Source organism: Chelonia mydas, chromosome 1 (assembly GCF_015237465.2).
Source record: "Chelonia mydas isolate rCheMyd1 chromosome 1, rCheMyd1.pri.v2, whole genome shotgun sequence".
In the NCBI taxonomy this organism is placed as follows: domain Eukaryota; kingdom Metazoa; phylum Chordata; order Testudines; family Cheloniidae; genus Chelonia; species Chelonia mydas.
The window spans coordinates 211,077,517-211,185,715 of NC_057849.1; the positions used below are offsets into that span (position 1 = coordinate 211,077,517).

The 108,199-nt window shown below is 47.4% G+C and overlaps 1 protein-coding gene and 1 long non-coding RNA gene across 3 annotated transcripts; one reads left to right on the forward strand and one right to left on the reverse strand.

Moving 5' to 3' along the window:
* Positions 1 to 15,463: 15,463 nt before the first annotated feature.
* On the reverse strand, positions 15,464 to 83,616 carry LOC122461353 (scavenger receptor cysteine-rich type 1 protein M130-like). The gene is given in 19 exon segments (XM_043551788.1): positions 15,464 to 15,892; positions 16,831 to 16,983; positions 18,218 to 18,307; positions 19,358 to 19,441; positions 20,422 to 20,517; positions 27,471 to 27,608; positions 29,253 to 29,288; positions 29,683 to 29,997; positions 30,084 to 30,146; positions 32,308 to 32,622; positions 33,603 to 33,917; positions 40,332 to 40,382; positions 40,385 to 40,628; positions 40,630 to 40,652; positions 44,375 to 44,686; positions 45,140 to 45,454; positions 60,751 to 61,065; positions 79,669 to 79,983; positions 83,479 to 83,616. Coding segments are annotated over 19 exon segments (3,366 nt in total). The 5' UTR covers positions 83,540 to 83,616; the 3' UTR covers positions 15,464 to 15,767.
* On the forward strand, positions 30,689 to 36,749 carry LOC122461371. Of its 2 annotated transcripts, XR_006283229.1 has the most exons (4): positions 30,704 to 30,819; positions 31,548 to 34,389; positions 35,053 to 35,061; positions 36,738 to 36,749. It is a non-coding gene; the product is annotated as an uncharacterized LOC122461371 (long non-coding RNA). The 2 variants fall into 2 exon arrangements; XR_006283224.1 differs by lacking the exons at positions 35,053 to 35,061; positions 36,738 to 36,749 and having other exon boundaries at positions 30,689 to 30,819; positions 31,548 to 34,596.
* Positions 83,617 to 108,199: the final 24,583 nt, after the last annotated feature.

A 108,199-nucleotide genomic window follows, 5' to 3' on the forward strand; every position in this document is an offset into this window, starting at 1 on the left:
GCAATTTCTTTCTAAAGAAAATGGAGCATGTTTGCCACTGCATGCCAGAAGGTGAAGCCTGGACATGCAGAAGGTACCTAATTAAAAGCACTAAATTTGGGAGTAAAATATGTCAGCCCTGGGTTTTTTGATATACCTTGAAGTTTGTCAGAGATTTATCTGCAAAAACTGTGTAGTAAGGGCAAGTCAGCTGCCCTGCTGAATACAACATTAAATATTATGGAATACGTGACGCAGCTCTTCTCTGTTTTACGTTTTCTTAATCAGTACTTCTAAGCTGATTTTATCATTTAAATGTACTCCTAAGCCTTCATACAGTAATCATTCCAGATTGCTACATATTTAACTCACTGAAACAAAGACATTGTTTTAAATTACTCAGTCAGAGAGGTTTAGTGTGTTCATAACAATGTTCATTGCTTTTAGAAAAAGGGAACACTAATTTACTTTGTGTGATCTCCATAACAATAGACATGTTTATGAAATGTCACCAACTTTAAAAAATATGTTTCCAAAGATTTTAGGCATAACAAAGGATTTTATATCTTACTAAGGTACTGATTTTGCTAGAGGGTTCTCTTAAAACTAGTTTATCAAATAGTCAGAAGTAAAGAAAGGGAAACTCGGTTGTCCAGCTATCTGGCAGGAAAGGGGTCTTGTCCCTTTAAGGGCTCTCTTCAACAGGGGCGTGAAGGGAGAAGTGATGGACAGAAAGGACAGGAAGACTTGGGAAGCAGGTTTTTTGTACTATAGTCATTAAAATTAAAGTGTGCATTTTAGATAAGGGTGGTCTTTTGAAGGATTTGTATTAAAAACTCTGTGTCTGAAGATCCAAGCATTTAAGCCTAAAGATGAATACTCAGACTGTGCATCTAAAAATCTACGCAAGGTTTTTTTTATAGACGTGATTTTCTCATCTTCAGCAACACACTAATAAAATATTTTTAAAGCAACTTTTAAACTAAGGTCCTGTAGACTAACATGTTCTGAGTAAATATTACAGTAATGCACAGCTGTTTTTTTCAGTAAATTCAGAAACTGACAGTATATACCTGGGGGTTGGCAAATGGCGGTTAAATGGCTTCATTACCACTTGAATGGCTCTTTAACAGTTTCAGTGTTGTGCTAATAGGTCTGGCAGGCTGGAAGGCTTTTTTACTTTTAAGTACAAGATCCCCTCCTGAGGAAGACTCACCAGGCTGCAGCAGCTAGCTGTGGGATACTGCAGGAAGGGTCAGAACAGCGATAGGAAGATGTGGAAGGGTGGACACTAAGATCGAAGGGTGCCCCAAATTTTTGGGTGCCCTAATCAGCTGCGTATGGTGCATAAGCCTAAGGATGGCCCTGCCTGAGTCTCTGAGAAGAGGGAGAGAAGGGCTGAACTGGAGGGGTACAGCATGCACCCGTTACACGGGGAGGTTTGTCCGGGATCCAAAGCCACCACCAGGGCATGGCTACCGAAGCATGGAGTGAACCATGCAGTGACTAGCTAAACAGCAAGAGGAGCTTCAGAAACCCTGCAGGTCTTCCAGCAGTCCCACCAGGCAGAGCAGCTGGCTTTACTTGTCTGGCAGGCTGAACAACAGAAAACCCTCCAGGACTTCATCAGGGAGCAGGCCAGTGTGCGGCAGCAGCTCCTGCACTGATGGATGAGTCCCCCCGGGAGGTGATGTCAGCTGTGCACCAGGGTTGGGACTCTATCAGACGCCTTCCTGTGTACATTTGAGCAGGTGGCAATGGGCGCCAGATGGGACAAGGCGACCTGGGCCCTAAGACTGGACCCCTATCTGCCTGGTGAGGCGCAGGCTGCCTACATGGCCTTAAGTGATGAACAGGCCAAAGATTAAGACATGGTGAAGGTGGCTGTCCTAGACCGGATGGGAATGTCCACGGAAAAATACAGACAGACATTTTGGGCAGCCCAGTGAACAGGGGCCTTGTGGCAATGAGATTTTGCCCAGAAAGTCATGGACTGGGCCACTCGGTGGTTGAGGCCGGACACCCAGGCGGTGGGAGAAATTATGGACAGGGTGATCCTGGAAAAAATTGTGCAGGGCCTCCTGGAAAACATGCCAGACTGGGTCTGGTGGCACCAGCCGAATATGGTAGAGGCCGCTGTCAAATTCACTGAGGAATACTCAGAGGCAGACATTCCCTGAAAGGAGGGCCAGACAGGCCGTGACCTGGATGGGAGAAGAAACCCTGAGAACCCCCCTCCCCACTGGGAGAAGCATGGAGAAAAGGAAGGAGGAGAACAACGGAGCCCCAGTCGCCCAGGACACTTGGTCTGCTGGTGATGTGGGTGGCCAGGATACAAATGCAGAGATTGCCCAGAAATGGAGTGTGAGCTAGCCAAGATTTGCAGTTAGATGAATGGTGGAGGGAGGAAGCAGGGACAAGGACTAGCCACCATCCCCATGCGGGTGGGGAGGAAGCCCCAGAGGGACTTGGCCTTTGCCCGCTCCCTCATTCAGCGAGAGCTTGTGAAGCCCCAGTGGTTTATCCCTGGGGTGAGAATGATGCTCAAGTGCATCCATGGGGATTGGAGGCCCTGCCCTGTGGCCCAGATGCCCCTGGAGGTTGGTGGCTGGCTTGCCTGGCAACTGGTGGGGGTGGTAGAGGGGTTGCCATACCCCATGTTACTGGGGACAGATTGGGCCCATCCCAAAGGGGAAAGGAGGCCATGGGAGGGGGCCCCCTGGCAACAAGGAAGGGGAGACCCTGATAAGGGGAGGGGAGACCCCTTTGCCCAGTGGCCCCAGGGATGGGGAGGACCCAGGTCCCCAGAGGACAAGAGAGAAAGACCCTAGACAACAGAGCTAGAGTGAAGACGAGAGAGAAGTAGAGGGCGAGGGACTGAAGGAGTGTCCCGTTATAGAACCCCAGGGGAAGGGACCCAAGGCCAAGAGGAGGCAGGGCCCCAAGGAATGCCTGAAGGTGGAGCCTCCAGGCAGGGAGAACCAGACCCCCCTGTGCTGGGTAACTGCACCTGTGGCCTCAGGCAGCCGGAGTGACGTACAGAACCACACGGCTCCCCTGCCAGCCAAAAAGGGGGAGCAGCAGGGAGGGTGACTGCGAGGCTGCGACTGGTGTGAGGACCTGTGGGTAGCAGTAGACCTGTGGGGAGGACTGCCCCCTGACCCAGTGCACCTTTTGTGCCCTGGGGATGGACTAACCCTGCTTGGAGGACCCTAGGGACCACCCAGTGGGCGGCAGCGGGACTCCCTGGAGAAGCCTTCCAGGAGGGCTAACTCCCCCCGTTAGTTCCTTAAGGAGTGTGGTGTGTGGCAGGGTGCTGCTAGAGAGGCCTTAATCAGCTCCTGCCACTCTAGCCCCAATGAGGGAAATTGGATTGGGGCTGGGTAGATAGCCTGATGCTTGCCTGGGAACTGACCACACCTGCCAGCCTCATGACAGAACAAGGAGTTCTGAACAAGGACAGATAGCAGATGACAGAACAAGGAGTAATGGTCTCAAGTTGCAGTGGGGGAGGTTTTGGTTGGATATTAGGAAAAACTTTTTCACTAGGAGGGTGGTGAAACACTGGAATGCGTTACCTAGGGAGGTGGTGGAATCTCCTTCCTTAGAAGTTTTCAAGGTCAAGCTTGACAAAGCCCTGACTGGGATGATTTAATTGGGGATCGGTCCTGCTTTGAGCAGGGGGTTGGACTAGATGACCTCCCGAGGTCCCTTCCAACCCTGATATTCTATGATTCTATGATTAGCTGGAGCTATAAGGATGGGAGGAAGCGAGAGCAGAAGGGAGGTGGAGACTAGGAGGTTCAGGCTCTGGCTCGGGCTCAGAGGGAGGTGGGAGTCTCCTAGTCTGTTGCTGGCCAGGCCTGTGGTAGGCCAAGCTATTGTAAAACCCTGTATATAGTTGGAAACTGGTGATGGGGATGTGATCACAAATAAAGAGCATGGGTGTTGCACCAGCCTGAAGTGTCCCTGAGTCTCTAAGAAGATGGGGAGAAGGGCTGAACCGGAGGGGCACGGCGTGCATCCTGTTACATGGACACATGTCTCAAAGAGACATTGTTACTGCACAAGGAGAGTAACTTCGTATTCTTCTTTGAATAGTCTCCCTATGAATGTTTCACTGTAGGTGACTCCCAAGCAGTACCCATGTGGGGGGCTGAAACTTCGGAGTCGGGTCAGTTACAGATGATAGTACTGTCAAGCCGAAAATGGCATCCAAGGCAGAGTCTCCAGTGATCGCATGGAGTTCTGCGAAGGTGTGGACTGACCAATTGTTGCCACTCTACAGATCTCTAAGATAGGGACATTCTTGAAGAAGGAGAGAGATAAGAAGATAAACCTTGTGGAGTGTGTATGAATAGTATCCAGAGGGGTCCTATTGCAAACTTGGTAGTGAATAGGGGACTGCAAACAGGGGAGTCTGAGAGGGAGTTAGTGGGAGGGAGATGTAATATCATAATTATGATTAGGAAGGGCCGTATCACCAGTGCCAATGCTGCTCCTATCTCCTCCACCTGCGCCTGTATCCAGACAGACAACCTAACCATGGGAGCTTCTATCCAGATCCTGGGGTGGATTTGCAGAGACGGTGGCTTGCATTTCCCACTTACAGAAAGCCAGGCCGGAGAGACCATCCAGTGTGATAGGTGCCTGCTGGTGGAATCTCTCAGGAAGCAGGTGGGAGAGCTACAAGAGGATATGGGTAGGCTGAGGAGCATCCGAGCCCACGAGGATTTCCTTGAGAGTATACACATGGAGACATCCAAGGCTGAGGAAGCTATCCAGCTACAGAGGACTGCTGTCACACCACCGGGGGACGAGGATATGACTCAGCACAGGGAGGACACTGGCTGCTGATTACTTCTGGCAGCAGGTAGTGCTCCACCCCTACTCCCAACCCACCGACCATGGTGATGGAAAACCAATATGCTGCCCTGGCAATGAGCGATGAGGAATCACCCCCAAAGGTGGAGGAGCAGAAGCCATGTACCCCCAAGGCTGGGAGGATCGCAGCCACCACTCCCAGGAGGAAATGTAGGGTAGTGGTGGTTGGTGATTCTCTTCTGAGGGGGACAGCAGCACCCATCTGTCGCCCTGACATGGCATCCTGGGAGGTACGCTGCCTGCCAGGGGCCCATATCCAAGTTGCTATGGAGGGATTGTTGAGGATCATCTGGCCCTCTGACTACTACACCTTGCTACTCATCCATGTGGGCACTAATGATATGACTCTCAGCATATCAGAAGTGACTACAGGGCTCTGGGAGTAAGGGTGAAGGAGTTGGGAGTGCAGGTGGTGTTCTCTTCGACATTTCTGGTCAAGGGGAGAGCCCCAGGCAGAGACAGATACATCCTGGAGGTGAATGCCTGGCTGTGAGGATGGTGTCGCCAGGAGGGCTTCGGCTTCCTTGACCACAGGACGCTGTTCCAGGAAGAAGGACTGCTAAGCAGAGATGGGGTCCACCTATCGAGGGAGGGGAAGAGCATATTTGAATACAGACAGGCTAACCTAGTGAGGAGGGCTTTTAATTAGGTTCAAAGAGGGGAGGTGACCAAAGCTCACAGATAAGTCAAAAACAAGGACACCTGGGGGAACAGTAGGAATTTAGGGGGAACATGGGCTGTTATAGCAGGGATAAGGGAGAGACAAGACAGAACTGGGGGGCGGGGGATCAAATCACTATCTCAGATGTCTGCATACTAATGCGAGCATTATGGGGAAAAAGCAGGAAGAACTCGAATTGCTAGTAAATTAACACAACTATGACACGCATGGCTGGAATATCGGTGTGGAAGGGTACAGCTGGCTCAGGAAGGACAGACAGGGGAAAAAGGCAGTAGCTGCTGCTTTATACATTAAAAATGGAAGAAGAGGTTGATGAAGCTTTTTTTACACAACTAACAAAATCATCCAAAGCGCAGGACTTGGTGGTGATGGGGAGACTTCAACACCTCAGACATGTTGGGAAAAAAACCCAGCAGAGCACAGATTATCCAACAAGTTCTTGCAATGTACTGGACAATTCTTTATTTCAAAAGGTGGAGAAAACTACTAGGGGAGAGGCTGTTCTAGATTTGCTTTTGACAAATAGGGAGGACCTAGCTGAGAATTTGAATGTGGAAGGCAGCTTGGGTGAAAGTGATCATGAAATGGTAGAGTTCATGATTCTAAGGAATGGTAGGCGGGAGAACAGCAAAATAAGACAATGGATTTCAAGAGGCCAGACTTTAGCAAACTCAGGGAGTTGGTAGGGAAGATCCCATGGGAAGCAAGTCTAAGGGGAAAGCAACTGAAGACAGTTGGCAGTATTTCAAAGAGACATTAGTAAGGGCCCAAGAGAAAACTATCCCACTGCATAGGAAGGATAGGAATAAGGGAGGCAAGAGGCAAGGGAGTATAGCAAGAGACCACCCTGGCTTAACCAGCTGATCTTCAATGATCTAAAAATCAAAAAAGAGTTCTACAAAAAGTAGAAATTAGGTCAAATTAAAAAGGATGAATATAACCAAATAACACAAGTATGTAGGGACAAAATTAGAAAGGCCAAGGCACAAAAATGAGATCAAACCTGCTAGAGACATAAAGGGTAACAAGAAAACATACTACAAATACATTAGAAGCAAGAAGATGACCAAGGACAGGGTAGGCCCGTTACTCAATGAGGGGGAAAAAACAATCACAGAAAAAGTGGCAATGGCAGAAGTGCTTAATGACTTCTTTGTTTCGGTTTTCATCAAGGTTGGTGGTGATTGGACATCTAACATAGTGAATGGCAGCGAAAATGAGGTAGGATCAGAGGCTAAAATAGGGAAAGAACAAGTTAAAAATTACTTAAGACACGTGAGATGTCTTCAAGTAACCAGAGCCTGATGACATGCTTCCTATACTACTCAAGGGGCTGACTGAGGAGATATCTGAGCCATTAGCGATTATCTTCCAAAACACAGGGAAGATGGGAGAGATTCCAGAAGACTGGGAAAGGGCAAATAAAGTGCCAATCTATAAAAAGGAAAAAAGGACAACTTGTGGAATTACAGATCAGTCACCTTAACTTCTGTACCCGGAAAGATAATAGAGGAAATAATTAAGTAATCAGTTTGAAAACGTCTAGAAGACAGTAAGTTGATAAGTAACAGTCAGCATGCATTTGTCAAGAATAAATCTTATTAAACCAACCTGATTGCTTTCTTTGACAGGGTAGCAAGCCTTGTGAATAGGGGGGAAATGGTAGATGTGGTATATCTTGACTTTAATAAAGCTTTTGATACTGTCTCGCATGACCTTCTCATAAACAAACTAGTGAAATGCAACCTAGATGCAGCTACTATAAGGTAGGTGCATAACTTATTGGAAAACCATTCCCAGACAGTAGTTATCAGTGGTTCACAGTCATGCTGGAAGGGCATAACGAGTGGGGTCCCGCAGGGATCAGTTCTGGGTCCGGTTCTGTTCAATATCTTTATCAATTTGATTTAGATAATAGCATAGAGAGTACACTTATTAATTTTTTGGATGATACCAACCTGGAAGGGGTTGCAAGTGCTTTGCGGGAGAGGATTATAATTCAAAATGATCTCGACAAAGTGGAGAAATGGTCTGAAGTAAATAGGATGAAATTCAATAAGGACAAATGCAAAGTACTCCACTTAGGAGGAAACAATCAGTTGCACACATACAACATGGGAAGTGACTGCTTAGGAAGGAGTACTGTGGAAAGGGATCTGGGCGTCATAGTGGACCACAAGCTAAATATGAGTCAACAGTGTAACACTGTTGCAAAAAAAGCAAACATCATTCTGGGATATATTAGCAGGAGTGTTGTAAGCAGGACCTGAGAAGTAATTCTTCCACTCTACTCCACAATGATTAAGCCTCAACTGGAATACTGTGTCCAGTTCTGGGCTCCACATTTCAGGAAAGATGTAGACAAATTGGAGAAAGTCCAGAGAAAAGCAACAAAAATGATGAAAGGTCTAGAAAACATGATCTGAGGGAAGACTGAAAAAATTGGGTTTGTTTAGTCTGGAAAAGAGAAGACTGAGAGGGGACATGATAGTTTTCAAGTCGGGAAAAGGTTGTTACAAGGAGGAGGGAGAAACATTGTTCTTCTTAACCTCTGAGGATAGAACATGAAGCAATGAGCTTAAATTGCAGCAAGGGAGGTTTACGTTGGACATTAGGGAAAACTTCCTAACTGTCAGGGTGGGTAAGCACTGGAATAAATTGCCTATGGAGGTTGTGGAGTCTCCATCTTTGGAGATTTTTAAGAGCAGGTTAGACAAAAACCTGTAGGGATGGTCTAGATAATACTTAGTCCTGCCAAGAGTGCAGGGGACTGGACTAGATGATCTCTTGAGGTCCTTTCTAGTCCGATGAAACTGTGATTGCCAGATACAGTTTGAGACCCACTTGAAAAGTCTTTTGGCCGGTATTTCTGAGCCCTTGGATCTTTCTGAAATGGAGAGGATTTCCTGAAGGCCTTTATTCTGTCTGGGTAGAAGGCATCTAGGGTATGTAATATAGCCTCTCTGTTATCTCTGTGAGGGTTGATGTAGAAGGTTGGAAGGTGAATCAATCAGTTCATGTGAAATGGGTACGTTACCTTCGGAATGAATTTTGGATATTGTCTGAGTGTAAACGTGGCCTGAAAGAATACCATACAGGGGAGTTGTGCCATCAGAGCTGCAGTTTCTCTTATTCTCCTGGCCAAAGTAATCCCTATCAGAAAGCCTGTTTTCACTAAGAGATAAGTCAGCAAACAGGGGGCCACAGGTTCAAAGGGAAGACTGGTCAGTCCTTTTAGTAGCCACTTTAAGTCCCATATGGGAGAGGGAAGCCAGGTTTGTGGAAAGAGGTTTAAAATATCTTTGAGGAACCGTCTGGTGATCGGGTGTGACAGCACTGAGAACATAAGAACGGCCATACTGGGTCAGAGCAAAGGTCCATCTAGCCCAGTATCCTATCTTACAAAACATGGCCAATGCCACGGGCTCCAGAGCAAATGAACAGAACACGTAATCATCAAGTGATCCATCCCCCGTCCCTATTCACAGCTTCTGGCAAACAGAGGATTGAGATACCATCCCTGCCCATCCTGGATAATAGCCATTAATGGACCTATCCTCCATGAATTTATCTAGTTCTTTTTTGAACTGTGTTGTAGTCTTGGCCTTCACAACATCCTCTGGCAAAGAGTTCCACAGGTTGACTGTGTGTTGTGTGAAGAAATATTTCCTTTTGTTTGCTTTAAACGTACTGCCAGTTAATTTCATTTGGTGATGCCTCGTTCTTGTGTTATAAGTAGGATTAAATAACACTTTCTTATTTACTTTCTCCACACAAGTCTTGATTTTATAAACTTCTATCATATCCTCCCTTAGTCATCTCTTTTCCAAGATGAAAAGTCCCAATCTTAGTAATCTCTCATCATATGGAAGTTGTTCCATAACCCTAATCATTTTTATTGCCCTTTTCTCAACCTTTTCCAATTCCAATATATCTTTTTTGAGATGGGGCGAACACATCTGCGTGCACTATTCAAGATGCAGGCATATCATGGATTTCTATAGAGACAAGATAATATTTCTGTCTTATTATCTATCCCTTTCTTATTGAATCCCAACATTCTGTTCACTTTTTTGACTATTGCTGCATGTTGAGTGGGTATTTTTCAGAGAACTATCCACAATGACTCCAAGATCTCTTTCTTGGGTGGTACAGCCAATTTAGACCCCATCATTTTATTTGTATAGTTGGGATTATGTTTTCCAATGTGCATTACTTTGCATTTATCAACACTGAATTTCATCTGCATTTTGTTGTTAAGTCACCCAGTTTTGTGAGATCCCTTTGTAGCTCTTCGCAGTCTGCTTTTGACTTAACAATCTTAAGTAGTTTTGTATCATCTGCAAATTTTGACACCTCACTGTTTACCCCTTTTCCAGATCATTTCTGAATATTTTGAATAGGACTGGTCCCAGTACTGACCCATGGAGGACAGCACTATTTACCTCCCTTCATTCTGAAAACTGGCCATCTATTCCTACCCTTTGTTTCCTATCTTTTAACCAGTTATCAATCCATGAAAGGACCTTCACTCTTATCCCATGACAGCTTACTTAGCTTACAAGCCTTTGGTGAGGGACCTTGTCAACCGTTTTCTGAAAATATAAGTACACTATATCCACTGGTTTCAGAATAGCAGCCGTGTTAGTCTGTATTCGCAAAAAGAAAAGGAGTACTTGTGGCACCTTAGAGACTAACAAATTTATATGAGCATAAGCTTTTGTGAGCTACAGCTCACTTCATCGGATGCATTCAGTGGAAAATTCCCCCTTGTCCACATGCTTGTTAACCCCCTCAAAGAATTCTAGTAGATTGGTGAGGCACAATTTCCCTTTACAAAAACCATGCTGACTCTTCCCCAACAAATTATGTTCATCTATATGTGTTACAATTCTGTTCTTTACTATAGTTTCAACCAGTTTGCGTGGTACTGAAATCAGGCTTACCGGACTGTAATTGCCGGGATCACCTCTGTTGCCCTTTTTAAAAATGTGCATCATATTAGCTATCCTCCAGTCATTTGGTGCAGAAGCATATTTAAATGAGGTTAGAAACCACAGTTAGTAGTTCTGCAATTTTACATTTGAGTACCCCTCTACTAGATGGTGAAAGGCTGTTACAGTTTCTAGGTGGACAAGACGTTGAATGAGTGGGAGAGGGAATGGTGGGCACATTGTCCTCTGTGAGAGGTAAGGATACTAGGTCTTTTCCCCTAGTTTTTTTCCCCTTTTTGTTATGTTGAAATTCAAATTTTTGACAAAAACAACAAAATTGAAAACTTTAACGTTTCTCCTCGCCCTGTCTTCCTTGACCTTCAGGGATCTCTGTGGAAGGAAAGAATGGAGTCATTTTAGGGCAGTACCCTGCACCCCAGCCATGACATGCAGGCAAAGCCACAAAACCAGAGTCAAGAATGTCAGAAGTTGATGGCAGATCTAAGAGAGCCAGCACGGCTAGGAGATCATCAACTCATGAAATCAGAGCAGTTTCCATCCCATGCCCAGGATTTCTCCTGACTAAAATAACTCAGGTACAGCAGGAGACCTCAGGTGACATCAGAGTAGCTTCTCCACAATTTGCTCAATGAAATTACCCAGAACATGGAGAGTAAAGGCAGGGCAATGAGAGCTTCAAGTCATGGCTTCTTGGGCATGGGCCTAACAACGGATCATTTGAGTGAGGATGGCTCTGTGCTCTTCCATAGCAAGGCATTAATGGTCTCAGCCAGTAGTGAGCCACAGCAACATCGCATTTAAGGCAGCCAGCGTTGCAAGGCAGATGTTGTCTGAACCCCTTACTGGCCTGGGTTATCCCAAAGCATCATCTGTGGCTACATTATTAACCACTCTGTGCCTCAGCTCCCCACCTGTACACTGGGGACAATGATACTTGTGTAACTCACAGGGATGATGTGAGGTAAATTGATGAATGTCTGGGAGAGGCTGAACTATTACAATGACGGGGCCATACGAGTACCTAGATCGTTCAGTTCAGTAGCGAATTTAGCAATGGCGCCACTGGTGCCAGGGTGCCAGGCCCATGCTCCGAAGGGGCCCCGGCCAGCCGCTCTTCTCCGCCCCCTGCTCTCTCCTGCATGGCAGGCTCTGCCAGCAACCAAGCTCCCCGCTCCCCAGCCTCTTCCCCCAGCTTGCTACTTCTGTCCCTCTCCCTGCCGCCGATCAGCTCTTTGCCAGAGCCAGGGAGGGGGAGGAAGCGGAGAAGAGGCAGGGGCGGGGCCTTGGGGAAGGAGGTGGAATCGGGGCATACCCCCTGTAGCCCCCTGCCATGAGCTGCTCAGCACAGGGGGCTGGGAGCACCCCCACGACCCCAGCCCCCTGCCCTGACTCCTGCACCCCCCTCACACACCCCCAGCCCCCTGCCCTGACTCCTCCACCCCCTCACACACCCCCAGCCCCCTGCCCTGACTCCTCCACCCCCTCACACACCTCCAGCCCCCTGCCCTGACTCCTGTACCCCCATACACACCCCCAGCCCCCTGCCCTGACTCCTCCACCCCCTCACACACCCCCAGCCCCCTGCCCTGACTCCTTCCCCCCCTCACACACCTCCAGCCCCCTGCCCTGACTCCTGTACTCCCACACACACCCCCAGCCCCCTGCCCTGACTCCTGCACCCCCTCACACACCACCCAGTCCCCAGTCCTGACTCCTGCACCCCACACACATCCCCACCCACATCCTGAGCACCAAACGGGAGCTCCTGCACCCTCCCCCCACATACCCACCTGCACCCCTCGCACCAAATGGGAGCTGCCCCAGGTAAGCGCTCCACACCCCAACCTCCTGCACCAACCCTGAGCCCCCTCCCTCATTCTAGCTCCTGTTCAGACCCTGCACCCCAACCTCCAGCCTTCTCCTTCACACCCAGCCCTGTGCTCAGTGCACCCCCACCCTCATCTCGGTGCAGAGCGAGACGAAGAGAATGGGCTAGAACCAGGGCCAAGGATCACTCTCTGTGGGCAGGCGTGCGGGGGGGCATCCTGTTTGCCCTGCTGCCCTTGCAGCTTACCCCCAGCCCCTTTCTTGCTCCAAGGACTAATCCTAGCTCCCGCACCGCTGTGCTTTTGCCCTCAGCCCCTGCCTTGCTCCAGTCAACAGAAAAAGTTTTGTAAATGAGTTCTAATAGTTCATGATTAGGGACCCAATCTTATGGGGGTCCACAGGCTTCTGTATAGATTATTTAGGTTAATTTTTCTATCTACACAATGGGACTTAGTGCTCAGTCTAGAAGATAGCATCAGAGATGCTGAGTTTTGCAGTTCTCAGACTGGATTTGTGTCTCCAGAGATAACATTCTTGTTAACAGCAAAAATGTTTTAAATAAATAAATAAATAAATAAAATATAGAGATGAGAAATAACAGACCTCAACCCTATTGTCCCTCTGCAAATTTGTGTATACAGAGTCAATCCCTAACCTCTCTCTAAAAGTGCAAAGTTTCCAAAAGTTCAATGAATAGAAGATTGTTGGGGGCGGAATAGATCTGGACAAGAAAAAGAAGTCTGGAGATAAAGGTGAGGGACATCTGCTTTTTTGTTAAACTATTCTGTTTGCTGTTGAAGAAAAATATCCAGAATACTTACTTAACGTTGTTGTTTTAGTTAAATAAAACAATTTAAATATCTGTCTGGTGATGTTCTCCTCCTAATACAGCCTGGCAAGAAAATCCTCCAAATATTAATGATAGTTCACCTCCCAATAACTTCATAAATATCTGCTTCAGTTACCTTTGGGAAATGAAATAACCAAACACTCATTTACTTTCTGATATAGCTGTAAAACTAATCTGAAAAGTTTTCAAAATAAATCACGGTTTAAAAATGTATCGTGTGTACCTTCTAAAAATGAAACCTACACCTATCTCTGAGTTGTGAAGAATATGTATTAAGGTTATAACAAACAACAAGAATATACTTTTATGTGGAAAACCATGATTAAATTGAGTCTTCCTGACTCGTGATTTAAATCAAATCCACCCTCCCCGCTGTGCTCTTGCCCCTGGCCTCTTCATTCCCCGGGGGGGCCCACAAATATGTTTGGTGCTGGGCCCACAAAAAGTTAATCCGGTCCTGGGTCAGTTGCTAGATATCGTAGAACTCAGCCAGGATGCTTATTTACCTCTGTATGTTTTTGCGTCCAGTACATCCCCTTTCTATTACCCTCAGGGAGAAGACATGATCATACTGTAACCAAAACCCAGTAGGGCTGTTTTAAACTCCTGCAGACTTCTGCCATTTGCTTGCTCTTTCATGAGTGACACTGCTACAGTTGTCTGACTATTTTGGTGGAGGGGTGTTGTAGGGTTCCCTGGATTGTTGGAAGTGGGTGGATCTGGCTATGTTATCTCACATCAGGGATTCATATTTGACTTTCACGGCTTAGAAGGGACCATTATGATCAGCTCATCTGACCTCCTGAATAACACAGATTTTACACAGGAATTCCTACATCAAGCCCACAGTTTTGGTTGACCTAAAGCGTATCTTTTAGAAAGAGAACCAGGAGAAATAGTTGCATTTTTTCTTATTGGAATATTTTTCCATCAGAAAATGCTGATTCCACAAAATCAAAACATTCTGTAGGAAGTATAGATTTTGTGAACATTTCTGAGAGGAAATTATTAAAATGTTTCATTTTGACTTTATCTTTTTGACTTTTAAATTGTACCATAGCACCCACACATCACATCCACAATCACATCCACACGCCCAACACAATCCTTTACCACACATCATTCACACCCCACCCAGCACATAAACAACATACAACTCCAACGCATCACTCCCCGACATAATATATACACCATCACATGCAACACCCAACCACCACACACTCTGTACAGATCACATAACACACCACCACCACGTGGATACCATCACACGCTGCCACCATGTGCCACACCCACAATGCACCATGCAACATAAGAGTCAAAATGGTACAAAGATGCCTTCTTTAAACAAAGGTGAGCAAATCTAACCTTATCGAAACAAAGCATTTCAACCTTCGCTTAGAATATCATGTTTCATGGAAGGTCTCAGTCTTTATCTTCAAGCCACTAAGGCCGAGATCTGTAGAGGTATTTAAGCTCCATTGAAATCAATGGACATTAGGGGGTTTAAATGCCTCTGAGGATCTGAGTCTTCAGCATTTGGGCCTTTGACAATGAAAGATTCCTTCCCATTCCAGGACTGCATTGATCAGCATTGTCCCTCAGGCACACTGGAGCTGTCTCCTGCCAGGGGAAGCTCATTTGTTCAGGAGACACTTTTTTTGGTGGTTGATCCGAGACTCTGGACCTAACAGGATCACAAAATCACCTGAACCCTTTTTCTCTTCCACTTGAAAGTGAGCTTCTGAAATCTGCCTTCAGTAGCATAAGCTCATAGCATGTCATAAAATAAACCTCCATAAGAATCCATATGCGCTTTTTCCTTAGAGGGAAGGATGGAGAACGACCCACATGGGATGAAAGAAAATCATGTCACTTCATGCATCTCTATCCGAAGCTCTGATGCCACAGTGAAGGGCATAGTATCAGAATTTGTAGGGCAGAGAAGAGATTAGGGGCATCTTGTCACTGTCTAATCGTGTGTGTGTGTGTGCTCATTAAGATATCTGTAAATAACCTCCCATTTATACTCCTAGATTTCAGAGGAAAGTCTGGAGTCTGGATTGGGGGTTAGGGCGCTCTCTGGAGTTAGGAATATTTTGTTGCTGGGTTCTGGAGTCCCAAACTGGCAGGGAAAACGGGCTCAGAGGTAGTCTCAGCACATCAGGTGACAGTACCAAGCGTGTCTCTGTGATTGAACCCGTCACATCAGTCTCCATCTCTCTCCCTGCTGGTCCACATGGAGCCACCCAACACACCTCATGAGAGAAACATCAGCCCAGGAACAGATCTTCAAAAAGGGTTTAATAAGAAAAAGCAAAAATTCAAAATGAAGAAGCGTTAGGGACAAAAAAGCAGGGAAGTTCCAGACTGTCTGATCAATGGGAAATTAGAGGGGAAATCACAGCCCCTGTCTCAGTCAGACTTATTTCTTGCATCTAAACAAAACTGAAATCAAAAAGCTAATTGAAGCAGTTCCCAGGCAGGGATTGTCTCCAATACCCCGATGGGTCAATGAGCATTTGGGACAGGAAGAGTCTAACCATACAGCATTTACATCCCCACAGGATATTTGATCTCAACCCAGCCATTCTTATATTGATGTCCCAGAGACGCCATCATTAACGTCATCATAACCCGGGTCATGAGGAGGTGGGGACAGGGCATCCCTCTCAGCCCCAGAGGCCCCTTCACTTCTTAGCGAGTGCAGACTCCAGCCTGAAAATAGCAAGCAAGTCACATTACAGTCAACGTATTCATTCTCCACCCATGTGCACTCACATAATGGATGGGCAACATACAGCATGGGCTGTGAATCAGCCCCCACCCACAGTTCCTCTTAGTGGGCCTCTGACATGTTTAAACCATTATCTCTCTCTCTGTTCTTCAAAGAAAACATGTGGGAGCGGATTCTCTCTGTTCTGAGACCTCCCTGGTGCAGGAGAAATGTGGGTATGGCAGTGAGCTGGTGACAACTCCCTGATAGGCCACCGACTCCTGACAGCTGATATAGTCCCTAAGGGACCACATGCCAGCAGACACCTGGTGGCTGGAACAGGATGGGGACCCTAGCCCATGGGACTTGCTTGGACATCACAGATCTCACCCACCCACACAATGCTCATTCACACGTTATTCCCATCAAGACCAAAGAAATGCACATTTCATTCCAACCCAGTTTCCTTTGAGGTGCAAAGTGGGAGCGCAGTCCTGGGTCCCAGCTCTGATCCTGTGCTAATGGGGACATTTACATATTGAAGAGAGGGATTTCAAAGCCAGGCCGCTAACTAACCCCACCCCAGGGACCTGCTCTTCCCATTACCATCCAGGGCACTGACACCTGGTTTGGGGAAAGGCACTTTGGCCCTGATCCTGCCAATGGACCCATGTAACTGATGATTTGGACAGTCCCACTGAAGTCAGAGAGAGTATTCATGTGAGTAGACTGACAGATGGGATCTAGTATTTGTAGGATCAGGGACCTTATCTAGGAAACCTTCTCTCTTTCTTGATTTCAATCCATTTAACTCTGTTTAGCAGAGGTCAGGGAGGGGACACAGCTGAGAGTTCACCAATAACTGTATTTCAGTGCAGTGACAGTGACCTCTAGTGGCCAGTAAAGGCTCTTCCAGGTGAGTTGTGTACACTCCACTCACCTGTCCGTGAATCCCTGTTCCTGACACTTTCCCCATGGGCCCCCGTGACTTCCTGGGCACTCGGTCCAGAACCAGGGTCGTCTTCAGGGTCAGAAATTTCTCTGGCATCATCATAACCGTCCCCTGGGTCATCTCCAGGCAGGGCAGGGACCTCTGAAATAATGATGGGAATTAATGGTAATGAGAAGAGGCTTTCCACTGAACAGAGAAATAAGCTACATGCCAGGTGTGGCAAAGGAGGGACTTATGTGTATTATTTCTTATGAATGCCACATACACCTCAGTTTAGCTGTTTGATATTATCCTTCCAGGCTGCACAGGGAAAAACAAAGGAGGCCATTGGAGGGGAAGCAAACAGGAAACATAAAAATAACAAAGACGTGGCTCCTTAAGGCTACAATGAGGGGAGCTGTTAATTGTGGAATGTCCTTGCCATAAATATAAAGGGAAGGGTGATCACCTTTCTGTATTCAGTGCTGTAAAATCCCTCCTGGACAGAGGAAAAGTCCTTTTACCTGTAAAGGGTTAAGAAGCTCAGGTAACCTGCCTGGCACCTGACCCAAAATGACCAATGAGGGGAGAAGATACTTTCAAATCTGGACGGGGGGGAAAGGCTTTTGTCTCTCCGTGTGATACCTTTGCCAGGAACGGATCAAGGATGCAAGCTCTCCAACTCCTGTAAAGTTAGTAAGTAATCTAGCTAGAAAATGTGTTGGGTTTTCTTTGTTTTGGCTTGTAAAATTTGCTGCGCTGGAGGAAATGTATATTCCTGTTTTTGTGTCTTTTTGTAACTTAAGATTTTGCCAAAAGGGATTCTCTATGTTTTGAATCTGACTGCCTGTAAGATTATCTTCCACTCTGATCTTACAGAGTTGTTCTCTTATCCTTTTTCGTTCTTCTAATAAAGTTCTGGGTTTTTTTTAAGAATCTGATTGGGGTTTGGGGGTCTTAAAAATCCAAGGCTGGTTTGTGCTCATCTTGTTTATTCTCAAGCCTCCCCAGGAAAGGGGGTGTAAGGGCTTGGAGGGATATTTTGGGAAATAGGAACTCCAAGTGGTCCTTTCCCTGGTCTTTGGCTAAATCACTTGGTGGTGGCAGCATACTGTTCAAGGACAAGATGAAATCAGTGCCTTGGGAAAGTTTTTAACCTAAGCTGGTAAAAATAAGCTTCGGGGGTCTTTCATGCGGGTCACCACACCTGTACCCTAGAGTTCAGAGTGGGGAGGGAACCCTGACAGCCCTTCCCTGGGTCCAGCCAGGCTACTTTGGGTTAATTCTTCCCAGCCCTGAGCTCAGGATCAAAGGGCAGACTAGGGAATGAAGGGGGTGGAGCAGCAGTAGCCAAGGGGTAATGTGGCTTCCAGGAGGCAAATTCATCATTGCTCACCTCGGCTGTCTGGAGTCTGGAGGACATTCCTCAAGGCAGGCTCCTCCACATTATCGTAATCCAACTGAGACCCCCCTGGGGAAGCTCCCACTGGAACAGCAAACATCACGGTCAGCTTCCCCTGAACACACCCATTTCCTCAGCAGGTTTTAGTTCCCCATTAAAGGCCTGTTGTTTTCGAGTTTGGGCTTTTCATCATAGAGTCTGCAGGGGAAGTCACTGGGTGACCCAGGGGAAAAGGGAGAGTCATGGACATTCTGTGAAACAATAATTGTGCCACCTTTATTTCCTCAAAAATAACTAAGGCCCAGCCCTGCCCCACAGCATCCAATACCAACTTTGTCATGCCCTTCAATGAGATCAGGATCTATGCTGGTATTGAGCTAACCCTGGACCTGTTTCATAGATTCATGGATATTAAGGTCAGAAGGGACCATTATGATCATCTAGTCCGACCTCCTTCACAATGCAGGCCACAGAATCTCACCCACCCACTCCTGCGATAAACCTCTCACCTATGTCAAATCATGGTTTAAAGACTTCAAGGAGCACAGAATCCTCCAGCAAGTGACCCGTGCCCCATGCTACAGAGGAAGGCGAAAAACCTCCAGGGCCTCTTCCAATCTGCCCTGGAGGAAAATTCCTTCCCGACCCCAAATATGGAGATCAGCTGAACCCTGAGCATATGGGCAAGATTCACCAGTCAGATACCCAGGAAAGAATTCTCTGTAGTAACTCAGATCCCACCCCATCTAACATCCCATCACAGGCTGTTGGGAGATAGTAGCTGCCACACCAGAGCTGACCATTGTGAATTCAACTGAACTCTATAAAGACATGGTTTAAAGTCCTTACATTATATGGGCTGGATCGTGAATTCGGCTATATGTTCCTGTCGAGGAGGCAGGGGGCTAAGGTCATGGGGCATAGATCAGGGGTTGTACAGTCACACGTGTCAGCTGTGGAAGTCAGATTCTTTCATACAGTGTGAATATTTCTCTGCCCGGTTCCCTGCAGCTCCTCCCCTGGGAGAGAGCACAGTCAACCACACACAGAAAGGGTCAGGATTTGTTCACATTTCCATCAAGAGCTGGACAGAAATCTGTTGTGTGTCTCTGTGTCCACCTCCATCCTTGTTACCTTGCTCTGATCCAGGATCATTTTTCCCCTCGCTGTCCCCCGTGTAATACTGCAGCTTTGTCATTGAGTCATCTGAATAGGAAACTAGAGAAAGGATAAATGGGATGTTATCACAGTGATAGCAGCGAAACTGGCTGATGGGCAATGCATCCGGGTCCTGGAGCAAGATTTATGGTCTCACTATATTGCTTCTTCAAGAGAAGATGCTGAATTCACAGCGACTGAGTGGTGAGAGGCTGACACAGACTTTCTCAGCTAAATATCAGGTTTTTTGTAGTAAATGTGGCTTTGGGGTGGATAATTCAGACTGGGAAGGTGCTGGGAAGAGCCATATTGACCTCATGAGGTGAGGCAGGAACTGAGTGAGCCTTTTACCATGGCATCCCCTCCTGTGGGTTTCATTCAAATCCTTCTCATGAACTGGGGAGCCTGTTTTGAGTCACACTCAGGGTGTAAGAATCTCTTTATAGAGAGGAATGTTTATCTTCTCCTCCTGAATGTTGCTGCTTCATGGCCTGATCCAGCAGAAAATTATGGCTGAGGCTGCTGGTCCAGATCTCCTCAGCCACGGACATGACTCCCATTTTGCTCTGGAAGATACTCCCCCTCCCCCGCCTTTTTGACAGATAAGGCCACACCCCTCCCATGATCAGAGTCTGTGACCAACCCCCACCATTAGCAGAGAGGAGAATGTGGATCTCAGAAGTAGCCTCAGGGAGAAGCACTGACCATGCTCAGAGTGCCCCACAATGTGCTAAACTGAGAGCAGCATCTTCCGCCCTGATTGACATTCAGTCAAAATGACGAGAACAGTCACTTTCCTGACCCATAACTAATTACCCCCTACGGCTGCAGGATGTACAGATGGGCCTGACTGTCCTCAGAATGGGGCTAGCAGAGTCTGCTAGGGAGGAAACTCATTCATCTCAGTCCAGTAACTGGCTAGTCTCTTCACAGACCCAGCATCTGCAGCCATCCAGGACTCACAGGCTTGAAGGCTGCAGAGATTTAGCTCTAAGTCAGAGCTTTAGATTTTCTCCCTGTTAGGAATGACACACACAGACCTGAGCGATCAAACATTTCCTGCTTCTTTCTCATCAGGTTATAATCGATCTCCTCGTACACAGCCTCAGAGAAAGGGTCCAAGGGTCTTCTGGAGCCTGAAAACAAAGGGCAGGGTTTGCACAGGGTCAGAGAAGCTAGGGATGGGAAACCCTATGAGATCATCCAGCCCCTGCCCCCGACTCCAGTGCAGGACTGGTTCCTACAGCACATTCCCACTGCTCTCTCCAGTTTAGATTTCAGCATCCCAGGTGATGGGGACCACGTCCCTGTCATGTTTGTTCTATTGGCTATTTCACGGTCATTAAGTTTATCTTGATATTCAACCTTAATGGTCCCTTCATAAATGTATCCTATTACTCCTACTACCACCCAAAATCATTCCTCTCCTATCCTGGTGCTCACACCTATGGGCAAAATAGTACTTGTATATGTACTGCCTAGAGACTGTGTGGGGAATAATTAGCTAATATTTGTGCAGTGCTTTAAAAATGGAAAGTACTATCTACATATCTTTTTAGGTGACGAATTTGAGGAACTGTCCCAGATTGAGGTGTCATGAGAGGAAGTTTTGGAACAAACTGATGAACTAAACAGTAATAAGTCACCAGGACCAGATGGTATTCACCCAAGAGCTCTGAAGGAACTCAAATGTGAAATTGCAGAACTACTAACTGTAGTCTGTAACCTATCATTTAAATCAGTTTCTGTACCAGAAGACTGGAGGATAGCTAATGTGCCTTTTTTTAAAAAGGCTCCAGAAGCGATCCCAGCAATTACAGGCCAGTAACCCAAACTACAGAACCAGGCAAATTCGTTTAAACTACCGTAAAAAATAGAATGATCAGACACATAGATGAACATGATTTGTTGGGGAAGAGTCAACATGGTTGTTGCCAAGGGAAATTGTGCCTCACCAATCCTCTAGGATCCTCTGAGGGGGTCAACAAGCATGTGGACGAGGGGGATCCAGTGGATATAGTGTACTTAGATTTTCAGAAAGCCTTTGACAAGGTCCCTCACCAAAGGCTCTTAAGAAAAGTAATCTGTCATGGGATAAGGGGGAAGGTCCTCTCATGGATCAGTAACTGGGTAAAAGATAGGGAAAAAAGGAGAAGAAATAAAGGGTCAGTTTTCAGAACGGAGAGAGGTAAACAGTGGTGACTCCCAGGGGTCTGTACTGGGTAGTGCTGATGACACAAAACTACTCAAGGTAGTTAAATCCAAAGCAGACTGCGAAAAATACACTGGGGTCTCACAAAACTGCGTGACTGGGCAACACAATGGCAGATGAAATTCAGTGTTGATAAATGCAACATCTTGAATACTGCGTGTAGATGTGGTCACCTCATCTCAAAAAAGATATACTGAAATTGGAAAAGGTTCAGAAAAGGGCAACAAAAATGGTTAGGGGTATGGAACAGCTGCCATATGAGGAGAGATTAATAAAACTGGGACTTTTCAGCTTGGAAAAGAGATGATTAAGGGGGGATATTAAATTATAAAATCGTGACTGGTGTGGAGAAAGTGAATAAGGAAGTGTTATTTACTCCTTCTCATAACACAAGAACTTGGGGTCACCAAATGAAATTAATAGGCAGCAGGGTTAAAACAAACAAAAGGAAGTTCACACAACACATAGTCAATGCCTGTGGAACTCTTTCCCAGAGGATGTTGTGAAGGACAAGAGTATAACAGGATTCAAAAAAGAACTAGATAAATTCATGGAGGATAGGTCCAGCAATGGCTATTAGCCAGGACGGGCAGGGATGGTGTCCTTAGCCTCTGTTTGCCAGAAGCTGGGAATGGGCGACATTGGATGGATCACTTGATGATTACCTGTTCTGTTCATTCCCTCTGAAGCGCCCGGCATTGGCCACTGTTGGAATACAGGATACTGGGCTAGATGGACTTTTGGTCTGACCCACGATGGCTGTTTTTATGTTCTTATATAAGGGTAAATCTACACGGCAATTTGGAGGAGTGATTGCAGCACACATAAACACATCTGAGCTGGCTTTGATCGAGCTAGCCACGTAGCTGTGTCAGCACACACAGCAGCACAGGCTGACCTGCCATGTACAGCCTCACCTAGGAGCCCGGGTGCACACTCCAGTGGCTAGCCCACGTCACAGCCATGCTGACGCAACTACACTGCTGTTGTTATGCCAGCAAGCTTTCACCGAGCTAGGTAAAAGCTGGCTTGGGTATTTCTACATGTGCTGCAATCACACCTCTTATTGCAGTGTAGATATGCCCTAAATGCCTAGTAGAACTGTCTGATCTCTTTGGCCATTATCACCCAAGCTCTTTTGCAGCATTTCTCCTTCCTCGTACCCTCCCTCCTGCTGTATCTCTCTATTCCGGATCTTTCCCTCACATGGATTTTCTTGTACTTTTCTAAATGGAATCTCAACATGTTATTTTTCTAAGAATACTTGCAGTCTCTTTGTATTATTTTCTCCAGTGAGGCGGAGTGGCCTCCCTCCCCAATTTAGAGTGAGGGACCACTACACTCCCTCTGGTGGGTGGAGCCAAACCTGCCCTGCCCCCGTCGCTGGAATTACCAGGGCAGGACAGGAAGTATAAAGGGAGGGCCTTGCATCTCATTGGAGTGGGAGCTAGGGAAGGAGACAGAAGTCTCCAGCCTGCTGCAGAATTCTGGAGCTGGACCTGCACCGGGCAGCATCCTGTCCCCAAAGGAGAACGACCCTGGGAGAAATTGCCGGCACTGCCATTGGCCAAGTACCCCGACGAGACCAAGGACCCAGGCACTATGGAACCCCTCACCCAGACGCTGGTAGGAAGTAGCCCAAGGAAACTGGACTTTGGTCCCGTTACACTGTCAAAATCTGAGTCAACATGTTTTAGCTGGATCCCTGCTGACCCAGTGGCGGAACAGTCTGCCAGTGTTTGGGCCCTGGGCTGGGACGCAGTGGAGTAGGGTGCGCCAAGGTCCCCCCATCTCCTGCTGCCAACCCCATCCTTGGGGTGGCAGCCTCCCCACGTTAGGCCAAGAGCTCTGCTGTCGGCCAGAGCCAGGCCATCAAAACTGTCTGTTTGGTGCTCTGCCCTGCCTGAGGGCCTGAATCCCTAGACTGTTTGGTGCTCCCTGCTCTTCCCCACCCAAAGAGCCAGAGCCCCAGACTATGTCTTTGCTGGCTGCCTTAGCCAAGAGGCTTAGGCAAAGCCTGCTTCCCACTCTTCCCTGCCCAGAGGGCCACAGTTTCCCTTATCAACCATGAACTGCTGGCTGTCCCAGCCAGGATGCTGTGTACTAAAAACTGCTTATACTCCACCCCGCCTAGAACGTCTGGGTTCTAGACTCTTGATTGGCGGCAGCTCTGACAGGAGGCTACGAACTCTAGACTTCTTACAGATCGGCCCAGCAAGTGGGACCCAAGCCTGAGGGCTGCTGCCTGACACAGTGAGAGGGTGTGGCCTCCCTCTCCACTTGAGAGCAAGGGACCACTGCATTTCCCCTTTGTATTATTTCTCTGTCATCCCCACTAGTTTCAACTCCTCCCAATGTATTCTCATCTGCAAGTGTCACTGCTGTGCTGTTCATTTCCATGGCCAGATCATAGCTGAAGATATTACGTACGACAGGACTTAAGATGGTCCCTGGATCCCCCACAAAGCTCTCCCTGACATGTACACCTTGTGCAGGTTACAGGGCTCCTACTAGCAGGCCAGACTTCTGAACCAGACATGCACTGGCTACAGAGCTTCCGTGCAAGAGAGGTACACACCAGATGTGTTCAGCGTAAGATACCTTAATACTCTGACAGGTATGGCTGACGTTAGTTTAAACAAGGTATGTTACACACAGTGTCACATAGTGGCTGAATAATATAATACAGTTTAGCCTTCCATTACGTCTCCCCCTTTGAGTTCTACATTCCTACCATTTACAACATTTACGTTATCATGGTATCTTTACAGTTTAGCACAGATCAGTCTATTAAGTGTCTCTTGTTAGTATATAGGTTTGTCTCTTAGCCTAGGATAAAATTTGGGGTTTGACTTTTGATACTTTTATATCCTCCTTACGAATATGTATGAACAAAGAATGAAAACACTGTGTGTTGCTTCCAGATGGGGTTTATAGCACAATGAAAAGAAATAAGGAAAAGAGTTAAAGTGTTGCTGGGTATGGTGGGAGTTTAGTATGCAAGTGTACACTTGAAGACTGCCTCGACCCTTATCTCAAGGCAAGGTCAAGCAACCACATGGGAGGGACAAGGGGGGTGTGGGCAAACATAAGAAACACTAAAAAGCCAGAGAAAAGGTGACCCTGGCTGAAACATAACCTTACTCCTTACCCCACCCGTAGGGTACAAAAGAGGTGGTACCAAAGTCCCCATACTACGATTCTCCAAAACGGAACATGACCATAAATTGTAAGGGGTGGGACCATAAATTGTAAGGGGTGGGACGAAGGGATATAATTAAACCTGCTAAGAAAAAGAAGGTAGGAAAAAGGACAGGGAAAACTCTTTGGAATACAAAGCTATGTATATGCTTGCCTGATTATCCCCACTAAACATTGCATTGCCTGCACTCGGACTATGGTCTTCTGCTTTCTGTTTGCGTGATAAGAACCAAGAGAGGGGTGAGGGAAAAAGCCCTAACATCTCTCAGTGGTACTAGTTTTCTAATTACCCAACCCAAACACGTAACAACTTGGTCATCTGGCTTTCCATCAGCAGCAATGACTGCCTGAGGCCTGTTTGGAATCTCTTGAGTTTTCTTCCTCTTGTTCTCCATCTGCCATCTTCAGAGTTTGCTCTGTTGATTGTTCTTTCTGAGGTACACTGTATGCTCCAGCATTTTATCTTGAGTTTATTTGTACTGGGTCTCCTTTCAGCTATCCCTCTTTCAAGTTCTTCCGCTTTTCTCATGAGGCCCATCATGGCTGCCACACTGAGGTGGAGAACGCTGTTGGTCTTTGATCCTTTGATCACATGCACTCTGAATGAGAAGTTTTTCTCTTTGAAAGAGATTTCTGTGGTGAACTGTCCCATGCAATTCAGAATGCCTCCAGTGTTAGTCAGAGCTGTGGCAGGTAACTTCATCTCTGGGAGGGGTTGAAGGTGATTGTAAGGCCCTTCTGAGATGACTGTTACATCTGCTCCTAAGTCCATTTTAAAGTCAATAGTGTTTCTTTGAATGATCAGTTTCACTCTCCAGGCAGGCTCTGTATCTTCACACAGGATAGATCCAAGAAACAATAGCTCTTGATTGTCTGTCTGGAATATGAATCAATTCCCTGACTGTGTTCATGTGGCAAACAACTGCAAAAAGTCCATGTTTCGTGCATTTAATATATCCTGAATGTTTGAGTGGAATTTGTTCCTCTTAGCCAGGGAGTTCTCCCTCTTTACCTCACCAATTTCATGGTATTAACTTGTTTCATTCAGGCTGCGTTTGTTAATAGCTTCTAAGCTAGTTTCTCGTTTTTCAAGTTTGGTAAGTTGCTCTGGGTTTTGCTGTCTCATGAGCTCAGATTGCTTTGCCATTTGAATAGCAGTGTGTAGGGTGAAGTCTGTTTTGAATTGTAGCTCCTGTGAAGGATTTTTATCTGTTAACCCAATAACCAGCCTCTCTCTGATGTTTTCATGTTTGCTGTTCCTGAATCACAGTTTTCAGCCAAGGCATGCAGAGCTCTCACAAACTATTCAACATTTTCCCCTAGTCCTTAAATTCTCTGGTGAAAACATGCCCTTTCATAAACCACATTTCTCTGAGGGTACAGTAGAACCTCAGAATTACAAACACCTTGGAATGGAGGTTGTTCATAACTCTGAAACATTCATAACTCGGAACAAAATGTTACGGTTGTTCTTTCAAAAGTTTACAACTGCACATTGACTTAATACACCTTTGAAACTTTACTATGCAGAAGAAAAATGCGGCTTTTAACCATCTTAATTGAAATGAAACAAACACAGAAACAGTTTCTTTACCTTGTCAAATCTTTTTTCAACCTTTCCCTTTAATTTTTTTAGTTGTTTACATTTAAGACACTACTGTACTGTATTTCCCTTTTTTTTTTTTTTTTTTTTTTGGTGTCTGGTGCTGCCTGGTTGCGTACTTCCAGTTCCAAATGAGGTGTGTGGTTCACTGGTCAGTTCTGTAACTTTGAGGTTCCAGTGTATAAAGTACGCATCAAACAAAGCCAGAACCCTTTCACAGTCATCTTTGTGCCTGTCTCCAGGAAAATCAAAGGATTGAAAGAAATGCTCTGCTTGCTTCCAAACAGCACAAAGTAATCACCATACCTGTATAGCTTCAGTTTCCTTATGGAGTTTTGTAGCAATCTGAAATCTTGCAAAATGCTGCTTCTAGTCTGTCAGTTGTGAAGGTTTGTCAAAGCTGAAGTTCTCTGGTCAATGAAGAGGGGGATGTTGATGAAATCCTGCAACCTGTGTTGCTTTTTTTTCCCTGTCTGCATCCTTCATTGCTCCTCCTTCTGTCTGCAACTTCTGTTGCTCTCTTCCTTCTATTTTTCTTCTCCTCTGGCACTGCTTAACTTCGGGCACCATGTCACATACACCTTGGACATGGTAGGTGGCAAGGCTGCTATAAGCAGGTCAGGCTTCTGTACTAGTCATGGGCTGGCTACAGAGCTTCCTTACTGGAGAGATACTCAACAGATGTTGCAGGGAGGGATAGCTCAGTGCTTTGAGCTTTGGCCTGCTAAACCCAGGGTTGTGAGCTCAATCCTTGAGGGGGCCATTTAGGGATCTGGGGCAAAAATTGGGGATTGGTCCTGCTTTGAGCAGGGGGTTGGACTAGATGACCTCCTGAGGTCCCTTCCAACCCTGATATTCTATGATTCTATGTGTTCACAATAAGATCCCTTTATGCTCTGCCAGGCATGGCTGAGGTTAGCGAATGTAAGTTGTTACATGCAACACCACTTTGTGGCTGAACAGTATAATACAATTTAACCTTCCACTACACTGCCAACGCCCCACCCCCCTTAGGCACAGCTCCACCTGCTATTTCAGAGGCATTTCACACAGTGACACCAAGCAGGACCCACCTTTGCGCTCTGCCCTGGCACTTCGCACCTGCGCCCCCAGAATGATTAAGACCAGGCAGAGCAGGGCTCCCAGAATAATGCAGATGACCACGGGCACCGTGACTCTTCCACTGTCGGTCGGAGGGCGGCGCGGGGGAGCTGGATGGAAATGAACATGGAAGAGGGAGAGATTATCCTGTGGGAGTCCGGGAGGCCCAGGGAGCTCCCCAGTCACCCATTGCAGGGCCCAGGACAGCAGGGTAACGGGCTGGGACACAGTCTGTGTGCCATGGGGGCAGCTCACAGGCTGCTGTTTAAATCATGGGCCCTGCCCTGTCAGCTGGAGCCAGCAGACAGGAATCCTCTGGCTCAGCATGGCCTGCAGCTCCCACCCAGGTGTCATTCGCCCCTAGATTTCACAGGCCATGTGTAAGGGGACTGTTGGCCCCTTACTAAAACTCGGTGGGGGTGTTTCGGTTGGCTAGCTCCCAGGAGCAGAAGGAAGGGGAAGGGTTGATAGGAAAGCAGGACCCTGAGACTGACAGTCCCCAGGAACAATGGGGAGAGGCCAATGCCCCAAGTCAGCCTGATTGACAGGGCGGGCAGGCTAATCAGGGAGTCAGGAGGACAAGGTGGGTCCTGTCCTCCCTGTGAGCTGGATTTGCCTGGGTCAGACAGAGTGGGGCCAAGCTACGGAGAGAGCAGGGGCCTGAGCTGAGCTGCGGAGCAGAGCCGCGCCAGATCCAGAGAGAACCAGAGAAGCCGCCCGGGGGAGCAGGTCAGTGCTGGGAGCAGAGTCACAGGAGACCTGTGCTGGGAGCAGAGCTGCAGCAACCAGATCCGGAGGGGCAGGAAAAGCAGCCCAGGGAGCTGGAGGCAGAGCAGCAGCAGCGCTGAGGCAGAGTGGAGCAGGAGCAGGAGCAGGAGCAGGAGCTGGGGCTGGGGCTGGGGCTGGGGCTGGAGCAGTCTGAAGCCAGGCACGGTGAGGAGCTGAGGAGAGCGAGGGGGACCCTGGGCAGCGGGCCCAGAGCAAGGAGACGCCCCCAGCCAAGAGGCCTGGCAGGCCAGACTTGGAGGGGGATCGTAACCCCGACTGGGCGGGGGCGATGCTGGGAAGAAGGGTCCTGCCACCTTCAGCCTGAAGGCGTGTGACCACCCCCAGAGCAAGTGTCCGACCCGCAGTATCCCTGCAGCACAGCCAGGGCCTGGGCAGGAGGCCTGGGACATGTGAGGAACAGACTGAACTTCCCTTACAGTCCAGAGACGCTGGTTGTGATGTCCCCGTGCCACAGAGCAGGGTGACGTGTTTTCCTTTAACCTTTCCCACTTTTTCCTTATTTTTTTTTAATCGGTTGCTGTTTAATACACTGTATTTCCTTTGAACTGCACGTAACGATCAGTGGGTCAGGGAAGCATCCAGTGCAGAGAGAGCACCTGGGAGTGGGGACACCTTAGCCCCTGCCCTAAGTGACCATAGCAGGGTTGGGGGTCGACCCCCCAGGAATCCTGGGCCCAGCCTTGTCGGGGTTACGAGGACTCTGCCAGACAGGAGCATGGAAGGAGAGCCCTTGACGTCAGGCAGGCCTCTGGGTAAAGGAAGGGGGAGCGAGGACTCAGATCCCTTCAGTAGCCCATTTCACTGGGGTAGTGTATAAGCCAGGAAAGTTCCCCACAACAGCGGGGCCATTCCCCTGCTTACTCATGGCAAGGACCTCCTGTCCTTAGGCTACAGCTTGCAGCTCATCCTCTGTGACCCTGCACCAGGTAAATTTTAACTCTTGATGGGAGCGGGGGATGTTTTACCTGTTCTACTCAGTGATGCTGTCGTCTCTGTCACACCTGCAAAGGGAAAGGGAGGAGAGTTGGAGTCTGGAGTGAGGGGGAGGTGATGTGTTTGTCACTGGGTAGCATCCCCCTCAGGTCTCCAGACATCACTTCTACAAACTCCCTCAGAGCAGCACAGGGTCTGTATGTTAGTGATTTAGGGCCCACGTCCCCCTAGGCTGACTAGTAACAAACCAGCACACTGGGGGTCTGTGATGGACGCAGGGGTTATGTGGGCTGATGTCTGAGCCAATATGGTCCCACAAAGCTTCCACCCCACAGCATCCATGATGCTTCTGCACACAGGAGATGGGAGGGCCTGGCCTGTGACCAAGGGCGGGCGGGTAATTGGACCCATCCTCCTTCCAGAAAATTACAGCATGTAGCAGAAACATCTCCTGTCACTCACCTGAGCAATTCACTGCAACATCTTCCTTGTGACCACAGTTGCTCTCACCCCAGGGCTTGGCAGGACAGTCCCAGAGAGATGACTCTGTCCCTCTGCAATTCAACGTTTCTATCCAGATGGGACCCGTCCCCTCACCAAATGCAGCCTCGCCTGGGACTGGTACAGCAGATCCACAGCCCAGTTGTTTACACACAACGTTAGCATCCGCCATATCCCAGGAGTCATCACAAACTGTTCCCCAGAAGCCACGGTACCAAACCTCCACTCTCCCCGAGCATCTGTCCTCTCCTCCCACGACACGTAACTTCTCCTGATCTGGAAATGCAGAAACCTCACATGTTACTGGGACAGCTGGGGAAGTCCTTCGGGACCAAGACTGAGACAGTGAGAAGCAGAAATACCTGTGCAGCTTGTCGAGTTCGGGCAGTCGGCAAACAGGGTCTGAGGTGGTTTCTCTTTTTCTCCTATGTAGAGAAAATGATTAAGTGAACGGACCGAGAAGAGTGTGTGATGTAGGAGAGAGTAGGGCTTATCTGTATATTAAACCCCTAAATTTCAGCAATTTTATAAACTTAAATCTAAAATCTATTTTGTTTCATAGCTAATGGATTTGTTCCTCAGTGGATTCTCTGGATGTTGAAATCTTTATTCAGCTCGCTGCTGGTGTGTGCGCGTTTGTGGGTATCTGAGTCTGTTCCATCCACCCTGTGTACAGCTGCTCTTGACCCTGTTTGAAGGTAAACAGACCTGTCAGCTGAAACACACCCACATTATTGTGAGGATCCAGAGACAAGAAATGGGGGTATTAGAATTGAGGACTGTACCTATTGGGTTTTGGGAAGTGGGCACCCGCTCCAGCCCTGAAGGGGTTGGAAAAGCCCTGTAGAGGTCTGGGGCTAGGGAAGGAAGTAAAACCCCAGCTGACTGGGGGAAGTGGCAGCAGCTGGGGGCCACACCGCAATCAGGGCCCAGCTGGCTCTATAAAGGCTGTGAGCCAGAAGCCAAGAGAGACTACTCTCTCTAGCTCTGATGGAGGGACCTGGCTGTAGAGATCTGAATAGAGGACCTAGTTTGGAGCAGGACTGGGGAAAGGCCAAGGGAGCCGAGGAGCTCCAGCCTAGGAAAGCTGCAGGCCTGGTAAGGTCTATTAGGTACGGGAGTTGCTGGGGCAGCCACGGGTGGGCAGAGGCAGCAGGTCCAAACCCAACCTTGCCGGTTGGCTCATACTGCAGTCTGCCCCAGGGTGCAGGGGCTAGCTGGTGAGTAGCAGGAGCCTACAACTGAGGTGAGGTAGGGATAGTGGGTGGGGGGGTTCCCCTGGGAGGGGGAGACCCAGAACTGTGGGATACCGCCAGGGGGCAGCACCCAGTGAAAGGGGCACCAGGGTGCTGGAGGGGACACGGGGAGCCAGCAGCAAGGCGAGACACCGGCCTGAAGAGGGCGCTCCGGCGGCTGGAACGCTGAATCCCAAGGACAACCAGCAGCAGGTGCCCCTGGTGAGTCTGCGCCCCGGTTACAAGGACTAAATGAGACTTTAGATCTGAAACAGACTCTCACCTACACACACAGACCCACTTTTTGGGAATTCTGATCCTGACCCAGATTTCACAGCCTGGGTGTCAGGAAGCAGGGGCTGCAGCAGAGCTAGTCTCCAGGCAACTTAACGAGCGCAGCTGGACTGTATCAGGCTGCCTGACTGGTCATACCGCCTGATTGGTCAGCAGTCCAGCTCTTGAGTCCAGCAGCCACACCAGCATTCAGCAACTGCTCAGAGCGTTTCCCACAGCTAAGATATCTCATTTTCCTGTCTTGTTCACAGTCTTGCTGTTGCCTTGACCCCAGACTTACCCCTTGCCTTGCTCCAGGTAACCTGGTCCTGACCCTGAGCTCCGATTTCTGCCTTCGGCTCTGGCCTCTGGCTCTGACACTTGGCTCCAATTTCTGGCTACCAGCTCCTGCTCTAACCACTGGATGTGACTCCTGCTCCAACCACTCAGCATGACCACTCACGTCCTGGTCACTGACATTGGGCCCATCTCTGATTGTTCATCCCAAAAGTACAGCCACAGAGATTCCCAAATGATGCTCGCTAATGGGAGGCATTTGCAGTGGCGCTGGAACAATTTTTACAGTTGGGGTGCTGAAAGTCTGGTCCCCAAACTTTTTACCTTGCCCCTTCTTACCCTGTCTGTGCTCCCTCTCCCCCGAGTTGAGGCCAGGACTGGGCTGTGGATCGGGGTAAGGTGACTCAGGCTGGGACCACACCTTGCGGGGCTAGTAGCGGGACCCCGTGTCTGGGACCAGCGGTGGAGCATGGGGCCGGCAGCCAGGACCCCACGCAAACTGATTAACCCCTTGCACCCCAAGTTCCCGTGCCTACGGGCATTTGTAGGCTCTCACTAGGTGATTGCACCATGTAACACACAGCTTGTATGAATAACTCCCATGCTTGTTTTCCAGGTGCTGTATTGAGAATTGACAATGAAAATATTTCTGTCACTACCGTGAATGTAAAACTGTCTCTACTGAAGAGTAAATACATTCAAAATTTCTAACACACCCTTTCAATGAGTAAAAGATGGAGTGGGTGTGTGCATGTGTGTGCACAGACAGTTTCAGAATTACCACTGCAAGAAATATGGGTCTCTTCTGCTCGGTTGTCACAGGACTGCTGTTTCCATATGCCTGACGGGCACTGCCAAAGGGACCTGTGCTGCTCACTGCATACAACATGGTCCAGCCATGTGGGACCAGAACCTGCTCCATATGCAAAGTCTCTTGCAACCTGCCCTCTATCCCCACAGTTCAGCTGTTTGCATACAATGGCTGGGGTGTCTCCAGACATCTGATTGGAGCAAACACTGCCCCACGTCCCATTGTAGAAAACCTCCAGCCGCCCAGCACAATCACGGTTGCTCACCAGCCTCAAATCCGTGAATTCTAGAAGGAAGTGCACAAAAAGAGAATTTAAATCATCTGATTCTGAAATGAACTGGGGTGAAGAGTGAAATCCCAGCGATTGCTCAACCCAACAGTATAGCCACATCATTCTGCAGGAGCAAGTGCAGAGAGAATCACTCTAAGAATGAGAGACTCTCCTGGACACCATGGGCCTATTAGAAATACAATGGTCACCTCTGAAAAGTCACCAGTTCCCAGCAGTTACACACACAGACACCTCAATACAGCAGTGACTGCCCTGCCAACACTAGAGAAATGCTGCGATATCTCCAATACTCCTGGGTGGGAACCGATGGGAAATGGTGACTTTCTAATCATGACCCCAGTAGGTAGGTAGAGGAGTAGAGTGACCATATTTTCTCAAAGGGAAAACGGAACATCCCACGGGGGGCCCAACCCCAAAACCTCCCTTCCTCTCCCCCACACAGGTGGGGCCAGCCTGAGCCTACCCTACCTCCCACCTACACAGGGACAGCCTGAGGTTCCCCTATCCCCTCAGCATGTGGGCCAGCCTGAGCCCCCCTGCCACCCACCCATGCGGGGTCAGCGCGAGGCCCCATTCTTCCATCCCGCGCGCACAGCGGCCGAAGACCCCTGCTGTCCTCCCGCGTTGGGCTAGCGTTGCCACTGCCCCCCCTCCCCCCACATGTTCCTCTGCACTCCGCTAGGGGGCTCATCCCACTTTTTGGGGAAAACTGTGCACGTGTCCAATTTGCTCTTCCCAACTTGTGATCCGTTGGCAAGAGGAAATGAGAGAAATGCCCAGTTTTGCCAAAACAGTCGGGACGGCCAGGGCAGGCTTAAAAAAGAGAGTGTCCTGGCCAAAACGCGCTGTATGGGCACCCTATAGAAAAGACAGTGAGGGAGAGGCTTTATCCTTCTCAACTCTCTCCTCAAATGTCTGCCCCCTCCATTAAATCCCTGGTAACCAGGCTCACGTGAGCATTCCCGGACCAGACCTGAGCAGAGAACTCCCGCGTCCTCTTTGTGTCTGCAGTTGTGCTGGCCCCAGCCCCTGGAAGGACAGTCCCAAAGATCGGATTCATTCCCAGAGCAGTTCACATCGTCCAGCCAGATCTGCCCGGATCCTTCCCCGTAATGAGCAGAGACAGTTGCATTGATGGTGCGTCCACATCCCAGTTGTTTGCAAACCACATTGGAGTCCGGTAGGTCCCAGAAATCATCACAGACTGTCCCCCAGCTGCCATTGTAATAAATCTCCACTCTCCCAGCACAGCGACCTGCCCCATTCACCAGTCTGATCTGCCCGCTTCCTGCAGGGATAGATCCCAGCTGTTAATATGCAATATGATGACTATTAAATAGCTTCCATGCAAATCAATGATGATGCTAGAACGGCTGAGATATTGAAATGCTTTTTAAAATCTGTCTTTAACAAGAAACACAGAAAAGGAGAAAAGCTGAGTAAGGAAATGAGGAATACTTTTTACAGAGCACTATTGATAAACAGCATGTGAGTATAAGGGCCTAATTCTGAATTCCTTACTCATCGGAGTAATCCTTAAGGGACTCGTCATATGGGTCATAGCTATTTGTGAGACTAAGGGTTAGCGGAAACAGCCCTTACTCAAAATCTTGAATATTCTCAAACAACTCTTAAATGATAAGCATCAAGGTGTTCAAGGAATTATTAGGCAATTAATTTACCCAAAACCAAATATTCTTTTCAATTGTTACAGAATGGGGAGGGGGTGACACCGGCTGACCAGGTCATGCTAGAGTGTAGTTAGATCCGTTCACTTGTGTAGATTAAAGTAATGGTTAGATGTATACGTGTGTATTCAGATGTTTAAACTTTATGAAAACTAGTGGAATGTTATGGGTATTGTTTTTGCGTGTCTATTCCTGTCATAATGTAATGCCAAACCTTTACATGATAAATACACTTGTAGCTAAATAACACATCAAATAAATTTTGTGAAATGCTAAGGATTTAAGGACTTTAACAGAAAATGCTAATTTCAAAGGAAGGTTTCAGAGTAACAGCCGTGTTAGTCTGTATTCGCAAAAAGAAAAGGAGTACTTGTGGCACCTTAGAGAGTAACCAATTTATTTGAGCATAAGCTTTCGTGAGCTACAGCTCACTTCATCGGATGCATACTGTGGAAAGTATAGAAGATCTTTTTATGCACACAAAGCATGAAAAAATGGGTGTTTACCACTACACAAAGTTTTCTCCTTACAATGTGTATGATAATCAAGTTGGGCCATTTCCAGCACAAATCCAGGTTTTCTCCCCCCACACACACAAACCCACTCTCCTGTTGGTAATAGCTTATCTAAAGTGATCACTCTCCTTACAATGTGTATGATAATCAAGGTGGGCCATTTCCAGCACAAATCCAGGGTTTAACAAGAACATCTGTGGGGGGGATAGGAAAAAACAAGGGGAAATAGGTTACCTTGCATAATGACTTAGCCACTTCCAGTCTCTATTCAAGCCTAAGTTAATTGTATCCAATTTGCAAATAAATTCCAGTTAAATGGCCCAACTTGATTATCATACACATTGTAAGGAGAGTGATCACTTTAGATAAGCTATTACCGCAGGAGAGTGGGGTGGGCGGAGAGAAAACCTTTTGTAGTGGTAAACACCCATTTTTTCATGCTTTGTGTGTATAAAAGATCTTCTATACTTTCCACAGTATGCATCTGATGAAGTGAGCTGTAGCTCACGAAAGCTTATGCTCAAATAAATTGGTCAATTTCAAAGGAAATAGCCATTATGAATAAGGTCTGAGGTCAAAAATCTAAGTGCATTTCTCACTCCCTGTCATCAAAGAAAAAGTCCCGCTGGGCCAGCCTATATTCCACCTTGGTCCTGAGGCCCGTCCAGGATATCAGTTGGCGGCTCCTTCACGGAGCCATGAGCATGGGCATGTACTTGGCGCGGTTCACCCCTATCCTGGATACCTGCCCCTTTTGCGACATGAGGGAAACCCTGGCACACATATATTTGGAGTGTGCCAGGCTGCAGCAACCTATTCCGGCTCCTCATCAATATTTTATTAAGTTTTTGGTTGCACTTTTCCCCTCACCTTCTTATTTATACACTCCCTATCTGCAGCCCTACAAAGTCACAGGATCTCCTGGTCAACCTCCTTCTGGCCCTAGCTAAAATGGCCATCTATAAAGCCAGAGTGAGGAGGTTGGCCGATGGAGTCTCCTGTGACTGTGGGGCCTATTTCCGATCCTCGGTCCGTTCACGTCTCAGGACAGAGTTCCTCTGGGCGGCATCCACTGATTCCCTTGACGCCTTTGACAAGCAGTGGGCGCTGTCCGGGGTTCTCTGCTTGGTGTCCCTGTCCGGTTTTCTTCGTTTGACCCTTTGACCACACTCCTGTCCCTTTAATTTCACTAGTTGTCCCCCGGATTTATGTGGTGTCCAGGTCCTGTGGATCCCCATCTTAGGCTGGGAGGGGATCCTTTAGCAGTGCATAATAGGATCAAAGGAAAAGCCCACCTGGGTAGATTGTCAGTTTGTTTTCTGTGAGCTTGTTTTCTTATGTTCTTATGTGAGAAGAAGATATACATATGGATTCAAAGAAAGATTCTGTATCTCTGGACTGTTTGAATTCTAACAGAGAAGAATAACTGAATGAGAAGACAGAGATCCCCAGAATTATTCTGGGTAGCCCTGTGTGATGGGGTGAGCTCCCCACACTAGCCCTGTAAGAGCTGGGTTGGGCCAGGTGGGCCCAATCAGCTAATTATGCTGCAAACGGTGGAGGTTTAGGCCAGAATCAGCTGGTTAGAGAGAGTCTCGCCTGTTCAGGAACAGGTGGGACCTATAAAGCCAGAAAGGTGGCTATGGGCTGGGGCTGTTGGGAAAGACTGCAGTAAGGCAGACAGCAGTCATGCCCTGGGAAGAGGGAGGAGTGTTTGGGGGCTGCAGGGAGATAGTCTGTAGTTATTCTCTGGGAGGAGGATTCTTGGGGCTGGCACACCCAGAGTGAGGAGGGAAACCAGAGTATAGGAAGCAATCATAGAAGATTAGGGTTGGAGGCCATCTAGTCCAACACCCTGCTCAAAGCAGGACCAACCCCAACTAAATCAGTCCAGGGAAGGAGCAGTGTGGGCAGAGGGAGGAAGCCCAGAACTGCTGAGCTGTCCCTGGACTGGATCCCAGAGAAAGAGGGCAGGCCTGGTTCCCCTACCTAGCCACTGAGGGAGTGGCACCAGGGCAGTGAATGGGAAGACGGCCTAGGACTGTTGATGGACTGAATCCCGTCAGGGGGAACACTGAGTGACCTAGCTGGAGGGCTAAGTCACAAAGAGGATGCTGCGGGTCCTGGAGCAAGAGGCGCTGCAGACCAGAGTGAGAGAGATGGTGTGCAAGCTGTGGATAGGGCGTTGGCCTCGAGAGCTAATCCCCAGAGTGACCAGGAGGAGATGCCAGACCGGCAGTGAGTGGAGTACCTCATGACACCCTGTAAAAGACTTTGGGGAAACTGACAGTTTATTACATCACTGCCACCATTTGGAGTTACAAACTGATTTACCTGTTATTATATTTTACCTGCTATAGCCTCTCAATAACCCTCATTCATTCTTCTTAGCTAATAAACCTTTAGTTATTTACTATAGAACTGGCTGCCAGCGTTCTCTTTGGAGGAAGTTCTGGGTGACTGACTGGTCCCTTGGGACTGGGAGAAACCTGGTGTGGTGTGATGTTAGGATTAAGTGACATTTTATCACAACTTTCAGTTTGTCTGGGTGGCAGGTTAGACTGGAGAGGCGGTCTGTGACTCCACTAGTGAGACTTGTAATAGTGATCCAGGAGTTCATGTTTGTCACTGACTTGGTGAAATCTAATGATAGAACACACCACCAGTTTGGGGTATCTGCCCTTGTTTTTTGAGTCTGCCCTGAGATTAGTCACTTACAGTGGTGAGCCACTCCAGACAGCATGACAGCAGGTACCAGAACATTAGAGAAAAGTAGACTTGGTACCACTTTATTTTACCAATAAAGGGAAAGACAGGCAAATAGTATCTGTGTGTGTACAATCAAGTTCCAGACACTTAGGGCCTAATTCTACCCTGCTGAAATCAACTGTGAAGCTCCCACTGACACAATGGGAACAGAAATGGGCCTTTAATGTGCTGTAGTTACCCTGCAGTTGGAATGGGCATGAAAAATATCAGTGCAGTAACATACAGTGCATGATATTGGGACATAGTTAAAATATTTGTTACTTGTTTACTTTTACTGTTGGACCTGAATGTAAATATATACCAGCAAAAAGAACAATAGAATTATCTTGTACAATAGTCATGTACAACCAAGAACAATGAAAAAAATCCCATCACAGATTTTTTTTTCGTTTTTGTTTTTTTTTAACCTTTAAATGAAGGAAAATTGCACAGTTATAGGATTAGGACTTAACAACGTCACATTATAAAAGCAACTTTGATGTATTTCCTAAGTGACAGAGGGTTAGATCCACAAAGGTACGTAGCTACCTAACTGCCTCTTTATAAATACATAATATATAATCATTATGTATTTATTGAAGCAGGGACTTGACTCTCCCATATCCCAGGTGAGTGCCCTGGCCACCAGTTAGAATCAATCTCTAGCTTTTTTTTCGGATTCAGTGACTGATTATTTGTACAAAGTGGAACATTTCCAGCAGGAGAGACCCACCCCAGCACAGTCTAGAGTGACTAGGGCACTCCCCTGTGTTCACTGTCCCTGCTCCAAATCAGGCAGAGCAGGAATTGAATGTGGATTTCCCACCTCCCAGTTGAGTGCTTTAACCACTGGGTCCTGTGTAAAATGGGGAGATGAGAGAGCTGACCTGGCTTACGTGCCTAGCTCCAGGAGTGGGTTCATGACTAGAGGTCCCCGAGCAGAGATAGGTGCCTACCTCTACCTGTGTGTCAGGGGGCTGAGGCTTCGATCAATGGCAGGTTGGCAACGAAATAACTTTGTGTATCTAGGCCCTACTCCCTTCCTTGGCATTTCACTGCTGGCAAATTAGGTTTCATCAGCTTTCTGGCTTCTGGTGCCTAACTCTCCCCATGCATTGTACGGGGAGCTGGGCGCGTGACTCATGGCTGAGGATCCCATTCGATGGCAAGGCACCTAGGAGTCAGGCCTTGCAACACCCAAGGCCCTTGGGGGATCTAGCCCAGAGCTACTATCCATGGCAGCCTTGGTCAAAACAGGTTGCATATGACTTCCTTTTCTTACTATTGTTTTCTGATTCAAGACAGCATGTTTTTTTAAGACTTTAACATAAAGAAGCCACTAGATACACTAGAGCTGCTTGGAAATTCATCCTTTTCCCCACAAAATATGAATGACCGTGAATATTTTTCATGTTCCACAAATAAATTTGGATTTTCATAGATGCTGTCAAGTGATTAAAAAAAATTAACCGTGATTAATTGTGCTGTTAATAATAGAATACCATTTATTTAAATATTTTGGATGTTTTCTACAGTTTCAAATATACTGATTTCAATTACTAAACACAATAGAAAGTGTACAGTGCTCACTTTATATTTTTTTATTCCAAATATTTGAAGTGTAAAAAATGAAAGAAATAGTATTTTTCAATTCAGCTAATACAAGTACTGTAGTGCAATCTCTTTACCATGGAAGCTGAACTTACAAATGTAGATTTATGTACAAAAAATAACTGCATTCAGAAATAAAATCCAAAGCAATGCGGACAACGCTTGTTCATTTTCATCATCTAAGTCAGATGCCACCAGCAGAAGGTTGATTTTCTTTTTTGGTGCTTCGGGTTCTGCAGTTTCCGCATCAGAGTGTTACTCTTTTAAGACTTCTGAAAGCATGCTCCACACCTTGTCCCTCTCAGATTTTGGAAGGCACCTCAGATTCTTAAACCTTGGGTCGAGTGCTATAGCTTTTATTAGAAATCTCATATTGGTACCTTATTTGCGTTTTGTCAAATCTGCAGTGAAAATGTTCTTAAAATAAACAACATGTGTTGGGTCATCATCCGAGACTGCTATAACATGAAATATATGGCAGAATGCGGGTAAAACAGAGCAGGAGACAAACAATTCTCCCCCAAGGAGTTCAGTCACAAATTTAATTAACATAGTATTTTTTAACGAGCATCATCAGTATGGAAGCGTGTCCTCTGGAATGGTGACTGAAGCATGATGGGGCATACAAATGTTTAGCGTAATACATTTCAATTGGTATTCTGTTGTTTAACAGTGCAATTAAAACTGCGATTAATCATGATTTTTTTTTAATCTCTATTAATTTTTTTAGTTAAATGCGTGAGTTAACTGTGGTTAACTGACAGCCCAAGTTTTTCAACAAAAATCTGAACATTTTCAATGAAAACAAACTATTTGAGAAAATTTGTAATCTTATTGTGAAGATTTTTCACAGGAAAAAAGTTTTGATGAATTTTTTTTGAACAGCTCTAATCCATAAAAATATGAGAGAGAGACACAGAGAGAGGTTGCTATAGTGCACTAACCCTATACCATGGCTATGCTTTGTTCTGTATATAATATATTTTTACTATAAATCGGTCCCAGTTTGAACATCAGATCCACATCATTTCAAGGACTGCTGTGATCACAGCACAAGGTGGGGTGGAGGCAGGCCCTGGGGTGGGTCATGTTCCCATTGAACAAGGACAGGATATTTATAAGATTTTCACACTAAGTCACCTGAGCAAACGACACCAACGTCCTCAGCAATTGCCTGCCTGGGTTGTCTCAGGCAGGGGAGATGTCACAGAGAGTCAGACGAGTCTCATTTCCTCCACATCGGACACTTTTCAGCCCCACGGGGCCCCTTCCTCGCTCAGACATAGGGGGGTAATAAGCTTTCTCAGCGACTCCGCACTGGAGCTGCCTGCACACCACGCTGGCATCGTCCATGTCCCACTGGTCATCCAGGACTCTGCCCCACACACCATGGAGGGAAATCTCAACTCTCCCATCGCACCGGCTCTCTCCATTCAACTAGTCTGAGCGCCTCAGAACGACCTGGGCTCACAGAGACAAAAAATACGCTCAATAACACTCCCTGCTGGTACTGCATTAGAAATAATACACAGGTGTGATGTGAAACACAGGTTTCTGTGCCGAGTGGAAGGTAACTCTCACCGCTGTGCAGTGATACAGGGAACAGCCTCTTTCAAGGGTTTCATTTGTCTGTCTACTCAGAAATGCAGGAGGTGATGGAAGGAAAGAATTCCCCAGCTCTGAGATCAGATCTTGCACGATGTGGAGCGCTCTCACCTCCCTAAGGAGTCAATGTGAGTGGAGAGTGCTCAGGAACACCTGGCAGATCAGGCCCCTGGTTTCCAAAATGGTCTGTGCAAAAGTGCTCAGTGCTCACCCCGCACATTGATAGCGTCAGCGCTGTGAGGTAGCTGTGATTCACAACAGGAGTCTAGGGATTGGCCTGCAATGAGCTCACCAAGCGCCCCACTTCCCTGCTGCAATTCCCAGATCCAGACTGCCAGGACACATGGCTCCTTTAAAGAAAACCCTGCCCTGTTTGTCCCCGTTCAATGTACATTGGTGGCCTGCGATCACGGCGTCAGCTCCAAACCCAAAAGGAGCTAACGCAATAAAGGCTTTTCTGCACTCAGCAAGGATTTTCCAGGCCAGGTCTGCAACTGTGGACGCTTGAGTTCCCTTTCTCACGAAGTCTAGCTATTGGCTTGGCTGGAGATGATGCTGGAGAAGAGAGTGACCTCCGGGCAACGGGGAAGAAGATCCCATTTTTTTCTAAACATATATATTTTTCATTTTAAAACTTTGTTCACTGTGACCACATTAAGATGTTGAAGTTCCTTGTGGGAGAAGCGAAGACCCTTTCTGGTGATTAGGTCATTGGAGATTTATACAGTGTATGCGGCACCTTACATTTCAAAGGAGCCAAAGTGCTCCCAAAATGTGATCTGTAAACCTGTCAAATCTTCCTAAATATATAAACAGTTATAAGAATATACATACAGAGGACAGTAGTGACTCCATATTTAAAGATGAGATTAGTATTACACTTAAGACAGGTATTTAACTACTCTGTTTTTTATTAAAGTTGTGTATGGTCTGAATCTCACATTAAGACTCCTATACTCTGAGCAGGTGTAAATGAGCCCTTAGGGTTAGTAAGAATTGGGCCCAGTGTCATCTCCCCTTACTTCCCGCACAGAATCTCTGTGTCAGTGTGACCCATATTCCTTGTACTGCAGCATTTGACTTTATTTCTCTGACAGGAAGAGAAAGATGCCATGGGGAGGGGACATAGATTTTATCTGGATACTCTGGGCCTCTGTTACGTTATGGGCAACCCCACACCCTAGTCACCCTCTGAGGGCAGAGCTAGAGTGCAGGGTCGGGGGGGGGAAGGTTATAAATACAGGAGTTGAAGGGCTTCTATACACTCGAAAGGCTACAAGGGCACAGCTGCAGCGCTGCAGCTGCACCTCTGTAGCCCTTTAGTGTAGACCCTACCTATGCCGACCGGAGGGGTTCTCCCATTCCTATAGTTCATCCACCTCCCTGAGAGGTGGTAGCGAGCTTGACAGAAGAATTCTTCTGTTTACCTAGTGCTGTCTACACTGCGGGGGGTGGGGGGGGGTAGGTTGGCTTCATGTGTCACTCAGGGGTGAGGATTTTTCTTATCCCTGAGTGATTTAGCTGGGTCAACCCAGCTTTTTAATGTATACCGTGGCGAAGACAGCCCTGTGGACTCAGTGGCTAAGAGATGTATCTGCTGTGAGGGCTGATCCCAACCCCTGTACCACCGTGGATACAGGGCAGTGCTATGCCAGCTTTATTTTCTAAGGAAGCCCTCCATTGGGATAATGTTTGGTGCACCATGGTGTGGTCTATGGACGTAGAGGGAGAGCTGGGGCAGTATTTGTTGCTGTGGAGACCACAGAGACTATGGAATTTACATTTAGCTATCAGCTGACTGCTCTAAACTGGGATTCTGTCTCAGTTAAAGAGAGAGAACGGGGCAGCACTTGGTGAGGTGAGGATTTGGGAATTCTTGCCTGATTTAGCTGGGTTTATGGGGAGAAGACAGTGCTCTATGGAGTGAGAGCCTTACAGAGATCCAGAGACAGATATTGTAGAGGCTGCTTCCAATCCTGGTACCACATTGAATACAGGCTACAGATTTCTGTTTCACCAGCAACTGAGAGACCCAGTCAACTCTTAACCCAAGCCTAGGGCTGGAGCGCTGCTAGCTGCTAAGATCCCCAGACTGTTTCGTTGCTCACCGAGTTCTGAAGTGTTTGAAACGGCTGAGGTGCTGCCATTTCTCAAGCTCTGAAGACCCACTACATGTTACAACCACACTGCAAAGCCTGAGAAATCATCTCTAAGAGAAGATCAGTGGGGAATGTGTTTGGAGTGTATGCTGAAGTATAGAACATGTGAAGTAGTAACAGAAGCAATAGGGGGAAAGTCTGTATAAGGAGGACCCGTGGATTTACTGTCTAATAGCTTTTGTTTAAAAGTTATTCATAGAATTCCAAATACTATTTACAATGTTTTCTGTGTGCATTAAATGTTTTACTAAGGCCATGTCTACACTGTGGGCGCTACTGTGACACAGAACATCACTGCAGCTATGCCACTGTAGTGTAGATGCTTCCTTCAGTGACAGAAGGGGTTTTACTATTGCTGTGGGTAATCCATCTTTCCGAATGGTGGTAGGTAGATCAATGGAAGAATTCTTCTATCGTTGTCTACACTGGGGGTGAGGTTGGCATGGTTATGTCACTCAGGGATGTGACTCCTATTGATCTCATTGATAAAGGCTGCTAAGTGCCTAAATCCTTACTGAAAATGAAACGTAGGCTCTTAAACCCGTTAGGCATTGCCATGCTGAATGGAGCAACAGTGAAACAGCTGTAAAAATCTGGGCCTAGCCACTATGGATAGCCATCAGACGACTTGCCATCGATCAGCTATGGCAGTTCTCTGGTGTGGCATGGGGAAGCTGATGAAGATCTTTGGAGAAGCCTGCAGGAAAAAGGACCCCTGCAGTATTTGTGTTGCATTGTAGAGGAGGATCTTCATCAAAGCGCCAGCTGCTCTCACTAAGAGCAGGATCTTTGTGAAAGTTCCCAGATGGCTCAGAAGCCAAGCTCTGAAGCCATTTGAATGCTTTCCTGAAAACTGGGATCTTTGGCAAAGAAATGACCATTTCTATGAAGTGCTGTGGGGAATTAATGATCTACAAACATACACACCCACTGAGCAAGCTCTGTAGGTGAGGGCTGCAGCCCACCAGCACACAACCCAGGATGGGCAACGGGGGAAGCATTTTGGCCAGGAACACCAGGGCAAACACCTACTTTTCCAGAGAGTGAAATGGGATTGTAATGGCCCCACAGCATGGATGAGATCTCTGCATATAGGTTGCTTCTGCAACACCAACCTCAACCTGATGAAGGGCTGAGTCAGCCCTGCTGGGACTGAGGGAATCTGTGAATCACAAACCCCAGGTTTATAGCACAGAGCCATTTCTCTCCGGTTCACTCTAGCCTAGTGCTAGGATCCACCTCGCCACCCCTCACTGCACCTGGAGGTGTCTCTGATCTGGGGAACTTAAACAAAGAGAGCAACACTCCGATACCCCTACTTACCTTGCGTACTGTAGTCAATGGGACGACTCATGATGATCCTAAGCTGGCCTATAAACTGCACTATGACTAATACACACACATATATATTAAACTTACCTGAGCAAATAACACTGGCCGTGTCTCTGGGGGAGCAGGCTGGGTTGCCCAGGGCCATACGAGAACAATCCCACAGACAGGGTTCAGTCCCTTCACAATGAAAAGTGTCGCTCCATACGGTTCCGCTCCCTTCCCCGAAATGGGCTCCTCCCTGGATCGACTCGGCATATCCACAGTTCAGCTGATGGCAGAGGACGTTGGCATCTTGCAAATCCCAGTGGGAGGCACAGAGGCTTCCCCATGTGTCTCCATGTTGGATCTCCACTCTCCCGGAGCACTCGGTGCCGTTCACCAACCTGCCGCCCAGGCACCCTGAGCACAAGGGAAAGTGAGTGTCGAGGTGGCGCAGTGACCAGTGTTAATGGCCACAGCAGAGAGGGGAGTGGGGAACAGGAAGGGATTGTTGCTCGTGATCAATGCTGGCAGTTACCCTGTGGGGGCTGTGGGACTATTCCACACCTGCCCATTCACAAACTGATACTCGATCCACGTCAGTTAGTGCGAAGGGAGGTCCAGGGACCAGAATTTGGTTTCCTTGGTACATTCCATACTCAAGGCACCATAAGCATTTCACTGAGGGATCAGTTCCAGCAGACTTGGCTGGTGCAGGGACAGGGGGCCAAATTATGGGCCAGTCCCCACCTGGTGTAAATCAGCATAGCCTCACTGAGCCCAATGGAGCTTGGCTGATTGACACACTGTGAAGATCTGGCTGAGGATGTTCCCCAATCCCCAATCCTTTTCTTTCCCCCTGCAGCTGCTCACCTGAACACACCACGCTGGCTTCACTCCCAGGGGGACACTCAGTTGTGCCCAGCGCAGTTACAAGACAGTCCCTCAGGCGGGATTCATTCCTCTCACAGCCAAACTTGCCGTTCCAGACAGGCCCATCTCCTGTGCCAAAGAGCTGCCCTGCTGGCATCGACAGGGCGAATCCACAGTCAAACTGCTGGCACAGGCTGTGGGCAGCCTGTAAATCCCACTGGGAGTCACAGAGGGTTCCCCAGGCGCCTCCGTGGCGAAGCTCCACTCTCCCCGAACACCCTGTGCTGCCATTTGCCAGCCTGTACCCGCCGTACCCTGAGAAGAAGGAGAAGGGAGATCAGAAGGACATTTCTCTTGAACAATTGTATCCAAAGATGTGACGAAGGAGCCCCAGTGACCTGGGATAATTAACTAATAATTATTTCCCAGTTTACTGGGCACTTTGTAAATGAGGATGTTCATATGTGATTATCAGGTTCTTTCAGTGCAGGCGTTATTGCTCATATCTGCCCTTTGTGGGAAGTCACACAGCACCCACCAAACTTCCGCCCCGGCATTTACTGCTCTGGGGTCAGGGTCATGCCTGGGACAGATTGTCTTTGGCTGAGGCCAGTCTCTGCTTTGGTGGTTCCAGAGTGCTGGTCAGGAGTCTGGAGCGGCTGCCCCTAAGTTATCACACAAATGCCATGTGAAGAAACTGGGGTTCTCAAGGGTGCTGAGTCCTAGGTTATTGGAAGCTTATTGAATCAGAACAGTTGCACTCAGGGGTCTGACTGGGAATAAAATACACAGTGGTGATATTCTAGCTCAGTGACAGCTCTGCAACAGTTAAGATTGAGACCAGCTTTCCTTCAAAGCTAATTTTTTCGAAGTGCTCTAATATCTGCCTGATTGATTGGATTGGATTATCAGACACTTGAGGGTTACCCCCAACAGAGGATATGGCATCCACCAGCCTTTGGGGGAAATCAAATTAAGATGTTATTTCAAAACGAGCCTGCTTCTCCAGTTAGGTGCTTGCCAAGGCTTGTGCGCCTACACACACATCTAATGGACTACACTGAGCATGTGCAGTGAGAGAGGATAGCTATCTGGAAACCTGACAATCCAGCATGAGATGTGGGTGGCTTTGAGGGTAAATTGTGGCCTTTACAGCTAGGCACCCCCACCCCTGGCACTGTGAGCGCAACTCCAGCCCAGAAAAGAAACGTGATGTTAAAAAAGCAGGTTTATTGCTCCAATTGGTCTCTCTCATGGGGGTTTTGTTTGGTGTAAATATAATCTGAGTGCAGCAACATATTCAGAATGTGCTGAAATTGCTTTTGAAAAGAAAACAACTTCCAAATGTGAATGCTGACTGGGAAGGGGAGGGGTGATCAGGGGTGCAAGAGTAGGTGGTAACAGGGGGAAATGTTTGGGTTTTCAGCCAGGGATGTGTTTATTATGGGGAGGGAGACAAATGGGAATCGGTGGTAGGGGAGAGAAGAAGTTGCGGGGTGGGCTCAGGGAAGGGGGAGAGTGTGAGGATTGGGAGAGGAGGAAGGGAGAAGACAGGAGGGGTTGCAAACTAGGAAGGGTAGCAGAAAAAGTTGGGGGGTTGAAGTAAGGCACATCAGCCATGAATTCTCCCCTTCCGTGTGTGTGCTGCAATCTACGGGAGCCCTACCCCTTTGCAGGCCCCGGGAGCAACTATACAACCACCATTATCCCCATTCCATTCTAACAAAATGTACACGACAGGGAGGAGCACTGAGGAATCACATAGCAACCTTGTGGCCGAGTGGAAAAACCACTGGACTGGGACTATCCCCAGCTTTGCCACTGGCTTGCTGTCTGACCTTGGGCAAGTCTGAGGTTCTGAGCCCCAGAAGGTGGTGAGAGGCAGACCAGCTGAAAGTCTCTGGGCAAAGATAAAAGCCGGGGAAAAAAGTGGTGATGTAATGGTAGGGGTCTACTATAGACCACCCAATCAGGAGAAGGAATGGATGAGGCATTTCTACAACAAACATAAATATTCAAAACACAAGACCTGACAGTAACAGGGGAGTTTGTTGGAAAAGTAATAAGGCAAAACACTAAATGTTCAAATCAGTTCTTGGAATGTGTTGGGGAAAACTTTTTGTTCCATAAAAGTAGAGGAAGTAACCAGGAGGACCGACATTTGAGACTAGATTCTGACCCAGAGGGAGGAATTGTTAGTGAATCTGAAGGTGGAAGGCAACTTGGGTGAAAGTGACCATGAAACGATAGTTGTCATGATTCTAAGGAAAGGAAGGAGTGAAAGAAGCAGAATAAGGAAAAAGGACTTCAAAAACTCCAGACTTTAACAAACATAGTGAACTGATAGCTGAGTTCCCATGGGAAAAAAAATCTTAGGGAAAAAAGGAGGTCAGGAGACCTGACAGTTTCTCAATATTAAAGACACAACTGCAAAGTATCCTGATGTGAAGGAAAAACAGAAAGAATCGTAAGAGAACATTATGGCTCCACAGGAGCTCTTTAAGGACTGAAAATCAAAAAGGAATCGTACAGAAAGTGGAAATGTGAAGCACTTGCTAAGGATGAGCACAAAACCACAGCACCAGCATGTCGGGACTAAATCAGAGAGGCTAAAGCACAATACGAGTTACACCCAGCAAGGGACATAAAAAGATAATACTAATAAGAAGTTCTCTAAATACATTAGGGGGTAAGAGAAAGATGAAGTAAAGTCAGGTCCTCTACTTAGTTAAAAGAAGAGCTAATAAGGGGTGATATCAAGAAGGCTGAGGTGTTTAATTTCTATTTTGCTTTAATCTTTACTAAATAGGTTAATGGTGAGCAGATACTCAACACAATTAATATTAACAATGAGGGGGAAGGAATGCAAACCTCACAGAAATTAAGTCGACTGTCCCCAAAGATACACTACACACACACTAGCCTGTTAGCCTGTAGCCCTGTATTTGACATTCCTGCATGTACCCCACAATTGGACAGCACTGGAGTCAGTCATTTTGTATGTTCAACCACTGCCAGCTGAAACCCAAACATCACATAGCTAACAATAGTTTAATGACCCTGAGAGGCAAGGCCAAATAGCTCCATGCTTGCAGTTTTTCTAATCAAAATGGGAGAATACAATAAAAAATAAACGTACTGTAAAAATAGAAAAAAATGTTTGGGCAACCGACCTTGGTTTTAGGTGCCTCTAACATGTAAGCTTTATCATTGTTATAACCAGGAATATTTTGCTAATAAAAATAATGAATTGTTATTGGCTGTTGCTGGGGAAATTATTAGCCCATTAGAGGCTATTATGAGCTGTGTGCTTTATCCAAAGAAAATTTACAAAAAAATTATTTAGAAAGTGTGCTTTGGAGCAGTCTGGGGAAGCTTTCCTTTTGGCAAGGATTTTACACCTAAGTTCCCCAATAGTCAGATGGAAGGAGGGGGCCCCCGGTAGCTTGGCTGTTAATTTCTTGAGACCATTTCAGACTTTTTAGGTAACTGTAAATATTTGGAATGCTCTGCACCCTACTGCTACAGCATACATAGTGTGGACGCGCTTGAAATCTAATAAAGTAGTTTTAGGTAAAGCACTCTGGTTTGTATCAATCCTTTATCAGACAGAGGAGTTATGGCCATATTAATTTTTTCTTGAAGAAAACCAGTTAAATTACCACTGATTTGGGTTCTAAAACCCCTGGGTAACAAGCCCAGCTGAGGACACACTCTTTACCTTAACACACAGCATGGAGCTGATTTATGGTAAAACCACGAATAAGTTTATTAATAAAGAACATAGATTTAAATGATACTAAGCAGAGATAACAGAAGCAGAAAATGCTTACAAACAAAACAAAATACAACACTTTCTAGTGTCTAAGACTTTACTTTAGCAAACTATGATCTTTGCCTCAACAGCTTTCTCACATCAAACTGCCAGCATCTCCAAGCCTTCCGGCAGGAGGATCCAACATTCACAGAATTGGAGGGTGCTGTCCTCTTTGCCCACTAAAGGATGGGTAACTAACGAGTTTTCTCCCCTTCTTTGTATACTCTAGTAACCTTTTGAAATGTGTTTGTCTAAAGTGCCTCCCCAGATAAATTTCTTCTCCTTTGCTATTTGACTCTTCCTAGTGACTTCCCATCATCCTCTTGGCTCATATGTAACATAATTTCCACTGTCTCTGGCCTCACCTTGCTCAGTTTACATTGGAGACACAGGCAAACAGGCAAAACAACATCCCTTTGTCTAGGACAAACTTGTTTCTCAAGTCTGTCCCCAAAACATATTTTAGGAACATCTTTCCATCACACATACATAACTCTACTCGCCATCTGTATATACCTCACACAATGATATCCATAACCAGCATGTCTCCAGTTTTTATATGATATCTTACCCAAGTGAGCTGTAGCTCACGAAAGCTTATGCTCAAATAAATTTGTTAGTCTCTAAGGTGCCACAAGTCCTCCTTTTCTTTTTACCCATTACACTGTTATAGTACAATAATACTGTATACAAACAGTTGTTGCAACTGCTTATTCTTTGGGTTTCAGGCCCCTTGTTCTCCCCTTGGGGTGTCTGGACCCTGAGTGTCACACAAAGATACTTAAGGATCTAGCTGAAGCGCTGGTGGAACCGTCAGCCATGATACACAGACAGCTGCCGCGGCACAGGAGCCAGCAAACAGAGGGGTAAACAGGGGAGTGTGAAAGGGGAGTTTGTCTTGTGGTGCTTGTTCGGGGTTTGTTTTCGCTGTGGGGGGTGGTGTTTTGGTGTGGTTTGTGTTTCCCAGATTAACAGGATTTAGGTGGGAAGGCTATGACCGATACAGAGGCAGCAGTGGGAGTGACCCATGTCGTGGAAGACACAATGAAGATGACTGGATGTGGAAGCTGCGGTATGTACATGATCCTGGAGGGGGCACCTGGTAAGAGTTTTGTCTGCATGAAACGCCATCTGATAGAGCTGATGGAGGAAAAGATCCGAGGTTTGGAGATGCAGGTGGAAAGTCTGGTTGAGTTTAGGAAGGGGTTTGAGCAGATTATGGGGCCAAGACATGAGGTATCTGAAGGGAAAAGCTCAGACTTGCAGATGGAAGCAGGACTGAGGAATTCTGAGGGGAGACTGCTGGGTGAGGAAAGTGGTCAGTGGAAGCATGTGACTAAAAGAACCAGGCAGAGGAAAAGACGGGCTAGTGAAGGAGAAATAGAGCTCAAGAATAGGTTTGTGGAGTTGGAAAATGAAGAAGGGGCACAGCAGGTGGTCACTGAAGGTAAGAGGGCAAGGAAAAAGAGAAGAGCGGCTAATCCTATAGGAAACGGGGAAGAGTCAATGGAGACTACACCAACTATGAGCCCCAGGAGGATACGGGATAGTTGCAGAGGATTGCAAGGGAGAATAGGAATGGAAAGAACTTGCAGCCAGAGGGAACAGGGGATAGACTGGAGAATAGCACTGTCACCAGGAAAAGGCAGCTCTATGTGATCAGGGACTCTTTACTGAGAAGAATAGACAGGCCTGTAACCAGAGCTGATCCAGAGAATAGAAGGGTGTGCTGTCTTCCAGGTGCTAAGATATGGGATGTAGACCTGAGGTTGAAAAGGATCCTAAAGGGAGCGGGAAAGAATCCCCTAATTATCCTTCATTTGGGAACAAATGATACGGCTACATTCTCGCTGGAAAGTATTAAGGGAGACTATGCTAGGCTGGGAAAGACGCTGAAGGAAATTGAGGCTCAGGTGATCTTTAGTGGGATTCTGCCTGTTCCTACAGAAGGGCAACAAAGGTGTGACAAGACTGTGACTATCAACAGATGGCTTAGGCAGTGGTGCTATAAGGAGGGCTTTGGGATGTGTGGCCAGTGGGAGGCATTCATGGACAGAGGAGAGTTCTCTCAGGATGGACTTCATCTGAGTAGGGAAGGAAATAGACTTCTAGGATGGAGGCTGGCACAACTGATTAAGAGAGCTTTAAACTAGGAATTTGGGGGAGATGGTTGGGAGATGTCCAGGTAATCTCCAAACTGGATTTTAGCATTGAGAGGGAAGAAAACGAAGTAAGAAAGGATACAGCCATGGGTAGGAGAATGGATATAAGGAGGAAGGGCAGTGTGAATACCAGTCTAATAGGTTATACTGGCTGTAGAATGACCGTGCCTAATCAGGTATAGAATGTGAGCGAGGCCAAACAGCAAAAATTAAGATGTTTGTACACCAATGAGAGGAGCCTAGGTAACAAAATGGAGGAACTAGAGCTACTGGTGCAGGAAGTGAAACCAGATATTATAGGGTAACAGAAACATGGTGGAATAGTAGTCATGACTGGACTACGGGTATTGAAGGGTATGTGCTGTTTAGGAAAGACAGAAATAAAGGCAAAGGTGGTGGAGTAGCATTGTATATCAATGATGAGGTAGAATGTAAAGAAATAAGAAGCGATGGAATGGATAAGACAGAGTCCATCTGGGCAAAAATTACATTGGGGAAGAAAACTACTGGAGCCTCCCCTGTGATAGTGCTTGGGGTGTGCTATACACCGCCGGGATCTAATTTGGATATGGATAGAGCCCTCTTTAATGTTTTTAATGAAGTAAATACTGATGGAAACTGCGTGATCATGGGAGACTTTAACTTCCCAGATATAGACTGGAGGACAAGTGCTAGTAATAATAATAGGGCTCAGAGTTTCCTAGATGCGATAGCTGATGGATTCCTTCATCAAGTAGTTGCTGCACCGACTAGAGGGGATGCCATTTTAGATTTGGTTTTGGTGAGTTGTGAGGACCTCATAGAAGGAATGGTTGTAGGGGACAATCTTGGTTCAAGTGATCATGAGCTAATTCAGTTCAAACTGAAAGGAAGGATTAACAAAAATAAATCTGCAACCAGGGTTTTTGATTTCAAAAGGGCTGACTTTCAAAAATTAAGGAAATTAGTTAGGGAAGTGGATTGGACTGAAGAACGTATGGATCTAAAGGCAGAGGAGGCCTGGGATTACTTTAAATCAAAGCTGCAGAAGCTGTCGGAAGCCTGCATCCCAAGAAAGGGAAAAAAATTCATAAGCAGGACTTGTAGACCAAGCTAGATGAGCAAGCATCTCAGAGACGTGATTAAGAAAAAGCAGAAAGCATACAGGGAGTGGAAGATGGGAGGGATCAGCAAGGAAAGCTACCTTATTGAGGTCAGAACATGTCGGGATAAAGTGAGAAAGGTGAAAAGTCAAGTAGAGTTGGACCTTGCAAAGGGAATTAAAACCAACAGTAAAAGGTTCTATAGCCATATAAATAAGAAGACAACAAAGAAAGAAGAAGTGGGCCCGCTAAACACTGAGGATGGAGTGGAGGTTAAGGATAATCTAGGCACGGGCCAATAACTAAACAAATACTTTGCCTCAGTCTTTAATAAGGCTAAAGAGAATCTTAGGGATAACGGTAGCATGACAAATGGGAATGAGGACATGGAGGAAGATATTACCATATCTGAGGTCGAAGCAAAACTTGAACAGCTTAATAGGACTAAATCGGAGGGCCCAGATAATCTGCATCCAAGAATATTAAAGGATCTGGCACATGAAATTGCAAGCCCATTAGCAAGAATGTTTAATGAATCTGTAAACTCAGGGGTTGTACCGCATGACTGGAGAATTGCTAACATAGTTCCTATGTTTAAGAAAGGGAAAAAAAAAGTGATCCGGGTAACTACAGGCCTACTAGTTTGACATCTGTAGTATGCAAGGTCTTGGAAAAAAATGTGAAGGAGAAAGTAGTTAAGGACATTGAGGTCAATGGTAAATGGGACAAAATACAACATGGTTTTACAAAAGGTAGATCGTGCCAAACCAACCTGATCTCCTTCTTTGAGAAAGTAACAGATTTTTTAGACAAAGGAAACACAGTGGATCTAATTTACTTACATTTCAGTAAGGCGTTTGATACCGTGCCACGTGGGGAATTATTAGTTAAATTGTGGATCAATATGACAATTGAAAGGTGGGTAAGGAAATGGTTAACAGGGAGACTACAGCAGGTCCTACTGAAAGGTGAACTGTCAGGCTGGAGGGAGGTTACCAGTGGAGTTCCTCAGGGATCAGTTTTGGGACCAATCTTATTTAATCTTTTTATTACTGACCTCGGCACAAAAAGTGTGTACAAAAAGAGTGTACTAATAAAGTTTACGGATGATACAAAGCTGAGAGGTATTACCAATTTAGAGAGAGACTGGGATATCATACAGGAAGATTTGGATGACCTTCTAAATTGGAGTAATAGTAATAGGATGAAATTTAACAGTGAGACGTGTAAGGTTATGCATTTAGGGATTAATAACAAGAATTTTAGTTATAAGCTGGGGACGCATCAATTAGAAGTAAAGGAGGAGGAGAAGGACCTTGGAGTGTTGGTTGACCACAGGATGACTATGAGCCGCCAATGTGATACGGCCATGAAAAAAGCTAATGCGGTCTTGGGATGCATCAGGCGAGGTATTTCCAGTAGAGATAAGGAGGTGTTAGTACCGTTATACAAGGCAGTGGTGAGACCTCACCTGGAATACTGTGTGCAGTTCTGGTCTCCCATGTTTAAGAAGGATGAATTCAAACTGGAACAGGTACAGAGAAGGGCTACTAGGATGATCCGAGGAATGGAAAACCTGTCCTGTGAAAGGAGACTCAAGGAGCTTGGCTTTTTTAGCCTAACTAAAAGAAGGTTGAGGGGAGATATGATTGCTGTCTATAAATATATCAGAGGGATAAATACTGGAGAGAGAGATGAATTATTTAAGCTCAGTAGCAATGTGGACACAAGAACAAATGGATATAAACTGGTCATCGGGAAGTTTAGACTTGAAATTAGATGAAGGTTTCTAACCATCAGAGGAGTGAAGTTTTGGAATAGCCTTCCAAGGGAAGCAGTAGGGGCAAAAGACCTATCTGGCTTTAAGATTAAACTCGATAAGTTTGTGCAGGAGATGGTATGATGGAATAACATGATTTTGGCAATTAATTGACCTTTAAATATTCATGGTAAATAGGCCCATTGGCCTGTGACGGGATGTTAGATGGGGTGGGATCTGAGTTACTACAGAGAATTCTTTCCTGGGTATCTGGCTGGTGAATCTTCCCCATATGCTCAGGGTTCAGCTGATCGCCATATTTGGGGTCAGGAAGGAATTTTCCTCCAGGGCAGATTGGAAGAGGCCCTGGAGGTTTTTCGCCTTCCTCTCTAGCATGGGACATGGGTCACTTGCTGGAGGATGCTCTGCTCCTTGAAGTCTTTAAACCACAATTTGAGGACTTGAATAGCTCAGACATAGGTGAGAGGTTTATCGCAGGAGTGGGTGGGTGAGATTCTGTGGCCTGCGTTGTGCAGGAGGTCAGACTAGATGATCATAATGGTCCCTTCTGACCTTAATATCTATGAATCTATGAATCTTTGAGAACTCATCGAGGACAGGTGACGTCCCAGAGGACTGGAGAAGGGCAAGTACCTATCTATAAAGACTGGAATAAAGAGGACCCTGTCAGTTTAACTTCAATACCCAAAAGATACTGGAACAAATTATTAAACAATCAATTTATAAGCACCTACAGCATAATAGAGTTGTAAGGAAGAGCCAGCATGGATTTGTCTAAAACAAATCATGCCATACCAACCTAATTTCCTTCTTTCATGGGGTTACTGGCCTCCTGGGTAGGGCTGAAGTAGTAGACGGGAGATATCTTGATTTTAGTTAGGCTTTTGATATAGTGGCACACGGCATTCTCATAAATTCGAGAAATGTGGTCTAGATGAAATTACTATAAGGTGGGTGCACAACTGGTTGAATAACTGTACTCAAACAGTAGTCATCAGTGGTTTGCTGTCAAACTGGGAATGTGTATCTAGTGGGGTGCCATGGGGTAAGTCCTGGGTCTGGTACTATTCAATATTTTCATTAATGACTTGGATAATGGAATGGAAAGAATGCTTATAAAATGTGCAGGTGACCCAAGCTGGGAGGGATCAAAAGCACTTGGAGGACAGGATTAGAATTCAATATGACCTTGACAAGTTGCAGAGCAGGTTTGAAAACAAGATGAAATTCAATAAAGAAACGGGCAAAGTACTACACTTAGGAATGGAAAGTCAAATGCACAGCTTCAAAAGGGGGAATAACTGTATTCGGTGGTAGTACTGCTGAAAAAGATCTGGGGTAACTGTAGATCACAAATTGAATACGATTTAACAATTGGATGCAATTTTGGAAATGCTAATATCATTCTGGTGTGTATTAACAGGAATGTCCTATGTAAGACAGAGGATGTAACTGTCCTGATCTAGGGGGCACTGGTGAGGCCTCAGCTGGAGTACTGTGTCCAATTCTGGGTGCCACACTCTAGAAACGATATTGAAAAAAATTGGAGATGGTCCAGAGGAGAGCAACAAAAATGATAAAAGGTTTAGAAAACCTGACCTATGAGGAGAAGTTAAAAAAACTTGGCATGTTTAGTCTTCAGAAAAGAAGACTTGGGGGGACATGATATCAGTCTTCAAATATACTAAGTGCTGTTATACAGAGAACCAGGGTGACTTTTTCTTCCTGTCCACTGAAGGTAGGACAAAAAGTAATGGTCTCAACCTGCAGCAAGGGAGATTTATGTTAGATATTAGGAGAAACATCCTAACTAGAAGGGTAGTTTACGTTCGTTCTAGAATAGGCTGCCAAGGGAGGTTGTAGAATCCACATCACTGGAGGTTTTTAAGAACAGGATGGATAAACTTCTGTCTAGATTTAACTGGTCCTGGCACAGTGCAGGGGGCTGAACTTGATAACCTCTCCAGGTCTCTTCCAGCCCCACATTTCTATGATTCTTTGAAGATACTTCACTCTTCTCTGCCTCAGTTTCCCATCTGTGAAATGTGGATTATGATGTAAGTACTTTGAGAGCTACTCATGAAAAACTCTATAGAAAAACTAGGTCTTTAGATTATTAGTCATAGCTGCAAACCTAGATGAGAACTACAACTGTTTAGAAAAAGCATTGACTCCTACCAACAAACATTTCTCTTTCAGTTTAAAAACCTAGGAAATTAAATGGCAAAAATCTTTGTTAATGCAGAGTTAATGCACACACACTCCCACTCTGCCTGTTCACTGTAATAGTCAGGCACTATCTGCACTTTCCCTATGCTCAAACACTGAGCCTGCCCCCGAGAGCATACCACGCTTGCAAAATATAACAACCACCCTTTTACCGCCCATTTACACATCAACACAAGATATCACCTAAACATATACTTTCCCCCACCCATCATTAAATCCACACACAGCTCTCATGTCCCAACTCACTACTGACAGTACCCATGGCAAGATGAACCCAGTGCCCTGCTCCTGACACAGCCTACACAAATGATGCCGACTGCAACCTCAAGGTCCATATACACATCTTTCCTTTGATAACACACAAGCGAGCACTCAAGCCCAGATCTCCTCGTATCACATTCACAGCTCTCTGATGCTCCTCAAACTAATCCCCAGATCTCCTCATATTACAACCACAGCTCTCCAAGCTGCTCCAGTGTATTCCTCCACCATTCAGTACAGCCACACCTAATGCAGTGACTGCAGCTGGAGAGCAGATAAGCCCCATGGTTATTGCCAGCTCCAGGAGGATCCCTTGGTGAAGAGCTGCTTGGGGCTTCAATTGGTGGCACTGAAACAGAAACTCTAAGAATTGTGAACTGCCTCAGTCAACTCAACAGTGCTCTATCTGGGGCTTTCTGATGACAATTAAAAAAGCAAACATTGGTGACTATCTCCCTGCCCAAAGTTGTAGAGCTGTTCTGAGATTGTGGGTAAAATTGGGGATTCAGAGCAGACTTTGAGTAGAATTAAATGGTAAAAAACCATCATTAATGCAGAGTTAAGGTTGCCCAGTGATACCCTGGGTGCCTTCAGAATGTTGATCTCAGCAGGGGAGGGTCCCCCAAGTACAGGACACAATCTCACAAGGTGTTGAGGGGATCCTGTGAGAGGCTGAGCACCCTCAGCTGCCACTCCTGGATCAGACCCAAAGTGAGTCAAACACACCAATGAAGGGATAAAGGAGGGAAGGGGCATGGAGAGGTGAAAGCTCTATTATCACTAGAAGCTCACACCAAGAAATTTGAAGGAATGAGCACCATGGGGCTGAGGTCTCCCTCTCTCCCCACCACCAGCCATATACTACCTGGCTGGTTTTTGAGTAGCCTGACTAGTTTTTCTTTAGGCTTGCCAGTAGCTGGTCCAAAGGTGTTATTGGCTGGGGGACGGGGAGGGGTTGGTGTTGGTGTTGCCAGGATTTCTAAGCTGTGCACAAATGCGCCTGGGCATGCAGCGATCTCGGAACTCCAGCTATGCGTGTCACAGCTGGAAACACACAATGGCCTCCCGGCTGGCACACTCATCCTGAGCTGCATGTGTGCAGTGTGCCAAGGCAGATACCAGTCAATGGGAGAGCAGTACCACACTCCCAACCACAAATCCCACCAAACCTGTCTTAACTTTCTGAGCACTGAGCCCCTCCCCATGTTTGCCCCCAACCCTGGGACTCGGTCCTGCCCACAGACCAGCCTCGCCTCTGCTGGGACCTGGCCCTGTCCACAGACCAGCCACACCTCCCCTGGGATGTGGGCCTGCCCACAGACAGGCCAGTTTTTCTGTGCCTTAGAGGTGGCAACCCCACCCTATACAGAAAGGCAGCCCCTCTCCAATCCTGGCTTCTCCTCTCCAGGACTTCAAATTTAAGGAAAAAGACCTCTCTGTTTTCCATTTCCCCCAGCCCATCCTAACACCCAACCTGGCAGTATGACCACGGCCGGCGAGCCAGCCAGATCTCCTCATGGATACAGTGACAGGCTATCCAGCTGGCTGCCGTGGACTGGGCTTTCGGCCAGTGGTGTGTTCCACAGGCAGGCTAGTGGGCAGTGCAGATCCTTTCCAGGCTCTGCCGTTAGCGGTGATGTTGGGAAAGGCACCTCGCTAGCTGGCCCCGCCCTTCCTTTAGCTCATCCATTTAGGTTTGTGTCCTGACAAGACCCTGGCCCTGACAAGAAGGCGACCTTTGTTACCCATATAAGAAGATCCCAGGAATGTCACTCTGTCTGTTAGTCACTCTGAAGCCTAGGATGTGTGCTGAGTCAGCATGAAATGTTGGAACAAGCTACAAGCCTGGCTGAGAGCTCCTCTGCTTCAGAATATCACCAGGTTCAGTCATCACTGAGATTCATGGTCACTTACCATCCAACTTTTAAGTGATAAGCCATTTTTAACTCTCAGAGTTTCCCTAATTCCAAATGGTGCCATCTCCTGTTGCTGTCACTGGGCCTGAAGCCAACGAGAGGCCTCCATCTGCCTACAGTCGGTTGGCATGTGGGAGTGAGCCCACCCTGAGTAAAGTTGGCTGCCACCTTCCACTGTTTTCAATTAGACTGAAGCCCACAGGAAACATGGCTGCCCTTGTATGGCTGAGGGGGATGGACAGGGCCCAGGGGCAGTAGAGACCCTGTGAAAGGAGGGTGGGGAGAATGCGGGGAGCAGGGAACAGGGAGGGGAGGGGCAGGAGGCAGATTTAGGGGTTTCAACAGAATGGCATGGAGAAGGATGTGGGGCAGGAGAAAGGCTGGGGGGCAGAGGGACATGGGGTCGGGTCAGCTGGAGGTGGAGGTGGAAGGGAGGTTGAGAGGGACGTAGGGGGATGCGAAGTTCAGGGAGGCTGAGGGGGCTGCAGAAGACAGCAATGGGGGTGAGAGATGAAGGGGATTAGGTGGCAGATCCCCAGCCTCGAGTTGGTGGTGGAGGTGGAGTGTCCCCTCCAAGCAGTCGGGGAAGGCAGTCTTGCCGTGTTTCCAGATCTCGCAAGCTGATTGGGAGTCATGGGATTTTGCTGCCTACAAAAAATCAGAGGAGCTGCTGTGATGACACAAGAAGCTCCTCTAATACGCCAGTTTTCAGGGCTGGACCAAGCTCTGTGCTTCAGGGCTGAGGACACAGACCTGCCATGCCACTTAGCCCTGCCTTCATGTATATCCCTAGAGCAGAGAGAGGGTCCCGGGGCAGCAAGAGGCAAGGGAGGGTGAAGTTGGGAAACTGTTCCGGCTGGGAACCAGGCAGAAGACAAATCCGCTTGGCCCTGGAGGCGGGGGAGTGGGGAGTCAGGGAAGTGATGTAGCTGGGTCCCAGGTGATGTCCCAGGGCAGCAGGAGGCAGGGAAGTCTTGAGATGGGTGAAGAGGGAATGAAGGGCAGTTCCCCCATCTCAGGGATGAGAAGAGGGCAAGTGCAGTCTCCAGCTGAGCAGCCAGGGAGAGGGGTGTTTTGCGTGTGCATTACAAGGTTGACTTTCCAACCTGAAATTATCACACACACACTGGCAGGGGAATAGAGGGCAGTTAAAAAGTCCAAAGACAGACCAAGGTGACAACTTACTTTAGCAATAAATACAGTATTGGTACAGTGATAGACTCAGCTTGGTGAAAGGCACCTTGGTAATAAGTAAGTCTCATTTTCAAATCAGAGAGAACTGTCAGGCGCTCAAGTTGTCAAGCATTTGTCTTTCAATTAATGTCTGCCTCAGAAAGAAAATTGCTGCATGCTTTCAACAAAAATGAAATGGGTGGTTCAAAATTCTGTGAAAACATTAACTGTCCTAAGTAATTTAAAAAACAACTGGGAGGGAGGTGGGTATATCTGAGACAGATGATAAGAGAAAAAGGAGTGACATGTGCGTACATTGCAATTTGACAATGTACATGTTTTGCATTCATATTCTTTCTCTGTTTTTTGCTTAATATTTTCTTCCAGCAGCCACTCTTGCTTCACAGGACTTTACGAATTACACCCATGCAATAGCGTGGGCTTCCAGCTAGTCTCTAATAATCAGATCTGCATGAATGGGTGGCACAAAGCCAACCCCTGTTGCAGGGCAATAACATAAAAGTGGCCACAACTGCTCCAATTCCATCAAGAAAGTTTTAAAATAATAACACCTGGCCCCTACATAGCACTATGTATTCAAGTGCCTGAAAGCACTTTGCAAACACAAATGAAGTTAAGCCTCACAGCCACTTGCTGAGGTAGGAAATTAACTGTTGTTTCACAAATGGGGAAACTGAGACACAAGGCATTATTGAATACAAAACCAGAACTGGAAATAAAACCCCTGTTTTCTGGTTTCTGGTTCTGTGCTCTGACCACTAGACCCTTCCCCTTCCCCTTACAGTTGTATCTGAGTCGGGAGGAGAGTGCTCAGCAGTGGAGAACATGCATCCCTAGTGGAGGATAAGGGAAATCAGAGCTCTTCTGGGACCCTATCCTTATATCAGGAGACAGGTAAATAGAACTGTCCCCATTTACTGGAGACACTTGAAATAGAGAGGAATATGAGAGAGATAATGGGGTTTCCCACAATGTCTTCTTGGCTCCCCCTGGGTGGTGGGAAAGTGGAGCCATCCTTTGTAGCAGACAGGAATCCTTTGGAGCGACTTGGAAACACGCAAAGTTTTCTGGGATGTGGGTTCACGTGAGGCATATTGGATGTGGGAGAAAAGAGACTGAGTGGCTCAGCTGTAGGGTCCGTGTTAGTGGTTCACCAGTTTGAATTCTTACCTGAGCACAATACGCCGACATCATTTGCGTGGGAGCATGTGTGGTTGGGACGGGACATCCTGGGACATTTCTGAAGGAGAGACTCATTCCCCACACACTGAAACTCTTCCTTCCAGATCAGATCATGTCCTTCTCCAAAGTGAGCTGCTCCCAAGGTGGCTACAGCCTGTCCACACCCTAATTCATTGCAGATAACAGAAGCGGTGTTGAAATCCAAGTGTGAATCACAGACTGTCTCCCACATTTTTCCATGTTTGACTTCAACACGTCCTGAGCAGGCAGTGTCCCCTCCAATCAGACGGACCTCGATGAGACCTAGAGAGTCAATGCATCCATCAATCAGTGTTGGTTATTTTGACATCCCATAACCTTCCCCAGGCCTTCCTGGGGATGAAATGAAGGGAACCTTCTTCTCTCAACAGCAAAGACATTGTTAAATAAGCGGGAGCCCTTTACTCCATATGCCAGTTCCTGTTGTTACCAGTCAGCTCTGTGTTCTTGGGGAACCAGGGCGCAGTACCCAGCCTGTCTGACTCATGAAAGACCTTCCCCCGCAGCCTCTGCTTGAACCAAAACCGATCAGAAGAAAGACTTACAAAAAGCAATGAAAAGGCAGTGGGAGACACACCTAAACCCCTGGGACAAGGGTGACAGGATTAAGGAAACTCCCCTAGCCTCATTTGCATGGAAGATGGGACAGGGAGGCATCTCTATTAGCATACAGAATGGAGAACAGAGATTCCAACGCAAGAGCCACACGGAACTCTGGGACCTGAAAAGCAGGGAAGCACTGCATGATGGGAGATCTCTGCTCCAGATGTTAATGAACCCATGCCTGCACACGCCCAGCTCAGTAGTTATCAGACCAATTCTAATAATAAATCCGTTCTTGGTATCCAAAATACTGAAGCTCCCTAATTGCATTGTGAGCTCCCTCCAAAGAACACCGCCCACAGCCAGGAATGAGCAGTTCCTACTGCCTAGCCTGAACACAACAACTTTGGTATATTCCCTTGAGCCATCAGTTTACCCATAAACAAATCTAGTGTTCTCCCTTGAACCATTGTTGTTTCCCTACAAAAACCCCTACCCATGCTCAAGTAAGTGTTCTGATGCCTGCATCCAACATCTGCATCAGTTCCTTTGGGACTTCATCTTCTCCTGACTGATCGTGCTGGGGGCTCTGCCTGTCTCCAGCAATCCGGACCCTCAGCTACTACCATCACTTGGGAACCCCAATCAATTCAAGCTTCACGGAGTGGTGAGAACCCAGCTCTCTCTCTCTCGGGATAGCCTTCTGACCCTGACTTGTGTGATAAGTTATAGTTTTCTAAACCTGACTTTTATAATCAAATCTAAGTTAGATTTCATATTATCACTGGTTTGTTTGTCTCCCCTATGGTTATTACCAGGTGTGATACAGCATGGCCAGAGGGCAGCAGGAGAGTGGTTTTTTTTTTTTGAAGCAAAAAAGGTATTTTTATTTGCATAACACACTTACAAAACAAAAACAACAGCATATGCAATGTGTAACACAGCAACCAATCACAATTGTTTTCTCATTAGCTTCAGGGGAGGGAAGTGTTCAAGCTTGCCTGGGTCCAGAGCGGGGGGCTTCCTCAACTCACGTGGTCTTCCACCCTTCCGAGTTACCTGGTGGCCCAGAGCGAGGGGGTTTCATCGACTCTCAAGGTCTGCCACCCCCTCGAGTTACCTGGCGCCACACCCAGTATCACCAACAATTCCCTCCTTTGAAAGCACCCAACAAGAGGGGCAGGCTGTGGGGTGGACAATCTGGGGGAGGGGGCACGTGCACCCCCATGTGAAAGGACCCCTCTAAGGTGGTGGTGTCCGCAGCAGCAATGGCTGGGGCTGGGGTCCCTTACCCTCTCCCCCAATCAAAGGGTCAAACAAAGGGAACCAGATGGGGACACCGAGCAGAGAACCTCGGACAGCGCCCACCGCTCCTCAAAAGCATCAAGGAGTCGGTGGACGCCGCCCAGAGGAACTCCGCCCGGATACGTGAACGGACCGAGGATCGGAAAACGGCCCCACAGTCACAGGAAACTCCATCAGCCAACCTCCTCTCTCTGGTGTTATAGACGGCCGTTTTAGCCAGGGCCAGGAGGAGGTTAACTAGGAGATCCCGCGACTTTGTGAGGCCACGGATGGGGAGTGCATAAATAAAAAGGTGAGGGGAAAAATGCAACCAAAAACGTAATAGAAGATTTGTGAGGAGCCGGAACAGGGGCTGCAGCCTGGCGCACTCCAAATATACATGTGCCAGGGTTTCCCTCACACCGCAAAAGGGACAAGTATCTGGGACGGGGGTGAACCGCGCCAAGTACGTGCCCGTGCTCACAGCTCCATGAAGGAGCCGCCAACTGATGTCCCCGATGGGCCTCGGAACCAAGGTGGAATATAGGCTGGCCCACCAGGGCTGCTCACCCTTCAAAGGTGGCAGAAGTTCTCACCACGTTGTGTCGGGGCGGGACACTAGTGTGAGGGCGTGAAGGGTGTGGAGCACAGGCGTGTATAGATGTTTCCTTGGCGCGGTTTGGAAGCATAGCGACTGCAGTTCATGCAGCCGGCTCGCAGTAAAGGGGTGAGGGGGTCGATTGGGTCTACGGGGCAGGGGTCCAATTAAAAGGTCCGGCGGGCCTGGGGTACAGGGTGGGCGGGGCGTGCTCTCGAGCAGGACCCGGTCGAGGTAAGCTCGAGCAGCGGGCGGCAAAGCGGCCTTCACTTCCTGAAGTACGCGCCAGAAGGTACGAGGTCTGGAGAGCTCCATGTGCCGAGGAGCGTCAGGGGATCCAGCCAGTCTCCCCGGTCGTAGTCCAGGAGGTCTCCAACTCTCGTGACTTCTGCCAGGATCAAGCTCTGGCGCACCGAGCGGGACTCCGCCACCTGCACACGGAGCTGGGAGTTGTGTAGCAGGGGCTCCGCGAGGAGATCTGCCCCCTCGGTGGCCGCCACGGACCTGGTCGTTAAAAACAGTTTCCAAGTCCGGAGGAGGTCTTGGTAGAAGACCGGCAGACTGGAGAGGTCTCGCAGAAGACCTCCCGGACGGAGATAAAAGAGCTGCCGGTCATATCGGAGCCCTCGGATGCGGCGCAGGATGGCGTGCGCCAGTATGCTCCACGCCGAACTGCCTGCACCATAGAGGAGCCTCTGTAGGGCCTGGAGGCAAAAGACGCGGACCTGAGTGTGTAGACACTTCAGGCCCTGTCCTCCTTCCTTCAGGGGTAGATGAAGAACCCCTACAGGGGCCCAGTGCATTCCTGACCAAAAGAACCCCAGAATCGATGTCCGGAGGTTGGTCAGGAAACCTGGGGCCGGGACCAGGGTGTTGAGCCGGTACCAGAGCATGGACAGGACTAGTTGATTAAGCACCAGTGCTCTCCCTCGGAGGGAGAGACACTGGAGTAGTCCCGTCCATTTCTGGAGCCGCTCTATCTCCCCGCCCTCTAAATTTTCCCAGTTCTCCGGCAGAGAGGGATGCGTGGCAGAAAGGTAAACGCCGAGGTAGAGCAGCGGACCCGAGTTCCACCGGATGGTCTGAAGTGCAGGTGGGAGGGAGCTCGCCTGCCGCCAGTCTCCTACCGCCAAGCCAGAGCTCTTGACCCAGTTGACCTGGGCGGAGGAGGCTGCCGAATAGATGGCCTGGCAAGCCTCCACCCGCGCCAAGTCTCCCGGGTCCTGGACCACGAGGAGCACGTCATCAGCGTACGCTGACAGGACCAGCCGCAGCTCCGGCTCCTGCAGCATCAACCCTGTCAACCTCCTGCGGAGGAGACAGAGGAAGGGCTCGATCGCCAGAGCATACAGCTGGCCCGAGAGGGGGCACCCCTGCTGTACTCCTTGCCGGTTCGGTCAGGGTCCAGTTGAGCTTAACCAGACACTCTGCGGAAGCGTACAGCGCCCGGAGAAAACCCACAAACTGGGGTCCGAAGCCAAACGCCTGCAGAGTGCTCAGGAGGTACCCGTAGTCCACCCTATCGAACGCCTTCTCCTGATCTAGGGACAGGAGAATGAACGATAGACCGTCTCTATGCCCGAGTTCCAAAAGGTCCCAAACCAGAAATAGGTTATCAAAGATACTGCGGTCCGGGACGGTGTAGGTCTGGTCTGGGTGGATCATGTCCGCCAGCACAGACCCTAGCCGCAGCGAGATTGCTTTCGCTACGATTTTGTAGTCCGTGCTGAGGAGCGAGACGGGACGCCAATTTCATAAATCGCGGAGGTCCCCCTTCTTCAGCAATAAAGCGAGCACAGCTCGCCTGCACGAAAGAGGGAGGACCCCGCTCTGCAGAGACTCAGCCCAGACGGTGACTAGGTCTGGGCTGAGGACGTCCCAAAACACGCGGTAGAACTCCACGGTCAGCCTGTCCATGCCTGGAGACTTATTAGTGGGCATACAACGGAGGGCTTCCGAGAACTCGGCCAGAGTGAGAGACAACTCTAGCCGGTCTCGGTCGCTCGCGCTGACCGTAGGGAGCTCCTCCCAAAGCACTCTGCAAGCGCTAGGGTCGGTCGGACCCGGGGAGAAAAGACTTGCATAGAAGGCTCGGGCCCTCCCGCACATCTCCACCGGTTCCATGAGGGGGGTGCCGTCTTCTGCCAGGAGGCACGTGGTGTGTTTCTTGGCCCCCCTCATTTTCTCCAGGGCATAGAAGAAGCGGGAGCCGCGATCCATCTCCCGAAGGAGGCGGATGCGGGATCGAACAAAGGTGCCCCGGGCCCGATGGTCCTTGAGGGCCCGGAGCTCCTCCCGCTTCTCCCAGCACGCTCCGCAGAGGAGCGGGTCCTCGGGGCTGGCGGCCAGACGCCTCTCCAGCTCTAAGACCTCCCATTCCAACTGCTCTATCGCCGCATTTCTCCATCGGCTGGTGCCCCGCGTGTAGTCACGGCAGAAAAGCCGGGCGCGCACCTTCCCTAGATCCCACCATCGCAGCGCCGAGGGAAAGGCATGCCGCTGCCCTCGCCAGGCCAGCCAGAATTCCCAGAAGGACGTCACGAAGCCCTCATCCTCCAACAGGCTGTTGTTAAAATGCCAATAGGCCGGCCCCGGCCTCTCCGCACAGAGGGAGGCTGTCACGGTGGCTAGGTGATGGTCAGAAAATGGGGCCAGCCGAATGCTGGAGGAGTGGGCTTGTGAGAGATGGAAGCGTGATAAATAAATGCGGTCCAACCGGGAGTGGCGTGACCTATGGGCCTCCACCCGGACAAAGGTGAACGTGGAAGTGTCATCCAGGTGGGGGTCACGCCAGATGTCCACTAGGGAGTGATGTTCGACTATCTCCCGGAGGGTGTTCACGGCGGCCGGGCTCTGCTTAGTCCCCGAGTGGTCCCGCTCCTCGAGGATGGTATTAAAATCCCCTCCCAGGACCAGGCACTCGTGAGAATCTAAGGTGCAGAGGAAGGCAGACATGCTCAGCTGGAATATTGTATTTCTGTCCCTTCATTACAGGAAGGCTATTGAAAAACTGGCAAAAGTTCAAAGAAAGGAAACTATTCAATGATGAAGCCTGGAGGCTTGAGAGACGCTCAATCTGTGAGACTGGGGAGTAAAGGAGAATAAGGGGCAAGGAATAGCAAGTGTCTCCACAGGGCTGAGAACAAGTAGGGGAGGAGCTTCATAATTCATATTATCTGAAAATACTAAAATAATGGCTGAGAGTTCAGAAGGGAAAAGCAAAGGGCAGAGAGGAGGAATAATTCCCCAGCAGTGGAAGGAGTAGAGTGGGATAGACACAAAGGGGAAGTGACCGAGTCACTGTGGTTGAAGATAGCCTCGAACAGACTAGATACAATACTAGTGGGAAGGAAGCAGGGGAATGTTCTGCATGATGCCAGAGAACAGAGCTGCTCCAACTGCTTGGAATTAGGATCTCGTGTGTCGGCCTCACGCCAATAGAGCCTGACACCTGGAAGGCCGGTTCCAGTGTGAAGCCCTTCTCAATTCCCCTTATGGCTTGTCTACAGGGGATGTTACCTCATATTAACTTTAACTAGCTCACCTTAAATACCTTGTGTCCACATGAACCCTGTTCTCAGAGCAATTTATTTGGCATCTTAGGTTGCTGTAACTAATCCTCATGGGAGAAGGAGTGGCTCCACTTCACAATCAGTTTGTTCATTGTAAGATTCCTGTGAAATAATTCCTAATGCTAATGCTGCTGACTGTCCCTCAGCTAGTGTCCCATACTGCATTGCTTCATACCTGCATCAACCTGCTTTGCGCCTGTTTGCACTCCACAGCTCTGGGGTCATCTTGACCAGATGTACCCTCTCTGGTTAAATGCTGGCAGGCAGCCAGGAGCGCCTCTTTTCACTACCAGGTGAGTTCACATTCCCATAGCAACCAAGCTCCCCCTCCGCCCCCCCCGCCCCGCTTCCACATAGACCTCTGTAGAGGCCCAGGACTAGATTGGTCTGTCTGGAGACAAGCATGTCCAGTTCCCTCTGGATAAGAGTCACCAGAATGCAGACATCTACAGGGCACTGTCAGAGAAAATGAAAGTGAGGTGGCTCTGAATCTGGTACCGAGTTAGTGAACGAGCTCCAGCAGTTTAGTAACTGCACGTGAATCTCTGCAAGCTGTCCTGAGTATAGCTGAATGAATAACTGAAATTTCTCCCCGTCCCACCCAAAATTTGTTCCTTTTTTAATGTCTTTTCAAAATCATATTTCAAATCTTTCATTAGATCAGAAAGAATGTTTTTATGTTTTGTTTCTGCAAGAAAAAAACAAAAACATTCAGTTTTGGCTCTAAATGAATCAGTTCTTTTTTTAGATTTTTTGGTTTGGCCACTGAACTGAAAAAATCAAATTATTCACTCAGCTGTAGTCAGTAAAATCTGCAGAAGGGCACAAGCAGTCACTAACCTGCTCCTGCCACTCCTCCACCCACCCTAGAAAAGAAAAGAGTCATCCATCCACCCCCCAATTGCTCCAAACCATACACATTTTAAAAATCTCGCCTACTCAAAGCCTGCCCCATCCTCCCCACACACGCATGTGCACCACTCAAATAAAGTACAGAAGGTCTGTAGAATGGGAAATAAATGGGGGAATATCTTACTATCACAAGGGAAAACATGGAGTTGAAAGAGAAGATGGGAATGTCATTCCGACATTATGGGAACAAGAACTTTTTATCATTGTTGGCATGGAGACTATGAGGAATGGGACCATAAAGGACTACTTTTTCTTATTTCCCTGTGCACGTGTAACTGTGTGAAGAGGGGAGTTGTAGTGTGCAGAGAGGCTGTCAGATCTCAGGAAAAAATAAGAAAAAGCTGTACATGATTTGTTCCATGGAGCATACAGTTAATCCCAATAGACAGCTCTGAAAGCAGCTGGAAAGGCTTCCTGGAGCACGCACAAAAGGTCAGAATGAAGCGCAAAACCCTTGGGAGGGACATGATGCAGAAAATGCAGAAGCAAACAACTGTGATAAAGCAGCTTTTGCTGGAAAAGCCAAGCACTGTGCCCCAATGCTCCAATGTCCTGAAAACTATGGAGAATGCACCATACTGAGAGCACAATTCCAAACAACCTTAGCACAGATCCTTCCCACTGCATTCAATCCCACAGGAGATGGAGAAGGAGAATGCTTTCTGACGCATCACCATCAGGGGTGAATACTCCTTGGTGGGGCTCTCCCTCAATAGCCAAGTTTTTCAGTTTGCACCACATTCTATGGACTGGTCTACTCCTAAAACTTAGGTCGCCCTAGCTACATGGGTCATGGCTGTGAAAAATTCACACCTCTAAGAGACACAGTTCCTTTTTTTGATACATTCAAAAAATTCATTTCCATAGAATGATTGAAGTGTAGGACTGGAATGGACCTTGATAGGTCATCTAATCCATTCCCCTGCACCAAGGCAGGATTAAACCTATGTCTTCATTGGCATTTTTGTCAGTGAAACTTCTGTCGGACAGAGGTGTAAAAAAAACTACCCCCCGACTGACAAAAGCGCAGGTATGGACAGAGCTGTGCCGGCAGGAGACGCTCTCCCACTGACATAGCTAATGGTGCTTGTTAGGGCTCATTTAATTATGCTGGCAGGAGAGATCTCTCCCATCGGCATAGAGTGGCTACATGGGATGCCTTACAGCTGTGCCACTGTAAGGTCTGCAGTGAAAACATAGCGTAAGTATTATCTAGACCACCCCTGACAGATGTTTGTCTGACCCTTTCTTAAAAACGTCCAATGACAGAGATTTCACAACCTCCCTAAGTAATTGGTTCCACTGCTTAACAAGTCTTACAGTTAGGAAGTTTTCCCCAATGTCTAATCTAAATCTCTCTTGCTTCAATTTAATCCTTTTACTTCTAGCCCCATCCTCAGTTGTTAAGGAGAAAAATTTAGTGCCCTCCTATTTATAGCAGCCTTTTATGTACTTGAAGAATGTCAGGATGTCCCCCCATCAGCCTTCTCTTCTCCAGACTAAACCAGCCCATTTTTTCCATCTTTCCTTGTAGTTGATGTTTTTCTAGGCCTTTAATCATTTTTGTTGCTCTCCTCTGTTAGCTACCATTTTGTCTGAAAAACTCAGAGCTCAGCCCATAAATGGCATAATACCTCCCATCCCATGCTATTAATTCAGAATGTAATCAAACCAAAACTCCTTTACTTGCTCACAATGTTCATTAACCACGAATTCCTTTGGCATCCTAGCAGAAGCACAAGACATCCTCACTCTCTTCCCTTAACCACTTGGACCATTTTGCAAGGGGCCCTCTCTGGCTGCCCATAATTTTGAGAAGTTTTATCCAGTTCCTGCCCCCATCCATCCTCCAGGATTTCAACCTGGGTCTCACAGATGTTGTGTAACATCCAATAGGCACTTATCACACCAGGCACATTAGTAGTAGTATCATAGCATCTGGGAGCCCTACTCATGGTCTAGGGCTCCATTGTACTAGGCGCTGTACAAACACAGAAGAGAAAGACAGTCTCTGCCCCAAAGAACTTAAAATCTAAGTAGAAGGCAAGAAACAACAGAGGGATACAAACAGACGGACAGGGGAGTACATGGTCAGCATGACAGATTGTGCTCTCAGCACACCAACAGCCTAACCATTGTCTAGTTTTCACCTGGGTCAATTTTCAACTGTTGTCTTGTGTTTGTCTAGTGATGGATGGCAACTATGGTTTCTGTTCTTGCATATATCTTCCAAAGTTCAATGATCTTGTTTCCAGAGGCAGGATGACCTTAAGCTGTTTTTTCTTTCCTGTGGACTTCCCATTCCCCTGCTGATTTCTATGCAAATAGAGCTTCCCTTGTTTGGGGGGACCCTTTGCTTAATTTCACTGAGGACAGGTAGATAGTTGCCTTCCGTCCTGCCTGTGAGAAACCCTTTGTTTGGACACACACTTTAAACCCCAATATCACTGAGAATCCATAATTCTTAATATAGTTGTAATACAGAGATTTCATGATGATATTATGTGTGTCATAGGCTTTCATTGAGCATCTCACTCAGTAATATTGTACATAATATTGTATACAATCAGATGATTCAATTGTTTATTGCGTGAGGTTCAGCTCCCCTGTCTTTATAGCCCAGTAAACCTTTGCAATGTACTCTTTGAGAAGTAAAACTCAGACCAAGCTTCTCTCGCCTGCTGCATTTGATGCCAGGATGTCTCCTCCCCAACTTGGAGCTTCATAGTTTTACCTAATATGTAAATGGACCTTTTTCATCTCTACCTGATGACCGTGCTGGTCAGAGAAGCAAACACATTCCTTTGGCAGACCTGTTTGCCAACTCCCCCTGACATGCCTGGTTTAAACACACTTTAGTCATTATTCCAGCCTGTACTCATAACTCCTTGTATACACTTCATACATACGATATGTAAGAATATCAATATCAGTGACTTATTAGTTTTCCAATATTATACATGCCACCTATCAGACACAGATTATGACATCAGTGAATTGGGGACACTGAAATGGCCCGGACATCTCAAACTCTTTACCTGATACCAGTGAGCCCCTTGCCCTCTGGCATTGAGACGCTGTGAGTGTCACACCCACCAACTCTGTCCACCTCCACACCCATACTAACCACTGCTTCCAGTCCTCTCATGTCACCAGTCCTAGCTACAGCCAGGCCAGTAATTGTTGTTTTGGTTCAGACAGCAAACTGAAAAATCAGAAATAATATTTGATTCAGCCCTGAAACTGTTTGGAACTTGTCACAAATCAGAAGAGTCCATTGTGGGTCATACAGAAACTGTGTGTGCTCCCTCTTATAACCTTTAGACAGTGATTAGGGCACTTGTCTGGGAGACACTGGTTTGAATCCCTACTCAGGAGCAGGAGCTTGAATTCAGGTACTCTATCCCTGATCCACAGGTGAGTGTGCTACTCACCAGGCCGTGAACTATTCCAGGCTGGAATGCTCTCAATGTCTCCTGTTGAAGCTGTTCCACTTTAAATGTTCCACCTCTGAAATTTAGGAAATGATTAGTGAAGGTACAGGTCACCAGTGGGTGTGTGCAGGGGGAGGCAGTTTGGAGGGGGTTGGACTGGATTGGCCTGGGGCATGGCTGGGGAACGAGTCCCAGGTCGGTCAGGGGAATGGGGGCCCCAGCTCAATGTGCGGCTCAGGCTCCATAACCAAGGTAGGGTGCAGCCCTCCAGTGATCTGCTGCTGTGATATGTTTATGCAGCAGCATAGGGCAGGAGACAGCAAGGAACAACTTCTTACATGTTAATGGCTTCTAGAGTGCCAACTAATGGCTTACTGGGATAGGAAGGGGAGGGGGAGCTGGAAACATTGAAGAGGGCTAAATTTTACAGAGACTGGTGGGGCAGGGGGTGGAGAAGGAGAGAAAAATGGCAGTCTCCTCTCACACACTTAAAGTTACTGTAACAACCATGTGATAAAAGACTTTCAAGATTTTGGGACAGACAGATGGAATTTTTCTTACTGACCCTCTTAGCAAATACCCATTGCAAACATTTCAAAGCACAACCAGTATTCCCATTCCATTGTGACAAAAGGTACAAAGGCAGGTAGCAGCACTAAGGAATCACCAAGCAACCATGTGGCCTAGTATAGAGACCCCTGGACTGCGACTATTCCTAGCTCTGCCTCTGGACTTCTGAGTGTCCTTGAGCAAATCACTTCACCACTCTGTGCCTCAGTTTCCCATCTGTATAATGGGGATAGTGAGGTAAAGCTGTTTGTGATCTACTGATGAAAAGCGCTATATAAAATTTAGGCCTTTTTGTCATTACCTAGCTACAGTTTGTGTCAACTGCAAACCTAGGTGAGAACTACAACTGTCTAAATGATCACCAACTCTGACAACAAACACTTCTCTTTCTTTTAAAAAAAAACCTAGGAAATTCACTGACGGAAACCTTCATTAGTGCAGGGGTAAGGTTGCCCGGAGGTATCTTGTGCTCTTCCAGAATGCTGAGTTCAGTAAACTCAAACCCCTGAAAACATAATGTTAAGGTGCACACCCATGCAACATTAACTCTCCCCTCTTTGAGCTGTGATCCAATATAATCATAGGACAAACATGCACACTTTGCCTTTGAAAATATCACTCAGGGAATAGGGCACATGACAAGAGTATCACTGAAGCAAATGCATATTCTTTGTTAAGATACAACTTGGTTTTAGGTGAACTGTACTGAACAGCCTATACTCGCAACCCTACATCTGTCCAACACTCAAATACTCAGTGTACCCCCAGAAAGAACCACAAACCTGTTAAATTTGACAACCCTTTTTCACCCTTGTCACCCAATCATACTTCTCCCCCAGCTCCAAAGAATGCACTGCCACACCCAGTCTTTTGGGAGAATGTTTATTTTCTTAACAGAAGTTAGAACATAAGAATGGCCATACTGGGTCAGACCAAAGGTCCATCAAGCCCAGTATCTTGTCCTCTGACAGTGGCCAATGGCAGGTGCCCCAAAGGGAATGAACAGACAGGTTATCATCAAGTGATCCATCCCCTGTCACCCAATCCCAGCTTTTGGCAAACAGAAGCTAGGGACACCATACCTGCCCATCCTGGCTAATAGCCATTGATGGACCTATCTTCCATGAATCTATCTAGCTCCCTTTTGAACCCCGTTATAGTATTGGCCTTCACCACACACTCTGGAAAGGAGTTCCAGAGGTTGACAGTGCATTGCGTGAAAAAATACTTTCTTGTGTTTGTTTTAAACCTGCTACCAATTAATTTCATTTGGCGGCCCCTTGTTCTTGTATTATGAGAAGGGGTAAATAACACTTCCTTATTTACCTTCTCTATACCACTCATGATTTTATAGACCTCTATCATATCCCCCCTTAGTCGCCTCTTTTCCAAGCTGAAAAGTCCCAGTCTTATTAATCTCTCCCCATACGGAAGCCGTTCTATACCCCTAATCATTTTTGTTGCCCTTTTCTGAACCTTTTCCAATTCCAATATATCTTTTTTGAGATGGGAAGACCACATCTGCACGCAGTATTCAAGGTGTGGGCGTATCATAGATTTATATAGAGGCAATATGATATTTTCTGTCTTATTATCTATCCCTTTCTTGATGATTCCCAACATTCTGTTCATTTTTTTGACTGCCGCTGCACATTGAGTGGGTGTTTTCAGAGAACTATCCACAATGACTCCAAGATCTCTTTCTTGCATGGTAACAGCTAATTTAGACCCCATCACTGCATGTGTAAAGTTAGGATTATGTTTTCCAATGTGCATTACTTTGCATTTATCAACATTAAATTTCATCTGCCATTTTGTTGCCCAGTCACCCAGTTTTGTGAGATCCTTCTATAGCTCTTCGCAGTCTGCCTGGGACTTAACTATCTTGAGTAGTTTTGTATCATTTGCAAATTTTGCCACCTCACTGTTTACCCCTTTTTCCAGATCGTTTATGAATATGTTAAATAGAACTGGGGCCAGTACAGATCCCTGAGGGACACCATTTACCTCTCTCCATTCTGAAAACTGACCATTTATTCCTACCCTTTGTTTCATATCTTTTAACCAGTTACCAATCCATGAGAGAACCTTCCCTCTTATCCCATGACTGCTTATTTTGCTTAAGAACCTTTGGTGAGGGACCTTGGCAAAAGCTTTCTGAAAATCTAAATACACTATATCCACTGGATCTCCTTTGTCCGCATGCTTGTTGACCCCCTCAAAGAATTCTAGTAGATTGGTGAGGCATGATTTCCCTTTACAAAAACCATGTTGACTCTTTCCCAACAAATTATGTTCATCTATGTGTCTGACAATTTTGTCCTTTACGATAGTTTCAACCAATTTCCCTGGTACTGAAGTGAGGCTTACTGGCCTGTAGTTGCCAGGGTCACCTCTGGAGCCCGTTTTTAAAAATTGGCATCTTATCCAGTCATTTGGTACAGAAGCTGATTTAAATGATAGGTTACAGATGGACAGTTAGTAGTCCTGCAATTTCACATTTGAGTTCCTTCAGAACTCTTGGGTGCATACCATCAGGTCCTGGAGACTTATTACTGTTTACTTTATCAATTTATTCCAAAACCTCCTCTAATGACACCTCAATTTGGGACCGTTCCTCAGATCTGTCACCCAAAAAGAATGGCTCAGGTTTGGGAATCTCCCTCACATCTTCAACAGTGAAGACCGATGCAAAGAATTAATTTCGTTTCTCTGCAATGGCCTTATTGTCTTTGGGTGCTCTTTGAGCATCTCGATCGTCCAGTTAGCAAACCAACAGGAAAAATTTTTTTTTTCCTTCCTTGGTCTCAGGGCCACCCCATCCAGGGGTCTCTGGCACTGCTGCTCCTGGCAGCTTCCCAGTTTCAGTCACCTCTGCTCCCTTCTCGGACCCTAGCTGCTTCCACAAGCCCCTGGCCCCTTGTTGGCGGGATACACCACAGGAGCTAACTCCACTCTGGTGTGTCTTCCCCTCCCCAGGCTGCAGCCTGTCTCAGTCTATCTTCCCAAACTGCCCACGAGCAGCCCTATACAGGCCCAGGTGTAGCTCAGCCCTCTTCAATTGGCTGGATTGGACTCACCTACTCTGGTCCAGGGAGCTGGCTTAGCCAATCCACAGGGACCAGCTACCCTGTGAAAATCCTCTTACAACCCATTCACCCTTATGTAGGACCCACTGTCCACTCAATTACCTTTAGCACCAATCTCCTTATAGGTTTTGATGGATAGGCCTGGGCTCTTTTGAATCTCACCTCCAGCTCAGCAGGGTTCAACTTCCTTATATTCTTCCCATATGAATTTATTTGGCAGTGCCTCCACTCTCTTCGCTCCTTCCTAGTAGGGTCGTATGGAAGCTGGAAGGAAAATTCTAACCAGAGGGTAACCCCCACTTACTTGCCAGACAGTTGGAGACTCCCAAGAAATAACACAGACACATACAACATATTCAACACAGTAATTACATTTCACAGGAAGTAAATATAGCACAACATGGTAAAACACTGCTCTCAGGGCCACTGGTGCCCATGCTGATAGTACCCATTAGTTTCCCATGAATCTAAACTCCTCAGTCACTGCACAGGGGCTGATGATCGCTGCTCTCAGGCATCCTCTTCATGCAGGAGTCAGGCTGCTTCTGCTCCTGGGATTTCCCCTCATCACAAAGGGGTGCAGGGCTCAAGGTGCACATTGCAATAACATTACTAAAAATCCTAACTTTAGTCTCCTTCCCTAGTGCTCAGACACGCTCATAGCAGGCAGGCAGCTTTGACTCGCAGTCAGAGCAAAGTTTCCCATGTGGTGGTGGATTTTACCTTGGTAGCTGAAGCACTAATTCAGCCTGGCTGGGTGGGGAATATTCCCAATAAAACTCTTTAACCGGAGAGTCACCTTGAAAAGGGAAAGGCCCAGGCTGAGGGATGTTGCTGCCCAGGGGCCAGTTCTAAGGGGGACCCTGCATGCAGGCCTGGGACTCACCACATAGCTAGTCCTGACCTTTCCATAGCTGGCTCCAGACTGCTCGAAATTGGCTTCTTGTCTCTCCAGTGCTGGGCATCTCACTTCCTATTGGTCAGACTTGCTCGTGTTCCCAGGCTTTCTCTTGTCAGTCACTTGACTCTGCCCCCTCCTTTCTCTCAGACATGGCCCCTCCTCTGAGCAGCGGGCTGGTGGCCACCCAGACACAACTGCTATCCTCCCCTGACCTGACACGGCACCTATCACTGACACGGCACCTATCTCTCCGCTCTCTCTCTTGGTAGCCTCACACACTCTGGGTCTGCCCCCTGACTCCCAGGTACAGTGCCTCTCCCTGAGGTACTAGCATACAGAGCCCCAGGAACCTAGGTAAACCCATCATTAAACACACAGACTGCCTTCATCTCCCACCAGGTGCATTAATGAGGATTTTTGTTAGTGAATTTTAACTTAATTCCACAGTTACTGACATGCAAAGTTGTCTGTCCACAGGCAGTAAGGAGAGTCTGGCCTTCATCACAATGAATGAACAATGGCCTCCTGTCTCTGAGAGCACCAGTGACAATAAATAGTGTGAGAAATGTTCAACTCTAGCAGTGACTGCAGGTGTATGTGCACACAGCGGTCTCTGTCCTCCATAGTGCTTTGTGTAGGAAGCTGCACCAGTGTAACAGTGGTGTAAAGTGGGCCTTACACATCACCACTAGTCAACTGCACCCACTCGCCACCTCTAAGCTGATTGTTGCCTGTGAAAAGTAGATGTGGTTGAAGCAAGACCAGCTGGCTCTGTGAGACGAGAGGCACTCTCCAAAAGGGAACTGTTAGCAAAATCCATACTGTGCTTATTTCCAGATGAGAGCCTGGATGTAAGTGGATGGTGTAAACTGGAGAAGCCACGAGGCTGCTCAAAAGAGAAGTGCAAAGCTGATGGACAGGGATCCTATTCAATAGCAATATCTAACAATGCCATGCTGTGTGTTGGCCTCTCTGCTCGCCTCCTGTACTCCTGGTGTGTACAGGGTTGCTGCCTGGTGTGTAGATGAAGGGAAATGTGATGCATTTCCCTTGGTGCAATACAGGTAATTGGCCAGATAGGTTTTGTGTGGGTGCAGGGTGTGAAAGCCAGGGAGGGGCCATGCAGACATCAGAGGTGGGAGAGAGGGAAAGTGGCAAAGCCGCTGAGCTGATTACTGACTGGTAAAATGGGGCCTTTCAACATCCAGCCAGTGCTTGTCAGGTGTGGGGCGGGTCATTGTGCAGACTAGTACATGTGAGCATTGCCCTAGCACAGACTCAGGGCAACTTTACAGCAGCTGTGTCTGGGGAGCAGAGCTCTCAATCTACCAAGGGCCAGATGTGGTGCCAATGTGTGATAAAAACCCAAAATGAAGGACAAACACTGAGCATTCATGCAGGGAACTTAAAATGCCAAGGAATCTTTTCCTTTAGTGTAAATGTCTCTTTCTGTAATCTCAGAGCAATGATTCTTTATTTCTGAGGTAAATTATTGTCAATAATAACTGTGAGGGGACACTCAGTTCATTGGTCGCTTTGGTACCAAGATGAGTTACAGGAGGTACACTGGAGCAGGATGGATGGAGTTAGGGTTTCTCAGACAAGTCGGTTTCCATTTCATGTTTATTCAGCATCTACCTTGTAAATGCTGGTGCCTAATTCCCAGATAGCTGGTCGAGTTCCTTTGTACCCTCTGGATCCTCCCCAAATCCTCCAAGCAGCACCAATAGGCCCAGAAGTTCAGGGTTTACAATCCCAGAGCTGCGGCTGCAGAGACAAGAACAGGCCCAGCAGGGAATGGGGGTGAGGCTGCCAGGCTCCCACTTTTGGCTCCTCCCATTATGCAAAGGAGCTCCTCTCTGCACTTGTGCATTTCTGGTATAGAAACAGTGGAAATAAGGGTGGTGCAGCTCAGGCAGTTACACCTCAGCTGAGACACTGCAGCTGCAGAGCTCACTGCACATGGGAAACCCAGAATGAAGCCCAGAGAGAGACCCTTCACCTCGGCCCCAGTAGATCCATGCACCTGCGCTGAGCCTGGCACAGAGACTGAGAGGGGAGCCAGTGCATCTCCATGTGCTGAGGGTTACTCCACTTTAGGCCCTGTTGAGGAGGCCCCCACTGTGCCCAGCGTATTTCTGAAGGAAGGTTGGGGGGGCTTATGGTGACTGTGGCCCCTGTGTTCTGACACAGGGCCAAGAGGGCACAGGGGAGGGGTGACCTCCCCCATAGTTTCTGGGGATACTGTCACTGAGGATGTGTGGTGTTTAGATGCTGCTTGTAATTATTAGAACTGGGAGCACTGGCTGTTGGGAGTCTGAAAGGACAGGAAACAGGAAGGAGGGGGGGAGTTGAGGAGGCGGAGTGAGAGCTACCGAGGGTGCAGCAGCAGCTTGGTAAAGAGGTTTCCACTTTAAAAATAAAGTCCTGTTGAAGTTTTTAGTACCTTGCCTGGTTGCTACAACAGGATGGTAAGTGAGTGGCAGGGTGTGAGGGGGAGACACACAAAGCACTGACCCTAGTGATCAGACGTGACCTCACCATTAGCAGTGATCAGGGATTTGCAGAGAGATGCAAACTGAGCTAATCAGAACAAAGAGGTGTTGTCACTGTTCAGCCAGCTGCAGCGACCAATGTCCTACACTGAGGGCAAGTCTACAGTACAAAATGTAGTTGACCTAAGTTATGTGAATGTATAGCTGCCACAGTAATTAAATCACTTTTGCGTGTCCACACTACACTCCTTGTGTTGGTGGCGCGCATCCTAACCAGGGGCGCTTGCACCCATGGGCGGCACATGAGCCGCCCATTCGGGGAGCCGAGCCCCTAGCCCTGCCCCTTCTGCCTGAGGCCCTGCCCCTCCTCCGCCCTTTCCGCCCCCCATCCCCTGCCAGAACCTTGAGCCCCCGACCGTGGCCACTGCCCCCCCCCCCCGCCGCAGTGCCGGGCCACCCTGACCAGCCCACCCGAGCGCCCCCAGCCCCAGAGCACTGGGGGCCCCAACTACCCCAAGTCCCGGGGCCCCAGGCTGGCACGTGCTAGCCCCAGCCCCCTTGGGGAAGAGGAGCAGCCTGCCTGGGCTGAGGCCAGGGGGAAGCAGCAGGAAGCCGGAAGGGGTTTGCGGTGGAGTGTGGGTGGGGCCATGCCTGGCTGTTTTGGGAGACAGCCTCCCCTGGCCTGCCATACCCGCTGCCTATGCTTGCATCGATTTAACTGTCAGTGTGGAGCATTTTGGGATGACTTCAGAAAGGCAGCAACGGTCAATGTAAGCAATGCAGCATCTACACTGACACTGTGTTGACCGAACTACATCGACCTAAGTGCTACACCTCTCATGGAGGTGGAGTTATTATGTCGGTGTAGTGGGCAAGTTACATTGGCAGGAGCCAGGTGGGCTGCAGAACAAAGAGCTACGCACCATGTGGGAGTTTTCTGCCAGACCCTGCGGGGGGATTCGGGGAAGGAGGGCAGCCATGTGGAGCAGCGTAGCCAGTTTTTGCCCCCTGCACCTACCCCCAGCTGTTTTGGCCCCTCCCCCTTTCCACTGTCAAGCTCAGGGCTCCTCTCCTGCTGCCTCAGGGAACTCTGGGGAAATCTCCACAGCAGTCGTCCCCCCCGGCTCCCGTCCCAGCTCCAGCAGCCACAGGCAGGGTCACATCTGCTGCTGCTGCCCTGGGGAGACACTGGGCTTCTATACACAGGCACCTACCAGCACAGACCTGCTAATGGAGCCGCCCCCTGCCCCACCCTTACTCCATGACAGCTGCCTGACCTGCCCAGAGGATGAAACAGCCTGCTCATCCCCAGTCTACCCAGGAGAGCTCAGGGAGAGACTGGTCAGCTCCACACAGACCTCAGTGCAGGGCACCCTCCAGCTCTGAGTCACCAGGAATGCCACACATGTATTCAGTCCCTTCTCCCTCATGGGGAGTTTCCTACAGGGGCAGGTTGGCGGAGTTCTTACCTGAGCAGATCACTCCGGTATCAGCAATATGAGAGCAATTGACTGTACCCCATCCTATATGTCTGCAGTCCCAGAGAGCTGACTCGTCACCATCACAATCAACTGCAATTAGCCAAGTTGGTCCAGATCCTTCTCCAAAATGAGCCCAGCCAGGGGCACTGACAGCAGATCCACATCCCAGCTGCTTACAAACCACCTCAGCATCTTCCATGTCCCAGGGATCATCACACACCGTCCCCCACAGATCGTGGTGTTTAACCTCCACTCTCCCGGCACAGGGGCTGCTTCCATTCACCAGCCTCAGCTCATCAGCACCTTCAAAGAGACACAGAGCAGAGTTGCAGACAGCGCAGAGCCCATCCCCTCTGGCTTGGACAGTATCACACAAGGGCCCTGGGTTTTACTCCCTGATCCCCCAGTTAGGCTTGTCGCTGGGGAGGCAGCATGAGGTATCTCCTCCCCTCTGAGCTCTCTGGGCTGGTGAATACTGAGCACCGTCACTGCTGTGTGATTCACCACCCTCCCTCACCACCCCATCTCCTTCCTTCGACCCTCCTCCCCCATCACTCACTTGAAAACATGTTTCCCCACCCCACCTCTCCCTGGCACCAGCTCCTCCAACCATCTCCAACAACCTCTCCTGCCTGGAAAGGAGTGTGGTGTATTGAAAACTGTTAAAATGACAACCTGCTGCCACTTTAAGAGTAAGAGGCTTCCTGGTCCTGTTTGCAGGCTCGGGACCGAGAGCTTTGTAAGGAATTGGCAATCTGGGCCTTCAGCAGACAGACTGCAGAGAGCCCACCTAAACCTAGGTGGGGTAAGTTGTGCCTCTCTGACTTGTGAAGCACTCTGCTTTGTCTCTCTCTGTTTTGGGGTTCTTGTGTGTGAGAGTTCTGCATTCTAAGTAATAGAGTCACATTACGTTGCAACCTTCCAGAAATAGTATTTCATATGTTTATCTAACTTCTCTGTGTTTCTGCTGTGAACATAACATGGAGAGCCAGACATATCCCACTATCCTGCTCCCCCTCCCCTCAGACTTGCTGCTGCTCGGCCCATTCAGTGCCACCCCCCCATACACACATACAGCCCACCTGCCACTCACTGCTACTTGCCTTCCTCCACTGTCCGAGTCACTGCTCCTCCCAGAACTGTCCTCCTACACCCGCTTCAAATCTTTCTCATAAGGAATTAGAGAAAATGTTTTTCCCCATCTGCATTTACCTGCTGGTTACAAAGTGTAACTGCAGATTTGTGTTATGCATATTTTATCCTCCGTTTTTATAAAGCACATTTCCTCTCCAGTAACAGGGGCTGTAACTCCATCCTGGGGGTGAGGGGACATCAGAAGCCTCAGAGCAGAGAGCTCCCCCTAGCTGCAATTACAGCTGTATAGTGATGGGGAGCCATGTGTGTGTGGTGGGGGGGGCACTGTTCCATATAATCTCATGGTGAAAACAAACCCCTTCTCCAGAGCACAGTGACTATTATGGGAAGTCCAGGAGCTCTGGACCCACCTCCATGTCCCCTCTTGTTGAGGGGATTCATTCTGTGACACTGAGTCCGATTAAGAAACTTGATGTCTCTTCCGACCCTTCCCAGCTCTGTGGGAACCCACATGTTGGGCTTGGGACAAAAGAGTTTACTTTGTTCATTTCAATTTATTTAAAGGTTTTTTCTGTCTGGTGAATTTTATCCCCACGTTATCTCTCCACCCTCAATCACACAGGTAGGTATTGTTCCCTTTTTCACAAAAAGGGAACCTGAGGCAGTGAGAAATGAAGTGAGATGCCCCAAGGTCACACACTAAATCTGTGGCAGAGACAAGAACAGACCCTAATCGCCAGATTCCCAGTGCAGGGTTTTCACCATAGAACCATCTGTAAGTTACACAGGGGGCAGAGACTGCGGACTCATGTATTCCATGGTGTCCTCGCCACAGCAGTGACTGGGGGTTAATTATTATTATTTCCTTTTAGTGCCGTTCCCAGAAGGGCATATCCACTGCAGCATGTTTGTGCTCTGGTTTGAGAAGCCACCATCATGTTACACCTGCCTCTTGATCTTTGTGGCCCTGAACCAGCAAAGGCTTTTAGTCACAGGGGACTAACTCATGTGCTTAATGTTAAGCTCGTATTTAAGTGTTTTGTTGGAAGGGAGCTTATAATGCACAGTAGCTCCTATAGAGTGATGGGTTGATTTTAAGATGTCCCTGTTGTTTTTAAATCCCTTTGTGCTGTAGTCCCTGGCTGTATTTGAGTCCCCTTCCTCCTTGAGACTCTTTTTTATTTAAGTCCAGATTGTGGAACTCTCAGGAGTCGTCCCACTGACTACACTGGCCTCCCTGGGACTGCTCCTGTCACAGAGGGCTCAGCAATGGCAGGAAGAAAGATGGGCAACAATATCACAAAACCATTTCTGTTCTGCTGCAATTTGTTTTGTTTTTCTAAAGTTTTGACAATCAAAGATGAAAACGTTAACCTGCTAGATTGTCGTTTTCACCACTGTGAAACTTTTGGGTGGAACCAGAATCCAGCCGTTTGGTAGGTGTCCATTTGTAGATTTGTAAAGTGCCCCGTTATTGAGGGAGGGTGGCAGGGAGTTCAGCACCTCTTCTAAGCTGCATTTAAATCCAGCTGATAAACATTCTCATGGACTGTTGGGTAATGAGCTTTTAACTAGACACAGGTGTGAGGGGGACATTCCTGTTCCACATGGAGTCAAATTTAAAGACAAGAAAAGGAAGGTTGAAACCAGCCTCTATTATTACTCTGACCAGACTGTTGATCAGCGGAGTCCAGGGCCACCTTCTCTCCCTGCAGGGTACGAGTTCCACCCATTGTAGGTAATGGGAGTCACTCCACCCTGCAGGGAGAATAGGGCCTCCTGGTTTAACATGGCGCATACCATGGCAATTTGGTTACCCAGGAATCCCAGTGGAATTCTCTGCGTTTTCACTCTGGTAAAGGTCAGTTTTATCATGAGATCAAACTCAGCATCTTCTGTGGGAATTTCTTGGGAAGTTCAGGTAAAACCCCCCACTTCAGAAAATGTCCTTGCTCTGGAATCCTCAGCACCTACCCTCCGAGGCACAGAGACGTTGCAGAGCTATCTGTGATCTCTACATAGCAGCTGTGGTACTGCAGTTTGTCTCTAGCTAAATATTTGAGGTTTCTAAAATCTGACTTTCATCTTCAGCTTCACCTGTTCACACTGCAGCTACAGAACAGCAGCGTCTCAGGCTGCAGCAACTCACAGAAACAGGCTGCTACTGAACAGTTCAGTATCCTGACAAGTGCATCATTCAAACCCTGCTGAAGTTGCCCAGCATGTTGGATGCACACAGGACAGCGGTGTTATTTTAAATGGTATGGAGTGTATATCAGGAATTATTCACAGGTTCCATACACAGGTAAAGAGCTGGACGGGAGATGAGGCTGGAGGTCACAATACAGAAGCTCACTTTCCTTTTCTTGTGGTTCGTTTGTTTAGCAGGAATTTCTAAGCACTGAAGCCATTAGTTCACTAAAACCAACTCTGGGCTCAGAGTGCTACAAGACTGGGGTATTTTATAAAGTACACACAGTCTGGGACTGGGTCAAATCTATGATTATTGCAAATATATAAACCTCCTCTCTCAGAATAACCAACAGGGAGATAATTACACATACACATTTACTTAAACCCAATTGCCTGCTTTCCCTTTGTTTCATTGATTTCTGGAATAAAACCCCATTTCTAGTGGATTCAAAACTCTCTTTCTAGTTCTTGTCTGCCCAACTCATTCAGTGAAATAAAGCAGGCACTTACCCATGGTGTCCTGAAGAAAGAGGAGAAACCAAAGCAGCTGAGTGGAGAGATGTCCCTTCATTGCCAGACGGACTTGCTGTCCCCTCCTGACACTGCACTGGCTGCACCTAAGCACCTGCCAGGGCTCCTCTGTGTCTGACAAGTGACAACAAAGCAGTGGAAGGGAAATATATAGATTCAGAGGCTGGCATCAGCTGCGAGAAGGAACCAATAGAAACAATATTCACCTTTTTAGACATTATCAGAGGGTTTATCTAAATCTTTGTGCAGCTAAAACATCCAATACAATTCTAAAACTCTGGCTGTGACCATATATGAGTGACGAGTCCGCTTCTGATGTCATGTTCGCTTCAGTCTCAGATCATCATGTAACCACCCTCGTTGCCGTAGGGCAGAACAGTGTGAAAAATGATTCTGTCTTTTTAGGCGAATAAAAGTGAGCCTTGAATGCTGTTCCTCTGATAAATTAATTAAGAAAACAAATGTAGGGAAAAAAGAAACCTCTAAAATTGAACCCCTCAGAGCTGTGCGTGTCCAATTGTAGCCACGCCACTAAAACCACAGAGCTGGGATGTTACCACTGGGGTCAGCTGTATCCAACGGAGAGGGGAACAACCCCTGCTACCTTTGTGGAACCCAGACTGCTCAGGGCTTCCTGAATGGCAGTGGTATATTAGTGGTAGGAGTGTGTCATGGAGCTTCCTTTTTCAGATGTAACCATCAGTGGCAGCAGAGTCTCAGAGGGCTTCCTGTTCACCGTGTTAGAGCTTGTTCTTAACACTGACTGACAAGGTTCTGAGTGACCATCTTGCATACCGTAGTGTAGGTAGCAACCCGCTCCAGGACTCTCTGCCCAGGCCAGTGCTAGGCCTGCCCTGTGTGGTAACTCTAGGCAGCACAGGCTGAGTTAGTCAGTCTGGGAGCTAGAGAGAATTGCAGAGTCCTGGCCATTTCCGTCCATCTGAATAGAGAATCTCCTTTATACTCAGTGTTGCTGAATCCCATCTCTTCTGTACAGTGAAGAGCAGCACATTGGCCATAAGACGCAAGCTTCCCAGGAGACAGCAGCAAGTTAACCAGGAAAACAACATAGATGAAGTCCAGTGGAAAGTGGGTGGGAGAGGTCAATCAAAGGTAAAAACCAGCCTGAAGGAGCCGTGTGTAGGTGTGTGTTAGAACAGGCCTAACAGAGCCATTTAGAATGGAATTTGAAATCAGCCCATCGCAGCAATTGTGGTACCAAACAGAAAGGTGACCTTGTAGGAAACAGCTCTAACGCAGGCATCTCTGGCACTTTGCCACCCCTACCTCATGAAGGCCAAACTGCCACAGTGTGAGCTCCTTGGTAATGAACAACAGGGTGTTTCCCCAGCTAGACGCCATCTTATTGAGTGGCAAGAACTCTGACTCAGCACAGGAAGTTCTCTCTCACCCATCCAGAGAGCGGCAAAGACCAGGAACTATGCGGTAGCTACACCAGCTCTGCCTTAAATACAGTCCTTGTCAGTGGCTCACCATGCAAGGGCCAGTACAGCACAGTGCAGCCACTGACCCTGTATAAACAGAACAAAGATCAGAGAATTCGAGAACTGACTGATAATCAAAGATGTGTGCTGGCACAGACACAGTTCGTTAGAAAGTTCAGGTCTTATATGCATGAGGCCCTGGCACTGACAGTGGCATTCACACGGATAGGACGTGTTGAAGAACCACAGTTACTAGAAGTTAAGTGACTGTTCTTTCTTGTGTGTGAGGCTGTTGCATGTCCCTACCTCTGCTCTGTGAGGGCTCTGGCTTCATTAGAGTCTGTTGGGGTTTTAGACAAATATTGTGTCTCTGCATTCATTCAGATCCCCTGATGTCACAGTATTTATTGTTATTATTTTGGCTGTTCTTGTTGTTCACGCCAATGTCTGATCCTTTGTAGAATCCTCAGGATCCTTTACATCAAAGAGACACTCAGAACTAGGAGCTGGATATTGCAATTCTTACTTGGAACACGGAAATCTGTCCCCTTAGTGGGAGCTGTGGTCCAAGGTCAGCCAGTCCTGTTCCAGTATGGCCAACCTCTGGAGATCAGAAATCATGAGTCAATCCCCGCAAAAGCATGAGCTTGATCCAAAAAATCATAAGATTAAAAAAAAAGACTATATTGTGTTATCTGTTTTTGACTGTTGAACTCCCTCTGCCCATCCCCAGTGTGGGTGAGAGACAATTACTGTTACCCACCTCCCAAATTTCTTAGGTAAGGTGATTTTGGCTCCTGCTCCAGGAGCTCTCACCCCCACATCTGCCCATCTCTGCCCTACCAACTAATTCTTCCTCCAACCTCCAAGTCAATCCTGTCCCTCCAGTCCCTGCATCAGTTCTGTTTCCCCACCCTACCCTGTCAGTTCTGCCCATTCTCTGTCTCCACATCTGCTCAACCCCTGGGGTTCTTCACCCTCTCTCTCAGGCCTGGGGGCTGCACTAGGGTCCACCCCTCCACTTTCCAGGATGCTGGGGCAGCTCCATGGGCTCTTCAACCCCTCCTCATCCCTAGGCTTGTGCTGTGGGGTGAGGAGAGGAGCAAGTGACCCATGTTCTGCTTGTTGCTCACAGGATACTTCTGAGGGAAATCTGCACCAAAAAATTAACAATTCTGTGCAAAATATTTTAAAATTCTGCATATTTTATTTGTCAAAATAACACAATAACAATATAATCATACCATTTTCAATTGTTTGCTGACAAGTATTTTGAAATAAATTACCAAAATAATTGAAAATGGTATGATTATATTGTTATTGTGTTATTTTGACAAATAAAATATGCAGAACTTTGCACAATTTTTTTTTTAAATTTGGCACAGAATTACCTCAACAGTACCAGGGTTCTGTGTGGTGCAATCTGGGTGTGGGCAGCTCGGTGGGGGGGTCTGGCTGTGGGGGGGAATCTGGATGCATATGGGCTTGGTGCGGAGTTCTGGGTGCAGGGGTAATGGGTCTCCGCAGGGAAGTCCAGGTGAAGGTGGTTAGGGCTCAGTGGCTGGGGGGCTGGTGGAGTGGGGCTTGGTGGGGTGGGGAGTCAGGGTGCATCTGGTTGGGGCTGTCATAAATATAAAGGGAAGGGTAAACCCCTTTAAAAATCCCTCCTGGCCAGAGGAAAAATCCTCTCACCTGTAAAGGGTTAAGAAGCTAAAGGTAACCTCGCTGGCACCTGACCAAAATGACCAATGAGGAGACAAGATACTTTCAAAAGCTGGGAGGAGGGAGAGAAACAAAGGGTCTGTGTCAGTCTGTATGCTGCTTTTGCCGGGGACAGAACAGGAATGGAGTCTTAGAACTTTTAGTAAGTAATCTAGCTAGGTATGTGTTAGATTATGATTTCTTTAAATGGCTGAGAAAAGAACTGTGCTGAATAGAATGACTATCCCTGTCTGTGTGTCTTTCTTGTAACTTAAGGTTTTGCCTAGAGGGATTCTCTATGTTTTGAATCTAATTACCCTGTAAGGTATCTACCATCCTGATTTTACAGAGGTGATTCCTTTACTTCTATTAAAAGTCTTCTTGTAAGAAAACTGAATGCTTTTCATTGTTCTAAGATCCAAGGGTTTGGGTCTGTGGTCACCTATGCAAATTGGTGAGGATTTTTACCAAACCTTCCCCAGGAAGTGGGGTGCAAGGGTTGGGAGGATTTTGGGGGGAAAGACGTGTCCAAACTACGTTTTCTCAGGAACCCAGTTAAAGTTTGGTGGTGGCAGTGGAAATCCAGGGGCAAAGGATAAAATTAATTTGTACCTTGGGGAAGTTTTAACCTAAGCTGGTGAAAGTAAGCTTAGGAGGTTTTCATGCAGGTCCCCACATCTGTACCCTAGAGTTCAGAGTGGGGAAGGAACCTTGACAGTGGCTCAGTGGGATGGGGGTCCAGGTTTGGGGGGCTCCTGATGCAGCAGGTGATGCTCAGCAGGGTGGGAGTTCAGTGGGCTTGGTGGGGGGTTCTGCGTGAGGGGGGCTCCTGATGTGGGGGGCTTGGTGGGGAGGGTTCCAGGTGTGGGAGGCTCCCAATGCAGGGGAGGGTTTGAGGGGTGGGGGTTTGGGTGTGGGGAGCTCAGTGGGGGGTTCTGGGTGCAGGAAGGTCTATGTGCGGGGGGGCTCCTGATGCAGGGGGTGAGGCTCAGGGGGTGGAGGTCTGGAGGGCTTAGTGGTGGTGGGGGTTCTGTATGCGGGGCACTCCTGATGCAGGGAGGGGCTCAGTGTGTGTGTGTGTGGGGGGGGTTCTGGGTGTGCAGTGGGGGGAGGGGTCACTGTATAGGGAGCTGTTCCCCCATCTGCCTAATCCCCCTCCCCTGCTGAGCTTCACCCCTCCACACCCAGAACCCCCACCTCACTGAGCCACCCCCGGAACTCTGTCTCCTTACTCTTTCCCCCTTGCACCCCGCCCAGCCGGGACTAACATCCCTGGGCAGCCAGGGCATCCCCAGGCCCCCTTCAGTGATTTACCTCTCCCCTGGCTGCACGAACAGATGTGTCTGAGCTGTCTGGGAGGGCTGAGTGAGCACTGGTGCAGCTTCTCTTTGCTTCCGCACAGAAAACATTTTTGGCAGAAAGTAAAGAGAATCTGCAGGGGGGCATTTTTCTGCTGAGCTGCAGTGACGGAGAATTCCCCCAGGACTAACAGAAAGGAAGGAGGGAATGGAGCTGCCCTGAGCTGCCGGGCTCTTTAGCTCCACTCCCTGCTCCCTTCCCATAAGAATGGCTTCAAGTTACTTCAGGGAGGAACTCTCCTTGCAGCAGGTCTGATTGGTTCCTTTGTCCTAGGAGGGGGGCAAGTGGGGCAGGCAGCCAATCAGAGGGCCCAAATTTGCTAGCAGGCAGGAGCGTCTCACTCACCTTATTGCCAGATTGGGTCCTACCTCGCTGAAATCCCGTCACTGGGAGCAGATCACCAGAGCTGGCAGCGCTGTGACGGCTGCTCCCAGGCCATCCCCTTCAGAACAGGTGTCCTGGGTCCTGCAGCTTCCCCATCAGGAGCAGAGGAATCGGGTGACCATGTCATTTGGCTGATCCCAGGAGCAAGACAGAAACAGCCAGGCAGTGTCTGTTGCCCAGTCAGTGGAGATCAGGGTCTGGGAAAGACCTGGAGCAGGTCTGTGCTCAGATCCTAGCATCTGGAATGTGGCCGGCAGAGCTCCCTGCCTGAGGAAAGCTGGGGCAGGAATCAAAGGCAGGACTGGCAGGTGAGCCAGTGGCTGGGAGATGAGAAGACAGGATCTGAAACCTGGACATGAGGGGTAGCTATGGAACCCTAGAAAAGGGGCCACACGGGCTGATGAAGTCCTGCCCCAAGTATAGCAGGCCAGGGCTAAAGAGATTGGGTGGGGAAGCCCTGCTGTGAGGGTGAAGAAGGGAATATGTTTCTGTGCTGTAGCTGCCCCAAGACAGGGGAACTTAACTGCCCCCTATCAGGTGTGGGGACTTTATGGAACTGTCAGAGAGTAAACTGAGGCAGGGTGACAGCATGGGCCTGTGCCAGACTGCACCTTAGGACATTGCTGATCTGGGGTCGGAAGTGTGGGAGAAGTCCTGAAACCTTCTAAATCCCACTCCCAGAACACACAAAATATGTATAGGGTCCTGCTACTGGGCTCTCATAACTCTCATGAGTCTAGGGTATGCCTTAAGCCAGAAAGCGTACTGGGCTTTGTTCTATATTGACAATGTGTGTGTGCTTACGTTGGGGGAGGGGGAGGGTTGATAATATTTTTGCCTCTGTCTCTATGTGGCTAGTTACCTTAATCATTTCCTGCTGTTTGAATTTCCCATTTACTCCTGTACAATGATGTATTTTTGTATTTGCCTTGGTTTGCTTCCCCCAGATAGAGAAGAACCTTTTCCAAAGGCCCTGTCAGTCTCGGTTTATTTCACAGTCAGAAAAACACCAGAGAAGAGATCAGTATAATTTCCCCATGAAGAGAGAGCACAGTGTGGGGTCCGTGCTGTGTTCCAGGCCTGGCCCATCCAGGAGGAAGACTCCTCACATTTAAAGGTGCAGACCACAGGAAATATAATTGTAACATTTCCTCAACATTCACTGCAGAGGAGGGTCGGGGAGGCTCAGGCAATGCAGCATCATCCCCCTCATTGTGACATCTCAGGCATTCCTATGCTTGAGCGCCTCTTGTTTGGATCTCTGGTGCTCTGGGGACTGTAGCTGAGGCTGCAGGGGGTGGATCCTCTCCCTGTGTCACCATTGCCCCATAATACTTTGGGGATTTCACTGCATAAGAAACTCCCACCAGGCAAAAAGCTCAGTACAAGACCTGAGCTGGATATTCTGGGTCCATTTCTTCTTTGGTGGTTCCAAACTCCTGGCAGGAATCTGTGGGGTGGAGGAATCTGGAAGGGGATGTCCCAAGGACATTGCAGCTGTCAGCAGGGAGTCAATCCCAGTTCTCTCTTAGCCAGATCTTGATGCCCAGACTCTCCCAGGCTCTGTTGAGCCAGGTAAGCTCTTCTTTGGACCAGCTGATGATTCCGGGGGTACGGGAAGGTCCCCATCCTTCCCTTCTTCCTTCAAGCTGGGGGAAGTGGTAATATGACCAGATGGGAGCTTCTTGCCCCTCCAGACCTGCAATGATGATAACAAGACATCTCTCCTGCCCCACATCAGACCTCACCAGCCCAAAACCTTTAATGCTCTTTTCTGATCCCCATTATTCTTGTTGTCCCCCAGCCCCTATTTCTGCTCTCTGTTTGTTAATGAATCAAGGTATGATGGTGGAGAGGGGCACATATTGACAGTAGCTGTCCATTTGCTATTGACTGAGGCCTGAGTGACGTGTTTCCAAACCCAGCTGGGAGTCTGAACCAACAGGGCCTTTCCTGAAGGAATGGGACCATCAGTCTCAGTAAAGTACAACTGAGAAGTTGAATATGGTCAAGGAACAGCCTCCCTCTCTCCACAAGAACAGGGGGCCACCACTAGAGGGTGATGTGGGAGAAGTGCCCTCAGTGCCTTCCCAGAGCATGTACTCTCATTGGTGCACTCCCTCTGCTCCTCCCTAGACCCCCTCTCAGCCTGACCTGGCTCTCAGCATCAAGTGTTATCACGAGAGCCCTGGGGGCCCATTGCTGGCTGTCTAATGCCAGAGCCCCACCCCAAGCTCTCACTACCTGATGCAGCAATGATCTCACTGGCCTGGAATGGTCCTAACAAGGGGGCTGCCGGCACTTCACAAATATCACTTGCCTGTGAGCATCTGGAGCATAAACTTGGGGTTCCTACAACAGGCCTGGATGAGAACTGGGTGTCACAGTTCAGGGGCACCTGTATTCTCCCTCTATGGTCCACCAATCTCAGACATCCAGCTGTCACCTGAGTGGAAACCCATGTGTCTCTCCCTTCTGACCAGGGCATTTATAGGTTGCCCAGTTTCCTGACTACACTGTGAATTCCTCAGCAAAACAGACTGCCTAAGCCTGCCTGTTTTGCCTTCTCTTCAGAGACTGTAAACAGCATAATTACCTCCAGTTAAGCTACCTTACAGCCCTTTCTAAGCAAGCACATTTATTCTTAAACTAAAAGCATTACAGAAAAAAACATATTAAAACAATAACAAATTAACATGCATGTTAATAAGCTTACCAGAGACCACCCCAACTCTAACATGAGCTCTGGCAGGTGAGCAGTCTTTCAAACACCACCAAGGTGTTTTCTGTGGTTATTAGTTCATAACCACTTAGACTCAGAAGAGGCACCCCCATGCATCTGTGAGTATCTCCTTTATCCAGTTTGGGTCTTTGAAGAGACCGTGAATAGTAATCAGCCATGTGTTGCATTAGTTTTTTTGGGTTTTTTTGTTTTTTTGTTTTTTTTGTTTTTTTGCAGCAGCAGCATCATATTGCTGACTCATGTTGAGGTTCTGATACCTCACAACTCCCAGATCCTTCTCAGCAGTGCTGCTGCCAAGACAGTTTTCCCCATTCTGTTTGGTTTTTCTTCCCTAAGTGTAGCACCTTACACCTGTCTTTGTTGAATTTCATTTTGTTGACTATAGCCCAGATCTCCAATTTATCATGGGTATGGAACAGCTAAGGTATTATGTATGTTAGCTGGGCTTCTGGGTAGTGTCCAGGCTCCAAAGCACAGAATATGGAAGGGAGAGAGGGAAGGATTCCCATGATGGAGTAACAATTTCCCCTGAAGAGAAGGGTTACTCCCTGCCCTTATGCCAAGCTCCTGGCCTGTTCCCATCTCTGCCCACCCCACCCCTAACCTCAGCTGCTCCAGCAAACTAAGGCAGCAAAGACCAGAGGCCACTCTTGCTCCTAGGACTGAGGAGTAGGCTGATAATCTACCTGGATGTGGGTGGTGTCCTTCCCCATGCCCATGATCAACACACTATGCAAGGCAGCCTGCAGGAGACAAGTTTCCAGCTCCTGATCCAGGGTCAGCCAGAGTTTGTTGGCAGGAGAGAGGTGCCTGCTTTAGACTTCCGAGTATGGGGGTAGGACAGGCACTAACAGGAGCAGGAAACTGTCAACTTGTTGAATGCGGTGGATGAGACTTAAGTATATATGACACAAACACACATGTAGAGTCATAGATGTGCTTTATTTGTATAGCAAAGAGACATCTATGTAGAGCAGTTAATGAGATTAATGTGCATAACATAGGGACGAACATGACCTATTATTTTGGAAGCCATGAACACTATTTTTTATGCATTTGGAAATCAGACACAATAGATCAGCTGACACTTTCAAAGATACTTTTTGTTTTCACAGCAGACAAGCATTGGCAAGGAACAGAATAAACCACTGCCCACATCCCAAGCTGGACCCATAGAGCTGCATGTCTTAGGTACCCACGTGCCATGATCCTTGTAAAGAAACATTTTCCCTTTGCCTTGAGGTTTTTCTTGACAAAATTAAGTTACCATAATTTTCACTCCCCAAGGCAGGGTTCCTCTGGGATTTGAGCCCAGGACCTGTGCCTTTGTAATGAAGCCATACTTTTAGGCCATCTGACCACTTTGTGCTTTGGTTTTCTCACTCACGAGTAGGTCTTTGCCAATTAGGTGTGAACTATTATTTCAAAACTGAGCAGCACCCGAAGTTTCACAAGACTAAAGACCACAACTCCCAGCCTGGGAACTCACCTAGAACACGTCCTGTCTATGAAGAGCTGGACCAGGTGCTCAACCCTGCCTCGAGCATGGAGTCTGCTTTCATGCTGGACCAGCTTCTGCATACGGATGGTGTTAATACTGGACTGCGGCAGAGGGGCTGGAGGAGACATCAGAAGCCATCTCACCCCGATGCTGCAGCACTGCACTCTGGATGCTATACTTCCAAGGTGATATTAAACTGAGCTACCTTCTGCTTGGCTGGGCAGACCAGCAGGAAATTAATCCCATTGCCAGGATGCTGCAGCGGACACCTGAGGTCTGGCTCCCTCCCCAAAAATGACATTTTAGCCAGGCTGCTCTATAGCCCTTAAGGGAAGGGCAATCTGCTGCTGCTGGGGAGATCTGGGGCCTGGCTCTATCCCCCAGATTAATACCATTGCCCAGCTGCAGTACACACTGCTAGGAGGGCTGCTCTGCAACATCTGTTACTTGGGACCTGCTCCATCCCAGAATTAGGCCAGGCTGTTCTATTGCCTGCAGGCAGGGACAATCAGCTGCTGCTGGGGACACGAGTCCTGGCTGAATCCCCCAACCAATGCTCGTTCTGGGTTGCTCTATAACCCTGCAGGGAGAGGAGTCCTCCTAGCTCTGCCAGAGAAACACCAAGACCTGGTTCCACCCACTACTGACATCACTGCTGACCCAAAACACAGCTCTGGATTTTTGTTATTAATTTGCTTGAGCCATCAGGTGATCAGGCTGAGGCCGCAGGATCGTTTGGGGAGGAGATGATGGAACACACCAAGTGTCTAATTATAAAGCTTTATTAATAAAATAATGAAATAACAGCGGAGAGGGATGGGTGCTCCCCATGTCACTCAGAGGAAGGAAGAAAGCGTTAGTGCCCCAAGCCCTAACCCACTTTCATACTCACACACTTAATACCCGAGGGTGGCCAGGCCTGGGTGTAACGTAAGAAGAAGAGGGGGAAGGGTGGACGGGAGTTCTGCCCTGTGCGCACCCAGGTCATCCAGGGTCCACTGTTGATTCCGATTTGCCTCAGCTCCCGGGAGGGTTTTAAGGCCTGGGGTCTCTTGGGGGCATCTTCTTCAGAGATCTTTGTTCCCCATACTCTGTGTACCAGTCCAAACCGGCCTTCCGTGGCTTCTTTAGCTTTTTTAAAGCACACTGGTTTCAGGGCCGTGAGACAGTTCTATTTGTTCCTGGCTGGCCTTTGCCGTCTCGCTTTTTTTCGCGGCCCCTGCATTTTGTTTAATAATTTTTTTTTTTATGGCTGGTTGTGGGGGTTGGATTTTTTATTTTTATTTTTTTTGTCTTGGCAGGTAGTAGCTGGCCTTGGGCTGTAGTCAGTTTTTTATTTTCAGACTGAGCTTGCTAGCTGCAGTGTTGAGTTAACCCGTTCTCTGCTCTCTTCCTCCTTCCCCCTTTGGCCTCTCGCAGCCTGCAAAGGAATCTTCCACTCCACACTTACACCTTTGACCCTCCCCAAAATGCCCTGCAATGCTTGCAACAGCATTAGCAATATACAATGCTGATCTGCATCCCGCAGGGGACCTCCTGTGGGAGGAGGCCATTGGGGTGTGATGGTTGCCTCCTACTTCTGCAGAGTGACCATGAGGCCTAGCTCCAAACTCAGCATTAATCTCATTGTTGGGCTGCGAGATAGCACACCTGAGACCAGGCTCCAACCTCCAAATTAATGTAATTGCTGGGTGGCTCCATAGCTCTGCACTGTATTACTACTGCTTCTCGGGAGACCCTAAGGTCAGGATCCAACCCTAAAATTATGCATGTACCATGACTGTCAGTTGACTGTGAGTTGTAACATTTGTTCTCAGTATCTCCAGCTTAGGTTGTGATCATCACTGGTAGGGGTAATGGTACATCACAGAGCATCCTTCTAAAGCACTGGGGCTCAATGGTAGCAGAGTTTCTTAGGGCTTCCTGCTAAAAACTAGATGATTAGTGTTAGAGGAGATTCTAAAGGGCCACGGTCATCATCATTATCAGATGTCCTTAAGACTTCTGCTTCATTTCCTTCTCCCTTTCAGCTTTGTGCCTTGTGTCATGCTGCCCCTGATGCCTTGAACCTTCTCCCTGTTCTCATACGCTAATAGCCCTTCATCTCCAGCTTCAAATCCCTGCTGAAAACCCACTGCACCTCACCAATAACCCCCAACCTCTCTTATCTTGTTGCCCAATATCATCTTTTTGTTTCACTTGTCCTGCTTAGATCCTCAGCTCTTCAAGGCAGGGAACTCACCTTATCTGTGTTTGTAAACACAGTATAAATTTAGGGCATTGTAGAAAGCATATTTAATAATAACTCATTCTATGCAGCACAACATTTATTCATGTCCCTACAAGTCCCAAATGTATGCATGTTCTGTATGAACCTAATTCCAAATGACTCCAGCACAGGTTGGTAGGAGTTAAACCCACATCTACGAAAGTTGAGATTCTCCTGCAACCACATGGATCCAGGAAACACCAAATATTGCAAGACTTGCAATAACGTAATGCAAGCTGGCACTGCTAACTCCCTTGCTCCCCTTTGGAAATTCCAGCTGAAGAGTAAAATTTTCATTCCAGGTTGAGAGAGAGACAGAGAGAGAGTATAGTGCAGTGATTTGCTAGGTAACATTCTGCATCTGAACTGAAACACAAAATGGCTGCTGCCTCACAACTCCCGCTATATTAGAGAGAGGGTTTGTCTACACTGCAGTCTTAGGTGTGATTGCAGCTCTGGTAGGCAGGCCCACACTAGCTTTAATCTAGCTAGCACAGCTAAAAAGAGCATGAAGACATGGAGGCATAGACCCCAGCACAGGCTAGTGAAGTGAGGACATACCCAGGATCCCGGGCAGGCTGGTACAGCCCATGCTGATGACTGTGCTGCCAGCCCTTTACTAGATCCCTCCAAACGCCAGACTCTCTTCCTCCAGTTCCACTCATCACAGTGCACCTCCCCACACATCTCTGCCTGGTAACACACACCAATCAGATTTCTTCAAGTCGGGGATTGTGTTCATCTCCTGGATGGTCTTGTGGTACGTGCCCTGGGCTGGGGCTCAACAGAGATGGATTCAGTTGCTTGCTCTGTCACAGGTTCCTGTGTGACCACCTTGAGCAAGTTAGTTTATTTCTCTCTATCTCTGTTCCCTCTCTGTAAAATTGAGATAATACTTTTCCCCTCTTTTCCTGTGAGTACAATGGGTTTCTACTCCTTGATTGTGGCTCCCAGGCACTCCTGTTAAATAAATAATAAGGAACTCTGCATTTTGGAACAGCAAGGGGGTACTGACTGGAACTTGTTCCCTAAAAGAAGACTATATTTCCCCCCTTATCTGAACACACATATTCTTTGGCCTAGTGTCACCACAACACTTTTCTCCAATAAAAAATGGAGTTCTATTAGCTGTGTTATCATTGCTCTTGTCTCACCAGCAGGTGGCACTGTGAAATATTAAAGAGTCCAGTTGGGCAGTGATAGTGTCATTGAGTGCTTGGAGTTTAGACAGCCACTTGCGGTGTTGCACACACCAGGGTAATTAAAGGGGTGTAAGTGTGGGGCTTGTATGGAAGGGGAGAAATAGGCAGATAAACCTGGACATGTTGCTTTTGCTGACTAGAATGAGAGGAGGTGACATACCTGATTTTTCTTTTGCAAGGATGTGGGACTAAAGATTTTTATCAACTCTCGGCTACAGAAGCCAGTCGTGTGCCAGAGTCATAATGTCCAAACACCCCTCTCTCTTTCTGTGGTGATGATGTCTGTGGAGGATCAGAGCCCCAGAGTAATGCAGGAAGGAGGGATGGGTGGGAGACATATAATTGACTGATTACTAATCAATCTGTCTCTGTTATTGTATGGGATGTGGATGTGATTTGGGCTATCAACTAGTGGGGAGTTGGGGGAGGGTTTATGCAGATGTCATGACTTAGTTGAAGTCACAACACAGGAAACGTTACAGGGCAGGTGACACTGAATGCCAAACAGAATCCCGGGTGTTAACCTGCTGGCTGGGCCCTTGCTGCTCCTTAACATTTAACCCCGACGTCCCTAACCAGCAGAACTTGTCCCTGGAGATAACCCCCAACCACGCTGTGTGACTTTTATCCTGTAAATACCCAGCTAATCAGTAGCATCTGAAGCTATAAATAGTTCACAAAATGTCCCTGTATAATATCTATAGCTATCTATCTATCTTATCCTGCAATCCGTGTCTTGGTTTGGTCACATACTTAGTTGAGGCAGAAGTAATGATCATGTATTCCTCATGGATATTAATACTCAGCACTCCCATCCCTGTTAAATCTCCAGTCACTACCTAGCACTTGCTCCTATAAATACCTTACCCTGATCCTTAAAGGTGCCTAAACACCTTTAGGATTTAGGCCCTTGCTATTTCATAACATTTAACGCTAACATCGCTACTGTGTAATTTTTATCCTGTAAATAGCCAGCTAGTGCCTCCCGGTGTGCGGTACTGCCTTGCCATGGCAGTGCTGGGAACCTGCTGGACATGGGTGAGAGGGAGCTCAGTTTGTCTTCTCTCAAGACCTTTACTTCTAACCCTCCCTTTCTCCTCCTCCCCTCCCCCGCCCTGACATTACTGTCCTGTAGGGTGACTACTGAGTTCCAGCAGAGATGGGGGTGACGGGAGCTCCTCCAATGCTCACCCCTTGAGCAGAGCAGCAGCACCTGTGTCACATGCAGCCTACACCACACCAATATGTCTCTCCTGCTCTCAGGTCAGATCTGTTCTTTTGAATAGTGAATTGTGGAATATAAACACTGGGATTTGTTTGTGGTCTTTTTCCCCAAAAAACAGCTTTAAAAATGTTTTGAATTTTCAGATTGTATGTATTTGATTGGGTTTTGATTTGACTGGAATGCAAATACGGGCTTGATCGACTAGGGAAAAAAGGGGTACTTACTTAGATTTGGTCAGTTGTTTATTTTGCTTTAAATAGTGTGTGTGTGTGTGTTTGTTGTTTCATTTCTTTTGTGTGTGCAAATGGCTAATTTTAAAATGTAATACAGTACACTCTCTGATTTAAAGTAATTAGCAATTAGTATTATTTAACCAGTATTTTTCCCAAAGTTTGCATGTGTTTATTGTTATTCTTGTGATTTTTAGCATTATTAGTTTATATATTTGTTGACTTAGATTTTTTTTCTATTGATTTTCTGTGAATAAATGTTGCACCAGTGAGCTGCCATATGCAAAGTTGAAAACTGATCTGTCTGTATATATTTTTATTCTTCTTTTCAGAATACCATAGATAAAACACATATTTAAGTGCATATTGTTAAAAAAAAATAAGTATGTATGGTAGGGCGCTACAGACCACCAAATCAGGAGGAGGCATTTCTAGAGAAAAATGGAAAAAATATCCAAAACACAAGACTTGGCAGGAATGGGAGACTTTAGCTACGCAGGCATCTGTTGGAAAAGTAATACAGAAAAAACACAAAATGTCTAATAAGTTCTTGCAATCTGTTGGGGATGACTTCTTGTTTTGGAATGTGGAGAAATTAACTTGGAAGATGGGTGGCCATTTTACACTTGATTCTGATTTACAGAGAGGAATAGATTGCCAATGTGAAGGGGGGTGCAACATGGGTAAAAGTGATTATTAAATGATAACTTTCATGATTCTAAGGAACAGAAGGAGTGAGAGCAGCAGTCAATGGACTTCAAAAAAAACAGATTCAGTGATCAGGTAGATAAGGCCCCCTGAGAAGAAAATATAAGGGAAAAAGGAGTTGAGGAGATCTGAAAGTTTTTTAAACAGACAATACCAACGGCAAAACTGCAAACTATCCCAATGAAAAAGAAAGGTAGAAAAAATAGAAAGAGGCCAAGATGGCTGCATCAAAAGCTCTTTAATGACCTAAAAATCCAAAAGGAATCCTACAAAAAGTGGAAACATGAACGCATTGTGTGGCAAGGCACCTTCTTGGTCTCACCAGCCTCAGCTGTTTTTAGCCTTGGCGAGACGGCTTGGGTAAAACAGTCCCTCTTGGCTGCACTGGGTCAGTCGATTCCTTCTCTCCGCTAGTCTTTTGGGCTTGTTTTTCTCCCTTATGGGCAGGAATGCAGCCTCCCCTCCTGGTGAGGCTCACTGTCTTGCTGCTGCTAACCTACTGCTGCAAACCGACTCCTTCCCTCCCCCTCTCTCTCAACAGGGGAGGGTTTAAAAAGGTCTCAGGCAGCCCTTAGTTGGAATCAGCTGATCCCAGTTGATGGGGGGAGGGCCTTTTAACCTTCTGGGACTGTTTTCTACCCCCTCCTTGCAGCTGTCTGTCCTGAGTTTATCACAATTGCTAAAGGTGAATAAAAAAAAACAAAAAACAAATAACCACAAGCATGTAGGGAAAAAATCATAAAGGCTAAGGCAAAAATGAGTTACACCTAGTAAGGGACAAAAGGGCAATAAAAGAGGTTTCATTAATACATTAGGAGCAAGAGAAAGATGAGGGGAAGTGTAGCTCCACAAAGGAGAGATATTAGTGGATGACACCAAGAAGGCTGAAGTATTTAATGTCCATTTTTGCTTCAGTCTTCACTGAAGGAGTTAATTGTGGCCTGGTGCTTAGCACAATTAATATTAACAAAAAGGGGAAAGGAACACACACCAGAAGAAGGAAAGAACAGAATATTTAGATAAGTTAGATGTATTCAAGTCAGCAAAGCTTGACAAATTCACCTTAGGGTACTTAAGGAACTAGCTGAAGCAATCTTGGAACCATTAGCAATTATCTTCAAGAACTCATGGAGGATGGGTGAGGTCATAGAGAAGTGGAGAAGGGCAAACATAGTACCTAACTTTATAAAGGGGAACAAAGAAGATCCAGGGAATTACAGACCAGTCAGCCTAATTTCAATACCTGGAAAGATGGTGAAACAAATTATTAAACAACCAATTTGTAAGCACCTAGAGGACAATATGGTGATAAGTAATAGCCGACATGGATTTGTCAAGAACAAATCATGTGAAACCAACCACAATGTTAGCAAACTAAGGAAATATGGTCAAGATGAAATTACAATGAAGACGGTGTCACGGAGTTACAGGGTCTGGTCTATGCCCCAGCCTGTCACCAGGCTCCTGGGAGTGACCCCTTTAGGACCCACACAGTTCCACAGGGCAGGCCCCTGGCCTCCAAGACTGGGCCTTCAGCACCAGTGTTCCCTGCCTCTGTGGGTCCCTGCAGTGAATCCAGCCAAGCCAAACTCCTCTGGGAGGCTTGTACTGTGCCCCTTCAGAGTGTGCAGTGCTCTCAGTGAGTATTTACAGCGACGCAGGCAGCCTTTTCGAAACAAGGTAATCATTTATTAGTCATCTAGCACACAGAATTTTAAAGACCTTCGATTAACACAGAGAAGCCAAAGTTAATCCATAGTCCACCTTGGTCCAACTAGTGCCCTGATGGGCCAGCCACGCTGTGATGAACTCCATCTCTGTCTCTCTCTGTTTACCCCTTTGTCTCCCCAGGTCTGGCTCCTGAGTCCCTTTCTTCCAGTCACCTGACACCTTCTCCAGCTCAGTTCCCAAATCTGAGCTGCTGGAGTTTTCTGCTGTTAGGTGTTGATTGTTCAGTTGTTGGAGCATCGCTTTGTCTTGCTGGACTCTCTGTTGATTTGGATCAGTTTGAGCCAGTTCTTTAGTGACTGTATTCATTCCCCCCAGTGAGGTGAAACACCCAAACCTCCTGTCTATTGCACTGTTCCAGGAGCAGTGATAACCCTTTTTACCCTCTGGCTAGCAATGACATGAACAGAAGGAAACTGAGGCATGCCTAGGATTCATAAAAATAGTACAGAAAATCTCCACTTTGTCACAAAGGGTACACAACAGGTTGAAAGACCATACACAAAGTGTAGTTATCAATGGTTTGCTGTTAAACTGGGAGGGCGTATCTAGTGGGGTCCTATAAAAGTTTGTCATTTTCATTAATGAATTGGATATGGAGTGGAGAGTATGCTTATAAAATCTGCAGATGACACCAAGCTAGGAGGGCTTGCAAGCACTTTGGAGAACAGTGTTAGAATTCAAAATGACCTTGATAAATTGGAGTAGTGGTCTGAAGTCAACAAGATGAAATTCAACTAAGACAAGTGCACAGTCCTACACTTAGTAAGGAAAATTTAAATACACAGGTACTAAATAGGGAATAATTGGCTAGGTGGTAGTACTGCTGAATTGAAATATGAGTCAACAATGTGGTGAAGTTGGAAAAAAAGGCTAATACCATTCTGGAGTGTCATGTGTGGTAAGGCATGGAAGCTAACTGTTCTGCCCTACTTGGCACAGGTGAGGCCATAGTTGAAGCACTGTGTCCCGTTTTGGGTGCCACATTTTAAGAAACATGTGGACAATTTGGAGAGATTCCAGAGGAGAGCAACAAAAAATGATAAAAGGTTTAGAAAACCTGACCTGTGAGGAAAGGTTAAAGAAACTGGGCATGTTTATTCTTGAGGGAAAAAAAGGTTGAGGGGAGACCTGATAACCATCTTCAAATATGTTAAGGGCTGTTAGAAAGCAGGGGTGGGCAAACTTTTTGGCCTGAGGGCCACATCTGGGTATGGAAATTGTATGGCGGGCCATGAACGCTCACAAAATTAACAACGGAAAATTAACACTACTAAAACATCATAGTCACCTAAGACAACAAGTAGCAGGCACATGGGCTTGCACGTTCCAGGCTCTGATGGCACGTGAGGCGCATTTGGGGTGTGCAGCTGGAGTAATATGCAGGCCCTCACGCCTGTCATGCAGGTCCTGAACATGCAGGAGTGCCGGGTGGGCAGAGCAGGGCAAGCCCCTGACCCCGCTCCCCAGCTGGAGCGCCGGAGCAGGGCAATGGAGCTTGAGGGCTGGATTAAAAGGTCTGATGGGCTGGATGCGGCCTGCGGGCCATAGTTTGCCCACCCCTGTTATAAAGAGTATTTTGATCAATTTTTCTCCATGTCCACTGAAGGTAGGACAAGAAGCAATGGGCATAATCTGCAGCAAGTGAGATTGAGGTTAGACCTTAGGGAAAACTTTCTAACTATAAGGATAATAAAGTACTGGAATAGGTTATTAAGGGAGATGGAATCTCTGTCATTGCAGGTTTTTAAGAACAGGTTGGACTGTTACCCCAGAATTTGGCATGTACCCCAGAATTTAATAGTACTGCCATCAGCAATTCTGCATGTTCAGCCACTGCCAGCTGCAAAGCAAACATCACATACTGTAACGATGCTGCCTCTGGCGGGACACGACTGAGAGTGTCAATTCTGGACAAATTGCTTAGAGCAGGGCAGTTACAGCCCAAGGCTGGGGTTTCTCCACTTCTAAGGCAAACCAAACCAGCCAGACAGGGAGGACTTTGGTTTTACCCCACTGGCTAACTACAAGTCACACAAGCAATTCCCTCAGACACTCCAGTTCCCCAGTATCACCACCAGCAGCCACTTCTTATGGGGACGAATGGTTATGAAAACTAATGCCCCTGTAAAAGAAAAAAGGTTTTCTCAATCCCAAAGGACCAAACCCCAGACCCAGGTCAATATACAAGTTAGATCTTACCCACAAATTACGCTGTTGCCAATCCTTTAGAATCTAAAATCTAAAGGTTTATTCATAAAAGAAAGAAATACAGATGAGAGTTAAAATTGATTAAATGGAATCAGTTACATACAGCAATGGCAAAGTTCTTGGTTCAGGCTTGTAGCAGTGATGGAATAAACTGCAGGCTCAAATCAAGTCTCTGGAGTACATCCACAGCTGAGATGGGTCATTCAGTCCTTTGTTCAGAGCTTCAGTTTGTAGCAAAGTTCCTCCAGAAGTAAGAAGCAGGATTGGAGGGGTTTCCAGGGCCTTTTATATTCTTTGCCCTGTGGAAGGACCCCCCTTTGTTCTTACTGTGGAAAATCCCAGCAGCAAGATGGAGTTTGGAGTCACATGGGCAAGTCACATGTCCATGCATGACTCAGTTCTTTGCAGACTGACGCCATTGTTTACATGTTAGTTTGAATGTTCCCAGGAAAGCTCAGATGTGGATTGGCGTCTACCAAAGTTCATTGTCAGTTAAGTGTTTCTTGACTGGGCACTTACTGAGAATAGTCCCTTCTCAAGAAGCTGACCAAATGCTTCAGTGAGGCTACTTAGAATAAAAACACATTGATATACAAGTACATAGCCAATATTCATAACTTCAACTACAAAAATGATACACCTATACAGATAGCATAATCATAATCAGCACATCATAACCTTTCCATAGACACTTTACATGACAACTTTTGTACAATATTTGCTGCAAATATGTAACAGTGGTTGCAACAGTGATCTATACGGTTACAGGTTATGTGAGTAACATCACAAAGCCACCTTACATTGACCTAATAATGTATGTGTTTACACTACCAGGTCCCTTCTACTGACCTAACTCGCCTGTAATGTTGACTTAATTACTCTGCCCCTGCGAGAGACTTAATTCAGTGTTGATGAGTTGACAGAGAGGCAGTGAAGATGCAGTCTTATGTAAGTTGACTGAATTGGCCTCCAGGAGGTGTCCCACAATGCTCCACTTTGACTTCTCTGGACATCATTATCAACTCCACTGCACAGAATCCAGGTACCCAGGAAACAGCCCCTCCCCTGTTAAAGCCCCAGAAACTTTGAATTCCCATTTCCTATTTGATCAGCATGGAGAGCTCGCCAGCCCAGGTGATCATGGTGACTCAACGCCTCAAATGTGCTCCAGTCTGTAGTACACAGGAGATGGTGGGACTTATTGGTCTGTGAGGAGAAGAGTCTGTGCAGGCACAGCTCCAATGCAGCACAATAAACTAGACATTTATGAAAAGATCACATGGGGCATGGGAGAGAAGGGCTACAGCAGGGATACGCAGCAGTGCCACGTGAAAATCAAAGCACTTCGGCAGGCATACCAGAAGACAAGGAAGGCAAACAGTCATTCCAGTTCTGCATCACAAACATGCTGCTCTAAATGAGCTGCATGTGATTCTTGGCGGCGACCCCACCACTACCCCCAAACACAGCATGGATACATCCCAGGAGTCTGAGTCTCGGGCTACCTCAGGCAACGAGGAGAACATTCTAGATGAGGAAGAGGAGGAGAATGGCAGACAAGCGAGCTGTGGGTCCATTCTCCCCAAGAGCCAGGAGCTATTTTTAACCCCAGAGTCCAGCTGTTTGCAGGACAGCATGGTGGCTGAGCATGATGCTGGGGAAGGCACCTCTGATAAGTATGCAATTCCAATCAAACTGTAGGGGTTACATGCTCTTATATTTTATGTTTAATGTAAAGAAAAAGTGAAGTGTAGTGAGTATCTGCTTTCCAATGGCTGCTCCAGCTACGCAGAGGGTGGCCCCCTGGAAAAGACCGTTTATGTGCACAGGGATGCCCAGGAATCCTCCATGGAGACTTCTAGGAAACTTTCATGGAGGCACTCTGCAATCCTTTACAGAAGGTTTCTGAGGAGGGCTGCCTTATTTCTTCCACCACGGTAGGACACTTTCCCGCGCCACTCCAGTATTAACTCTCCTGGTATCATTGTGGTACACAGCATAGCAGCATAAGGACCAGGTCTGTACCCAGACGCTTGCAGCATCCACTCCCTTGCCACCCCTGTTACTCTCAGGAGACTGATATCACATAGGGTCACCTAGGGGAAATGGGGGAAGTTTTCATTACAAGTGCTCGTACTGCAAACAATAGAGCATGTGATCCACCACCCATAGTGATTTCAGGGTCCCTCAACCATGTTTTCCCTAACATGTGGGTGGTTTGGTTGGCAGGGATTGGCATTGACCTCAGATTCTGCACGTCTAGGGCAACTACTACCTCCGGCGTGGCTGTACTGCCCCCAGCCCCACCCCTGTCCCTTCCATGCAGCTGTCTGCATGACTGCATCTCCTGTCTGGGGTCTGTACAGCCCCACCAGAGGACAGGGCTGGGGGCAGTACAGTGGCACCGGAGGAGCTGCCGGTGTGGGGCGCTGGCTCCTGAGAGTGGCGGCTCCATGTTTTGCTCCTTTCACCACTGCAGTTCCCAGGAGAGCCCTGCGGGTTCTGTGGATACTGATTTATATGTGTGTATATCCGCATCTGCAGGTATAAATTTGTATCCACACAGGGTTGTAATTAGAAGGGGGGAGGGGGAAAGAGGATGTGTGTGTGACACTCTACACCCCAGGGAAATGCCCTGTAACCCCCATATTCATCAGTTGTATATAAATTGTGATATTTTATGCTGAGCATGCCATATGAGGTATCGTGGGAAAGATTATGATCTGCTCAAAGCCACTGTTCCATCTAAATATGCATATCATTAATGCATTTGAAGTTATGAGAATTGTGTTGTATGATTGTCACAAATATATGGTGTGGGTTTGGGAAGTGCCAGGATACTAGCTCCCCAAAGACAATAACCAGGGGATAACCAACACCCAGGTGGGTGTCGAACAACCATCAAAAGCCATTGTCCAGCAAAAGAGCTACAATGCAATGACTCAGCTGCAGAAGACCACACCAGGGGAATTGCTCAACCTTGCCTCGTGACTCAGCAATGTACCCTGACATGCCTGGACTTGTGTTCTCTAAGAGCCTGGAGGATTTCATTGTCTGAAAAACTGGACATGGACATGGAGAGCAGGAGAGCATCCCATGCAGGATGAGATGCTGTGGATTATGAAGGACCAATCAGACATGTTGAGGCATCTGGTTGAGCTTCAGGAAAAGCAGCTTGAGGCTAAACTCCTTCTGCAGCCCATGCAGAACTGCCTGCAAGCATTGCCCTGTTCCCAATCCCTCTCCCACAAACATTCCAGGAGCTGGGAGTGGGATGTGCAGTATCCCTTCCACTCAACACTGCGGAGGGTACTAAGAACAAAAGGCAGCCATTCGAAGATCTTTGATGGGCAAGACTTCTGTGCTTTCACAGACAAACTGATTTGGTTTCTCCCCTCCCAATATTATCCCACCATTTGCCCAAGGTTAAAGAAACAGAAAGAACAGGAAAATAATGTATGTGTGTGCAATAAAGGTAATTGTTTCAAGAATGAAATGCTCTTTATTTATTCCAGTCATTGGGGTTGGGGGGTGGGGTGGGGTGGGGTGGAGGGTACAGAGAAATTGATGCAATGGAAGGGATGGTAGGGGAAGGCACAACACAGATAAGCGGTGCACATTACTGAAACAAGTTTTCAAAGCATCCAGGAGATGCAGAGCTCCTTGGTGAGCTCTTCTTATTGCCCTGGTATCTGGCTGCTCAAAATTAGCTGCCAATCTATCTGCCTCCATACCCCACCTCTGCAGAAACTTCTCTCCCTTTGCCTAACATATTATGGAGCACACGGCAGACAGTGATAACAATGGGGATATTGCTTTCACTGAAATCCAACCTAGTAAGCAAATTGTGCCAGCAACCCTTTAAACGTCCAAAGGCACATTCCACCACCATTCTGCACTTGCTCAACCTTTTGTTGAAATGCTCCTTACTGCTGTCCAGGTGGCCGATGTTCAGCTTCATGAGCCATAGGAGCAAGGGGTAGGCTGGGTCTCCCAGGATCACGATTGGCATGTCAACATTGTCAGTGCTTATTTTGCGATCTGGAAAAAAGTCCCTGATTGCAGCTTTCTGAACAGACCTGTGTTCCTAAAGATGCGCGCATCATGCACCTTTCCTGACCCTCCCACACTGATGTCGATGAAATGCCCCTTATGATCCACCCATGCTTGCAACATCATTGAAAATTATGCCTTACGGTTTATGTACTCTTTGGCAAGGTGGTCTGCTGCCAAGATAGGCATATGTGTGCCATCTATCACCCCACCGCCGTTAGGGAACCCCATCGTGGCAAAACCATCCACTATGTCCTGCACGTTGCCCAGAGTCACTACCCTTCTTAGCAGAAGTCGATTAACGCCCTGCATGCTTGGATCACAATGGATCCCATGGTGGATTTGCCAACTCTGAATTGATTCCCCACTGACCGGTAGCAGTCTGGCATTGCAAGCTTCCACAGAGCGATCACCACTTGCTTCCCCATAGTCAGAGCAGGTCTCATGTTAGTGTTGCTGTGCTTCAGGGCTGGGGAAAACTCTGCACGAAGTTCCTGGAAAGTGGACTTATGCATTCAAAAGTTCTGTAGCCACTGCTCGTCATCCCATAGCTGCCTAACAGTGCAATCCCATCACTCAGTGCTTGTTTCCCAGGACCAGAAATGGCGCTCCACCCTGTTCAGCTGCTGCACGACTGCCAGCAGCAACCAGGAATTTTTTCATCCTACGGCTTGCGGCAGGGCTGCTTGCATGACATTGCAATGTTCCACACGGCGGTGCCTTTCTCAGCTCTGGAAATACTGCAGGATAAGGCGCAAGGTGTTTGTAATGCTCACAACAGGAGTGCACAGCTGAGTGGGGTCCATGCTTCTTGGGCTATGGCATACGCACGGCTAAGCCAGGCTTTCGAAAAAAGGCATGAGAAAGTATGGGTTGTTTGCCATTGATATCAAGGTAAGGAGGGAGGGAGGAAACTGCATCACGGGAAGCCAAAGCCATGTTCCCATTCCCCCCTGCATCGATGTTTTGGTCCCATGAGGTGTTGTAAGCTCTTCCCCAAACCCCCTGTGGCTAGTTGCACTGTGGGATAGCTACCCACAGTGCACTGCTCTGTGCACTGATGCAAGTGCTGCTAGTGAGGACGCACTCCACCAACACAATGAGCATGGCGTGGACTGGCACAACCAACTTAATTACTGCAGCGGCCGGATGTCAACTTACCTTAAGTTGACTTAACTTTGTAGTGTAGACATGCCCTCACAGTTACTTTTTAGCCTGCAGTACACCAACCACCAAACCCATGGAGATAACTTTCATAAAATTAATACAGATATCTCCCAGTTTCTTCACAGCAGTATTTTAGTAGCGGTTTTACCAATGAAGTCTACCAGTATATACTTCCCTAGTACTACTCATTACTCCCCTCCAAGGAACTTTTTGCCACAACATTGCTTTGGGATCTCATGATCCCTACATCCTTTTTCCAGGAGATCTCATTTGGTTGCATTCTTTCTTCTTAGATATATGACCTAAACTTTTGCTGTATTAAAATGCATTTGGTTTGAATGAGCTCAATTTACTGAGAAATCCAAACCATCTGGATGACTGCCTTGTCCTCATTTACCACTCTGCTAATCTCTGTGTCATCTGCCAATTTCATCAGCAGTGATTTCATATTTACTTCCAGATCATTGGTAAAAATATTAAATATCATCAGCCTTGTAGAACCCCACTAGAAACACCTCCATTCAAAGATTATTCCCACTGATTATTCCTTTTTGAAATCTGTCAGTTATGTCTGTCCATGTAGCATGAGTTTTATTGATATTGTCTACATTTCACCAGCCAGCTCTTTCAGAGCTCTTGTTATCTGGTCCTGATGCTTTTAGAACACTTATCCCTAGTAGATGCTGTTTTAACATCCCCCTTAGTTACTAAAAGGCGGGGAAGCAGTTCATCATCCTCATGTAATCCAAATACATCAGTTGGCTTCTTTCCAAA